The following is a 138,927-nucleotide window of genomic DNA, read 5'->3' as shown; positions in this document are numbered from 1 at the left end:
CACACCCTTCCTGAGCCAGGTCAGCACCCAGCCTCTGGGACCACTGAGGGACAGAGAGACTGGCCTGCTCTCAATGCCCCCAACCCCTCCCTGGTCAGCATGGCAGTCTACAGCATCCTAAAGAACTTGGTTTGAACCCCAAACCTCTATCTCCCACTGTGATACTTCAGACACATCAACTCCCTTCAAGAGCCTCGTGTCCCTCTCTGGAAAATGGGGGACACCAATGCTTGGTAAGGCCAGGCCTGCCCCATGCCATTCGAAGCACACCCTGCTGAGATACTCAGTAAAACATCAGCCAATTATCCTTGTGCCCAGTTAGCCTGGCTCCAAGGGGCCCCTCCTGCACTTGGCTCATGTCTTGTGTTCTGGAAGGGTTGAGGGTTTCCTGTGGGGTGTTGTGACAGAGGCTTGTCAGCCTAGACAGAATCACAGACTCACTGTCTGAGGCCAGCCCCCGCCCCCCACAGACATGCTCACTGGGGCAACCACCCAGGGTCTAAAATGTGACCTTTTGGGGAGATTTCATGGGAAAGTCTAGATTTCCTGTCTTCATGGGGAAAATCAGAAGCTCTGGCCACACCAAACCTGCATTTCACCCGAACACTGAGAAATCTCTGGTCCTCAGCCTCCATTTCTCTTGGTCATATGGTTGGTTTGGCCCAGGAGACCCCCCTCCTCTGCCTGAGGCTCCCCTCAGCCAATTCCTAGGGTCACCTGGGCCTTTGCTTGGGAATGACTGCAGAGCAGAGAGCAGTGGCCGTCCCCGCCTCCTCAGTGACTCCCTAGCTTGGGTGGGGGGCTGGCCCTGAGGAGAGGGGCGGGTGCTGTAGTACCTGTGAGCTTCGGGAGCCACAGAAACCTGGGCCTGGAGGGATGTGGGCGGAGTGAGAGCAGTCTCCTGGGTTCCTGGAAAGAGTCCCTCTGACTTTAGGACTAGACCCTCTCAGAGGCCCGTTTCTACCTGCTGGGGAGGTCAAGTCAGAGGCAGAGGAGAGGGGAGAACCCTGAGGGAGTTGGAAGCCTGCAGTCCCAGCTCAGCTCAGCTAGAAAGTCCCCAGGAGTCTGCCCTTAGTTTCCTGAGCCTCAGTTTCTTCATCTGTCAGGGAGCACTCATGGGCCAATCTCATGGGCTGCTACTGGGCTCTAAGTGCAGGATACAGCCCTTCTCCCTCCCCGCCCTCCCCCCACCCACTGGCCAGGGCTTCCAGCACTCACCCTGAGGACCCAGAATAGCCGCAGCCACCTCCTTCCCCACGCAGGGCTCCTCCGGTGGCTGGAGGGTTCAAACAAGGCCATGTGAGCCCCCAGTGATGCCAGCCCCGGTACAGGCAGAGCAGCCCTTGACCCACCCATGACCGAGCCCCCACAGGACCAAACAGCTCTATTCTCACAGTGGTCTCTGAAATCCTAGGGCCTCACTTCCCACCTGGGAGAGTCTCCCAGGTCTACCACCTCGCCCAGAAAGCTGCCCCACTCAAGTGTGCATACACTTATGTTTGCATATAGACCCAGACATAGATATTTGTTTGTACACACATACATGTATATGCCCAGTCACATAAACATACACACACACATATATAGGCATATACAAATATACTTGTGGTTTTGCACTGACATACAAATATCCACTCATAAACACATTATTTCAGGTCTATTAACACACTAATACATACAGAGATGTGCATACATGCACAGGTGCACAAAATATGTATATAAATCTAGAGCTGTCCCAGGTGTGGACCAGGAACCAGTGGCAGTCTGCAAACTGTTACTGGTCCACAATGTTTAAGAGGTTTGCAGCAGATTGTATATCAACACATTGCTTCCTTTAAGGAGAAAGTCATACTGCAAAACAATACAAGCTGAACTAAGCAGTGTGCTTAATATATAGTAGATTTATCTCTGGCAAGCTCCTGGTCTCCTTCTGGACCGGCAACAAATGGTTCTGGGCCTGGCTACTTTGATTAATTCTGTTTTAGACTCTAGAGGTTAGAAAATAATGGCCAGTGAGCCAAATCCAGCCTAGTGCTTGCTTTTGCAAATAAAGTTTTATTGGAACACAGCCACCATGTTCATTCATTTATATATTGTCCATGGCTGTTCTCACACTACAGTGGCAGAATTGAGTAATTAACGGAGATAGCGTGACCTACAAAGCTTAAAATGTTTACTATCTGGCTGTTTACAGAACCAGGATATCCCCGCCGCCCACATTTCCTTTTGGCCCTAACTTTCTCTGTTGTGGAAGCTGGGTGGGGGCAGCTGATCCAAGCTGGGGATTCTCTGAGCAGCGAGGCCAGCATGACCTTCCTGGCCCTTCAGTTCTTACCAGGGACACTTCCTCTAGCTCAGTCTCCTCGGGGGCTGTTTCAGGCTTCGGCTCCATCTCTGGCTCTGGTTCTGTCCCCTCCTCCTCTTGCTTGGTCTTCTGAGGAGTCCCTGGGGGCTGAGGCAGCACCCTCTGGACCCAGCTCAACATCCTGACACCTGTAGGGGAAAAAAGGCCTTCAGTATCCCCTGAGAGCTCACAGTTGCTCCCACCTTTCATGGGCTGTTTTTGTGAGTTACATATTTTCTTTTTCGCTCACCATCTTTAAAATACATTTTTGCAATTTTACTTCCAGGTATTTTCCTTATGGAAATATTCAAGCCCACAAACATACATGTAAAGAGGTGGTTCATGACAGTGTTAGAGAAAAAGATGAAAAATATTCACATATCCATCCGTGTGTTGTTTAGTCGCTTAAGTTGTGTCTGACTCTTTTGTGAGCCCACTGTAACCACCAGGCTCCTCTGTCCACAGAATTTCCCAGGAAAGAATACTGGAGTGGGTAGCCATTTCCTTCTCCAGGGCATCTTCCCAACCCAGAGACTGAACCTGCATTGCAGGCAGATTCTTTACTGCTGAGCCACCAGGAAAGCCTGTAGGAGACTGGTTATTGGGAATACCTAATTGTTCATCCAATAATGGAAATATTATAAATAAATATCCAATAATGGAATATTATAGAGCCATTGATTTTAAATAGATCTATTTGAACTAACATGGAAAGACCTACATGCTCCAGACTCCAGTCATGAGCAAATCAAGTAAATGCTCTATGCCTCAGTTTGCTTGTCTGTAAAATGGGGACATTAATAGTAGCTATCTTGTGGAGATAATTGTGAGGATAAAACAAACTGATGAGAAGAATGACTACCACATGATGAGAGCTTTAATAAGTGTTGGCTGTGACTATTATTGGATGTCAAGCAAAAATGCTAATTTTAATTATCATGTTCAGCAGAACCCCATTATAAATTTTTTAAAATACATGATGAGCAGTATATGAATGGAAAATAACTTTTATGCTTAATATATTATAAAAATTAACATATTTTCATGATTTAGAAAATTTTAAGATAAAATAACAGGCTCCCTTTTTCATGGTTTACTGCGATAGCTACTTTACATGGGTTCAGATTCTGACTTCATATATCTTTAGGGAATGGGCAGCCCTGATCTTATGATTATACCCCTGCAGGATGGCCCAGCCCAGCAAGTAACACACAGATCAATATATGCAAACTCCAGCCCTTATAGGACCTTTCTGAGGCTGTGCTGGCATGGTGTGTCCTCCTTCCCCTGGCCACGGGCAGCCAAGGTATTAGTAGAGCGCTTCTCTGTCCCTCCACTGCCAGGGACCCTGGTAAAGGGCTGCAAAGGGCAATCACAGGCCCAGGATCCCTGCCCCAGGGCCCAGCTTCACACTGCCTGCCCTTCTGCTCACAGCCCCGACTTCTGTCTCCATTCTGGCATCTGCAGCCCAACTCCTCCTTAGTGAAGCTGTGGTTTGGGACACAGTTCTTAGTGAGGGGATCAGATCCCTGGCTCAGCTGCCAACAATGTGAACCTGGGCCAGACGCGACATCTCTGGTCTTCCCTTTCCTTGTTGGGTGTGGGGGTGTCGACACTGATTTCCAAGGTTGGCAGAGCCCCACGTGGCATGTTTAGGATGGCAGATTTCACCACCCCAGCCAGACACAGGCAGCTCCATAAGCCACGATCATTTCATCCTTGTTCTCACCTCTGCCTCCTCCTCAGCCTCAGGAAAATAAGCTTGTTTTCATCACTGCTTTATAGCTAAGGAAATGGAGGCACAGAGAGGTCAAGAGACCTGCCCAAAGTAACACAGCCAGTAAGTGACCCAGCTGTGCTTATGCTCAGTCTGGCCTGACTCCAAGTGTCCTAAATCTACCTGGAGGTGCCGACATTTGCCCAGGATTGGCTGCTTCTGCACCCCAGTCCTACGAGCCATTTCCCAGCAGGCAGCGATGCTGGCTTGTGTTTCTGAACCTTTTGGAAATGACTAGGGGAGCCTTCCCCACTCCAATTTTCCTTCTTTCCCCAGCCATTTCCTCCTGGATAGAAACACTTGCAGGTTCCCTCCCGTCTTTTTGCCCTGTCGCTGCTGATTCCACATTGATGAGGGAAGCATAGGCAGGAAGGGGGCCTGGGAGTGGTACTCAGGGCAACAATGGTACCTGGACTACCAGCCTTTCACAATTTTCCAGGGAAGCTGGGGGGGGTGCAGATTCCTAGGCCCCTCTAAACACTCTGCAGGACCTGGAATCCATATTTCACAAGCTGCCTTGGAGATTCACTAAGGTTTGAGCCTCACAGGGAAAAAGCCTCAGGTCTCCAGCCTTGCCAGATTCTCCATGTCTAAATGCCTTGCTGGGAGAAGAGCATGGAAGGGGTCCCATCCGAGGTCCCACAGAGCTGCCACCTCATCCTGAGTTACCTGCTCGGATGCCGTCCACCAGCCAGGACTTGCCTTCTTCCTGCTTCTCTCGGATGGCCTCTGGGACACAGCAGGGATTAATTGGCGGCAGCAGGGCCGTGTGCAAAGGATTAGGAGACGCTAGAGAGGGTGGGGAGGTGGTGGTGGAAGAGAGGCGATCGATGCCAAGGGAGCTGTCAGAAACCCCCCAGAGGCCAGCAGGGATCTGGGCCTCAGGGAAGGAGCCCCACATGACCCTGGTTAGGGCATCGTGATTCCCCATAGACCTTGGCCAACCCACCTAGTGAAGGTGGGAGAATAACTGCTTGCAGCCCCCAGGGGACCCTGGGAGACTCCTCAAGGTGGGGCTCATCAACTCTCAGTCAGCAGTGGCAGCAGGCACATCCCAGCTCTCCAGCCCCACTGGGGGGACTCAAGCAGGGTCTTTCTGTCCCAGAATCTTCTGCAGCTTGGGCAGGGTCTCAGCACCCCTGCCTTGAGATCCACCAGAATGGCTGTAGTCCCAGGGCTGGGCCTTTAGGGAGGATCCAAGGACTGATGACACTGCATTCAAGCTGGCCTCTGAACTGAAGTCATACCCTAGAGAGGAGATGGTGATCTCGGGGGAGAAGAGGAGAGGGACAGAGACCCAGTGCAAAAGGGTTCAGTGGGGTGACAGGACCTGGGTGGGGGGGCAGGGCAGGGTGGGCTGTTTAGCAAAAGGCAGGGGACTTAAAAAGCAGAGATATCACTTTGCCAACAAAGGTCTGTAGGTCGAAGCTATGGTTTTTCCTGTAGTCATGTACGGATGTGAGAGTTGGACCATAAAGAAGGCTGAGCACTGAAAAACTGATACTTTCAAATTGTGCTGGAGAAGACTCTTGAGAGGCCCTTGGATTGCAAGGAGGTCAAACCAGTCAATCCTAAAGAAATCAACCCTGAAGGAATGATGCTGAAGCTGAAGCTCCAATACTTTGACCACCTGATGGGAAGAGCCCACTCATTGGAAAAGACCCTGATCCTGGGAAAGATTGAAGGCAAGAGGAGAAGAGGGCAAAAGATGAGATGGTTGGATAGCATCACTGACTCAATGGACATGAGTTTGAGCAAGCTCTGGGAGATAATGGAGGACCGAGGAGCCTGGCGTACCACAGTCCACAGACTCACGGAGAATCAGACATGATTTAGCGACTGAACAACAGGGGACTTGACTTGATCATCTACATTTCTCAGCCTTGCCTATGTGCCAGGCAGCGTGCCAGCCTCTGCACACTGAGAAAGACAGAAATTGGACCTGCCCTCACAGAACTTCTGTTCCAACGGAAGATTCAGAAATAAAAAAGATTAACGAGTTTAAAAATATTGCAGATATGCTGAGCACCATGAAAGAAACATGCAGAGCAGAGACATGTGTGAGGTGATGGAGAGTGGGGGTGGGCATAGGTGCCTCTATGCAGAGGCAAATATTTGAGCTGAGATGTAAGATTTAAGTGAATGGTGTTCCAGACAGAGGACACTGGAAGGGTAAATAAAAGTCGTGAGGCTGAAATAAGCTTGGATGCACCCGAGGGACAAAGTGGGACCAGGGGTTTAGTGGGGTTACGGGAGAGTGGTAGGAAACGAGGTCCAGGACAGATCAGGCAGGGCCTGTAAGCCACAGTCAGAAGCTTGAGTTTTAGCTGATGGCCCATGGAAGCCCATGATGGCTCTGTTTAGAACAGGGGCTGGACACAATCTGTAAGGCTGCTATTTGGTGGGCAGGTGTGGAAGCAAGAAACTAGTCAGGAGGTAGTGGGGGAGCAAGCCACTTTGTGACTGGATGACCCATGGGCTCTCCTTCTTATGCTAAAACTCAGATAAGCAACTCACCCGCAAGGCAACTGGTATCAGAGAATGCTCTTTCTGTTAGCAAGGTTGGACACCAATGGCAGAGCTCAAGGTGGCCCCGGCCATATTTTGCCAATACCCAGCTGCTGGGGATCAGCACTCCTCCCCCAGGCATCTCCAGCCAGACTCCTTCTAGAAACAGCCAGCTCTCCTACTCTTCCTGGGTGCCCAAGTGATGGCCTGTATCATCGGTGACACCTCCTCAACGTAGGCCAGGGCAGAGATGACGAGGCTTGGACTAGGGTGGCAGGAAAGAGAAAGGGGAGAGGAGGGAAGAGGGAGGTATTGAGGGTGTTCAGCTTGGGAAGAGTTTTGGGGGAAGTCATGAGCTCCGATTGGTTATGATGTCTGAGAGACATCCAAGTGGAAGTGTGCAGCGGGTAGCAAAGATGTGTGAGTGTTGCGGCAGTGGCGGGGGTGGGGAGGGTGGTGGGGTTGGAGTTTAGGAGAGCCGGATGCCTGGAGATCAAAATTTTGGAGGCATCAACTCAGCTTGTAAATGACAGTTAAAGTTGCAGGACTGATTGAATCCAATGTAAAGAAGAGAAGGACCGAAGATGGTGCCTAGAGCACCCTGGCTTGGTGTGATTTGGGGAAAAGGAGGAGGGGCTGGGAAAGGAAACTGAAGGAGCCGCTGGGGAGGGAGGGGGAGGACTAAGAAGTGGAGTGTGCTGCAGCCAAGACGGGTGAGTGTATTGGGAAGAGGAGTGCTCTCCTGGGAGCACCAGGTGAGCAGAGGCTGAGCTGTGCCCCCAGGCTGGGCAAACTGGAGCATGAAGCCTGGGCAGTGGGCAGAGTCAGGTGGGCCTGGCTGAAGAGTAATGGGCTCTAGGGTGAGGAAAGTGAATGGGGCTCAGCCACACCCCCATTGGATGACTCTCCTAAACATATACACAGATAGTAAAAAGCCAGACTCAAAAGATCCCAGTGGTTTGTATATACAAAGCTGAGAAAGAGCATTATCAGCCTGTCTTGTCTATCTGGCTGCAAATGTAGATAATGAAACTTCAAAGAGAAGTGGAGGGGGTCTTCCCTGCTAGTCCAGTGGTTAAGACTTCACCTTCCAATACAGGGGGTGTGGGTTTGATCCCTGGTGAGGGAACTAAGATCCCGCATGCCTCAGGGCCAAAAAACATAAGACAGAAGCAATATTGTAACAAATTCAATAAAGAGTTTAAAAATGATCCACATGGGAAAAAATCTTAGGAATGAAAAAAAGAAAAGCAGGTGGTTATACTACTCAGCCAGCAGACTGGTTACTTCTTTCAGGAGGTGGGATTGAAAAAGGGGCTGTGGAAGCTCCTAGGGATTGGCAGGGCTCTAATATGTTTTCTTTAGCTGACCTCAATTTTTAAAAATATTATTATAGTATAACTTGTATGCCATAAAACTCACCCATTTTAAGTGTACAGCTCAATGATTTTTAGTAAATTGACTGCACAATGCCACATCTACTTTCAAAAAATAATCTCAGTTCAGTTCAGTTCAGTTGCTCAGTCGTGTCTGACTCTTTGCGACCCCATGAATCGCAGCACGCCAGGCTTCCCTGGCCATCACCAACTCCCAGAGTTCACTCAGACTCGTGTCCATCGAGTCAGTGATGCCATCCAGCCATCTCATCCTCTGTCGTCCCCTTCTTCTCCTGCCCCCAATCCCTCCCAGCAGCAGAGTCTTTTCCAATGAGTCAACTCTTTGTATGAGGTGGCCAAAGTACTGGAGTTTCAGCTTTAGCATCATTCCTTCCAAAGAACACCCAGGGCTGATCTCCTTCAGAATGGACTGGTTGGATCTCCTTGCAGTCCAAGGGACTCTCAACAGTCTTCTCCAACACCATAGTTCAAAAGCATCAATTCTTCAGCGCTCAGCCTTCTTCACAGTCCAACTCTCACATCCATACATGACTACTGGAGAAACCATAGCCTTGACTAGATGGACCTTAGCTGGCAAAGTAACGTCCCTACTTTTGAATATGCTATCTAGGTTGGTCATAACTTTTCTTCCAAGGAGTAAGCGTCTTTTAATTTCATGGCTGCAATCACCATCTGCAGTGATTTTGGAGCCCAAAAAAATAAAGTCTGACACTGTTTCCACTGTTTCTCCATCTATTTCCCATGGAGTGATGGGACCGGATGCCATGATCTTCGTTTCCTGAATGTTGAGCTTTAAGCCAGCTTTTTCACTCTCCTCTTTCACTTTCATCAAGAGGCTTTTTAGTTCCTCTTCACTTTCTGCCATAAGGGTGGTGTCATCTGCATATCTGAGGTTTGATATTTCTCCCGGCAATCTTGATTCCAGCTTGTGCTTCTTCCAGTCCAGCGTTTCTCATGATGTACTCTGCATATAAGTCAAATAAGCAGGGTGACAATATACAGCCTTGACGTACTCCTTTTCCTATTTGGAACCAGTCTGTTGTTCCATGTCCAGTTCTAACTGTTGCTTCCTGGCCTGCATACAGATTTCTTAAGAGGCAGGTTAGGTGGTCTGGTATTCCCATCTCTTTCAGAATTTTCCACAGTTCATTGTAATCCACACAGTCAAAGGCTTTGGCATAACTACTTCAGAGCATCTCCATCACCCCCAAAAAGATCCTTCATGCTCATTGCTACTGCTGCTGCTAAGTCGCTTCAGTCGTGTGCAAGTCTGTGCGATACCATACACGGCAGCCAACCATACCAGACTCCCTGTCCCTGGGATTCTCCAGGCAAGAACACTGGAGCGGGTTGCCATTTCCTTCTCCAAAGCATAAAAGTGAAAAGTGAAAGTGAAGTCACTCAGTCATGTCCGACTCTTAACGATCCCATGGACTGCAGCCCACCAGGCTCCTCCATCCATGGGATTTTCCAGGCAAGAATACTGGAGTGGGGCACCATTGCCTTCTCCGTCATGCTCATTAGTCACTCCCCATTCCCACCCCAAGGCCCAGGCAACCACTAAACTGTTTTCTGTCTCTAAAGATGTAACTTTTCTAGACATCACACACAGATGGATTGTATAATGTGTAGAGTGTTTTTGTATTTGGTTTCTTTCATTTAATATAATGTTTTGATGGTTGTTCACAGTGTGGCATGTATTCATAATTCTTACCTTTTTCATTCCCAAGAGTATTCCATGGTATAGATATATCACAGTCTGTTTATCTATCCATTAGTCAACTTAAATTGTTTCCATATTTTGGCTATTATAATGAACGCTGCTATGAACAACTGTATGCAAGTTTTTGTGTGGACATATATTTTCATTTCTCCTGGGAAGATTCTTAGGGGTAGAATTTCAGGGTCATGTGGTAAATTTAAGCCTTCCCAGGTGGTGCTAATGGTAAAGAACCCACCTGCCAATGCAGGAGATGCAAGAGATGAAAGGTTCAGTCCCCCGGTCGGGAAGATCCTCTGGAGAAGGAAATGGCAACACACTCCAGTATTCTTGCCGGGAGAATCCCATGGGTGGAGGAACCTGGAGGGCTACACTCCATGGTGTCACAAAGAGTCAGACACGACTGAAGCAACTTAGCACACACACACACACACTTATGGTAAATTTATGTTTCATGTTTCAAGAGACTGCTACATTGTTTTGCCAAGTAGTACCCCTATCTTGACCCGACTGGTGGTTACAAGTCTCTTTTTCAGTCGTGTCCAACTCTTTGTGACCCGGTGGACTGTAGCCCACCAGACTCCTTATTCCATGGGATTTCTCAGGCAAGAATACTGGAGTAGGTTGCCATTTCCTTCTCCAGGGGATCTTCCCGACCCAGGGATCAAACCTGGGTCTCCCCCATTTCAGGCAGATGCTTTACCCTCTGAGCCACCAGGGAAGTCCAGTAATTATGAGTTATATTACATATTTAAGCACTTTTTAGATTTTGTTATTTTTTTAAGATTTTTTTAAATGTGAACCATTTTTAAAGTCTTTATTGAATTTGTTACAGTATTGTTTCTTTTTTTTTTATGTTCTGTTTTTTGGTGGGGAGGCATGCGGGATCTTAGCTCCCCAACCAGGGACTCCCCAACCCACACCCCTTGCATTGGAAGCAAGGAGTCTTAATGACTAGACCATCAGGGAAGTCCCTGGATTTTGTTATATTTTTAACTTTAAAAGAGTGAAAATTTTTCAATGAGGTGGTGAATGAAGTCAACTCTAGGAAATTTTTCTCTAAGGGGTGGGACTTGGAGATGCTGGTCTGGGGGCTGGATGGAACACTACAGTCGAGGAGGAGGAGCTAGGGAGCCAAATCCTACAGGAATCTCACAGCAGGGGTCCCACGACAGCCCATTAGGCTCAGCAAGTGGACAGGTGTATGCAAAGCGCATGCCAAGATATGCAAATAAGTTAGCGTCTCCACAGGGTTCCCTCATGGGGATAGAAGGGTTTCCCACTTCCAGTGATTCTTTTTTTGGGGGGGTGCACTATGTAATCTGCAAAGATCTTAATCCCCCAACCAGAGACTGAACTCAGGGCCACAGCCGTGAAAGCACTGAACCGTAACCACTGGACTTCTAGGGATGTCCCTCAGTGGTTCTGACCACTTCAGGGTGCTTGGCTTAAGCCCGCATGACCTCGCTTTGGGCAGGTGGGAGGGAAGCTGCCGGCCTACACGGGGCTGGCCGTGGAGTATCACCTGATAATCCCTGTCGTGCTGAGGCCACCAATCTCAGTGATCCCCTTATGCTGACCCTGAATCCTGGCAGCCACTAATCTCCACCTCTGGAGCCTCAAGGACTGGCAGGCAGGGCAGTGCCCTCTTCCCTGAGGTTTGCAAGGAGAGAAACACCCTGCCAATTCAGATACCCCTCCTGACAGGGCCCAGGATCCTTGCCTAACATAGATGGGAACTTTGAGGCCCAGAGAGAGACAGTGACTAGGGTAAGGTCACACAGCCTGCCCTGGCCAGCCCTACCATGGTTACCCCCAGGAAGCCCCAGTTCTTTGTCTGATTTTCTCAACATGCCCATCCTGTGTGAGCCCCAGAGACAAGCAACCTTCAGGCAGGCTGAACAAGGGGGCCAGTGTAAGGACCCAAGGGGGCAGCAGGCTCTTCTCCTCGGAGCCTGTGGTTGCCAGGGTTGCCAAGGAGCCGGTGCCCTCACAATGAGCCTGCAATGGGCATTGTCTCTGCAGAATGTCCCCTTATTCTCCTGTCTCATAAGGCACTGGGGCCCGGCCCATCTCGCTATCTCTCTTCCCCACTCAGCAGGCAAAGGAGGAGAAAACCTCTATAAGCCTGTGCACCTGGGGCTGGTGGCCTGCAGGTGAGGTACTGCAGAGGTGGATGGGGGGCAAGGGGTCCACCCTCCCCCTCCTCTCGCTGCTCCCATTCCTTGCCCCTCCCTTCGAAGGCCCAGCCCCTGGGGCAGCTTTCCCATCCAGTCGTCATGCCCTCTCCCACTAAAGGTCCTCTCTCCTCCTATCCACCTCCCTGGTGCCCTCCTCCATCGCTCACCTCCCACCAGGGTCAGAAAGGAAGCAACCAGACTCAACAAATTCTCACTGAAGTTTAAATGACTCAAAGGCTCTGGGAATATCTGCTTTTTAAAAGGGAGCGCTGGAGAACCAGCCATATTTTTTCCTAGTTCATATCCATTACATTTCTCCCCTTATTTAAAACTTTCCCATGTCTCCCTGTAGAATGTTGAGTAAATGCCAGGTACCTGAGCTAATGGCAGAAATCCATAATTAATTACCCAGAGGCAGGCTGAGCTCACTTCTGAGCCCACTTGCTGCTGTGGCTTCCTGCTCATTATTGCAGAATAGACACAAATGGCATCTTTTTTAGACAATTCCCTGAAAGCCCCAGCCCCAGCCTCCCCACACACACCCCCTCCTGTAAGGACCTCTGCCAGAGCCCTTAGCACATGCTCTGGGAGTGTGTGTGTATCTGTGTGTGTCTGTGTGTTTCTGAGGGTCCCTGACCCCACCACAGCTCCTGGCTCACAGTAGGTGCTCAATACCTGTTGGATGACAAGTCAGCACTGGCCAAGGTTGTGTTCCCACACAGAAGGGTGTCTGCTGCAGGTGTCTCCACCACCCAGCCATGGCCCGCATCATCGACCTGGTGCCCTGGGAGGATGGCTCCACCCACGTGTACGCATCCCCAGCCATCCTCCTGCCCATGCCCCGGCGGCGCAACCAGCTGGCCGGCGTGAAGCAGCAGCTCTACCACCCGGCCCTGCCCAGCCTGCGCCGCATGGACATGGACTCTGTCAAGGCCTGCCTTTCCGACGAGCACTGCCAGTCCACCACCTACTGCCGCAAAGGTTGGGCCACCTGGCCGCTGGGGCCCTCGGGGCCTTAGGGGAAGGCGTGGGTGGTTTGGAGGAGAGAGATCTCAGAGGGAGAAGCCAGGAGTGGCGGATGAAAGGGTTAGAGGGACTAGTCCCAGCTCTGCTCCTCCTTGCCTGAGAATCCTCCAGGTCTGAGCCTCTGTTTCCCTATCAGGAAAATTGGAATGCTAACAGGGTGGCCTCTCAGGGCTATTGGGAGATTGTTGTTGTTCAGTCGATAAGTCAGAAATGACTCTTGACGACCCCATGGGAGTCCTCCACTACCTCCTGGAGTTTGTTCAAATTCTTGTTCATTGAGTCGGTGATGCTATCTAACCATCTCATCCTCTGTTGCCCCCTTCTCCTATGCCTTCAGTCTTTCCCAGCATCAGGATCTTTTCCAATGAGTGACGTCTTCATATAAGGTGGCCAAAGTATTGGAGCTCTAACTTCAGCATCAGTCCTTCCAATGAATATTCAGGACTGATTTCCTTTAGGATCAACTGGTTTGAGATTAACTTTGTGAGATTAAAGTGAGATAAGGCATGAGAACTCCTTAGAGTAGTGCCTGGCACATACTTTGTGCTCAACAATAATGTTGTTGTTATTCATGGGGAGAGAACTGCAGAGGTCAGCAGTGCAGGAAGAGGAAGAATAACAACAGCAGTAATAATTTCTGCCCAGTCATCTCTCCCTTTGAAAAAGGAAGAGAAAGATACCTGTCATGAAAGAGAGGGGAACATGGAAGCCTCTGGGGTTAAGGACTACACGGGGCTAAGGAAGAACTCTTCACTGGCGGAGAAGCTTGGGCATTGAGGTAGGGGTGCCACGCAGATGCCCACAGGAATGCATTTCAGCACATTTATTCATTGCCCGCTTTGTACTTGAGTCTGCACTTGAGTTTGTACTTTGTACAAAGGCCTTCTAGCTAGAGGGAGCAGCACATACAGAGGCCTGGAGGGGAAAAGCTGCTCGAGGTGTTGGTGAACTTGAGGGATTTGGTTGGGCCCAAGGACAAAGTATGTGGGGGCAGCAGGAGCTGTGGCTGGTGATGGGGACCCAGCTCAGGGAGGGCCCTGTCGTTGAGCTCAGCAATCTGGACTTTCTTGGGAGGTAGGTAAGAACCCCTGAAGACTTTAAGCAGGAAAGAGGTCTGAGCATTGGGGTGTTGGGGAGGGGGTGATGGAGAGAGACTAGAAGTGGATAATGGGGAGGGGTTAGTGGTTAGGACACTGGGAGGGACCATAGCCTTCAGGAGGTAGTGACAGTGTCTTGGCCATGGGGGAGGGACTCAGAAGGTATTTAGGAGATAAAGGAATAGGACTTGGTACCAGTGTGAGTAGAGGGGCAAGAGGGGGGAGTCCAGGGTGACACCCAGGTTCAGGCTCAGGTGACAGACGGAAAGAGCCTGTCAGAGATGATAGGGGATCTCCAGAGGTCCCACAGAGACCCCTGCAGGGCCAAGAGGGAAAACACAAATCGGGGAAGTGGGTAGGGAAGCAGTGGGGGGGTGGGGTGAAAGTGAGGTGGAGCCCCCTCACCCACCGCCCTATATAAAGGGGAGCAGCTATAGGGTCCCCTTGACTGCTGTGTGGGAAGGGTCAGCACAGTTCTACCAATTCCCTAGCTCCCAGGAGAAGCCAGGAATCTAGATTTATAGGGAGAGCTCTTGATTTAGATATGCATTTTATTGCAAGTAAGTTTTAATCAAAGCAGTGGAGCCACAGGTTTAAAATGTTGTAACCATGAACTTTTAAAAAATTCTTGCTCTTCCTCATTCCCTTCATTCTCACTTACAGATAACCACTCTGAGTTCCTGATGTATCCTTTCATTCTTTACTATGGCAAATACAAATCTGTTCTTTTCCTCTCCAACTTTTTTTTTATTACGAACATATTCAAACATAGAGGAAAGTTGAAAGACTAATATTTTCAACATTTATTACCTTCTATCTGCTTCAATTAATGTTTTGCCATATTTATTTTCACTCTTTCTCTCTCTCTCTCTCTCTCTCTCTCTCTCTCACACACACACACACACACATTCACACACACTTTAGCAATTAGTTTCCAGTGATAAAAACAACTTCCTACATGACTCCCTACTATTATCACATTTAGGAAAGTTAAAGATAATTCCCTAACATCCAATATTCAGTCCATATTAAAATGTCCCCAATTATCCCCAAAGATGTCTTTCACAACTGTTAAAAAATTTTTGGAACCAGGATTTGATCTAGGATTGTGCCTTGTAATTGGTTGTCATGTCTCTTAGGCCTTAGTCTAAAACCAATCTATCCACTTTCCACTTTTCCCTCATAATATCAACTTTTTAAGAAATCCAAAACAGTTGTGTTGTAGACAAGTCTTACACTGTGAATTTGAGTAGTTCTTTCCTTATGGTGTTGTTTACCTTGATAGTCTAGTTTCTGTAAACCAGGAATTAGGTGTAGAGGCTTGACTGTAAAAGTTTCACAAGTTTTGAATGCCGCATTTGCCATGATGGCTCGGCAGGGGGCACCTAACATCAAACAGACTGTTAGTGGTGCTGCTTGATGACGTGGTTAGGTGACGACCTAAATGTATATTCTGGTTTGCCTCCAATCGTCTCAATTTTAGTCTTTAAAGACAAAGGTAGCACATGGCATATACTCTTCTGTACCTTGGAAGTTCTTGAATCAAGAACTTTATTTTTAATCAAGGCATAGTGAGGATGCATCATGGTTTATTTAGCCAGTCCTTTAATCACAGACACTTGGTTTTTTTTCCGTCATTTTCTATTATAATACAAACGACGCTGAAATGAGTAAATTTTATACCCACATCATTTCCCAGTTGTGCAAAATATAAAATAGGATAAATTCCCAGAAGTAGGAGTATAGGGTCAAAAGATACATGTATTTATAGCTCTGATAGATAATACCAATTTCTTTCCATAGGCTCAAATTAATTTATTATCCCCCCTGGCAATGCATGGCAATGACCCTGTTTCTGAGAACTGCACTAACTCCTCTCCCTTTCTCTCTCTCCTTCAGACGACTTTGATAATGCCTACTTCACACTTCTCGGTGTCCCCAACAAACCCCTGCAGTGCTTGGTGAGCGTCCTTTGTCCCTGGTTTGCCCTGGAGAGAGGACCTGAAGGTCCTTTGTGCACCCAGCACCAAGCACCCCCGGTCCCAATCTCCATTCCACTCACTTCCTCAGCTACCTCTCTGGGACCCTACCCCGCCCTTCCCATCTCTTTCAGGGGCTTCGGGAGCCCCCTGGGTCAGATGGTTCGAGTGCGCCCAGCTCCCTGACTTCCTTCCTCCTGGCAGGACATCACGGAGACCGGCCAGAGGCTCCGAAACAGGTACCACGAGGGAAAGCTGGCTCCCATCGCACCGGGCATCAACAGGGTCGACTGGCCCTGCTTCACGCGCGCCATCGAGGACTGGTCCCGATTCGTGTCCTCCGCGGGAGAGTTCAAGCTGCCCTGCGCGAGCAAGAAGGGTCAGTCTAACCGCGCGGAGGATGCCCTAGGGCGGGAGAGACAGCTGAGCCGCCGGGTCCATAGAGCTGGGACCCCGAGCGCCGACCAAAGACGAGCAGGGGGCTTCCGGGGTGGCACCTGACAAAGAGGAGAAGAGCAGCGGCTGCCGCACTCGGAGGGGGCTGCACGCGGACCGGCTGAGGCTCACAGAGGCGGGGCTTATATTGGGGAGGGGGCGGTGCCAGGTCCGAGCAGTGGGAGCCAATGGGGCGGAGGTGGAGGGCAGGCGGAACAAAGTCCGGAGGTCGGACTGGTTCCGCGAGCAGGCGTGAGGCGTGGCTTGACCTAGGGGCGGGGATCAGGTAAGAGCCGGGGCGCGGGCTTGCTCAGGGCGGGTGTGGGGCCGGAGACCAGCGGTCTTTTCGCAGTCGAGAGCTTCAGCGGCTATGCGGTGCGGTACTTGAAGCCGGAGGTGACCCAGAGCTGGCGGGTAGGAAGGGCTGCTCGCCGACCGGTCCCTGGGGACGCCGGGGTGGAGGAGGAGCTGCTAACACGGGGGTCGGGGAAGGGGAGAAGAGACCCGGACTAGGGTCTCCGAGAGCCCGCAGTCAGCAATGTGTGAGGTGTCGGCGAGGGGCGAGGTCCGTGTCCCCCCTCCTCAGTAGACACCCCCATCCCTCTGGCCCGCCCCAGTTCTGTCTTAACCAGAATCCCAGTCTGGACCGCTATGGACAGAAGCCCCTGCCTTTCGACTCCCTGTAAGTGACCCCGCACAGACCCCGGGGGACCCCATACCTGGGAAGGAGGCTGGGGTCTTGGCAGCTTTCACCAGCACATACCAAGTGGCCCTTGAAAATGTGAGACCTCCAAAGCATCGATTGGCTCCAAAACACCAAAAGAAAATTGCAATTTCAAAATGAGTAAATGTTTAATTCCTACCAAATGGAGCATCCTGCCATCCAGTCCCTAGCAACTCCACCCTTTCAGAGTGGAGGCGTTTGGGTGGGGCGAAGGTGCAGGGTAATTCTGGTGGGATGGCACCTCCCGGAGTGGCGGTTCCCAGAGAGGGTCACTCTTCTCCGCCTCGGCCTCGCCCTCCTCTATTTCAGGAATGCTTTCCGACGTTTCGGCTCCAACTACAGGTAAGGCTCCAACTGCAGGAGGCGGGGAATGACTCCGCCCCGCTCCCGCCCCATCTGGCCACGTCTCCGGTGGGACCGCGCTTGGCGGCCTCAGTGCTCAAGCGATGCTCAGATCCCTCTCCACTCGCAGAACCTCATGAGGGAGGTGCCGGGGTATTGGTACCCTCCTGGGTGATGTCAGGAGGATTCGAAGGGCTTCCCCCTGGAGAGATCCTCTCCAGGCAAAAGTGCAGCCTATTGGGAGGTGGAGGGAGCAGTTATTGTTGTTCAGCCCCTCAGTCGTGTCCGACTCTTTGCGACGACCCCATAGACTGCAGCACGCCAGGTTTCCCTGTCCTTCACCATCTCCCGGAATTTGCTCAAACTCATGTCCACTCGATTTGGCCCAGTCAGGACAAAAGACAAAGATGGGGAGTAGCGGGGTGGGCGTTTACCTGGGCAAAGAGCAGGGACAGAAAGAGTAAAGAGATGTATAAGAAATATAATGGAAAGAGCCAAGAATTTGCCTTCCGGAAGGCAGGTAAAGCGGTAAGGACTGGGACTAGAGTTCCCAACAGGAGAATGCAAGATACTCAAGCACCTTCATAACTTGGCGGTCTCCCGCCTCTCCAGTCCTATTCCCTACGCTTCAGCAGTACCAGACTCCTGGGGGCAACCCAAACCACCCACACAACTGAGCACTCCACATCTTTGCTTGTGCTGTTTCAGCGCCTCGATGATCCTTCCATCTCTACCCGGAAAACTCCTCCTTACTCTTTAAAGCCCAACCCCGATGTCCCATCCTTCTTGAAGTCTTCTCTGACCTTCTGCCCCTCCCCTCCACCTCAAACCACCCCCCTCCAGAGGGTCATCTCATGTGCATCCCTCTCTATTTTGGAGCACACAGACTATTGAGTTATACTTCCATATTGATGAAAGTCTGTCTTCTCTCACCTACCCTTGCACATAGAAGGGAATGCTATCTCTTTTTATACTAGTATATAATGCCTCCCAGAGTAGGTTCCCTAAATGATTGAAAAATGAGGCAGATTCACAGGAGATAAGAATGAGGCAAATTGGAAATGGGGCTTGAAAATCAAAGGGACCAGCCAAAAATATATGAAAGGAAATAGGGAGCCAATGAAAGCTCTTGAGCCATAAGACAGGATGGAAGCTGTGTTTTCAGAGCCTTAAAGGCAGGTAGGTGGGTTTTGTGAGGAATACCTAGAAAAGGACAACCTGATTTTTTCCCCAGGACACCCTGGAGGGCCCCACCCTCACCCCTGTTTCTTTCCACAGTCGTGTCAACTATCTGACCCCCTGGCATTAATCTGTGAAAAGGAGGCTGACACCCAGGCTGCCTAACTGTGCCACTCACGTTCCCCAGCAGCACAAGGGTATATGGTGGCCATAACCCATTTCCCTAAGTAGAAATAAACCTTACACTCCACAGGGAGGCACCCAACCCCTGTGTGTGTGTGTGTGTGTCTGTGTCTGTGTCTGTGTGTCTGTGTGTGTCTCTGTGTGTCTCTGTGTGTCTGTGTGTCTGTGTGTGTGTGTGTGTCTGTGTGTCTGTGTGTGTGTGTGTCTGTGTGTGACAAAGGCTGGGGGAGGATCAGGACCTCAGGATGATATTTTACCCTAACCTGCCTCCTGCCCTTTCCTGAAGGACTGATGGAGTCTAGGAAATATTTATCTGGTGACCCCAGGCAGAGTCAGGGTCTAAGCCCCAAGCCCCAGCCGGGGATGAGGTGCAAACTCAGGCCGGGAATTAGGTTCTCTCTGTGCCCCTGTCCACTGCTTATAGGCCTGCAGGCAAGCCCCTTCCACCTCAGACTATGAGCTTGAGTCAAAAAGAGAAAAGAGAGGGCACAAAAGAGATTTAAGACCCCTCTCTCAGAAGCCCTTGCCATACCAATATATGCTGGGGGGCTTCCCTGGGCCTGGGTCCCCTTGAAGAAATGGAGTCAGGCCCTGGAGGTTTGGCCCAGGGCCTCGATTCATGGTGAAGCAACACAGTGTAGAAGTAAGGTGAGGTGCCTGAGGCCACTCAGAGAAGGTTTCCTCTGCCCAGAGCATTGCCACTGAATATACTGCAGAAACAAAAAGTTATCTGCTCTGTTCACAAAGCTTCAGGACTAGTTCTGATTGCCTACCAACCTACAGAAAGGAGGTCTGATGCCCTGCAGACAGACAGGGGTGTTCCTGGGCCAAGTCCAGAATAACCCTGCTCAAAGGGGTAAAGAATGTCTCAGTGTGGCTGGGGTTAGAGCAGCCAGCCTCAGCACTTAGCTCCAGGATCTTCCAAACATCATCCCACCTGTGGCCAGTCTACAAGGACAGGCCCAAATCAGGGTCAGTAGCCACCAAGCTCACGAGGTATTTGAACAGGACTTCTGACACTATGATCTGGGACTTCAGGGATCCATGAACCTTCCAAAATCATGTGCAAAGCCGTGGGTCCACTCACATGTGCATTTTCCATGGAAAATCTCCTTGTTTGCACTTGATTCTCAGGAGAGTCAGTGCCCACAAAGGTTAGGAAACCCTGACTTACATCCTCCTCATCACCTGCAGGTTGAAAAATCCCACGAGATGGAGAGAGGCCACTGAGCCTGAGCCATTGCCTCTATGCCCTTAAGTCCCCTCAGTCCATAGAGAGATTACTTTAGAAATCCTCCCTGTGGCCATTGCCTTGGGGACAGCCCAGCTTCCATGGCCTCACCTCTAGGCCTTCCTGGCCTGAACCCAAGCCACAACCCAGGCCCTGGGCCTCAACGCACTACCCCAGCCCAAACCCCATCACCAGCCTCCTTGCTGTTCCAAACACTCGGACTCTTGCCTGCCTCCTAACCCTTGGTCAAAGCCTTCCTTCCACGTGAAATGCTTTCGCCATCTCTTCCTACCCAAATCTCACCCTTTCTTCCAGGCAGGCTTCTCCCCAGTCTTCCCTTCTCCCCAGTTCTTCCCCAAGATTATGAGGACAGGAATCGTAGCCTCTGGCCCACAGTAGGCTCTTGGGCAATACTGTATTTGCTGGCCGCCTCTCATCTGTCCAGTAGGATCTGGGACTCAGGAAGGAGGCCCCGGGCCTCCCAGAACCAACACAAGACCTGGATGAAATGAAACAACTCCTACAAAGTAATAGTTGTGTTTATTACAGAGTAACACACAAGACACATACTCTCACCCTGGGCCTGGCAATGGGGAGGATCGAGGATGGAGGAAGGGTCCTGGCTGAGGGAGGGTGGTGGGAGGGTCGAGGAGGACTCTTGCAGGTAGTATTTTGTACTGGATTCCAGCAGGTTTGATATTTTTGACCCTATCTTTTGATATACATGAAAACCTCAAAACTCTCTCATCCCAAGTCCTACCTTCATGCCCAGTTGCACCAGCTCGGGGTCTGGCAAACAGCAGGTGTTCAGTGATGCTTACAGATGAACAAAGGCAGGAGTGCAGACCCAGAATGGGGATGAAAATGCACGCAGAGTGAAGAGGGAGATCCCACAAGCCCTGACCCACCCCCACCCCTCCCCTCGACCTCCTTTTCAAGGCCCTGTGAGGAGGCCTGGGCATTCCTGCCAGAATCTTTGTAGATCTACGAAAATCAATAGCGGCCAAGGCTTTTCCTAGAGGCATGACCTTCAAGGAACAAAGAAAGCACCGGCTTGAGGATGGGATGTGGAGCTTATCACAGGCGAGTCTGGGCCAGGCGAGGAGGCCCCGGGCAACTCTCCAAGGTTTGAGCAGTTTGTGGTCCTCTCTGGGGCCTGCTCTGGAGAAGGGATGAAGTTGGGGGCTGGGAGGTCAGGCAAAGGCTCTGTATGGAGTTGCCTCTGCACAGATGGGAAGATGTGGAACGGTGGCTCCAATCCCTCAAGGAGTTGATAGCAGGCCAGAGGGCTGGCCACACCATGCCCCCCCACCCCCGCTGCTGGTTGAAGAGCTCTCCTGCCCCCCTGGCCAGCCCGGGTGCCAGCACCAGTCCCGGCCATTGTTCCCAGCTTCCTGGCCAGCAAAGAGTATGTTGGAACCAGAGCCCCGAGCTCCAGTGGCTGGAGGTGGAGGCCTGTGAGGTTCAGAGCCTAGGACTGTCCTGCCCCACTGCCTATCCCCTGCCTGGCCCACCTGGCCCACCCCCACAATTCCAGGCCTCTCTCATCACGAACTCTCTGACTCATCATGAAGCCTCCAACTTCTCAAGGGTCAACACAAAGCAGATCCTCAGGTCTGCCCGGCCCGTCTCATGGAGATGGTATGAGGCTCCAACCAACTGGTAGATAGGAAAGTGACAGTGGGTTGGGGGGTGGTGCGGAAGGGTAAAGAGAACCCTGACACTCGGATGGGAGAGCAGGGCTTGCTCCCTTCTGCATCGGACTTCCCAGTCAGTCCTCTGCTTTCCTCAGTGACTGCTACATGTCCAACACTCCACATGGGTCATTTCATGGGACCCTCACCCTGAGCCCAGAAGAGAGCGTTACTGGCTCCATTTCATAGATAAAGAAAATAAGGCCCAGAAAGATTCAAAAACCTCCCCAAAGCTTTGGTGCTTATGAGCGGCAGAGGCAGGACTCCAGCCAGGCTTGACTGTGGTGCTTTTAACCACGGGAGCACAGCAGGGCCACCACGGTTCATGGGCACAGACTCCACTCATGGACAGCAGGGTCCTCTCCCACTGCCCCGCTGTGGGGCTGAGCACAGAACCAGCCACACAAAGTCAGCAAGATGGTGGGCTCCCTGGGAAAGTTGTCTGTGGTGATCCAGCCTGCCCTGGCCATGACTTTGAGGACCCAAGAGAAATGTACACCCCCCCAAGCCATGCAGGGGAATTATTAAGTCCAAAATGTGAAATTTATGTTAGTGTTTCTCTCTTTTTTTTTTTTTTTGGCTGAGCCTCGAAGCATGCAGGATCCTCGACCAGGGATCAAACCCACGACCCCTGCAGCCAGTTTAAGCGCAGCAAACTACTGGACTGCCAAGGAAGTCCCTATGTTAGCCTCTTCCTCTCAGTCCTCTGGCTCTCATCCAGATGTCACCCCTCACCCCAAGGGACCACCCTCTCCTTATGCTGTCAGTGGTTGGGGCAGAGAGAATGATAATGAAATTAGAGAAGATAGTGCCTGGGACTTCCCTGGTGGTCCAGTGGCTAAGACTCTGCACTCCCAGTGCAGGGGTTCTGGGGTTCAATCCCTGGCCAGGGAACTACATGCCACATGCCACAACTAAGATCCAGCAAAGTCAAATAAAACAAATAAATATATTTTTTAAGAAAGAAGAAGACAGTGCTAGTTTGTACCCCTAGTCTTAATGTTGGATGTTCGCCCATGAAAATTCCGTGCTCTAAGGATGGAGTTATGGAACACAGGAAACTGTGGGGTTCCTGGGTAGGTAGGTGGGAGAGGTTATCTGTGTGTGGTCAGGTACAGTGAAAGGCAGCTGCTTAAGCCAGTTTATGCTGTTTCTGTCAGTTACAACCAAGAGACCAGAATGAGGCAGGTGAGGGGAACAGACTGGAGCCCCGGAGAGGCAGGGAGGGGAAAGGGGGCCACAGGTTGATCCTGTCACCTTCCCAGATTCAGGTCTCTTAGGAGCCTCAGAGATCAGAGTCAACACCTCTGCTTCAGATGGAACTGAGGTCCCGAGAGGAGCGGAGCCTGCCTGGACCACCTGCTATCAGAGCTCTAAGACCTGAACCCCTAGGCCAGGGCTCCATTTACTGCCCTGGCTTTGGCCCAGGTTGGAGCCCAGAGGCTGAGGGCCAGGTGGGAGCCCCACTGCTTTGTGAGAGATGGAGTGGGAAAAGAAGAAAGAAAAAGTCATTGCAGTCTGTGTGAGATCTGCCAGGGCTCCTCCTGCCCCTGGCACACACAGACCACCGTCTGTCCAGGAAGGGCAACCGGAAGCTATAAAGCACCAAACACAGGCCAGTGCTTTCTAGGAGTTTCTGCAAGGTGGGTGGGCTTTGCCTAAGGTCATTCAGCTAGAAAGGAAGCCAGAATTCGAGCCTAGCAGATGCACAAGGGGCCCTGGGCATCATTGCTGAGAAGCAGACGCCTGCAGGAAGGAACCACCCAACTTCTCAAGGGCAGGTCCCCCATGGCCACACACGGAGAGAAGCATGGTGTCCTGGTCACATCTTGGGTCCTCCAGCCTCTCCACTAAGCCTTCTGCATCATTTTGAGTCCCCTGAAGCGGGGGCAACTTCTGGTCCTCTTTTCTACCCTCACCTCCACTCCACCTTCAAGGCAGGGATCCCTGCTGACCACACTCCACTAGCTCTCAGACCCCAGGCAGAGGTAGTTGCTTGTCCCTTCCTCTCCCCACCTCCACCCTTGCCTGTGAGAAGCAGGAGTCCAAGTTGCAGCTGGCTCCCTGGGGGACAGGGATGGGGGCAGAAGAGGGGTTCAGGTAGGCTGAGATGGGGGTGGCTGGTTGGATATGCGAAAGGATCACCCTGTGACAGGGTGCGTGGAAATGAGGCCAGAACGGGCCATCCCTGGGGGCAGGACCCACAGGCTGCTCCAGGAAGTTCCTGGTTTTCCACTGGAGCCAAGCAAGCTCTCCTGCTTACCAGGCTCAGGCCGCAGCTTCTGAGCACCCATGAGCTGCTGGTCCCTCAGTCCAGCTCCCTCTACAGTGGCAGTGGCAAAACCCCACAGAGGTCAAGAGGTTGCAGCCTGAGGGTTCCAGCATCGTCACAGCTTCCCCCCTGCGGAAGCTCCACATGCCAGTCCACTTAACTCTCACAAGAACCAAACAAGGCAAGCGCTAACCTCCCCATTTGATAGATGAGGCAACTGAGAGCTTGCCCGAAGTCACATGACCAGAGTGTTCCAGACTCAGGACTGGAACCCAGCCTTAGATCCCAGTCCCCAGTCTGGCCCCCGTGGCCTGCACACCACCCCCTCTCCATTGCCCAGCATCCCTCTGTGGAAGAATGACCAGCAGAAGCTGTGCTTTGGTCTGTGAAGGTCAATGTCTTTACTTCTAAAGCATACATTGGACTCACTATATATTAACATCAAAAGGGGCTATCTAAAATGGAGTCGTTCTTTTTAAAAACTCAAATCCTCACATTTTTAGATAAGATCCAAAATGACATGAAATTAAACTATACAGTGTTATGAACAGTATAACAACTGCTTTTAGAAAGCAAAATGAAATGAAAAAAAAAAGAAAATGAGCACTTGGGACTGTTGTCAGCCTGGGTTCCATGTCTTTTGAGGCATTGTGACTAAAGCCAGCACCGAGGGGAAGGACTGCCCCTCTCTGCAGGCACAGGAAGGGAATCCAGTCAGAGGAGGTGGACGTGGGCTTTTCAGACTTCTGAAGGTGACAGTGGGACAAGGCAGGTCTCCCTGTTCCTCTGGGATTTTGGGGTGGGCACTGATTAAAGTCTCCTTTTAAGACCCACATCCTGGGAGGGGGGTAGGGAGAGGTCAGGGGCAGAGCTGGGTTCAGAAGAATCATTTTGACAGTAAACATCTTCTGGCCTTCTTGAGAAGAGCCCCAGCCATCAAGTGGTAACAGCTGACTCCTGCTGGTTTCCTTAACAACCCTCTTCCCCTGCCCACTCCCTATCCAGGACTCCCAAGGCTCCATGAGCCCTGTGGGTAGCCGGAGACCTAGGGGTATCCTAAAAGGACCCGAGGGAGAACACTCTGGTCTTGGAAATAGCTGGATGTTGTCCAGAGCATCTTGGGAGCACAAGACCCCTGGAGTACAGGCCAGCAGCCAGACCGATGGGGGAGGGGGCCCAGAGGCTGGGAGGGCACTGTGGGGTCCTTTTACCTCCCTTACCCTGGGTACCCAGGCATAGTCTTGGCCCTGAGGCAGGGCTGGGGTGAGCTGATTAGGGCCACGCCCTTGAGGCTTTGGTTCACACAATTTGATTGAGTGAGGGAGTGACAGCTTGTTCCCATCCACTAGGAAGATGAAGGGCTTGGCCCTTCCTCCCCCTGGGCACCAGGGGGTCTAACAAACCCCTCCTTTCACATCAGCAGTTCTGTCTGGCTGAGGGCACATTCCCCACCTGCACTTGGAACTCTGCCGCAAAGATGGGAGGGGCGCTACTAAACCGCTGGGATGAGCAAGGCTGCCTTTCCTCCTCTCCCTGGGGACAGCACTGTTCCTGGCTGAGGTGTTGCGGAAGAACTCTGCCTCCTCCCTTCTGGCTGTGCCAATCGCTCTCCAAGCAGACCCGGCCCACAGGTGTGCAGCACTCCTGTGTGTCTCGCCTGTCAGAACCCTGGAGGGCGGTTCGCCCCTGGCTGAAGTTGACAGAGGGGCCTGGGGCTCACAGGTTGCCTTCCTGGCCCCAGGATTCCCTCCTGGAGTTAGCCTTCCCCTTCAAACAGGAACTTGAAGGGGGTCACTCTGCGCCCATGCCTTCCTGTGACCCTCCTCTTTCCTAACCTATCTGCTTTCTCTAGTGAGGCTGAAAGGTTTGGGAAGGTTGGGCTAGCACCACCCCCTCCTTGGGGTGGAGAGAGGACAGTTCGACTTCCAGCCTGGTTCCACTGAGAAAAGGGAGGCTGAGGTCTCTCAAGAGAGCGAATCCTGTAAGGGGAAAGAGGTTTGCGGGATCAAGACCAGCCACGGCCACCTGCCCCCCCACCTCCTCCAGGCCGGTACCAGGGGTGCCAGGCACCCACACCCTCCACCTGCCCGGGTGCCCTTTCATCCTCACGCCCAGGGCCAGGTCCGGGGATGGGCTCGAGGAGGCCGGGCCGGGCCCGGCAGGGGCCGCAGCGGGGACTCAGGGCAGGCAGGCGGCTACCTGGTAGGCGCCCTCGGCCGCGGCGGCCGCGGCGCTGTGCTGCGCGCTGTGCTCCTGCAGCAAGGCCACGTCCAGGAAGCGCTCGCCGCACCACACGCACTTGAACTGCTGCTCGCGGGCGTGCACGCCCTGGTGCTTGTTGAGGTGCTCGCGCTGCTTGAAGGCCTTGTCGCAGTTGGGGCACTTGTAGGGCTTCTCGCCCGTGTGCACCCTCCGGTGCCGCTGCAGGTCGGAGGCGTACTTGAAGCGCTTATCGCAGTCCGGGCACTTGAGCGGCTTCTCGCGGGCCGGGTCGCAGCGGTGTTGCACGAACTCGGAGGACGAGAAGAAGCGGCGTTCGCACAGGGTGCAGCGCAGGGGCTTCTCGGCCGCCGAGCAGTGGGCCAGCTGGTGCTTCTGCAGGGCCGAGGCCCGCTTGTAGGCCTTGTGGCACACTGGGCACTTGAAGGGCCGCTCGGCCGCACCCGGCAGGCACTTGTGCCGCAGCAGCTCGGCCGACTGGTCGAAGCCCTTCTGGCACACGGGGCACTTGAAGAGGGTCTCGAGGGTGTGCACGTGCTGGTGGTAGAGCAGGTGGCTGGGCTGCCCGAAGCCCTTCTCACATAGGCCACACTTGAAGGGCTCCTCGGCCTTGTGCGTGCGCCGGTGCCGCATGAGCGCGTACTGCTGCTTGAAGCCCATGGGGCACAGGTCGCACTTGAAGGGCCGCTCGGCGCTGTGCGTGCGCTCGTGCTGCCGCAGGTCCGACGGCCGCTTGAAGGCCTTCTGGCACTCGCCGCAGCGGAAGGGCCGCTCCCCACTCGGCGTGCATGGGTGCTGCAGCAGCTCCGACGACTCCTTGAAGTGCAGCTCACACACGTTGCAGCGGAACAGGTGGTGCTCGCCCGAATGCGCATACATGTGACGCACCAGGTGCGAGCGGTGCTTGAAGGTCTTCTCGCACACCGCGCACTTGTACGGCCGCTCTGAGCTGTGCGTGCGCTTGTGGTGCACCAGATGGGACGACTGGCTGAAGCTCTTGTCACACAGCGTGCACTTGTAGGGCTTCTCGCCCGTGTGGATGCGCTCGTGCCGCGAGAGCTCCGACAGGTGCTTGAAGGGCTTCTGGCAGATGGGGCAGCTGTAGGGCTTGTCGGCCGACTCCGCCGGGGCCACGGCAGGCGGAGGCGGGGGTGCCGGGGGCAGGGAGGGGGCGGCGGTGGCCTCGGGCTCGGCCGCCTCGGCGGGCTTGTAGGTCTTCTCACAGATGGAACATTTCACAAGGCCCCCGGTGCCGCTGTGGGCGCTGTGGTGCTGCGCCAGCGACGTGAGCAGCGAGAAGCCCATTTTGCAGACACCGCAGACGAAAGGTTTCTGCTCGGCCTGCACGCACTGGTGCTCCAGCAGGTCGGTAGCCTGGTGGAAGATTTTAAGACACTGCGTGCACTGGAACGAGCGGTCATGGCCCGCCAGGCACTGGTGCTCATGTGGGCTGGACAGGTGCGCCAGGTCGTGACCGCACACGCCACACTTGGGGCCCGGCTCCCCCGCGGCCTGCAGGGGCACGTGCTGCGGGGGCTGCAGGCCTGGCTCAGGCTGCAGGAGGATGCCATAGACCGCGCAGCCCAGAGGATTCTCAGCCGTGCCTGGGGGCAGCGTGTGCTCCGCCAGGGCAGGCGGGGGTTCAGCATGGTGCTGTGGCTGTGGGGGCTGAGGCTGCTGCGGCTGCGTCTGCGGCGGCTGCTGCCAGCTCTCCGACATGCTTGGGAAGATGAAACAGGGTTTGGAGAGTAGTGGCTTCAGTTTCCCTGCTTAAGGTGACCCACACCAAAGAGAGAAGCTGCCCAGGATCAGGGATGGACGAGGACCTCGGACAAGGCACGGAGCTGGACTGGTCAGGCGGTCCAAGTCATTCACCAAAACAGACTACAAGGCTGTGCCTACAGGACGGGGGTCTTCGGGCAGGGTGCCAGGAGTGGCAGGGAGGCTCTGAAGAGAAGAAAGAAATCGTGAGCGTGAGGCAGAGACACACAGCTGTTCCCCGGGCCTCTCCCTGATCTGCCTGCACTCACCACATTGACACATTAGGGAAGTGAAGGGGGCTCTGGGCTGGGAGATCTTCACTTGCTGGCAGCGCAACTCCTCCAGTAAAGGGGATGGTGGCTGTCTTCAGGCCCACCCATCCTCAGTTCCCCATCCCTTGGCCAGGCATCCCAGTCTCCCAGCTTACTGCCAACCTGCTTCCATTAGCTGTCTCACAAGTGACAGTCTGGGGTGATCTGCCCACAATACAAAGAAGTCACAAGTTCTGTTCATGCTCCCAGGAAAGGAGGGAAAGACTGACCGGTGAGGGCCTTGGTGCACAAAACAAGAATTTTAATAACATAACCTTTTTTTATGTGTGTGCAAAACACTTCTTATTTGGAAGCCTAATACAGAAGATAGATAAAAGCAGAGAAGCTCTGGTTGAGGCCTCCCTGTAGACCCGCCAGCTCCTCTCCAGTCGCTGCCCTGAATTTCGACCCAGGACACAGCTGCTCATAAGAACAGACTGTAGATCTAAAGGGCCAGACCTCCCAGATCTGAAGGCCCCTCAGTCAATCAATATTTAAAACACCTGCATGGAATGGAGGCCCATCTCAGAAAACTTTTCCTGTGAGGGGCTGGCCCATACCTCTCTCAATTGTCCCCAGGTCCTCCCCCCTGACTGGGTGCCTATTCTCTCTTCACACAATAAGGGGGATGGTTTTGCAGGGACCTGAGCCAATGCCTGATGAGGATGAGACCCACAGACCCATACAGCCTTGATGGCTACTGGCAGAAGTTCCCCAGGCTAGTCATCTTCCAGAGCACCAAAAAAAAAAAAAAAAAAAAGGCTTAAATCCTCTTAATATGATAGTGTCAAGGCCTGCAGGAAATGTAAGCAATTTTGAGTTTGCCTCTGCAATGTGGGATGTAGCATGGTAACCATCCCTGTCACCTTTCCGGAGACAACCCTGTTCCCTTGCTCCAAGTCTATAAGACTGGATAATCCATGGAAAGTAAAGACCACCCAGCCCAGGCAAATCTCTAACTCACCACTTTGTGGCAGCATAAGGTAATGACAGCGAGAGAGGAACTTTTAGAATCAGATGCAACCCGCTTTCAGGTTCCCAGCTCCTCTGCTTCTAACATTGAAAAGTTTCTAAGTTTTCTCCCGGTGAAAAGAGAAGGAAGGGGATGCCTTCACAAGCCAGCCTGCCTCTAACTGTTCTGCCAAAGAAACGTAAGAGTCAGGCTAAAAACTGTCAGCCTCAGCATCTTTCCGGCAAGGGAAGAAGTGAAGAAGCCGCTGCTCCAAGTGGAGGCAGCAGGTTGCATGAGCCAGCAGGTACCGAAGCCTCCCCAGGAAAGAGGGAAGCAGGACTATTCTGAGCCAGGTCTAGGTCAGACTGCGCCAACCCAACTGTTTTTTGTTGTTGTTGTTTTTTTGTTTTCTCCTGGCATGAATGGCTGCCAGACCCAGGGTCCCCAGCCCTGGGCCCCCAGGTCCGCTGCCCATTCCGGCCCCCCCTCCAGCAAGGTGCGGTCAGGAGGCCTCTCTGATCACCCAGCAAAGAGGATGAGAGACTAGGGTTAGGGAGGCACGGGGAGGCCCCCACCTGCGCCCCACCCCAGCCCTTCCTCTTCCTTGGGAAACCAACCGAATGAAAGCCGATCACCTCCCCGCCGGCACTGCCCGCCGGCCCAGCTGGGCTGCCTCCTGTCAGCCCTTGCCGGGAAATAGCCAGGACGCTGCGGCCCCGGCGCCGGACCTGCGGGCGAGTGGGCCCGAAAAAGGGCCCAGGGCTGCAGGCCGGGTCCGGGAGGTAGCTGCGTGTCGAGGTCGGCCTGGGCCGCTCAAGAGCTCAGGAGGCCGCCGGGTCGGGCCGGAGGTGGGGTTGGGGGGGTACTGCCGGGCCAGCTGGGGAAGGGGTGCGGCGGGCGCGGGAGTGGCCCCCAGACGCGGCCCCGGGCGCCCCGCCGCTCACCTGCTCCGGGCCGCCCGCGGGGTCAGGCGCGGGGCGAGTGGCGACTGGCTGCTCTCTCAGCCGCCCCTTTATTCCGACTCCATCCGCGGCAGCGCGGCCTACGCGCGCTGCCAATCCCCGGCCTCGCGTAGCGGCGGCTGCCGGCCCGGGGGCGGGGAACGGGCTAGCGGCGGCCGGAATCGAGGAAGCGACGTGCGCGGCCGGGATAGCGGGGCCGGGGCGGAGGAGCGCTGGGAGGGCGGGCGGACGGAACGATGGCCTTGCAGAGACCGGCGGACAGGCGGGCGGCGCGGGGGCCAGGGAGGCGGGGCTGGGGGAGGAGCGGCAGCCCGGGCGGCGGCGGCTGCGGGAGGAGCGGGCGGCACGGAGCGAGGCCGCCCCCTGCCGGGGACCCCGCGGCCGGGCCGGGTCGGACAGCCGGACGCTCTGGGTGGCTCTTCGGTCGCTGGGCCGGCACGTCTTAGCTGACCCAGGAAGGGCGCTCTGCTTCCGACCACTCTACTCGGCCTTAGGGGAGCGAGTTCCCAGGGCCCAGCCCACGGCCCGACCCCTGAGCCTGAGAGGAGAGCCCTCCTAGACCCTCTGATCTTCTGGAACGGACCCGCCTCTGACTGTTCAGCTCGCTCTTAGGGAAGGGGGCCCCCCGGAGCTCGGACTTTGGGCGGGGCTTGGGGAAGGGGCCCCGGGACCTCTAATCCCCTTCCGGACGACTAGGGCAAGGATCTCCGCTGGGTCTAGTGCTCTGACCTCTGACCCAGGGACCATCGGCTGCCGGGAGGTCCCGAGTTGCTGCAGACTGAGCAGCGGACAGAGAGAGAGGTCAGGACTCAGAGCGATCTCTGAAATGGGCACACGGAGGATGGCAGTGCCAGGAGGCTCCAAGGGAGCGGTCAAAGCGAGGCGAGCGGGCACGCAGCGTGGCCTGGGTGGGTACAATCTTTGCTCCTGTCCTGCCGGGCCCCGCCCCCGCACCCCGCCCCGAGGCGGTGCTAATTTGTGCCCCGCCCCCGGGAGAGCACTTCCGGCACAGAGGAATTCCGGTGGGGTGAGATTGCCTGCAGACCCTCTGTGCGGTCGTGAAGGTGGGTGGCCGGGTGCCTCATGAGTGCGGCGCCCCTCGTGGGCTACAGCAGCAGCGGCTCCGAAGATGAGGCCGAGGCCGGGGACCGGGTTCGGCCGGGGGCTGAAGGCCGCAGTCGGTGAGGAGCGAGGAAGTGTTTCTGGGGAAGGGTGATTGGAGAGGGTCCGGAGCTGCTCGCGAGGGAAGGAAAAGGGGCACGGGGTGGGGGCGTGGCGGGGGAAGGAGGACCAGACAGAGCCTCGGTGTGCACCTGCCTGGCTGGGTCAAGGTTAGGAGGCAGGAAACGGGGTGGGTTTGGGTCCAGCCTCGGGCGCCGGCTCACTCTGTCTCCTGGCACGCACCACTGTACCACCCCAGGTCTGTTTCCTCATTCGGAAAGTGTTTTCTTTAATCTGATAAATATTCATGGAGTACTCTCTGCGCCAGGCTGGGAACTGGGGACTCAGCAGTGAGCAAAGTAGGAAGTCTCCTACTTTGTGGAGGAGCTTCGGTTCTTAATTGCCAGGCCTGGTACCTGCTGAGTGCTTTTCCAGCAGCACTTTCGTTCATCTCACTTTATGGATGAGGGAACCGGAGGTCCACAGAAAGCATATTACATGCCTAAGACCACAGAGCTAGGAAGTGTCACTCTGGCTCAGGCCTGTCTAGTTCAGTTCAGTTCACTTGCTCAGTCGTGTCCGACTCTTTGCAACCCCATGAATCGCAGCACACCGGGCCTCCCTATCCATCACCAACTTCCAGAGTTTACCCAAACTCATGTCCATCGAGTCGGTGATGCCATCCAGCCATCTCATCCTCTGTAGTCCCCTTCTCCTGCCCCCAATCCCTCCACATATTGCCACCTGCTCCTTTGTTTCCCATGGGGACCAGGTTCCTAGAAAGTCTGCTTCCAGGAGTTGTTCACTCAGTCGTGTCCGATGCTTTGCAACCCCATGGACTGCAGCACCCCAGGCTTCCCTGTCCTTCACCATCTCCCCAAGCTCGCTCAAACTCATGTCCATTGAGTTGGTGATGCCATCCAATCAACTCATCCTCTGTCATCCCCTTCTCCTCTCACCCTCAATCTTTCCCAGCATCAGGGTCTTTTTCAATGAGTCAGCTCTTCACATCAGGTCGCCATAGTATTGGAACTTTAGCTTCCGCATTAGTCCTTCCAATGAATATTCAGGGTTGATTTCCTTTAGGATTGGCTGGTTTGATCTCCTTGCAGTCCAGGAGACTTTCAAGAGTCTTCTCCAGCACCACAGTTTGAAAGCATCAATTCTTCGGCACTCAGCCTTCTTTAATGTCCAACTCTCACATCTGTACATGACTACTGGAAAAACCATAACTTTGTTGGGAGACACCAATGAAAGAGTGTTGGGGAAAGAGCTTTGTGGTTATCTAATGGCACTTGGTGAGAAATAGACATGCAGAGTCACCCTGTACAAGGGGTTACAACTTTCCTCATGTGTACAGACAGAGAACGTAGGAAGCTAACTGGGCTTATTTTCTTCTTTCCTCTTGCAGGGGCCAGAGCCCCCTTCCCGGCCAGAGGTTGCCAGTACCCGACAGTGTGCTGCACATGTTCCCCGGCACTGAGGAGGGGCCTGTGGATGATAGTGCACGACATGGGGGCCGGGTGCGCACCTTTCCCCATGAGCGTGGCAACTGGGCCACGCACGTCTACGTACCTTGTAAGTAATGCCTGAGAGACACGTGGCTGACACTGACAAGGTGCCTCTTATGGGAGGAAGCTGGCCCCAACCAGGAGGAAGCCAGAAACCTCAGCTTCTGACACTGGTAGTGAGAAGGAGATCAACTCAACAGAGAGAGGGCAAGCTTCAAGAACTAGGGAATTTTTCTGTTACACTTGATTTTAGTTTTGAATTCATTGCCTGAAATTTTTTTTTTTTTTTTTACTAACCTGGTGTATACTGTTCTCTCTCCTTATGGGGTTGGGGCCACAGGAGGGTCTAGGGCAGAGTGTCAAGGCTATCGCAGAGTGCAACTGTTGCTAGTACTTTGTTTCTAAGAGGGCTGTAGGTGTGCTGGCTTCAAGTCCCACCCCACCCTAGCCCTGATGAGTGAGTGGCAGGCAGAAAAAGCCCAGGCTTCAGAGTCTGACCTCACTCCACTACCTGCTACTCTGGTTGCCCCTTAGTTAAGTTGCTAGACTTCTCAGAGCCCCACTTTCCTCATCTCTAAAAAGGGGACAGTAGTAATACTTATATGGGAACAGTGAAATACCTCTAGGACTTCTGTGACAATTAAATGAGATCATCAATGTCAAGTTCTTAGCACAATACATAGAGTACATGGCGGCTCTTACTACTTTGTGTTAGATCAGGTAAATTCTTAGAACCTCCATTTCCCCATCCACAGAATGGGAATGATTCTCTATATTCCCTATTCCACTGGAAGTGAAGTGAAGTCACTCAGTCGTGTCCGACTCTTTGTGACCCTGTGGACTGTAGCCTACCAGGCTCCTCTGTCCATGGGATTTTCCAAGCAAGAGTACTGGAGTGGGTTGCCATTTCCTTCTGCAGAGGATTTTCCCAACCCAGGGATCAAACCCAGGTGTCCTGCATTGTAGGCAGATGCTTTACCATCTGAGCCACTAGGGAAGTCCTGAAGTGAAAGTCGCTCAGTTGTGGCACTTCCATTCCGCAGGGCATTTGGGCAAATTGAGTAATTCATCAGGTGTGAGCAGATTGTTAACCATGGAGCTCTAGTCATATATTTGGTTTAAGAAAAGATCTGTGAACATACAGTGGTGTCTTTCTTGTGTTTTTCTAAACAATTAGGAACATTCTACATGTCAGGAGATTCTAGATGTCTAATAAATGTCTGATTAAAGAAATGCACTGTTTCTAATCTAAGGGTGGGTTACTGTGGAGCCATAATCATGAGCTTGCCTTCTGTAATGAGAGGAAGGCTGTCCAACATGCAGCGTTACATGGAGAAAGCTCGGGGAAGAACTGCATGCCCTCATCTTTTCTAACAAATAAAATATATACATTGGCACAGCACTGAGAAAAGCTGGGGAAATAAGCATCATGTTTGACAGTCTTTGTCTCTAGAGTAGTGGTCTTGAAAGTGGGGTATGTGCCCTGAGGGAGAGATCAAGGTGGCCTCTTAGAAAGAAAAGCATTAAGACTTTTTAATGTATTTCTCTTTATCTCATCTTTTTAAGTTTCTACTCTTCAGAGTGTACATTTTATAACATGATTTTGCAGTGGAGCGCATGTTTGTAATTTATATAAATGCACATTGACTGTAGGTATGTGCGCAAGCTTGTTTGACTAACGACATGTGTGATCACAGTAGTTTGGATTCCCCTGCTTTAGATGTGGACTTCGAGGACCCTTGCTTTCTCTGTCACATATTTCTCTTTTTACTCGAATTCTTTTCAAAAAGCATATGTATGTATATGTATCAGTTCAGTTCAGTTGCTCAGTCGTGTCCATCTCTTTGCGACCCCATGGCCTGCAGCAGGCCAGGCCTCCCTGTCCATCGCCAACTTCCGGAGCTTACTCAAACTCATGTCCATTGAGTCAATGATGCCATCCAACCATCTCATCCTCTTCTGTCCCTTTCTCCTCCTGCCTTCAATCTCTGCCAGCATCAGGGTCTTTTCAGATGAGTCAGTTCTTTGCAACAGGTGGCCAAAGTATTAGAGTTTCAGCTTCAGCATCAGTCCTTCCAATGAATATTCATGGTTGATTTCATTTAGGATGAACTGGTTGGATCTCCTTGCAGTCCAAGAGACTCTCAAGAGTCTTCTCCAACACCACAGTTCAAAAGCATCAGTTCTTCGGCACTCAGCTTTCTTTATAGTCCAACTGTCACATCCATACATGACTACTGGAAAAACCATAGCTTTGACTAGATGGATATTTGTTGGCAAAGTAATGGCTCTGCTTTTTAATATGCTGTCTAGGTTGGTCATAACTTTTCTTCCAAGGAGCAAGCTATATGTGTATTCTATAACCATAAATACATATTAAAGTATGATTAGAATACATAGACATTGGCTGGGCTTTCCAGGCAGCTCACTGGTAAGGAATCCACCTGTCAGTGCACAAGATGCAGGTTGGATCCCTGGGTTGGGAAGATCCCCTGGAGAACGAAATGGCAACCTGCTCCAGTAGTCTTGCCTAGAAAATTCCATGGACAGAGGAGCCTGGAAGGCTACAGTCCATGGGGTCGAAAAGAGTCAGACACAACTTAGCGACTAAACAACAACAAGATGTTGGCTGCTCTCAAAGTAACTTTCTCCTAAAACCTAGAGTAACAAAAGCCTTTCTCTGCTCCTGGCCATCATGTGGCCATCCTGCTAAGAGAATGGCCCACACTCTCCACTCTTCCCCTCCAGACGAAGCCAGGGAGGAGTTCCTGGACCTGCTTGATGCACTGCTGTGCCACGCGCAGACATACGTCCCGCGACTGGTGAGGATGGAAGCCTTCCACCTCAGCCTGTCCCAGAGCGTGGTTCTGCGCCACCACTGGATCCTCCCCTTCGTGCAGGCTCTGAAAGACCGAGTGGCCTCCTTCCAGAGGTGAGTGTCCCGTGCTTCTCTCTGCCTCTCCTCTCCTTCCCCTCCAAGGTTCCTCTTCCCGTCCCAGGTTCCCATGGGGATGGACCTGTGGGATGGTGTTACCCCAGCAAGCAGGCCAGACCTAAAGGCTAGCGCACTGAATATCTCCCAGAGCTGCGCCCTGTACACGTCATCCCGTGTGACTTTGATGTATGAAACAGAACCCGTAAGATGTATATAGATAAGAAGAGACTTATTACAGGTATTGGCTTATGCAGTTATGGAGGCCAAGAAGCCCACTGTCTGCCGTCTACAAGGAGAGAACCAGAGGAGCTGGTTTTGTAATTCAATTTGATTTCAAAGTCCTAAAGTAACAGGGGACTGGTGATGTAAGTCCTGATACGAGCCTGAAAGCCTGAAAACCAGGAGTGCTGATGTCAGAGGGTAGGAGAAGATCGATGTCTCAGTTCATGCAGGGAAGGGGAGTTTGTCCTTCCTCTGCCTTTCTGTTCCATTCAGGCCCTCAGCACGTTGGATAACACCCACCTGTTGAGGAAGGCCGTTTGCTTTACTCAGTTCATCAGTTCAAATGTCCATCTTTGCAGAAACACCCTCACAGACAAACCCCAAGATAATGGCTTACCAACTCTCTGGGCATCCCTTAGATCAGTCAGGTTAACACTTAAAATTGACCATCACCAGTCTACCCCTTCTCGACGTGACACTTACATGCATCTTCTTAAACCATACTTAATCTCTAAATTAAGACTACAACAAGGCCATAACTCTGCCTAACATGATACGACGTCCACTGTGCTTCTAAAAACGCACGAGCCCCTTTCCCAGAAGCGGGGGTAAGGTTCTTGTGCAATGTTTTGCTCTTCTAATCACCCCTGACTTGAATGTGTGCACACGTGCTCAGTGGGGTCCAGCTCTTTGTGACCCCATGCACTGTAGCCTGCCAGGCTCCTCTCTCCATGGCATTTCTCAGGCAAGAATACTGCAGTGGGTTGCCATCTCCTCTTCCAGGGGATCTTCCCAACCCAGGGGTCAAACCTGTGTCTCCTGCATTGGCAGGTGGATTATTTTACCACTGAGCCACCTAGGAAGCCCATAACTTGAATACCAATTAAAGTGAAGTGAAGTCACTCAGTCATGTCCGACTCTTTGCAACGCCATGGACTAGTAGCCTACCAGGCTCCTCCCTCCATGGGATTCTCCAGGCAAGAGTACTGGAGTGGGTTGCCATTTCCTTCTCCAGGGGATCTTCCTGACCCAGGGATTGAACCCGGGTCTCCCGCATTCCAGGCAGACGCTTTAACCTCTGAGCCACCGGGAAGAATACCAATTAGCAACACTTAAATACTAAAATAAAGTCATTACATCTTATATTATGTGATAAGGGAGTAAGAGAAGAAAACAAAGATATTTGCTTAATATATGTACAGCAAATCTTGTTTTATTATGTTTCACTGAGACAGCATTTTTTAACAAACTGAAGGTTTGTGGCAGCCCTGCATTGAGCAAGTCAGTCAGCATCACGTTCCAGCATTCGCTCTTGTGTCTGTCATATTTTGGTAATTCTTGCAATATTTCAAACTTTCTCATTATCCTAATATTTGTCATAGTGATATTTAACGTTATTATTGTAATTGTTTTGGGGTGCCAGGAGCCACACCCATTTAAGAGGGCAGACAGTTGATAAATGTGAATGTTCTGACTGCTCCACCGACCAGCCATTCCCCCGCATCTCTCTCCCTCCCCTTGGGCCTCCCTATTCCCTGAGATACAACAGTATTGAAATTAATAACCTTATGCTAGCCTCTTAAGTGTTCAAGTGAAAGGAAGGGTCACGTGTCTCTCACTTTAAATTAAAAGCCAAAAATGATTAAGCCTAGTGAGGAAGGCATGTCAAAAGTGGAAGGAGACTGGAAGCTAGGCCTCTTGTCCCTGTTAGCCAAGTTGTGACTGAAAAGGGAAAGTTCTTGAAGGAAATCAAAAGTGTTCCTCCAGCGAATGCAGGAACAATAAAGCAAAAGAGCCTGGAGGAAGTTTTAGTGTCTGGACAGATGATGAAACCGGCCACAGCATTCCTTTCAGCCAAAGCCTGATTCAGAGCAAAGCCCTAACTCTTCAGTTCTGTGAAGGCTGAGAGAGGGGAGGAAGCTGCAGAAAAGTCCGAAGCTGACAGAGGTCGGTTCATGAGGTTTAGGTAAGAAGCCATCTCCATAACGTGAAAGTGTGAGGTGAAGCTGCAAGTGCTGATGTAGATGCTGCCAGAAATTACCCAGAAGATCTAGCTAAGATCATTAATGAAGGTGGCCACACCAAGCAACAGATTTTTCAGTGTAGATGAAAGAGCCTTCTATTGGAAGAAGATGCCAGCTAGGATTTTCATAGCCTGAAAGGGGGTGTCAGGGCTTAGCTTCACAGCTTCATAGACCAGGCTGACTTTCTCGTTAGGGGCTAATACAGTTGGTGATTTTAAGTTTAATCCAATGCTCATTTGCTATTTAAAAAATCCTAGGGCCCTTAAGAATTATGCTAAATCTACTCTGTTGATGCTCTGTTAATGTAACAACAAAGCCTGGATGCCAGCACATCTGTTGACAACCTGGTTTACTGAATATTTCAAGCCCACTGTTGAGACATCCAGCTCAGAAAAAAGATTCCTATCAAAATATTACTGCTCAGTGACAATGCACCTGGAGACCCAAGAGCTCTGATAGAGATGGGCAATGAGGTCAGTGTTGTTTCTCAGTTGCTAACACAACATCCATTCTGCAGTCCGTGGATCAAGGGCTAAATCTCAACCCTCAAGTCTTATTTAAGAAATATGTTTCATTTAGGTTATAGCTGCCATAGGTAATAATTCCACTGATGGATCTAGGCAAAGTCAATTGAAAACCTCTGGAAGGGATTCACCATTCTAGATGCCATTAAGAACATCTATGATTCATGGGAAAAGGTCAAAATACCAACATACACGGGAGTTTGGAAGAAGTTGATTCCAGTCTTCATGGGTGGCTTTGAAGGGGGCAAGACTTCAGTGGAGGAAGTAACTGCAGATGTGATGGAAGAAGCAAGACAGCTAGAATTGGAAGTGGAGCCTCACGATGGGAGTGAGTTGCTGCCATCTCATGATAAAACTTTAATGGCTGAGGAGTTACTTCTTATGGCCGAGCAGAGAACGTGGCTTCTTGAGATGGAATCTATTCCTGGTGAAGGTGCCATGAAGATAGTTGAAATGATGACAAAGGATTTAGAATATTACATAAACTTAGTTGATAAAGCAGTGGCAGAGTTTGAGAGGATTGATTCCAGTTTTGAAAGAAGCTCTCCTGTGGATAAAATGCAACTAAACAGCATTGCATTGCATGCTATGGAGTAATTGTTCATGGAAGGAAAAGGTTGATGGAGCACACTTCATCGTTTGCCTTATTGTCCTATTCTAAGAAATTGCCATCACCACCTTTCAGCAACCACCACCTTGACCGGTCAGTCAGCAGCCACCTACACTGAGCCAAGACCCTCCACCAGCAAAGAGATTATGACTCACTGAAAGTGCAAATGATGGCTAGCAGGTTTTAGTAATAAAGTAAAAAATAAATTATGTAGATTGTTTCTTTAGACATAATGCCTTTGCATGCTTAGTTGACTGCAGTGTAGTATAAAAATAACTTCTATATGCACCGAGAAGCCAAAAAATTGTGACTCACTTTATTGCTGCTGCTGCTGCTGCTAAGTTGCTTCAGTCGTGTCCGACTCTGTGCGACCGCACAGACGGCAGCGCACTAGGCTCCTCTGTCCCTGGGATTCTCCAGGCAAGAATACTGGAGTGGGTTGCCATTTCCTTCTCCAGTGTGTGAAAGTGAAGTCGCTCAGTCGTGCCCGAATCTTAATGATCCCATGGACTGCAGCCTACCAGGCTCCTCCGTCCAAGGGATTTTCCAGGCAAGAGTGGGGTGCCATCGCCTTCTCCGCACTTTAGTGAAGTATTCACTTTATTGCCGTGTTCTAGATCCAAACTCACAGCGTCCCTGAGGTGTCCTGTATTTATACTCACAGATGTATTCATAAAATAAGGAAATTCTCATGATGATTACAGTCCTCATTTCTGTAACTGGTCACATGATCGCAGCTGATATTTATAGTTACCTTCTGCTTCCTAGCTCTCTATTCCCTTTGCCTTTGGCAAACACCTCAGGTGGTTATGGTTCTTTACCTGGGGTAGTGACCCAAACCTTTATTTCTGAAGGGTCTGGGCCATTACTAGTGCTGCTTGGGTTGGTTGGTGTACTTTTCCTCTGGCTGGAGTCAGTGAGCATGGTTAATACTAAAAGATCTAACAGCAGATCTCCTGTATCCCAGGCATCCTCTGCCTTATCTCCATCATGGAGTTCTAGTCCAGTTTCCCCTTGGTAGTCAGGGTCAAGGACCCCAGCCAACACTGGAACTCTGTTGATTCAAAGGTACAGGAGCCCAAAGTAGCAAGTCTTTTTTTTTTTTTTTTTTTAATATTATTTATTTGGCTGTACCGTCTTAGTTGCGGCATGTAGGATTAGTTCCCCAACCAGGAATCAAACCCTGGCCCCCTGCACTGGGAGTGTGAAGTCTTAGCCACTGGACCACCAAGGTGGCAAGTCTCAACTTCCAGTTCAATGAAAGCACTATGTCTCCTGTGGGAAGTATTCCTCCCTCTGGAACTAAGACCTCTGGGCTACCAGAGCATGAAGTTGTGGGAACAGAAAGTAAACATTTTGCTAATGGATCACTCATTTTAGTGGTTCCACTCCCATTTCCACCCCTTGATTCCTGGCCCCGTGAATCCTGGCTACGGGAGAATCAGCACCATATGTGTCTGCTGATTCAGAGCAGATACAGATAGCGTGGGTTCTGTTATAGAATAAAGTAAATGAAAAGTGTTAGTCACTCAGTTGTCGTCGACTCTTTGCAACCCCATGGACTGTAGGCTGCTAGGCTCCTCTGTCCATGAAATTTTCCAGGCAAGAATATTGGAGTGGGTTGCCATTCCTTTCTCCAGGGGATCTTCCTGACCCAGGAGTCAAAGCCGTGTCTTCTGCGTTGCAGGTGGATTCTTTACCATCTAAGCAACCAGGGAAGCCCAAGAATACTGGAGTGGGTAGCTCCAGGGGATAGTCCCAACCCAGGAATCCTGCATTGCAGGCAGCTTCTTTACCATCTGAGCTACATGGGAAGCTCCATGTTGTTGTTTAGCCGGGGTCAGAATTGTCTCTTTTTTTTTAACCTACAAGGAAAAAATTGGCCCTTCAGTTCAGTTCAGTTCAGTTCAGTCGCTCAGTCATGTCCTAGTCTTTGCAATCCCATGAATTGCAGCACGGCAGGCCTCCCTGTCCACTACCAACTCCCGGAGTTCACTCAAACTCAAGTCCATCGAGTCGGTGATGCCATCCAGCCATCTCATCCTCTGTCGTCCCCTTTTCCTCCTGCCCCCAATCCCTCCCAGCATCAGAGTCTTTTCCAGTGAGTCAACTCTTCCCATGAGGTGGCCAAAGTACTAGAGTTTCAGCTTCAGCATCATTCCTTCCAAAGAACACCCAGGACTGATCTCCTTTAGGATGGACTGGTTGGATCTCCTTGCAGTCCAAGGGACTCTCAACAGTCTTCGCCAACACCACAGTTCAAAAGCATCAATTCTTCGGCGCTCAGCTTTATTCACAGTCCAACTCTCACATCCATACATGACAACTGGAAAAACCATAGCCTTGACTAGATGGACCTTTGTTGGCCCTTAAGTCATGTATTAACACCAATCTGATGATGTCTTTCTCAGTTCCCATCAGTAAAGCTGAGATAGTCTCAGATTGCTTATCAAAATCAACTGTTCTTAATAAAGTAAAATTTTTGCTAGCATCTGAATGAAGCTATGAGTTACCTGGACTCAGCGATTATTTAAGGTCTTGCCTAGCTCTTGTACTTTAGGGTTGAGTTTACCACCTGTATAACAGGGTGGACGATTCTTCATGTGAAATGAGTTAACTATAGTTTGAAAGTGATGTTTTTTTAATATAAACTGTTTTCTCTAAACATATTTTTCTTATCATTTTTCCTGAAATATGGTTCTTCTTCTGAATTTCAGATTCTGCTTTACTGCCGACCAGGTAAAGATTTACACCAATCAAGAGAAAACCAGGTGGGTCTCCCTGCTCTGCCCCAAGTTGTTCCCAGAAGAGGATTCTTTGCAGTAAAGACTTGAGGGGGCCCTTGTCTGTCTCATTTTTTGGTTTGTTTGTGTTTTAACCAGCTCTATGACTACCAAGGCAGTTGTCCCCAAATCTGAACCTTTCATTAAGAAAAATAGCTCCGGGAGCATGAGAGGAGGAGCAGAGGTAGAGATTAACATCTTGGTTTAGTGGGAAAAGCCTGAGACTCAAAACAACCCTGGGTGCCTGCCCAGCTGTCTCCAATTTAACATTGAGCTCATACCTTCAACCTCTGTGACTTGCCATTTCCAAGCTGTCACAGGCATGCCCTGACACATCTATCAGTGGGCAGTTGTGAGGCTCAATGAGTTTTATAAAAGCATTCAAGGATGAGATGAACAAAAGAAATTGTTATTAACAAGGCTTCAAACCAAAGCTCCTTGTCAGATCCACTCACTGAGTTGCCTTCTGCTCTCAGCACCTCTGAGAGGATGGCTCATTCCTTCATTCTGCAAAATTGGTTCAGCACGTCCTGGTGCCAGGGACTTGCTGTACACTGCAGATCAGCAATGAAAAGGTCAGCACAGTCCTTGCTCTTTGGGGTCTCACGTTCTGCAGGAGGAGATAAACAAACAAGGAAATGAGACATTTAGAAACTACTGTGTGATATGAGTCTGGATCATGCAGCCAAGGACGGCCCTAGGGAGCTGGCATTTGCCAGCGACCTAAGGATAAGAAGTAATGAGCCTCGGGAAACGCTGCTGAGAGAGCCTCCAAGCAGAGGACACAGCCGAGGAGGTGGTCTAAGGAGGAAGGAGCCTGGCTTGTTTGAGGAGCCAATGAAGCAGAACCTGGGGAGCAAGTGGGAGAGCAGGAGGAGATAAGTCAGTCCGGGTTAGCTCCTACCGGGCCTTCAAGGTCAAGGTCAGGAGTTTTCAGGGTCATGGAAGCCACTGGAGGTATCTGCACAGAGACGTGATCCAACTTATGTTTGTAACTGTCAGTCTGGCCCAATCATGTCTGTGGCTCCCTCGTGGAGACAAGATGTAAAGGAGGTTGGATGCACGGAGAGAGAGAGGAGTGTCACCATCTAGGTGAGGCGCCAAGGGTGTCCTGACTCAGGGTGATGGCAGTGCAAGGGCCAAGAAGCAAGACATATTCCTGATACACTGCAGGTAGAATCAACCAGAATTGGCAGTGAGTTCTTCCCACTGTAAGGGGAAGAACCAAAGTAGATGCCTGGACTTGGGGTTTGAACAGCTGGGTAAATAAATGGTCCTACTTCCCGAGATGGGAAACACTGGTGGGAGGAAAATCCGTTTTGCTTTGTTCCCAGTAAATGTTGCCACCGATGATACCCCCGGGTACCCGTGGGTGGAAGAGGTACACACACAGTCAAGTAGACAGGAGAGGTGCCAGCCAGAGATGGAAATGTGGGAGCCGTCGGGCTGTGTGGTACTGAAACCAGGGCTGGGGTGGGGGCCAGGGGCACACGGAGCAGATCCAAGGCCTGAGGGCTGGGCTCTGCAACCCTTGACCATTTAGAGGCTAGAAAGAAGAGAGGGTGGCAGAGGAGACTGAACCAGAGGCCAGAGGCAGGGTCACACCAGGACCGTGCAGTGGGTGGTCTCTTGGAGCCAAGAGGGAAAAAATGGGTTTCAGGGGGAGAGGAACCAGCTGTGTCAGACCCTGCTGAGAGGCCAAGGTGAGGCCGGAGAAGTGTCCATCAAGTGCAGTAACCGGAGGTGGGCGGCAGCTTTGATGGGAGCTGGCTGAACACGGCGGGGCGGGAGAGACAGCGGAGGGAGACAGAGCATCTGAACATCAAGTCTGACTGAGGATGGAATGGGGACTGGCTGAGAACTCGGGCTAAAAGGGGGAGTTTTAAGGATGAGAGAGTGCTCAGAATTCCCTGGTGGTCCAGTGGTTAGGACTCTGAATTTCCACTGCAGGAGGCAGGGGTTTGATCTCCAGTTGGGGGAACTAAGATCCCACATGCTGTGCTGCGGGGCCAAAAATAAATAAGAGAATAAAGATGAGAGTGTGCTACTGGGAGGGAGTCAGTGCCAGAGAGGAAAGCCCTGGAGAAAGGGACCCACCTGGGAGCGATGATGGTGAGCCTGGGCACAGCAGAAGCATTGGGTCCGTAGACTTGGCAGCAGCAGATGAAGATGGTCCTTCAGGGGATCTTAGACCCTAGGGAAAGAGGGGAGGTGAGCAGTTAGAGCTAGGGGAGGATGGGAGAGCCAGCTTGGAGAGCAGGGCAGTGAACTGAGTTCATGACCCAGACCTCCCGGCTTCCTTCTGTCGCATCCTCTGCCCTCCTCACGGCCGGTTTACATTCTCAGCGGCCATGTCTCACACCCATGTTGTCTCCACTGCTGTCTCCCTCCAGGACCTTTGTTGGGCTCGAGGTCACCTCAGGGCACGCCCACTTCCTGGACCTGGTTGCAGAGGTAGACAGGGTCATGGAGGAGTTTGACCTCAGCACTTTCTACCAGGTAATCAAGGGGCATCTTTTTTCCTCTCCACCAACCCATCTCTAATGGGAATTTTTAAAACCAGCCTTAAAGAAACCCTTGCAGAGCCCTCCAGAACTTTCCCAGGGGAAGCGTCCATTCTGCTGGCCCTCAAAGGACCCACACTCGTGGGGAGTAGAGAGTCTGATGTTGGGTCAGATACTGCCCAGCCAAAGTCCAGCATTTCTTACAAATCTTCTGTTACCTCTTCAGTATGCTCGACGAGATCTATGCCTTCGATTCTGATGTAGCCATGCTTATCTTTATATTTTTTAAGAAGTAGCTTTCCCTAGTATTTTTTAGTCACATCGACACTCCACATAGAGTCCAAGCTTCACATCCCTTCCTGTGCCTTACCCTGTGCCCTCCAGGGGAACTTGAACCTACCCAAGTCGAATATTATGGCTTTAAAGGGCCAGTGGTTTTGCTTGATATATTCTTTTAAAGTCATGCTGTGATATAGAAGTATGAATTTGAATGGAGATAATTTAGTTTTATCATAACTTTAGATATTTTGTTCACCTTAAAAAGTATGTCATCTATTGAAAGCTTTTACATCAGAAAACAGGACATGGGTTCTCTTGCATGTCCCAGATGTAAGGACTCAATGTTATGACATGTAAAGGAGAGCCTCTGAGAACAGGACTGTCTTAGCTCAGGCTGCCATAGCCAGATACCAGAGACTGGATGACTTAAACAATAGAACTTTTATTTTCTCACAGTTCTAGAGCCTAGAAGCCTGAAACCAAGGTGCCATCATGGTCATTTTCTGCTGAGGCCTCCTTTCTTGGCTTGTCGATGGCCATCTTCCCATTGTGGCCTCACTCGATGGAAAGAGAGGGAGGAGCCATCTGCCTCCTCTTAAGTGGGCACTAACCCCCTCACGAGGGCTCCACCTTCATGACCTCAGCTAAATCCAGTTATCTCCCAAGGGCCCCTTCTCCAAATACCATCATGAATTGGGATGGGGGGTGGAAGACACACAATTCAGTCCATAGCAAGGACCAGCCCAGGGCTATTGTATCTATCCGTGGAGACACTTGGGATCAACACCAAGGATCTAGTCTCCGTGGATCAGGTCAGGGATCCAGCAGGGATACTGGGACAACTCTTGTCACGGAGCTCTTGTGATGTCTGCCATGGCATCCAGGTGACCGCCTGCCTCCCTGCTGTTCCTCTGCAGGACCCCTCCTTCCACATCAGCCTGGCCTGGTGCGTGGGTGATGCGCGTCTCCAGATGGAAGGGCCGTGCCTGCAGGAACTACAGGTGAATTCCCGGCGCGAGAGCCGGGCAGGTGATGAACTCCGGAAGTAATGCTGTGGAAGGTGGGGGGCGGGAAGGGGGCTGACAAGCCCTGAGGATTAGGCCCACAAACCGGAATCCCTGGGAGATAACTGGCCTGGCCGGAGAGACCCACACCTCCCATGCTCCTCTCAGTGCAGTCTCAGGCCAGCAGCAGGGCACCACCTGGGAGCTTATTAGTGACACCCACTCTCTCGCCCCAACCCAGACCTAAGCAGTCAGATGTTAACAAGATGTCTGGGGATTTGTGTGCACGTTAAAACTGGAGACGCCCTGCCCGAGAACAGTGCCGACTCCCCAAGTCCACAGCCCCTCGCCCAGAGGTCAAAGGCTCGGGTGCTCACCGGGGCCCGGGAGGGGCTGGAAATGAGTGAAACGTGCCAGGTGTCCAGAACGTCCACCCTCACAGCCTTTCTCATCTTGTGATAAGCAGGGGGTAACTTTCACTCTCCCGTCAGTGCCCTCAGAGGAGCTGATACTCAACTCTCAGAAAGGAGACGGTGGGAGTTGCCGTGCAGGAATGTGGGCCTTGTGTTGCAAGCACTTGTTTTTCAAGAAAAGCCAGAAACCTAGATTTTTTTTTTTTTCAATGTGTAATCACCCTATTTTCAAATGTTGGCCACCAATATGTATTTTTTAAGAAAATATAGTTTGAGCCAAAGGAAACACATGCAGGCGGGAGACAGCCCCTGGGCCATTATCAGGTAGCCACATCTGCTCTTGGCCTGATCACACTGGAGGCGGCAAGGACCTCTGGGCTCCGGCTCCAGCAGACCCAGGTCCCAAGCCTGGTTTTATTGGATTCTGTGATCCAGGTCTCTGAGCATCCATTTCCTCATCTGCCAAGGTGGGATGATAGCACTGACCTCACAGAATAGCAGAGCTGATTAGACAAGGTAGCCTAACCTGTGAAGGATTTCAATAGGCTGGCTTTGTTCGCAGTGCCGTCTGGGTCCCTGATTCCCCTTAACACGACTGTCCTCTCCTGGCTCCTGCTTTTAAGGGAATCGTGGATGAGTTTGAAGACTCCGAGATGCTGCTGCGTGCATATGCCGAGCAGATCCGCTGCAAGTCTGGGAACAAATTCTTCTCGATGCCTTTGAAGTGAGCACCAGAGGCCCTCATTGTCCTGGGCCCCTCTGCAGCCAAACAGAGATGGAAGAACCCGCTCAGGTCGCTGGGGCTGCTGCCAGCCCTCCACTGGGGGGCCTGGCCAGAGGAGGCGCAGCTGCTTGGGGTGCTCTCCAGGAGCTGGTTCTCTTTTGGCCCCTTTGGGTTGCAGGTCGGGCACCGCTGCATTGTGGTCTTTCCCAGAAATCACCAGTAGAGGGCAGCCTGGGCTTCCTAGTTCTAGGTCTGTGGTGGTAATGCAAAAAATCAAAACAAAACAAAAAATGGGGGTCACTTGGTGAGCCCACCCGTACTCAGTCAGAACCCCCATGGTAGTCCCACCAACAAAGGGCCCCTCCCCAACACCCCTTGGGCTGTCTGCATTTGGATGCCATTGGCCCCCAGATGAGGGCTTTTTGAAGCCATCACGCCCTGTCTCATCTCTGCTCAGGCCTGACAAAGGGTGCTTCCACAGGCCTGTCATGCTCCCTCCTTGAAGCGGTGTAGCTTTTTATTTATTTATTTTTAGTCTCACCCCCTCCTATGCCAGTGGAGGCCATCTCAGGGCCAAGGCCCAGGGTGCTAATTTGTGGTTTAGCATCAGTTTTCTCCATTCCTTCCTCCCACTCACCCCCAGCCAGGTGCCTGGGGAGACTTGAGCAGATGTTTCATCTTGGCCTGACTGGTGGCTGTAAGCCAGGCCTCCAACGCTCTGACCTCTGGCTTCCCATCAGCTTCCCAAAGAAGCCGAGAGGCACCTTCGCCAGGCAGAGCTCTCTTTCTGCCGCCTCCGGCTGCCTGCTGTGGCCTGTGGGCGTTCTGGGGGTACTCGGAGGAAGGGCCAGGGCTTGCACAGGGGTTTTTGTTTTCTTTGAGCCCTCACCAGAGCCAAGGGCCAGTCCTCTCTCCAGCTGCCACCTGGATTTCTAGTGATGGTGGAAGAGACACTTTTATGTTTTAGTTTTAAATTATGTTCAGCAAATAAAACTTAGGGTTTTTATTTTGGACTCTGTTTTGGACTGCTTCTGTTCAACCAGGTGCAAAAATGACTTTCCTCTGCCCCCGTCTTCTCTAGCTTGCTTCATGGTGGGAATGTACTCTTGGGAGTCTCCGTTATGACCTCTTAAGGTGGCCATGAGAAGCCTTAACGATGCATCAGTACAGCGTGCGGGCACCTGGCCTGCCAGGCCTGCTTGCCAGAGGGGGGTACCTGGACCAAGGCATAAGCACAGACATCTAGACACGATCCTGCTGGTGACACTTCTGGAATCCTTTCTAGAACCCTCATCTTTTCCTCCCAGGAACCCCCTGGAGAGTAAACCAGGTAGGAGTGACTATTCTGCTTTTCCAGAAAAGCAAGTTCCATGAATTGCCTGGGGTCACATGAGAAGTCAGACAAGGCCCTAACCTCAGTGCTGTCCTTTGCAGCCTGCCAGGCCCGCTCTCCCTGCTCCAGCCCAGACCACCCTCTTTCCCCTGAGAAGGATGTAGGGAGAAGGGGGCCTGTGGTTCTGGTTCCCACTCTCCTTCCTGCACCTCTGAATCTCCCTCCTGGCCTCTTCGTGAGGCCAGCTTCCAATCTCCACCCTGGAGAGACCCAGGAAATCACATTCTGTGCTTTCTTCCCCAAGCCCTCTGCATGGAGCTGCTGATTCAACCAGGATTGGCCAGTCAGGTCTGCTGGCTTTTGAGGTCACACAGGCTGGAGAGGGAGATGCAGGCCAGCCTTCCTGGCAATTCCGCTGTGCAGCCAGCGCTTACTGACACCTGCTCCGTGCCAGCGCCTGACCTGGGCAGCTGAGTGAATCAGCCTCCTCAACCCACTGGATTCTTATGAGGGGGTGGGGCCGACCGGGTGCAGAGAATACCCATTCCCATCTGGGAGATGCAAGCAAAACCACCCAATTTCCTGCAGGTTCCAATTTCAGGATAGAGACCAGCATCTCACAAGGCGGGTATTGAGGGCATGGACCACCTGATCCTCTTCATCAGGGCCCTGGAGCCTCCATCTCAGGCACTCCTTCTTCCTGGGAGGGCCCCCCTCAGCCCCCACCCGCACCCCCCATGTCATGTAGCATCACCATTAACAAACCCGGGGGGACTGACTGACCGGCCGGTCCCCTGGGGGAGGATGTGGTGCAAGGATGGAATTAGAGTGCGGCATCTTTGAGAGATGGGCCAAGATCAATAACCGGCTCTTCGAGGGAGAATGGAGGTGGTGATGGAGGAAGCAGGAGATTCACCAAGGGGGGAGGGGCGGCGGGCGGCAGGGCTTGGCGGGCGCCCAGACCCTGAGTGCGCCGCTGGAGAGGCTGCGATCGGGCGCCGCGCTGACAGTGCAGAAGCAGCTGGGGCTCTTCCATAAGAGGAGATGTGTTCAGGAGACAGGAGGCGAGACCAGAGCCAGCTGGGGTCCACCCCTCGGCAGGCCGGCTCGGAATAAAGACACGCTCTCGAGGGGGGTTTTATCACACCAGGGAGGGTGCAAAATCAACACATCTGTCCTTAGATGTTCCCCACAGGGCAGGGAAATCATCATCTCCCGGCCTGTTTGGCCCCCTTCCACCTGGCACTCTCCGTTCTCTCCACACGCCTCTCCAGACCACCCCAGCTTTGTTTCCAAGGAAGAGGGAAATTACCCCAGCTTGTTTGTTTATTCCCGGTCTCGGTACCAGGAGCCCTGAGGGGCCCACAGCAGGATGGCCAGGGGTTGGGGGTGGGGGCTCCAGGCCTGCCTCCAACCCACCCTGCCTTTCCTTTACTGAAAGGAGGGATCTTGGCCTCTACCTGAGCCAGAACCTGCCTTTTACAAATAAGGAGGTTGACCCCAAAAGGGGAGATCACCTGCTCAAGATGGCCCAGTAAATAAAAGTTTTAAAAAGGTTGCCCCCCCCCCCAAAAAAAAAAGGTTGCCCAGTTAGTAAATTTGTGCTGGGCCGGAACCACTGGCCTGGCTTTGGATCCAGAGCTATTTGTATAACCTCTCACACCCCAGCAGGGTCTCAGAATGAAACTGTGCTGTGAAATGAGGTGTCTGGGATTTAATTCAAAAAGACTCCGGGACAAAAATGAGGGGAGGGTTGGGGCTAGATGAAAAGATTGAGACAAGATGTGGGTGGTGTTTCAAAGCTGGGTGACTGAGAATAGATAGATGTATATATATATATAACTGAGTCACTTTGCTGTACACCTGAAATTAACATGACACTGTTAATCAACTATACTCCAATTAAAAAAAAAAAAAAAACTAGGTGACTGAAAGGTTGGAGTTCACTCAGTCCCACTGGTCCCCTCAGGCCTTGGGGTCTGGCCAGAGCCACAGAACTGCAGACCCCTGTGATGGGTGCAGGTACAAACCTACCTTGGAGCCCTGAGGTACCTGTAGGGGCCAAAACCAGCCTCTAGAGAGAAAAAAATGACCAGCCCTGTCTGACCATGGGTAAGCATACAGCACTGCTTAGGATTCCTGGGCTCCCGTCCTTACTAGATACCCTCTAAAAGCAAGCCTTTTTTTTTTTTTTTTTAGTTTGCCAATTGTGAATAAATATTATGAAAGATTGCAGTGCAATCAGTTAAATGGAGACAACCTTGTTGTCCATTTCTGATGACTATACTACATTTCCCAGAAGGAAATTTCAAAGTGAAAACTTAAATCCATTTCCCAAATGAGGGACCCCACACAAAATTGGTGGAAATGGATGAAATTGTCCCCTTTGTCCAAACCTCGACTTCTTTTCCCTCAGGATGCTCGGTTCAACACCAGGTAATGTCCACCGTTGGTGCTGACCAAGATTCTTGCTTGACCAAACTTCAGTCATGTTCTCCTGAACCCTCTCCCTAACAAGGAACAGAGGCTGAGTTAGACCCCCAGGTTTCTCTGTTTGTAAGTGGAAAAGCACCATGTTCGAGAACATAGGGGCTTCTTGGGACTTCCCTGGGGATCTGGTGGCTGAGACTCCACGTTCCCAATGCTGGGGTCCTGGGTTCCATCCCTGGTCAGGGAACTAGATCCCACATGCCACATCTAAGAATGAAGATGGACGACCTCGACTGCCACAACTAAGACCCGGTGCAGCCAAATTAATTAATTGTTTTTTAAAAGGCAGTAGTTAAAAAAAAATAAACATGGGGGCTTATTGATTGACTGAAACTGTCTTCATATTCCTGTGGACCACATGCTTCTACAGCCCTAGAACTGTCTGTTTTCACTGATAATACCTTACCCAAAACTCTAGAGCTAACACAGCCCCTCTTGGGGTTCCTGGAATCTGTTCAAATTAGTCTACCTAAGGGGAAGCCCTGGACTTCCCTGGGGGCTTAGACGGTAAAGCGTCTGTCTACAATGTGGGAGACCCGGGTTCGATCCCTGGGTTGGGAAGATCCCCTGGAGAAGGAAATGGCAATCCATTCCAGTACTATTGCCTGGAAAATCCCATGGACAGAGGAGCCTGGGAGGCTACAGCCCATGGGGTCGCAAAGAGTCAGACACGACTGAGCGACTTTACCTCTTAAGGGGAAGCCCTAGGGCAAAACATAACTCAAATTTCTGATGCATGATGGTGCACTTTTTTCACTTGCTATGAAGAAGCCAAAAAGCAGCTAAATGATTCAAACTGTTGAAGTTCTTCAACAATGTCTTCGGAAAATATTTTCTGACCCAGCAAACCCCATAGACCCCTTCCAGTGCCCGAGTCCCCCCTCCCAGCTCTCTATGACATCTGTCCTCCCCAAAATGTCCTTCACCAACAGTGGACATGGGTTTGATCCCTGGTCCGGGAAGATTCCACATGCCATGGGGCAAATAAGCCCATGCGCCCCAACTACCAAAGCCTGTGTGCCGAGAGCCCACACCCCACAACAAGAGAAGCCACGGCAATGAGAAGCCTGTGCACCAGGAGTAGAGGGTAGCTACCGCTTGCCACAACTAGACAAAGTCTATGCATAACAAGGAATACCCAGTGCAGCCAAAAGTAAATAATGTTTTTTTTTTTTTTAACTTTCCTGATCTGCCGAATGAAAAGGGAAAGATTTATTGAAGAACTGAAGACTGTCCTGGGAGCATACTCTCCAGATTCCCCAACTGATGTCAACTTATCCCCCTACCAGTGGACCCTAGGGATGCTGCCCTTTGGTTTGGAAGGCCAAAGGGAATCCCATTTCTGAAGACCCTCAAGAGTCTCAGATGACCCTGATTCTCACAGGAGAATGAGGGAAGTAAGAGAAAAGTTACCTGGGTCCTGTATTCAAAATTGTAAACAGCAAAGAGATGAGCTGGGCTGCCCACCTAATTGATGGCTATCTCCATCAATTAGAAACAGCGCAGTCAGGGCGCCCAGGGCTGGACCTGACCTCCCTAACGGCCTCTGCTCTGACCACAAGCTTTGTAAATGGCCTCAGGCCAGAGCTCCATGACACATTACAGAGAAACAGTATTAACGGGCAAAATGCAAACTTGTCTGACTCCAGGCATTAGCCCAGCATTATGAAGATGGTATTTCCAGAACATTGCAAGCTTAAGGCACTGCAGTTAAAACAGCTAAAAGGACCTGAAAACTTTCAATCTATGGCAAGCTCCAAAATCATGGTCCCCTCCTTCTGAAATTGTAAAGAAGGACTTGAGTCTAGGAGTGGCGAGACCTCGAGAAGAGGGGAAAGCTACCCCTTAAGACAGAAATGGGTCTTTCCATGCCCCTGCCTAGGGTTCCCCAATAGCACTGAAAGCTAGACGGTCCAAAGGGGCCCTGACTGACAATCCAAGATTTATTAGAAAGGAAATGCTCAGCCCCTACTTCTAATCCACGCATGACTCCCATTTGGGCCATCAAAACCCACAGTGGGCAAAGAGGTTAGTTAGTCCAGATCTGAGATTTATTAAAATCGTCAAACTCAGATTTGCCGTGCTGCCCAATCCTAGCACTATGCCGTCTGCTGTTGCTCCCAACAGCCAATACTTTTCAGCCGTCAACTTGTATTCTGCCTTGTTTAGGATTCCCCTTTATAAGGAATCCAGTACATGTTGCCTTCACCTGGAATAACCAATAACACACCTGGACTGTTATGCCCCAAGGATTACTGAGGCTCCCACTTCCTTCTCACACATCCTGAATGTCATTTCCAGGGACTTAAAAATTCCCGGGAGACTCCACCATAATCCAACAGGCAGATGACCTCCTTCTATGTTCTGGCAGTCATGACAACCCCTTTTGGATGCTGAAGACCTTTCGAAGGCATTCGCAAGAAAGGGCCACGAGGAGGCTAGAGACGAATTTCAGCTACGCTCTCTGTGTGTCTGCTATCTGGGTCATGATATTTCAGCTGCAGGGAAAACCATCTCCCCAGACTCTGCTATTCAACATTTTTCCTCCCTGAAAGAAAAGGACAACTGACAGGGTTTGGGGGTCCTGTGGGATATTATAGGCCAGGGAAACCTCATTTTTTAAAGTATTTTTATTTATTTTAAAATTATTTTTGGCCATGCTGGATCTTTGTTGCCACGTGGGCTTTCTCTAGTTGCGGCGAGCAAGGCAGGGGCTCCTCTCTGGTTGCAGTGCGCAGGCTTCCCGTGGTGGGGGCTTCTCTCGCGGCAGAGCACAGGCTGCAGGGCAAGCAGGCTTCAGGAGTTCCAGCGCACTTAGTTGTTCCAAGGCATGTGGCTTCTTCCCGGACCAGGGATCGACCCTCTGTCCCCCGCATTGACAGGCAGATTCTTAACCACTGGACCACCAGGGAAATCCTGTAATTTCTCTATGATTGCCTCACCCCTCTATGCCATGACTGGGGAGGCACCCCCAGTCCCAGTGGTTCAGAACCCCCTTTCCAAAGATGCTTTCCAAGAACCTTAAGGGCTCTCTGCTTTCACTTCCCACCCTTGAACTTTCCAAGGACTCCCTGCCTTTCTTGTCTGTGCATAAATGAGAGGGTCATGCCCTCAGAGTGTTATCCTAGAAGTGTAATGGACACCCAAGACCTCTGGGATAGTATAGTTTGACCTTTGACCCAGCAGCTACGGCATATCCCCCATGCCTGTGAGCCATGGCTATAACCACCACACTTATCTGAGCTACCCCCGATTTAGTATTAGGTCATCTGCTTGATATATATGTCCCTTGTGCTCCACAGACCCTGTCACCTAATGAAAATACAAAGTACTTTTCTTCATCTTGACTTACCTCTCATGAAAGGTACTCTCTCTCTACTACTCTCTCTCCTCACGTTAGTATACATCAAAGTCAAAACCTTAACCCTGCTCCCTTGCTTCCTTTACCCACTGATGGGACATCCCTTGATTGTGTCATTAACACTAGATCACTGTTCTGTTCTAGGCTAGATTTATCAGAAAAGCCCCTCCCCCAAGTTGACCTCACTCTTCAGAGGTCAATGGCTGCTACCTCTGGAAGGAAGATGAGGTCTTCAAGCCTGCACAGGCCATCACTGATCAAGATAAACCTCTGGAATATTGAGGCTTGCCAAACATCAGTTCAGCCCACGTAACTGAGTTAATTGCTCTTATCTGAGCTTGCCTAAGAGCAGAAGGAATGAAGGTTAACATCTATGCTGATAGCCACTACACCTTGGGTTAGTGGATGCTTTTGGTATATGCTAGAAACAGAAGATTCATGACAGTAGCTGGTACCCTGGTCAAAAATGGGCCCCAAATAGCAGAACTTCTAAAGGTATTGTTATTACCCCAGCATATCATGACAGTTAAAACTGAAAGATATAGCACAAAAAAATCCAGATAAAGTCCAATAAATACAATAAATTAGCAGCATCTTCCCCACCACCCAAAAAATCTAAGCAGTTTCATGCTTTGGGATGGAGCCCCCTGCAGCCCTCTTTGAGGCCCTAGACCCCCGTGGGATTATTCACCTTCCCTCAAGGGACAGCACTAATTTAGAAGGACTCCTGGACTTCCCTGGTGGTCCTGCGGCTAAGACTCCGTGCTCCCAATGCAGGGGGTCCAGGTTCGATCCCTAGTTGGGGAACTAGTTTCCACATGCCTCAAGTGATCCTGCATGCTGCAACAAAAATTGAAGATCCCTCCTGCTGCAAGTCAGACCCGGTGCAGCCAAATTTAATTAGTTTTTTTTAAAGAATGACTCCTAAGAAAATCATAAAAGAGGTCCACATGGCCCAGGTAACGGCTTCAGACTCAGAAAGAAATGGATGGGAAGAAGCTGTCTGTTCAAGCCATTCAGATGGACTTTGGAATCACCAAGATGTCTGCTTGGAAGCCCTTAAGTATTAATAGCTCTCTCGAGTCGTTTCGTGTGGTTCACACAACATGACTCATATAGAAAGGACAGGATGCAGGATATATTAGGCAAAAGGTAGTTTGGACCATTTGGCTTTTATTTGGTTCAAGCAGCTCACTTGCCTCAATTGCCAGAAATATAAGTAAAAGTGGGGCTGGAAGGGAGGCAGCTCCCCCCTCAGACCTTTCTTCACCGGCAAGTAGATTTTATCCAGTCACCAAAAGCACGAGGCTACGAGTATGTTCTCACCGCTGTGGCCTGTTTTCTAAATGGGAAGAGGCTTTCCCCTGCCCAAATGCTTCAGCAATATCAGTTGCCAAAGGGTTCCTGCAACAAATCTTCCCCACCTGTGGCATCCCCTCTACCATCTCTAGCATTTGATCTAGGGGATCAAATTTCACTGGTAAAATTATACAGGGAATGGAAAAGGCAGCACGGTAGTCAAAGACTCCACTGTCCTCAGCATCCTCAGCCATCGAGTGCCACAGAAAGAACATAGAAACACCATCCTCAAAGCCAGACTGGCTCCACTGTCCAGGACTGGGCTTCCACACCTGCAAGCCCTGCCCCTTGCTCTCAGGACTCTCACATCGTCACCCCTATCTTCAGGCATGCTATCTCCCTTTTTAAAAAGATATTTATTATTTTTAATTATTTATTTATTCAGCGGTGCCGGGACTCAGTTACAACACGTGGTCTCTTTAGTTGTGGCAATATCTTTCAGCTGTGGCATGTGAGGTCCTTAGTTGTGAGGCATATGGCATCTAGTTTCCTGACCAGAGATTGAACCCAGGCCCCCTGTGCTGGGAGCACAGAGTCCCAGCCACTGGACCACCAGGGAAGTCCCAAGCTATCCCCGTATGAAACAATCACAGGAAGGCTCATGGGGACGACTTATTCATCTTGACTAGTGGAAGATTCTAACTTTATTCAATGTGACATCCTTAGATACTGTCAAGAATCAACAAAACACACTTGATCCTAAATCAACAAGTCAAGGTTCCGTTGACTGCCTTCCCTTTAGAACTTCCTGATTATCCTTCATGTGACTACAGTGAGCAATCTAGAAGTCTAGAAATGCCACTGTCAAGAAAACCAATCTTGAGCCTAGAAGGCTGAAGATTATTATACCACTTTACTCATCGCTAACACTGCTGTCAAATCACTGGGTGTTCAACACTGGAGTTGTGTTTCATAACTAAAGAAATATAAGAGTCACATATAAGCAGCTCATATAACTCAACATCAAAAACACAAACAACCTGATTTTTTTTTTAATGGACAGAAGAATTGAATAGATATTTTTTCCAAAGAGGAAATGCAGATCGCCAGTAGGCACATGAAAAGATGCTCAAGATCGCTAATCATCAGGGAAATGTAAACCAAAATCACAATGAAAAGGACTTCCCTGGTGGTCCAGTGGACCAGAACCCACCTGCCAACGCAGGGGACACTAGTTTGATCCCTGGTCTGGGAAGATTCCACAGGCCAAGAGCAATTAAGCCCATATAACACAACTACAGAGCCCGCGCTCTAGAGCCCACAAGCCACGCCTAATGAGCCGCTGTGTGGCAAGTACTAAGTCCCTGTGCCTAGAGTGCATGCTCTGCAACCAGACACGCCACTACAGTGAGAAGCCCGCGCCCTGCAGCTAAAGAAAAGTCTGGGCAGCAGTGAAGACCCAGCATGGCCAAAAACAAATGATTTTTAGAAGACAATGAAAAAAACAAGCGAAGAGTTCCCTGGTGGTGCAGTGGTTAGGACTCAGCACTTTCACTGCCAGGGCCTGGGTACAACTACTGATCAGGGGGCTATGATCCCACAAGCCATGTGACACAGCCAAAAAGAAAAAAAAAAAAAAGGTGAGAAAACCACAAAGAGGTATCACCTCACACTGGTCAGAATGACTATCATCAAAAAGAACACCAAGAACAAATGTTGGCAAGGATGCAAAGAAAAGGGAACACTTGCACACTGTTGGGGGAAATGTAAATTGGTACAGCCATTATGAAAAATGGTATGGAAGTTTCTCAAAAGTCTAGAAATAGAACTATCATATGACCCAGCAATTCCACTCCTGGGTATATACCTGAAAAAAAAAAAACACTTATTTGAAAAGATATGTGCACCCCCATGTTCATAGCAGCATTTTTTACAATAGCCAAAGATAGGGAAGCAACCTAGATATCTATCAACAAATGAAAGGATAAAGAAAATGTGATATATATATTTAATGGAATGCCACTGAGCCATAAGAAAGAATGAAATTTTGCTATTTCAGCAACATGGATGGATTTGGAGGGTATTATGCTAAGTGAAATAAATCAGACAGACTAAGACTAACACTGTATATCACTCACATGTGAAATCTAAAAAAATACAACAAACTAGTGATATAACAAAAAGGATGCAAATTCACAGATAAAGAGAACAAATTAGTGGTTATGGGGCAGGGGGAGAGGAAAGGGGGAAGGGCAATACACAGGTAGGGTTATACACTATTAGGTATCAAATAAGCTGCAAGGATATACTGTACAACATAAAACCCCCAATCACTCCAGGAACTCTGCACATCCCTCATACAAGTGGAAATGATCCCACTGCCCCTCCCAGAGTAATTGCTGAGACCCAGATCAACCACAGGAGGACCACCTTCAAACAAATCCTTTCCCCACCCAAACTGAGCATCCTTTGGTTACCTTTAGCCATCAGATAACTATCTCTATAGCTCCTACCTAACCCCAGATCATTCTTATTTTGTTCATGGAATCCATGCTTATTGGCTGTTACCTTCCATCTGGGCCAGATACTGTTACCTTGACAATCTCACCATCCCCTCATTCTATTTCCCACGATCTCCTTCCTCTCTTAAACTATCTCTAAAACAGTCATCACTCCTTCAGTTTAATTTCCTCCCACTATAGGATCAAAAGGTATTCAGGACATCATCTACATCACCATCTACAAATACCCTTGTAGATGATCTTGGTTCCTGGGGAGCAATTTAGAAAAAAACAGTTATAGAATTGGGCCTACATTCCATCCACGACCTCATTACTATTTGGGGGCAAAGGTTTGCCACCTTTTGGGTACCATTCCCAGGCATCTATCATCCGGCTCAAGAGGTTAGACTCAACAACAGAATCAATCACCTGCTCTTTGCTAAAGCAATTCACCGTGTCCTCAGATAACATCACCACTGGCCTCAGATCAGTGACTCACCAAGGATGAGAAACCCAGTATGCTGTTCTCCATAACTGCACCAGCCTCAATATGACCCAAGAAGGGACACGTGCACAGTGGTCAGAAGCAACTGCGGCATCTTTGTCCTTGGCAATCTGCGTGAAATCTCTGCCTTAACCAGGAAGATTCGAGACATGAATGAAGAGTTGTGTGCATTACTTCCATCACCACCCACTGAGGAGGGACAACAGGTCTGGGGACTTCTTCTGGAGGCTCCCTGAAGGTCTACGAAGTTGGGCACAGGACCAGTTTGGCCTCTAGTCTTCATCTTTCTATTTATCTTCAAGGTATTCCTCTCATCAAATGTCTGTGGATCCCACAGCACAGCAATTATCAACCCTCATCAAGTCTCAACAGATGATTCAGCTGGTTCTAAATGAATAAAAAGCAACCAAATGAAAAATGAATGTATTAATATATTGATCAGAGGAAAGAAGAACGCCTCTGCTTCCCTTGAACGGGAGGGAACTGACAAAGACTCTCTACTTAACCCAATGTTACTCAGGCTCCCTTGAATCTTCTCCCCAGCGAGGCCCATCCCTGTACTTCCTTATAGAATCCAGTTTTAGCAAGAATCTTGCTAAATTTAGCTGAATACCCCATCCTTGACACCTGATCAAACTCAGCATCCCCACTATACCCTGGGGATATGTGATCACCCTCACCTGCCTTCAGGTGAATGGCCCCCAAAGACTTGATAACTCTTCTTAGTAATTTTCCATCCACCAAAGCTGCCCCTCCCCCCACTTGCTCCTTGGCAGTAAATCCCCACTTGTTCTGGTTGTATTTTGAATCAGTCCCAGTTCTATATCCAAGTCTCTATTGCAATCTTTTTTTTTTTTTTTTTTAAATAAACTCTGTCTTGGCCATTTTAACTTCTGCCTGTTCTCTTTAACAGTGCTCTTTTCTGGACTTCTCTGGTAATGCAATGGATAAGAATCTGCCTGCCAATGCAGGGGACATGGGTTCAATACCTGGTCCAGAAGGATTCCACATGCTGCTGAGAAATGGAGTACTTCCTGCCATATCAGTAAACAAGGATGTCCCAGCCATCAGCGATTCTGTCCCTCCAAATGTTAATTTCTGAGCTACAAGGGCTCCCAGGAAGAACAGTACCTATAATCTGGCAGCCCTTAGGCTGCAGTCACTCCCAATGGTGAGCCTTGAGGAGCTAAGAATATTGACCCCAGATAGCTGAGATGCATCTGAAAGGAAAGATTTCAGTGACCCTAGACTCTTACATCTTCCCCTACATAGAAAAGTGCTAAATTCCTTAACTTGAAATATCTGGTTTTACTTAATTAATAATAATCTTTAGATGGTCAGACTACCTGCCCTGTTGCAAACTTCTATATAACCTGATCCCCTCCCCCCACACACACACACCCTCATACCACCCCCCTCCTCAGACCTGTTCTCTAAGGGTCACTTGAGATGCTGTCTCCCAGGCTTTAAGTCCTAAAAATTCCCACCAAATAAAACATAACTCTCAATTTTCAGGCTGTGACTATTTTTCAAGTCGACACTGCAGAGCAACTAAGCCAGTGTGCCACAACTACTGACCCTGAGTGCTGCAACTGAAGCATGCATGTTCAAGGCCCAGGAGCCACATCTGCTGGGCCCATGTGCAGCTCCTGAAGCCCATGCACCTAGAGCCTGTTCTCTGCAATAACAGAAGCCACTGCAAGGAGAAGCCTGTGCACCAAAACTGGAGAGCAGCCCCCACCCCCCCAAAAAAAAAAAAAAAAAACTAGAGAAAGCAGCAAGCAACAAGGATGCCCCAGCACAACCAAAGAAATAAATTTAAAAAAAGATTAACCCCTCCCAATCCAATCTGAAGTGAAAACAAGGCCATTTAAAAAAGAAAGGAAAAAAACAGTACTCTTTGTCTTCACCTGGCGTGTCGGTGAACAGGCCTTTTCTGAAGCCCTGCCAGATCTCTGCGGATTTCCAGGTTGGGAGGCCTGCCGGCGACCCCGAGGGCTTACTCTATAGAAACCTGCCCTCAGGTAAAGAAAGCTCCCATTTCCGGGGCTGGGAGGCGGCTCCGGCGAGGTCTCCGCCCTCCTGCCCTCCCGCGGGCGCCATCACCTCCTGACCTGACGCCAGTCGGTCGGGTCAGGACTTCCCTTAGTCTGAAAGGTTACCTTTGTGAACCTTAGACCCCAGGCCTCCCACCTCTAGCCTTCAGCATCCAAACCAACCAGATCCTCAAATCGATCCTGAAATAGAATTAAGTGAAAGTTACTCAGTCGTGTCCGACTCTTCGTAACCCCATGGACTGTATAGCCCGCCAGGCTCCTGTGTCCACGGAATTCTGCAGGCAGGAGTACTGGAGTGGGTTGCCATGCCCTTCTCCAGGGGATCTTCCCGACCCAGGCATCGAGCCCGGGTCTCCCACATTGCAGGCAGATTCGTTACCATCTGAGCCAGCAGGGTCTAGCACTTTCAAGTCCGCTCTGCGGGCAGTTTTGCCCACCCGCCCAGCACCCTGTGAGGCTGCACTGTCACATTTCGTTTGTACAAAATAATGTTCTTTGCTTGGACACCCAACGTGTGCTAGGCCAGGAGCCGGAAGCATATCTTAACTGCCCACCCCAGCCCTTTGCCCTGCATTCCAGATAAGGACTTGGCGGTTCAGAAAAGTTAATTAACTTGCGCATCTCCATGCTGCATGTTTGTAGCCACCCAGGACGGCAATCTCATCTCTGTCGCATGGCATCCAAGGTACCCAACGCTTCACTGGGCAACTGAGAAAAGTCCTGAAAGGGCCAAAGATAGCCCGAGGCTTTTGAAAAGAGGCGTTAGGCCAACCAATCTCTGGGTTTTTATCTTTTTTTTTTTTTTTTTTCAGCCTAAAACCAGACGCTTGGATCCCCTTCCAAGGCCCACCTTCCAGACCCCGCTGTCTCAGTTTATCCCCACCGACCCAGTAGGTGGGAGAAAGAGGCGTCATCATTCCTCCTTGCCCCTCCCTCTGTGGGGCGGGCTGCTTTGGCGGGGGGTCAATCCGGCTCCCGCAAAGCAAGGATGGGAGTGGCGGGGGCGGGCTGGAGAAGATTCCCGCCGTCCCGGAAGAGTAAAAGGGGCCGCGGGTTCCGCTCCACCGCCGGCACCTGCTACCTAGAAACCTCGGGTTGAGGTACCGCCCTCGGCCCCCGCCCGGGCCGGTCTGCCACAAGAGCGCTGGCCCTTTAAGAGCCGCGGTAGGGGATCGCGGGGAGGAGGGCCGGGAGCGCCCGGAGCTGCGCGGAATTCGCCGGGCAACCTCGGGCGCCGGCTCCCTGGCTAGCTCACTCGCTCCGACCCGTGCCCTGCGCCTCATTCTTAGGCTGCCCGGGAGCCGGGCCGGGTCGGACGCGGGGCGAGCAGGATTCACGGGCGGGAGGCGCGCGCTCCCGGCAGCGCCTGCCCCTCAACATGGACAGAAGGAGCTGGGCGCGCAGGGCACGCCGCGGGATCGGGCGGCCGGAGCGCTGAGGCAGACAAAGGCTCCGGAGTTGCGCTTGCTCTCTGCCGGGCCCCGGGCGCCGAGGCTGCAGGACTCCGCGGCGGGCGACTCCGGCCCGCCCTCTCCCTACTGGGCCGGCTCCGCGCGCCCGGACCTGCCCGGCCCGCTTCTCCTCGGCCGTGGGAATTTGCCGAGTCTTGGGCGGGGAGCCAGGGAGTCGCGAGTTCCGAGCCGCGTGCAGGGACCCGGCGCCCGCAAGCGGGCGAGCCCCGCGGGCATGGGCAGCGACCGCAGCGCGCCCGGACGGCCGGGCTGGGCGGGCAGTCTCCTTGGCGGCCGGGAGGCGGCTGCACGGCCGCAACTATTGCCTCTGCTAGTGGTGCTTCTGAGCTGCCTGGGCCGCGGCGCAGCGGCGGAGGACGCCGAAGTCAATGCGGAGGTAAGAACCCTCGCCAACCGCTTTGCCGGGGGTTGGAGAACTTGAGGCTAGGGGACTTGAGGGTGGGGAGGAAGCCACGCCCGCAGCTTGAAGCGTGGAGGGGAAGCGCGCAGAGATGAGCCCCTGTCCCGGAGTTGGGGGCGGGGAAGAAAGGGGACCGGGCCAGCTGACCATCTCCAGCTGGCCCTTGGCAGTGCACCTCTTCACAAACCCTGGAGGATGTAGGGCTTGAGCCCACTCTCTACTCCTCCAGCCATGTCCAGGGCACTAATCCTTCACAACCCGCCTCCCGGGAGCTGCTTCTGCGGCCCCCAGCCCCTGTTCCTCTCCCCTCTCTTCCGGACGCCCGATTCCTCGAGAGCCCTGCAGACGCGCGGTGACGTTCTTTGCTAACCGAGAGGGGGCTGCTCTGGGCCCCGGGGGTGGGGGTGGGGACCTTGAGCACAGCGGCAGCGCTCCCGCCTTAGTTTGGGTGACACTGAGCCTCGTGCGGCGCGCTGGGGTAGGGGGAAAGGGTGCGAACCTCGGAGGCAGCCGATCAGGGTTGAGGGGACGCTTTGGCGACTTTCTCGGACTCTTGCGCGCAAGTCGTGCCACCGCCAGATGGAATTAAGAGGGAGACTGGATCTCACCCGGCGCTTCCTTCACCGGCGCCCCTACGGCCAAGGCCCGGGTCTAAGAGGGTGGACTCTGAACATCTTTCCACCAGGAACCCGCTTGACGTCCCTACGGAGACTCATCTCTGGATCGGTCCAATGTATAATGTATGATTAGGCGGGGCCTCCTGGCGTAGAGCTGAGTCTCCACGGGGTCGCCGAGCGCTGCCCTCCGGACTAGGGACAGTGAAGGCGCTAGCTCCACTGAATCAGAGCAAAAGCGAACATGTTCTTTCTCCGACACTCAAAACGCTGCTTCCTGCCCCAGAGAAGAGGTGAGGTGTAGATGCATGTTGGAGGAGACACCCTTCTCTGCACGTCCCCGGTAGGCTTGGGCCTCGGTGCCCTTGGGCCGGCCTGGAGCCTCCCGCGCCCGGGTTACGGGCCTGAGTGCCGTTTCTATTTGCAGCCAGGCCGGTGCTCCCTTCTAGCACCCCACCCCCAACCCGCCCTGCGGCTTCCCCACCTCCCCGGCTGCCTGGGAGTTTTTTCCGATAGAAGCCTGCCTTTCCCCGCCCTACTTTTAATAAAAGCTCGGAGGAAGGGCAGGGAATTCCTCCCAGCTCAAGTTACACCTCCCAGCCAGTTCCCCACCTGCTCTGCCCTCCCTCTACGGCCTGGTCAGGGAAAGCAGCAGGGAGCCAGGCCCGGGTAGGAGGCAGAGCCGGGAGCCCAGGCCATGCCCAGTCCAGCTCCACCACCCCGCCCCTGATTCACACATGCATACAGGCAGGGGCTTATTTGAAGACTCCTGCTGGTGGGAAATGGCCCTCAGCCTGTCTCCAAGTACTGGCCAGAGAGTGCTGTTTGCACCCACCTGCCACTCTCTGGAGTGGAATGCCAAAGAATTGCAAGTCACAGACCCACCCCCCAGGAGTTTATAATCTACTTAGAAATAGCATCTCTGAACAGAAAGCAGTTGCGGACCAAACTGGGATTTGGTAGCTAAGTATTGTGATTTGGCATCTTAAATGGATAGGAGCTCGGGCACTGGGACCTGTGGTCTGAGGGTTTTTGTTCTCTCTTTTGCTTCTGTTTCTCCATCACCCTCTCCTCTCCCAGCTGAGTGAGTACCTCCTGCCCAGGGTCTGCACTGGGGGCTTCCCTGTGGGCTCTGATGGTAAGAAGTCCACGTGCAATGCCAGAGACTCTGGGAAGATCCCCAGGAGAAGAGAATGGCAACCCAGTCCAATGTTCTTGCCTGGAGAATTCCATGGGCAGAGGAGCCTGGCAGGCTACAGCCCATGGGGTTGCAAAGAGTGGGACACAACTGAGCGACTAACGCCTTTCACCTTTCAGGGTCTGCACTGAGGGCACAGACCATGGGCCTACGCTGGTGTGGCACTGACTAGGGATTGATTGACCTGCAGCCCCCTCTCCTCAGAGGACACTTGGGTTGGGCTGTTGCGGGAAGAAACTCTGGAAAGTACAGGGGACCCTTGAATGCTTGAAGCCAAGGTAGAAGGGGGGCTCAAGACTGGGGGTCTAGCCCAGATTCTACAGTTGGCTTTCGGGTACAGGATGTTGCTCCTTAAGGTCCTATCAAGTCTGGCCAGATCTGGGCCTACAGCCAGCCCATTAGCCCCGAGGCTATAGGAAAACTGTGCCAAGTCCAGGCGCTCCAAGTACCAGCCTCAGAGATTCATGGGCCTGGCTACACCCCGTGTCCAGAGTCTCCATCCCTTGAAGAAGGGCTTTGGTCCTTGACCACAGCTCCAGACCTTGGGTCAGGTCATGGCTAGGACAGTCTCTGAGCAGCTGAGTCAAGACCAGCTCCTCTCTCCCTCCCTCCCAGGGCAGTTTCATCAGGCTAAGGAATCAGGCAGGTGCTCAGAGCCAGCACACACATGCAACCTGCCAGTCCCCAGCCTGGAGAAGGCTATCTTTCTTGGGGAAGCCACCACTGAGCCATTCTGCCCTGTCCCACTCCCTCCATGGCTGTCAAGCCCCAGTCTGCAGCCATTCTGCCTAAACCAGGCCCTTCCTGCCTGACTGAGCTGCAGCTCCTGGCCTCCTCGGCTTGAGAATCCAGGCTCCCCTTTCTGTCCTCCTATCTCTGGCTCCAGCACCTAGTCCACTTAAGTGCCTTTGGTTTTCATCAGAGAAGCTTTGGTCTCTCCCCACCCCCTACACACCTCTAGGCCCTCAGCCCTCCTGCCCTGCCCCAGGGAGGTGACTCAGGCTGCCAGAGTTCACAGGTGTGGTGCCCCTGCCAGTTAATCATGGGCACACCCACTTTCCCTGAGCAGACTCCTGGGTATCTTCCTTGCCCTTACCCAGCAGCTGAGGAGGGGAGCAGACAAAGGAGGGTAGGGATCAGCTCGAATTCTGCCTTTGACCTTCAGGTCTGACTGGTGATCCACAGCCTCAGGCTTCCGGTGTTCCAGTCTCCATCCACACTTCCATGCTGGCCCCTGGGTCCCCTCCGGTGTGCTCATATTAGTGCCCTGTCCTAACTGTGGAGCAGAAGCTGCAGGGGCCCCCATGCCCACCCTCAAGGGGAAGAGGTGTGATAGTTTGAAGGCCTTGTCTTTGAGAACCTATAGAAGCTGAATCTTTTCTTTCTGTTCTCTTACCAGTAGCAAGCCACTGTTCTCCATACTTTGTTTCAAAACCCATGGAGAACTGGGCTGATGAGTGCTGCCAAGGACTTGGGATCTGACTGGACCATGCCCTTTATGCCAAGTCCTTCGCCAGGGCCCTGTGTTTGGGCTGCCTTGGGGTCCAGTCAGTCGGCTGCCTCCTTGCAGAGAACAGCCCTCTGTGTCTGTGCATCACAGACCTGCCTGTTCTGACCCCTAGATGCAAACTGCTTCATTTGCATCCAAGGAGAGTGGGGAGGAAATAACCTAGAAACACACCCAGATGCTCCCCCCAAAGAAGACTTCCCCCAGAATCCCTCCAAATACTTCCTCCAAAATCCCTCCATATACTGCCCACATTCTCTAATACCAACTCAGAATAGCAAGACTGCCCAGCAAGGATAAACCTCTCCCTGCCAAGCACTGGGTTCTAGCCACCCCTCTGTGCCCTCCAGGTGTTCCTCCAAGGTTCCTGCCGTGGACCCTTCTGCCCAGCCGACAGTTTGACTTCTGCCTGAGGCCAGCTCAGTTGTGGTGGTGGTTGTGGTGGCTGCAGCTTCCCACCTCCGATTAAAGTTGTCGCTATAGACTGAGTGAAGCCCCTCCCCTCCCTCTACCTACCCCCCACCTTCCTCAAATAATATGTTGAAACCAAACTTCCCCAAGGTGATGATATTTGGAGGGGCCTTTGCAAAGTGATTAGGTCATGAGGGCAGAGCCCTTGTGGGTGGGATTAGTGTTATTCTAAAAACTGTCTGAGGGACTTAACTGGTGTTGGACTGGTTAAGACTCCAAGCTTCCAATGCAGAGGGTGTAGGTTTGGTCCCTCAGGAAACTAAGCTTCCGTGGTGGCTCAGTGATAAAGAATCCACCTGCCAATGCAGGAGACTCGGGTTCAATCCCTGGGTTGAGAAGATCCCCTGGAGAAGGAAGTGGCAACCCAAGCCCACTGCAATATTCTTGCCTGGAGAATTTCATGGACGGAGGAACGTGGTGGGCTACAACCCATGGGGTTGCAAAAGAATCGGATATGACGTAGTGACTAAACAACAACAGTTAACTAAGATTCCACATGCCTCGCGGTGTGAATGAGATGTAAAAAGATAAAATACAAAACCTGTTGGCGAAGTCTCCCTTGCCCCTTCCATCATGTGAGGACACAGCAAGAACTTAGCAGCCAGACCTGTCACTCTGAACTTGAATTTCTTACTTCCAGAACTGGGAGAAATAAATGTTGTTATGAGCCACCCGGCTTATGGTATTTTTCTTATAGCAGCCAGGATGGACTAAGGCAGTTGGCACCTTCAGTATCGCCCCAAGTCATGTAGTTCACACAGCTGGCTCCTTAGGCAGGGGCCAAACCCCGTGGCCAGCTCTGCCTTGGGCGTGGAGAAGTGTTCTCTGGATCAGCAGAAGCAAAAGGGTTCGGGGCTCTCTGCTTAGAGCTTCCTCCATCTCAGAGAGGGCCGCAGGAGGAGTCCACAGATGAAGGTGCGGACCTGGCACCCTGTCAGCTGCTGAACACTCCAGGCCTGAGACACATAATAGGCGCTTTCTGACTGGACAAGCCTCGACTGAGTTAGGCTCATATGAAGCCATTCCCCAGCAGGACCCTGGTTTTAGGGATGCTTGAGCACTTTAGGGGAGTAGCACAGATTTTTGCAGCTGTTTTTGGGGCAGCAGAGATGTTCAAGGTGGGCCTGGATCAGAGAGACAAAAAGGAACGCCTCTCACCAGCTCCCGTTTCCCTCGTGGGATCAGCAGACAGTGAACAAGTAGACCCAACTCAGCCTCTAGGATCTAGACAGACAGACCCTGGGTCCCAGCCATTAGCCAGCCCTCAGAGATGCCCCCATGGCCATGGAGGCTGGAGGCCAAGGTTTGGAGCTGCTCTCCAGGACTATTTCTTGAGCCTTGGACACCACCTTGTCCTTCTCTCAGAAGGTACTGACCACCCAACCCCCCAGGGGTGAGAGCCCAACTTCGAGTCCACCGTACTTGAGCACAGCACCTGGTACATAGGAAGTGCTTTCGGAATGGTGGCAAAATACAGTGAGAAGCAAATGGCATTTGCTGTTGGGCAAATCATTGACCCCATTGGAGCCTCAGCTAGGCAACACGGTTAGAGATGGTTCCATAGCATCACTGACTCAATGGACACAAATCTGAGTGAACTCCGGGAGATAGTGAAGGACAGGGACGCTGATGTAATGTACTGCAGTCCATGGGGTCGCAGAGTTGGACTTCGCAACTCAGACAGACAGAGCCTCAGTTTCCTTGTCTACAAAATGAGACTAGTAGTAGTATCTGCTGAATGGTGTTACTGGGGAAATTCAGTGTGTTTGTGTATAAAATACCCAGTGTTCCACATGGTGTCCCTCACGCGGTGCCCAGGGGAGGACCAGGTGTTACTTTTGAGCACCTTCAACATACTTGATTCCATCCTGAGCAGGGCCTACAGTGGTTTTGTAAGATTTTCACATTTAATCCTGAATTAGCTCTGTAAGTTTAGGTGTAATCATGACCCCACTGTACAGAAGAGAAAGTGGAGACTGTGAGGTGAGAGAAATTACCCTTGATTCTGCAGCCTGGATAGTAGCAGAGCCATTCAGTGTGGCTTGGAGCCTGAGCTCCCAGCTCCCGGCTAGGTGAAAGGCTGCAGGTCAGAGCCCACGGTGTCATTTTTTGGAAGCTCCATGGCCAGACTGGAGCCTGCTGGGCCAGAGCCAGGTGGGAAGGAGGGGATGGGGGTGGGGCCAGGGCCTTCCTCAACCACGTGAGTCCGGAGCCCTACCCCCGACCTGTCCAGCCACACGGGCCAGACCCACTGCAAAGACCATACCTACAGAGGGGTTTCCAGGTGGACGGTCCAGGCCTGGCCCTCAGCCAACCTGAAACCACCAGCCAACAGGGCCCTTTCACCCCACCCCTGCCACCCGCTGGCCAAAGGACCCAGTTGTTTCCTCCAGGTTAAGGAGTGTGGGGCTTGGCGGGGAGGCCCCTTCCTTCCTCTTTCCCTGGCCCAACATCCCCACCCCACCGGCTCTGCCTACTACCCGGAGCCCCTTCCCCAACTATAGCTGTCCCATCTTGAGGGCTTAGATTTGAGCCCCAGGAGAGCAAGTGTGTTCTCAAACCACTTGAATATGAACCATGCTGCCTCTAAAAGAAGTAAATGGTCCACCAAGGACAGGGCGGCCTGGCTTGGGGCCCCTGTAACTGGTCCCAGGACACCATGGAAGGTCTGTGTCCACTGCTGACGGGCCTGACAAGATGCCTTTTGTGCCTGTCTGGGCAATCCTGCCAGGGTCTGCCTGGCCTGCAGAGAAAGCGGTGTGACAGAAGCAGAGCTGAGCCAGGAGAGATTGCTCTTATCGAGTGGGGTCTGATAAGGCCGGGTGGGAGGGGGCTCCAGTGATCTGAGCCTGGAGGAGCTGGCTGTAGGGTAGCTGAGGCTTGCCCCTACCCCTGAGCCTGCTTAATGCACATTATTGATCTGGTGGCTCCTTCCCAGACACGCCCACAGGATGGGGGAGGGCCTGCCTTGGCGAGGTCTCAGCAGTCCTGGGGAGCAGCCCTGCTGATGTGGCCCAGTGCCCAGACCCAGACACCCATGGTGGGGAGTATTAGACTCCCTCCCCCAGTGCCCTCCCCCAGCACTGTGCTGGGCACGGTTCCCCAGATGGGCCAGAGCCCAACATCCCCAGCCTTAGGCCAAGAGGAGCCGACAGTGCTGCCTCTGGGCTCCAGTTCTACCCACAGACCGGCTGTGTGACCCTGGGTGAGCCGTGCACCCTCTCTGAACCTTGCAGTCTGTGTAATGGGGATGGGCTACTTGTGAGCATTGAATGGGGTGATGAGAATCGACAGCCTGGCTCCAGCAGATTCTCAGCCCCCAGCTGCTATATTTATGGCCTCTCCTATAGGGCCAGGGGGCCAGGAATGCCCCCACCCCCAGACTCTTGATGGCTCTGCATCTCCTTGCCTAGGGCCAGCCACTCACCTGAAGCTTCTGTCCATACTTATGGGGTGGGGTCTGGAGCTGGACAAAGAAATAGCTGAAAAAACGGGTTGGTAGGGGCAGTTCTCCCACAACAGCCTCCCTCCCTGGGCTGCAGGAGGCAGAAGGGGGCCTCGTGCTCTCCCTGTAGAACCGTTCCTTGCCTCCCACTGGGCAGTGATTCTCACGGAGGGGGTCTCCCTACTCTGTGGCGTATGGGCCTGCCTGAGCCTCAGTTTCCCCTTGTGAGAAATAGAACTTCACTGCTTGGTTCATCCCACCTGTGAGACTCAGGTGACAGGAAAAGGAGTCCTGATGGAAGGGGGCAGGAGGCAGTGTTTATACCAGTAGGAGCAGTGGAGGCTTGAGCAAGCCTCTCCCCCACTTTGAGACCAGAGGTCTGTCGTGACTTTGGGAATTGCGCCCCATTTTTGTCTCGTGGCTGCAGAGCCCCTCAGGAGACTGGAGTCAGGGCAGCACCTGCCATACGCCGGTGCCTGCCCCAGCCCCATGCTCTTTTCCTCCCCCGCAGGGCTTGTCGCACTTAGAACAGTAGGGTGATGAGAAACTTCCTCCTGGATACTGGCGGAGGCAGGGTGGGGGGCAGCCCCAGCCCCGCGGGTGGTGAAGACTGGTTGGTGCTTGGTCAGCTCTGAGCCCATTGCTTGCCAGTCAGGCGTCTCCATCAGCTCCTTCGCCTTATCATCTAGAGACTCAGCTGCTCTGCCAAGGCCGTTTCAGCCTAGTCCACTCACATCGCCAGTCCTCGGCCTCAGCTTTCTACCCAGACACTGGCCGAGAGACATTTGTCACCAAGGAGGCTTGGCTGATACTGAGGTGGAAGCTCTTGGCTTCCCTGGAACTCAAAGGGTGCCTGGCAGTGTGACGGAGGGTCCACAGGCACCCTTGGGCCTTTAGTGTCAGCCCCCAAGCTGTCTCAGTACTGAAGGGGCCCCTCTGCCCCTTCCGCCCCGCCAGGCTCTGGACCTCTTCACTGCAGACAGGCCCAGCTCCCTCCCTTGCCCTCCTCTCCCCTCCCCAGGGCCCCAGCCAGCCTCCCCCGCCTGCCCTGCCCTCCTCCTGTCACTTGCCAGACACCACTAATCAGCCCCTTGGTGGCCTGTGATTGCGCTCCCCGGATATTTTTACCTTATGCAAATAGGCGATGTAGAGGTGCCCTAGTCTGTCAGCTGCAGCCCCAGGCCCTCCCCCCACCTCCAGCCAGATTCCTCTCACTGTGAGAGCTAGCCAACCTCACAGCCTCGCCTTCTAGATCTCTCCAGGCTTCTTCAGGCAAACCGTGTCCATCAAGAGTGGTGGACGTCCCCCTCTCCAGACATAACAGGCACCTCAGGAAAGGTTTCTCTGCTTGGGAAGAAGGCTGTGGAGGGCGCCCGGAACACTGCCAGGGTCTGGAAGCTGGAGGAAGGAGCTGGAAGGGTGAGGGGGGCCCGTGGCGGGTGCCGCAGGGCACTCCGACCTCCCCCAGCCCTGAGGCTGCCTTGTCCCAACCTGGATCCTTCAACCCTGTCGATAGAGGCAAAAGTCTGCCGTTCTAGGAACAATGAGGCAGTCCTCCACCCCCACCCCAGCCCTGTCATTAGTAATACACTTTTTGAGCACTTTCCCCGCCCAGCACGGTGCCCAGGGCTCCTGTGGACATCCCCATTTCATCCTCGTGGAAACCCCTGAGATGAAGCAGGTCCTGATACCATCCCTTTTACAGAGGCATAGGAATATAAAGGGGGCTGACGAGGCTCTGTCCCCAGAGCCGTGGTGGTTTCCAGCTCGGTGTCTCTGCCTCGTTCGTTGTCCTGTGACTGTCACCCAGGGCCCTGCGAGCCCTCCAAGCTGAGGCTCGGCGTCCTCAGCCTCTGGCTGTCTCCTGCCTCCGCCCTTGTTGGCTCAGCCTCCACTCCCTCCAGCAGCAGCCTGGCATGGCTGAGCCAGGCCGTGTGGGCAGCCCGTCCGCTCCGGGGGCCTGGCCAGGGGCCAGGGTGGCACCGAGGGGAGCCAATACCTGAGGAACTGGACGTGGCCCTGGTCGAAGACTGATGTGGGCGTGGCCCAGGCAGCTGACACGTGGCTGTCGGCCCAGAGCAGCGTCTGTGTCCAGCCTCCATCTGCCCCGCGGGCCCTTGCTCTGCAGCCTCTGCCTTCCAGAGCCTCTCAGAGTAGATCCCCTCACTCGGGTTTTCAGAGCCTGAGGATAACAAGGAAAGCTTCAAAGGACACGCTTCTGTGTGGCCAAGGCCCACAGCAGCCCCTGGCCTCTGTGCTGACCAACTTCCCACAGTGGTCACCATGTTCTCATTGCCTTGTGGGCACGAGGTGGGCAGGGCAGAGTCCCCTTTCTCAGCACCACTCAGCTTGGCTCACTGGGGATCCCACCGTTGGGTTTCGACTGCAGTGGTCCTATCTGCTCACAAACTCGCAGGTGTGAACTCTGCAGGGGTCTCCCTGGGGAAATCGTCGTAAACCCCTGGAGGTCAGCCACCTCCTCCATGGCCTCCAGCTGGCATGGTGCCTGGCACAGAGAGGGTGCTCAGAAACATTTGGCAGGGTGGCTGGCTGGGTGGGTGGACAGACAGACAGATGGGTAGATGGATGAGATTTGCCCAAGGACTTCCCTGGTGGTCCAAGGGGTAAGACTCCGAACTCCCAATCCAGGGGGCCTGGGTTCAATCCGTGGTCAGGGATCCCACATGCTGCCACCAAGAGTTTGCACGCTGAAACTAAAGATCTCACATGTTGCAAGGAAGATCAAGGATCCCACATGTGGCAATTAAGACCCAGCGCAGCCAAATAAATATACAATTTTTTAAATCTTTTTTTATATCAAAAAAAAAAAAGACGAGCCAGGCAAATTCTGAAGGGGATAGGCACTCCCACTGTGTGCCAGCTGCTCTTCACAGGGCTGTCTCTTTCACATTGCACCCACCAGTAACCCTATGGCTCCCCATCTTTCACATGAGAAAAGTCAGGCCCAGAGAGAACAGTTAGTGGCAGAGCAGAGACTGAACTTCAGGCCTCCGGTCCTACCCTGATGGGCCTGAGTGGACTCCCTGAACTCATCTGCTCTCCTTCGAGAAGGCTTAGGGTCTGGTGCAAGTGTTAGTCGCTCGGTTGTGTCCGACTCTTTGTCATCCCATGGACTGTAGACTGTCAGGCTTCTCTGTCCATGGATTTCCCAGGTAAGAAGACTAGAGTGGGTAGCCGTTCCCTTCTCCAAGGGATCTTCCTGATCCAGGGATCAAATCCAGATCTCCCACATTGCAGGCTGATTCTTTACCACCTGAGCCACTAGGGAAGCCCCATGGTTTTTCTACTAGGTGAGAACTCAAGAGGTTCTAAACCCCATAGGGGTCCCAATGGTCTGCCTGGATGGTAGGGAACCCACCCCTGCAGGGGCCAGTGCAGTAATAAAGATGGCAACTGTGGGCTGTCCTCATGGACACAGCTACCATCCTCATGGGGGAAGACAAATGATAAATAGCCAAGTGAAACATAGTGTGTCAGAGGGCAGGCAAGGAGGGGAGGGAGGGCGTGCAGGGTGCAGTAGGTGGGTGTGTTTTCTACATTTGTCAGAGAATGCCCCTCCAATAAGGTGAGGAAGCAGAGACCTGAAGACAGAGAGGGCATGAGCCATGCAGATGTCTGGGAAGAGCACTCCAGGCAGTAGGAACAGCAAATGCGAAGGCCCAAGGCAAGAGAGCCCGGCTGGGCTGAATGAATGATAGGAGTGAGGCCTGAGAGCCAACCTGGGGCCCAGTAGCTCCTGTAAGAATTAGCTTTTCCTCTGAGACAGGGCGTCTTTGGAGGGTTCTAGGCAGAGGACTGATCAGTCCCGGTCTTTTGTTCCAGCTCTTGTGTGAGAACAGACCACAGGAAGTGGAAGCAGGGAGAGTGGTCGAGAAGCCCACACTGGTGGGAGGTGATGGGGGCGGGATGGGGTGGGAGGCAGACTGTGCATGCTTGGAGGTCAGGGTGCCAGGACCTGCTGACCAGGCCGTGGCCTCTCCTTTGCAGAACTGGCTGCGGCTCTACGGCTACCTGCCCCAGCCCAGCCGTCACATGTCCACCCTGCGCTCCGCCCAGATCCTGGCCTCGGCCCTCGCCGAGATGCAGCGCTTCTACGGGATCCCCGTCACGGGTGTGCTGGACGAAGAGACCAAGGCGTGAGTCCTTCCGTCAGGTCATTCCCAGACCCCACTAGCACCTGCCCTCCTTCCAGCCTGCTCTGATAAAGGCTTGGCCTGTGGAGTTTAGGAAAGGGTGGCCTATATACGAGATGGCAAAGGGTTTGATCCTCCATGCTAGCTCTCATTGGTTGGGAGGGGCTGCTGCTGTCTTGTGTTGAAAAAGCTCCTGAGGCCGAAACCCAGCTCAGCAGCAAGAAGCACAGAATTGATTAGTGGTGTCTGCCACAGGCTTGGGAATGGGAGGTGTGGTATACGTGCTGTGATTGCCTAGTTAGGCCTTGCTCTGAGTCTGACAGAGATGCTGTGACCCAGAGCCACATTTTTGATGAGCACTCAGAGCAGAAGGTATCAGGGATAAAAGGCCTCAGGGTAACTCACCTCCTGCTCCTGGGCAATACTGGTAAACAGGGGCTCTCCTTTGCAGAGCCACTCCTAGGCATGCAGTCTTCCAGTACCAGGTCATCATACCATTTTCCTGAGAAGGAGCTCAAAGCTTAGGGAAAGTCTTCTCACTGCCGCTGCCCTCATAATAGGTGCAGCTGGAGGCCAATGGCTGGAGGGTGGAAGATGGTGGACTGCCTGGAAGAGGCGGTGCCCAGCAGGCAGGTGTGTTGAGAGGAGGCTTTGTGCTCCCAGGTGGATGAAGCGGCCCCGCTGTGGGGTGCCAGACCAGTTCGGGGTACGTGTGAAAGCCAACCTGCGGCGGCGGAGGAAGCGCTATGCCCTCACAGGGAGGAAGTGGAACAACCACCATCTGACCTTCAGGTAGAAACCCCAGCTGCCCAGGGTGGCCTCCCCTCAGGGCGTGTTCTGAAGCCCTGAGACTGCTTATTCCCTGGGCTGAGGCCTCAGGCTTCCCGGTGGGCTTGTCTGGAAGGCTTCCTTTCCCAGCAGCCCACTGCAGGGTGCCCGGCCTCCCCATCCAATCCCACCCCCATGCTGATTGGATCGGCCCCTCCCCCACCGCAGTTTCCCTCGAGAGAACGGTGGGACCCTTTGAACTCTGCTCTGTCCTCCTTTCCTCCCTCCCCGCTCCCAACAACAGCCGAGGGCTGGCCTCACCCGCCCAGGTGGGCTTCTACACCGGAGGAGGCTTCAGGGGTATGTAGGATAAGGGAGGCCCTGGAGCATCTGGGCAGTCCAGCATCTGCCCAGGGGGCGTCTGTGCACCGAGTCACCTGCACAAACCCTGCTTCAAATACCCCTTGATCCTTTCTATCAAGTTCTTTGGCAAGAAATCCCCCTGAGCCTCGAGCTGCATAGAAGTCCTCAAGGGTCCCCCTTCCCGTTCCAATCCAGCCATGACCCCACCCTCAGCTCCATCTCCCAAGGAAGAGCAGCTCCTGAGGTCCTTAGGGACCCAGGCCCCCAGAGTGAACTCTAGATCCATGAGCTGATTCATGATCTGTGATGGAGCTCTGTCTAGCACACAGATGCTTAATCTGCTTTAAATGGGAACTAACAGGCCTCACCAGGCTTTTATCACGTGCAGGCACATGCTCCGTGAGTTAAGCCGCTGAATCCTCCCAGGGACTCCATACTAGAAGTGCTGCCCTCCTTTCCCATTTCACAGATGAGGAAGCTAAAACTCAGAGAGACTTCAGTTGCTTGCCCAAGGTCACACAGGAAATGTTAGAGCCCAGCCTTGAACCTGATTCAGCCTGACTCTGGAGCCCAACTTTGAGAACCACTTGGCCTGTGTTTCCCAAACCTCAGCCATTTGCATCCCACTTTCTAGGTCTTTCTCTTGGCTCTGTATCACCTATACTTTTAATTACTTAATGTTTTTTAAAATAAGCGTCTTTGGCAAAATGCAACCTTATGCAGTGATATCCTAATGAATTCCTGGGCTTGACAACTTAGTTTTTTTTTTTTCAAATTCACATCAGAGTAAATTAACAGTCGGTATTGATGAGCATCATCCATGAATGAGCTCAGATCCTATGCCCTTTCCCTGAGACCATGTGTCCCCGCCCCCAACACAGTGGATGCTAGCAATGGACAGCAGCCCTGGCCCTGGGCTCACTCACGTCTTCCCGTCCACCTGCAGCATCCAGAACTACACAGAGAAGCTAGGCTGGTACCACTCGCTGGAGGCGGTGCGCCGGGCCTTCCGTGTGTGGGAGCAGGCCACGCCCCTGGTCTTCCAGGAGGTGCCTTATGAGGACATCCGACTGCGGCGGCAGAAGGAGGCGGACATCATGGTACTCTTTGCCTCTGGTTTCCATGGCGACAGCTCGCCATTTGATGGCACGGGTGGCTTTCTAGCCCACGCCTATTTCCCTGGCCCTGGTTTGGGTGGGGACACCCATTTTGATGCAGATGAGCCCTGGACCTTCTCCAGCACTGACCTGCATGGTGAGCACCTTTGGGCAGGGTGACGACAGGGGTGGGGGAGTGGGGAGGGTAGAGCTGGGGGCTGGGAGGGGAGAGAATCCCCCATGCAGTTCTTGGGAGCATTGACTCTTGGTCTTAGTCTGCTGTTCATCATCTCCAAGGGGGGTGATAGGGAAAGGAAGGGAGGGATTGGTGTACCCATTTTCCAGATGGGGAAGATAGAGGCCCAGAAGTCAGAGTGGCTTAGCTTCTTCTGAGAATAAAGTGTGGGCAGGCTCTTTGGGCCCCTCAACCCATAGAGTGGGGTGTCCAGGTCCTGGGCCAGGCCAGAGCTGACCCCACTGCCCGCCATGACAGGAAACAGCCTCTTCCTGGTAGCAGTGCATGAGCTGGGCCACGCACTGGGGCTGGAGCACTCGAGCAACCCCAGTGCCATCATGGCACCGTTCTACCAGTGGATGGACATCGACAACTTCCAGCTGCCTGAAGATGACCTTCGGGGCATTCAGCAGCTCTATGGTGAGCGGGCGGCAGTGGAGGACAGGGAGCTCTGCACGCCTGCTATCAGCTCCCAGCCCCATGAAGCATAGGGACCATGGCCACACCCATTTTGTAGATGAGGAAACTGAGGCCCCAAGAGAATTAGCGATGGTCCAAGTCATCCAGTCAATAGAGGATGGTGCTAGAAATCAGTCCTGGGCTGGCCGACTCCAGGCCCAGGCCCTCACCCAGAGATTCCATGGTGGCTCCAGGGGACACAGGCGGCCCCAAGGCCCCTCACTGCCCCCGTTTTCCTCCTCACCCTGTGGGATATTCTTATTAGACCCAGGGTGTCCCTGGGGTCCTTGTGCCTCCCACCATCACACCCAGCCCAAGCGTGTCCCACTGAGGCTCTCCTCCGAGCATTGCTGGTTTATCACCCCAGTTCAGTGGGTCAGTACCCACCCCGCGCCCTCACTGTGTTCCCAGCCACCTGGGAACTACATTCTCCCCTCCACTTGTGTCTACTGCTTCTGGAGCCTCCACTGGACCGGCCAGCCTCCTAAGAGGAGCATCCCCAAGGGGAAGTGCAGCCAGGGGTGGCCTTAGGGCGCAGTCACCCTAGCCCAGTGTGCGGAGGTCAACGAAGGGACTGCGTGGAAGAGACTGGAGGTCCTCCCGAGCGATGGTGGTGAGGGGAGGGGTCTGCTGTGGTCAGATAGGGCCTCTCACTTGGATGGGCTGCCCATGGGGCACAGGTCTCCCCAGGCCACCAAGGTTCCGAGTAGGAGAAGCTGGCATCTTGGCTGGGTTCTGGGGCTACCCTCCTCACTTCCCCCTCCCGCCCCTCTGCAGGCACCCCGGATGGCCAGCCACAGCCCACCCAACCTCTTCCCACTGTGACCCCCCGGCGGCCTGGCCGGCCAGACCACCGGCCCCCCAGACCCCCTCAGCCACCTCCCCCGGGTGGGAAGCCGGAGCGGCCTCCAAAGCCAGGCCCCCCACCCCAACCCCGCGTCACAGAGCGGCCCGACCAGTATGGCCCCAACATCTGCGACGGGGACTTCGACACGGTGGCCATGCTGCGGGGGGAGATGTTCGTGTTCAAGGTCTGGCCCCCGCCTGCACCACCCCCCCAGCCCCTTGGCCCAGGCTCAGAGCAGAGAGCTCCCTCCCACTTCTCCCCCAGACTCTTGCCCCACCTCTGCCCCCCTCACTCAGCGGCCCCAGGGGAGCCATCAGACCCTAGACCAAGAAGAAAAGAGCCCGAGGGACAAGGGACTTGCCCAGGATCGTACAATAAGCCTAGGGGCCCACCCTTGTGCCCCCCCACCCTCTTCCTAAGAGCCCCTGCACCAGACTCTCCCAGGCAGGGAGAATTGCCCACATCATCCACTGAGTAAAAGGTGATGCTGGAAACCAAACCCAGAGCTGGCCAACTTCAGGGCCTGGCCCTCACTCAGCCCTCACCCAGAGCTTCCACCGTGGCTCCAGGGGACACAGATGGCCCCAGGGCCCCTCGCCACCCCCTCTTCGCCCAGTCTGAATATGCTATTAGACCAAGGGTGTTCCTGGGCCCCCAGGACCCATCCTTCTCATTGTCACTCCCAGCCCAAGCGTGTCCCCCTAGAAGGGGGGGTGGGGGCCCCCATGCCGTCCACTCACCCCCACACCCTCCCCAGGGCCGCTGGTTCTGGCGGGTGCGGCACAACCGCGTCCTGGACAACTATCCCATGCCCATCGGGCACTTCTGGCGGGGCCTGCCCAGTGACATCAGTGCCGCCTACGAGCGCCAGGACGGGCGTTTCGTCTTTTTCAAAGGTGAGTTGGGGCAGGTGGGAGGGAGGAGGCTGGGCAGCCTTCCTGCCCTCACCTCTGGCCTGACCTCTGACCCAGCTGGGCCTGACGGAGGATGGAAAGGAAGGACCGCGTGCACATCTCGTCCTGTCTTCCACTGCTGGCTTACTCAGGGGGACCTGACCCTGGCAGCAGGGCAGGGGTGGGGTGGGGGGTAGACAGAAACCAGAGGCCTGGCGGGCAGAGGCGGACTGACTGAGGGCAAGTGTCTACCTTCTGCAGCATGGGGGCTCCGCCCCATCGCCCTCCTTGCATCCTAGGCCTCTTCCTTGCCCCTTCCTCATAAGAGCGAGTCCCCGAGCCCACTCTGGGGAGTGTCCCTGGGTCTGTCTACAGAGACAGTGGAGCTCCCTCCCCTCAGCCCCTCCTCTGAGGCCTGTCCCCCAGGAAGGGCCTCAAGGGCAGCACCCCTGAAGGATTGGCTGTGTCCCCAGCCCCCCTGGCCTGAGTCTCAACCAGGTAGGAAGTCCCCAAGGACCAGGCTGGGCTCACACTAAAAGGGAGGAGCCTGGGCCGTGCCCTGGGGGGCCCCAGGAACACAGTCCCCAGATCCAGAGGCCAGGCCTCTTCCCTCTCTCTGTGCAAGAACTGTGTGTGGGGGGAGTGGATGTTCAAGCAGGATCAGAGGCTCGTGTGTACTGCGATTGAGTGTGTGGTGTGTGTGTCATTGTGAGCTGGCAATGTGTATACACGTAAATGGTGCATTACAGGTGTCCCTGAGTGCCACATGCATGTGATGTGAACATGAGTTGTCTTGGGTGTGGAGTGTCAGTGCTTGTTCTGTGTACAAGGATGAGAGTGTGTGTGTGTGTGTGTGTGTGTGTGTGTGTGTGTGTGCGTGGTGAGTGTAGCAGTGAATGTGAATTTGGAGACCCAGATTCTCACTCCCCATGCCCGTCCCCCAACCCCTCCCGCAGGTGACCGCTACTGGCTCTTCCGAGAAGCGAACCTGGAGCCAGGTTACCCACAGCCGCTGACCAGCTACGGCTTGGGCATCCCCTATGACCGCATCGACACAGCCATCTGGTGGGAGCCCACAGGTCACACCTTTTTCTTCCAAGAGGACAGGTGAGCGCCCCTCCGCTAAAGGGAAAAGGCTCCCATCCTCAGGCCCTCCCAGAAAGAACCCATGGCCTGGACAGGCACAGCCCACAGCCTGGTACTTTTGGCCACAGGTATTGGCGCTTCAACGAGGAGACGCAGCGTGGAGACCCCGGCTACCCCAAGCCCATCAGCGTGTGGCAGGGGATCCCCACCTCCCCTAAAGGGGCCTTCCTGAGCAATGATGCAGGTACCAGGGCCGGCCCCCACCCAGCCTGCCCAGCACCCACCATCCCCCCGCCTCCACACACATGGGACAGGACTTGCTTGTGGTCACCAGCATCAAGATGGCAGGCACGGGGGACCCAGCTGGGCCAGGCAACCATTGACACCATTTACAGAGGCCAAAGAGTAAAGAGTAAAGGACCCCAAATCGCACAGTGAGGAAGTGGTGGAATCAGGAGTCCAGCCAGGCCGGCCTGTGTCCAGAGCTGGTACTCAGAGCCGCCCTGCTCTCCACAGAGCCTTGAGCCCGGCAGGACTGTGGGGTGAGCTTGGGCTCAGAGCCTCGGGAACAAGAGTCCTCCCGATGAACCCCCCTTACCTATCTGGCAGAGAAGCCTGATCTCTGTCGTTATAACTGAGCAACAGGGAGTTGCGGCTTTTATTTCTCCAGCGGGGTCTCTGGTGAGTTTCAGAATGCCCATCAGCCTTCAGGGGCTCAGGGGAGACCTGGCTGGCTTTGCTAATGTTCAGGCGGGTTACACGGCTTCCGTGCATGGTGGCTTCACCCTGCGGCTGCTGTGACCTCATTGTGCTCCGCTGAGCAGGGATGCATCTGGTGGCTCAAACCTGGTCCTTCCTGGGGTTTAAAGGATGTGGACAGAGTGCCCTGGACCAGAGATCTGGTCCAAGAGGGCATCAGGCCCCACTCCGGGTCTGTGTGGCCTTGAGCAAGACACTGTCCTCTCCAGTGTAGGAGGAAGCCAGGCTGGATCCCCTGACTCTAGCCCCCGACCCAGCAGGCTCTAGGACCCCTCTCTGCACTGCCCTGGTCAGTGTCAGCCCAGCCAGAAAACATGGACAGGTTTCAAAACGCCCAGGGAAGCCAGTGAGAAAGAGGGTGTTCTAAAGCCAGGGCCCCTCTAGCTCTCCCTGGTTCTCCTCACGGGTCTCTGGCCAGCGGGGAGCCCCCACCTAACTCTCCTCTGGCCTGCTTTGCCCCCTGCAGCCTACACCTATTTCTACAAGGGCACCAAGTACTGGAAGTTTGACAACGAGCGCCTGCGAATGGAGCCCGGCTACCCCAAGTCCATCCTGCGGGACTTCATGGGCTGCCAAGAGCACGTGGAGCCGGGGCCCCGGTGGCCCGACGTGGCCCGTCCACCCTTCAACCCCGACGGGGGTGCAGAGCCCGGGCCGGGTGGTGACAGCGAGGAGGGCGAGGCGGGTGGTGAGGCGGGCCCTGGCGGTGGCGGCGCGGCAGGGCCGGACGAGGACGGGGGCAGCCGCGTGGTGGTGCAGATGGAGGAGGTCACGCGGACGGTGAATATGGTCATGGTGCTGGTGCCCCCCATGCTGCTGCTGCTCTGCATCCTGGGCCTCACCTACGCCCTGGTGCAGATGCAGCGCAAGGGCGCGCCCCGCGTGCTCCTCTACTGCAAGCGCTCCCTGCAGGAGTGGGTCTGACCCTTGGCGCCAGACCCTCCCACTCCCCACGGTGCTAAGGGGCCAGGCTGGCCGCCCTGTGGTTCTGAGACGGCCCCTGGGGCCTTTCATCTAGAGCTTCTGTGGCTCCTCAGCCCTTGGGTGGGGGCCCCTCCAGGCCCACTGACAGCCCTGCCAGCCCTGCCCCCTTGTTTATTTATGCCCAGGTATCTTTTTTTTTTTTTTTGCACACTAATTAAGCATTTCTTCCTACTTGCCTGACCAGGGCGGTCCCTCAGGGCGATCCCTAGGGGCAGGGGCTTAGAGGTTTCTAAATATACTTCTGCACCAGAGAGGGAGTTAGGCTCCCACCCACCCCTGGCTTAGCCAGAGGAGCAGTGGGTCAGAAGGCCCTGTTGGAAGAGTGAAGGGCTGCTGGGTTGGTCTCCACCCTGAGCACCTGGGTCAGAGCCCAGGGCTCTGTTGGTTTTAGAGCTTGGTGGGGCCTGACTGGTCTCCAGCCCCCTGAGTCTCAGAAAGAGCTTCCACCTGGTGGCAGCCTCAGGCCAAAGACGGCAGGGAGGGGAGGGGGCCCGCTGATCGAGAGTCCTTTTGAGGTTTGGTTGCTTCCCAGCCCACTTCTAACAACCCCAGCAGTCGGGATTCCTTAGGCCCAAGAACCCTGCCCACACCTGGCCAGCCCGGGGCCAGCAGCCCCCAGCTCCCCTGTACCTCCTCCCCTTTCGGGAGAAGGGGCCCTGGGCCTGCCTTACCAAGGACCAAAGCGGGTCTGCCAAGGCCCCACCCCCAAGGGTAGCGCCAGCCACGCTCCCCAGGGGGCTGGGCTTCCAGGCTCCCGCCCACTCTCTGCTCTGAGCTGCAACTCAGTTGGGTTCTTTCCACGAGCATCTTCCCTCCCCGTCACCCCCCACCACCAACCGCAGGGGTCTCAGAAGCCCACCAGCCTCAGGCTCAGCTGCCAGTGTCCTAGTTCTCCCAGGGAGAGAGTGGGTAATGGGTGCCCAGGCCGGGGTTATAGGTGTCCAGAGACGCATGCCCACCAGACTTAAGGGGTTCCTCTCCCCCAGCTCGCTGTCCCCCCGGACACTGGTGGGGGTGGCGTGGTGGCCAGCAGCTCATCCTCTCTCTCAGACTATGGGACGGGACTGTGGAGCCCCCAGAGGAGCCCACTGTAGCCTGGGGCCTCCCCCGATCCTGGGTTCAACCCTGTGGATGGAGGTGATTCTGCCCTCTTTTCCTCCGTGAAGCAAGCAGGAGGCGAGGCTGCCATGGGAAATGGTACTGTAGAGCCGGCTCTGTCCCCGCTGCTCCCCTAGCCGTGAGCCAGCAGGCCTGCCGCCCAGAATCCCAGAGGCCCATGGGATGAGGGGCCCCTCGTGGACTGGCCCCCAGTGCGCGTCCAGCAGCATCCTCCCCACTCCATCCTCAGAACCACCGGAGAGCCAGCCGAAGGGGGTGGGGAAGGGATCAGTGTCTGTCTGTAAATAATCTGCACTGATTAAATAGTATGGCCGGCGACTGCGCCTCTCTTCTAAGAGGCCTCAGGCTGGAGCTTACAGCTAGAGGGGCTGCAGGTGACTTGAGGGCAGGGGATGGGGAGTGAGGGGGGGACATGGTCCCAGCTGGGATTTGGGGACTTGTTCCCCCCATGCCAAAGAGAGCTGATTCCCAGATTTGTGGGAGCTCCTTCCCAACTGGCCCTGGGAGGGGCAGGCCTCTGGGGAAGGCTGGGAAGTAGCTGCCCTCAATAGACCAGAGCAGGGTAAGGCAAGGTACCAGGAGTGGCCATGCTGGCATTGAGCAGAGAAAGGATAGGGAATTTACTTGTCATTCATTCGTGGTGAGAAAGAGCAACCTGCTTCCAGCCGTCTCAGAAGGGTGGGAGAAACAGTCCAGGCCACCCCAGCCTTCCCACCCGTCCAGATTGGTTCTGGGCAGCCTGAAGACCCAGCTTGGGCAGGAGGAGATGGGAAACAGTACCACTGTGGAGTCTAACAGTTCCTCTCGCCACACACGCTGCTCAGCTGGTGAGGGACACCAAGGATCTGCTCTCTCTTTTTTTTTTGGCTGTGCCACACAGCTTGTGACATGTTAGTTCCCCAACCAGGAATTGAACCCCGGCCCTCCACAATGAGAGCATGGAGTCCTAACCACTGGACTGTCAAGGAATTCCTTGCAATGTTAGTTCAGTTCAGTTCAGTTGCTCAGTTGTGTCCAATTCTTTGCGACCCCATGAACTGCAGCACGCCAGGCCTCCCCATCAATCACCAACTCCCGGAGCCTACCCAAACTCATGTCCATTGAGTTGGTGATGCCATCCAGCCATCTCATCCTCTGTCATCCCCTTCTCCTCCTGTCCTTAGTCTTTCCCAGCATCAGGAAGTCTTTTCCAGTGAATCAGCTCTTTGCATCAGGTAGCCAAAGTATTGGAGTTTATTTTCATTTTTTTTTTTCGGCTGTGCCACTCGGCATGCTGGATCTTAATTCCCTGACCAGGGATCAAACCTTTGCCCCCTGCATTGGGAGCCTGAAGTCTTAACCAGTGGACCACCAGGGAAGTCCCATTCTCTCTTTGAAGAAGCAGAGAATCTCACGTTGGGAAGAGAGCAGATGATACTCAGGAGCTCAGGAGAGAGGCATTGCCACCTTCGGGTCTGAACATTGCTAAGGAGGCTTTTGCTCCACGTCCAGCCTCGGGCCCAGCCTGCCGGGTGCTGATCTGTGCACCCAGGCCCGCAATGCTCACCCACAGAGCAGGCCAGGCCCCCACAGCTCCTCGGCCAGGGTCCTCCAACCTGCTCCAGGCTCCACCCTCCCCTGCAGCTGCACACCCCCTCCCCAGCCCCCTGCATCCCACCCTTTCCTCTCTTTGTGTTGAAAACTGGCTGAAGAGAGTAGGAAACGCTGGCCCTCAGAAGCCGCGAAGGCCTCTCAGGCTTGGCTAGGAAACAGCCGATATGCTTCCCCCACCCCAGGGGCCTCGGGGGGTGGTGCGGGACGGGAAGGAGGGTCACAGATGGACACCATCGCATCAGCCTTCCTGTGGCGACAAGGGCGGTGTGGAGGCACAGGGAGGAGAAAGGACAAGATGAAAGGCCTCTTGGTTGAGTTCTTCCTCAGAGGCCAGCCAGCGGAGACTTGGCAGAGGCCTCACCTCCTCAGGAAGCGGCCTGAGGACCTTCCACCCCCGAGCTCTGGTGGGATCTCTCAAAGAAACCCAGCGGCTGCAGGAATGGCTTATCTCAAGAGTTTATCCTCTCTGGGTGTTCCACATGGGTGAAGGTCTCTGAGGGGACAAGAGGCAGGTGAAGCACCTGGGCCCTGCCTCCCCATCCCCAGACAGCCCAGTGACCTCCCCCCTCCTCCCCAGGATAAAACAGAAGCCCACGTAAAAATCAAGCTGTAACTTACATCACCTTGGACCCCTCCCAGCCCCTATTCTCTCAGTATCTTTTGTTTCTTTATATTTTGCTGATTCCCAAGTAAAACAATTAAGACATTAGAGATTAAAAAGGAAAGAGAAAAATATAAGTTGCCATCACTCCCCCAGGCAGTGTTGACAGCTTGGCATATTTCCTTTCAGCTTCTTTTCCTCTGCTTTTGCACAGCTTGGGGTTGTAGAGTTCAAAACCTCCTGGGCTTCAGCCTGGCGTTCCTGGTACTTAAACCTCCATGGAGGAGACCACATGGCCCTGTGCCACCAGCTGCTGGGAGAACCGTCAGAGGATGGTGGCTGTCAAGTGCCGGTGAAGGCTCGTAGTGTGATCACGAAGATTCCACTCATCTTGCATCCTCCCCTGCTTACATTTCACTCCGGAGATGAGCAAGGCCCAGAGAGGTGAAGTGACCTGGCCAAGGTCACACAGCCAGGAAGTGGCCAATTTGAACCCAAACAGACCGACTTGCACAGTAACCCACCCCCACATGCTGCTGGAGAATCCAGCAGGGATGAGAGGGCCCCTGCCCACCCTGGCTTTCCCTCCTCACGTGTTCTAGACATTAGAGACCCCAGGGCCACCAACAGAGCCTCCTTTCAGGCTGGGACAGGGCTGAGCTGGCTGCTTCCTCCCCCTCCAACTTGGCAGAAAAGCCTTTTTGTTGTGGCTCACATAGAGGCCATTCTCCTCCAGCTCACGGGAAGGAATGGCCGGCTTCCTGTCCATCCATAGCCGCCCAGGCTGCAGTGGTGTCCCCCCCTCCATGTATGTCCGAGAGGAGCAGGGCTCCCTGCCCCTCCATCTCTAGTTCTGCCTTGGGGGCCTGAGGTTGCAGGCTTTGCCCCTTCATCCATGAAACCACACCAAGGGGCTAGACACTGCCTCCGCTCAGCTATTCTGGCACAAGCTGGGGATTCCAGGCCTCAGGGCACAGCAGTACCACTCTTGGCCCCCTGCTCAAGTAGCCTCATAACCCGCAAAGTGCTGTCAGAGCCCCCTGCCAGGCTGTTTGCTCTGTCCCGAATGTTCTCTGCATTTGCTTGCCTCTGTGCCTTTGCTTGTTCTGTTCCCTACTTCTGGAAAACCCTTCCCTGCACGTTACAAAATTATTTTTGTGTTTATTTATGTATGTATGTGGTTGTGCCCAGTGTTAGTTGCAACACACAAGGATTTTCAATCTGCCTTGCAGTGTGCAGGATCTAGTTCCCCCACCAGGGATAGAACCTGGGACCCTGCCTCTGGAGCACAGAGTCTTAGCCACTGGACCACCAGGGAAGTCCCCCTATACATTTTATCCTGTTCAAATTGCCCAGATCCTTTAAGGCATCCTTAATCCTTTAAGGCTTGCCTATTCCGGATTTCCACCCTTCCTCCTGCAGATGATTGCGCTTCCTTCCACCCCTAGCTCAGCCAGCTCTTGTGTCCTGACTATTCCCTGCCTTTGACTCCAGTCAGGCTATCCTACCAGGCACTCAGATGCCACCAGTGTGTGGCTCCATCACTCACAGGCTGTGCCATCATTCACAGGCTGTGTGTCCTTGGGCAAGTCATCTCACCTCTCTGAACCCAGCTTCCCATCTATAGAACTCGGCTAATAGCCATGCCTATTTCATACAGCTGTGAGGCTTGATGCAGCTGATCCATGTAAACACTTAGAACAGCCCACAGCAGGGTCTCAAGAGTTAGTCACTAATATCTCTTTTAGGTACAGGTACCTGGGGGACACTGGACTTCCCAGGTGGCTCAGCAGTAAAGAATCCTGCCAATGCAAGAGACTCGGCTTCAGTCCCTGGGTCAGGAAGATCCCCTGCAGAAGGAAATGACAAACCCCCTCCAATATTCTTGCCTGGGAATTCCCATGGACAGAGGGGCCTGGTGGGCTACAGTTCATGGGGTCGCAAAAGAGTCAGACATGACTTAGCAACCTGGTGGGCACCAAGGAGATGTCCCTCCTTGACTTCCTTCCCAGGAGTGTTTGTGGGATGGGGTCAAAGGTCAACAAGCCCTGGAACAGGTGCCAGAAAGAGGAACATTCCTGTCCTACCAGCTCCTCTCCTCAGCTGCCAAGGCCTCACCCTGCCGACCCCAGGGGCCCAGCCCTTCTTTCCAGATCTTAAGCACGAGGCCCCGGCTCAGGTTTTCTCCCCCAGCTCTCTGTCATCTCCCACCCCTACATTTTTCACCCACCTCACTCTTTGCCAGAAATAGCCTCCAAACTCCCCTTCTCTTGCAGACAATCTAGCAGGCCCCTCCTGGAAAAACTATATCATTCCCCTGCCAGCATGGATCATGGCAATAGCTGGATTCCATTAAGAAATTATTCCAAGTCAGTGGAAAGGGAGGGGCAGCTATGCCCCCAATAATTGCATCATAAAATTACACTGCACCATCCTAAAACCTGTCGACTTCAGCCAGATCAAGCTTCCTTTATAGACTAAGACCCTGAGGCCTGGACGGTGGGCTGATTCGGCCACAGTTGCTCATGGAGTCTTTAAACTGATGCCCAGCGAGACTCCTGCAGCCCCACCCTCTCTCACCAAACACCCCACACCACCTCCCCACCCCCCAGGGGCCTCCCTCTCCTTCACTTTGGAAGAACTCAGGGCAGAGTGTTGTGGTTATTCCAGCTTTCCTGATAAAGGGCATTTGACACAGCTAGAGAAGAAGGGTCCTGCCCTCTGCAAATATCCCCCTCCACCACCTTCCCCCCCACCCCCACCCCACCGTCTTGTTCCAGGAGAATAAGACCCCCCTCCCCTTCCTCCCAGTCCATGGATTCTGGTAGAGCTGGCCCCATTCCCTTGGTGGCCAGAGGATCTCGTGACCTAGAGCCCAGCCAATCAGAACCCCAGTGCATGATCCAGGGGTGGGCAGAAAACCCAAATTTGGCCAATCAGGGACTCCCTGTGACTTTTTCTGGAGCCCCAGGAAGAAAGAAGCCATGTGTCTGCTATTGCGCTACTGGAGTGTGACTCTGGAGTTGCTAATGGGTCATCTGTCATCTTACCACCACACATAGACAGCTTTCCTTAGAGCTGAGACAGTAAAGAAAAATAGAGCCTCGAAGACTCTAGAAGGCACCTTCTGAGCACCTGGATCCAGCTGTGCCTAAAGCTCTTGCAGTTACATGTACCAATAAACTCCTTTCATTTCTTAAGCCAATGTGAATTATTACTGAGCTGCTGTTGTTGTTTGTCCTCTGATGCCCAGGGTGCCCTGAGTTCCAAACTTGTGCTGAGCTTGACACATTCCTCTTGCCAATCTAAGACTGTTAAGCACCAAACCCCAGGGCCACATAGCAACATCTCTTCAACACTTGAATATTTACTTAGGTCCCTGGCACTACCCCCCAGCCTCAGTAAGGCTGCCTAAGACAACACAGGACCCCTGAGTATTCACAAGAGGCCCTGGGAATCACGTAGCCAAATGGTGGCAGGTGAGGAAGTAGGAAGGGTCACTTAACTGGGACATGGACTTTTTCAGATTTCATAAGGTAACAGATAGACAATGAGGAAATCACAGAAAAGCCAAAACTGTCTACAAAAAATGCCTGCAATTTCTAGTCTCCTGCCAAACAACCGTAACAATTTTTTTTCCTGCGCTATGAAGCTGACGAGATCTTAGTTCCCCAACCAGGAAGTGAATCCATGCCCCTGCAGTGGAAGCACAGAGGGTTAACCACTGGACCACCAAGGGACAGTCCCAACCTTGACAATTTAAATGTAAATCCTACAGGCTTTCCCTTATGAGTATATTTTATTTTTTAAAAGTAAGCTCATACTTTTGAACTGTGCTTTTGATGGTTTTGAACTGTGGTGTTGGAGAAGACTCTTGAGAGTCCCTTGGACTGCAAGGAGATCAAACCAGTCAATCCTAAAGGAAATCAGTCCTGAATATTCTTTGGAAGGACTGATGCTGAACCTGAAACTACAATACTTTGGCCACCTGATGTGAAGAGCTGACTCATTAGAAAAGAACCTGATGCTAGAAAAGATTGAAGGCAGGAGGAGAAGGGGACAACAGAGGATGAGATGGTTGGATGGGATCACCAACTTAATGGACATAAGTTTGAGCAAGCTCCGGGAGTTGGTGAAGGACAGAGAATCCTGGTGTGCTGCAGTCCATGGGGACGCAAAGAGTCAGACACGACTGAGTGACTGAACTGAGGCTCATACCAGACATGTTTTTTTAAACCTTTCTCATTTACTAATTTGGACGAGTAACTTGACCTACAGAAGACCTTCACTTTATTTGTTTCTTGAATTTTTCTGAGCGTGCTCTATATGCCCATCATGATGAAATAAGTGAGTAAACAGTGTATCTTCAGCCCCTTTTCATGTCCACAGGTTGATTTCTACAACATGTTTTTGTTGGGTGCATGCTATGAACTCCCTGGAGCGGTTTCCTCAACCGAAACCATAACAGTTACAAATAACGTTTTGGAAACATCCATAATTATAGAGAATAGCTCTTGAGGGCTCACACTGTACCAGACTTTTTTTTTTTTTCAAACTTTAAGCTTTTTATTTTGTATAGGGGTATAGTTGATTAACAATGTTGTGGTCATTTCAGGTGAACAGTGAAGGGACTCAGCCATATACACACATGTATCCATTCTCCCCCAAAACCCCATCCTATCCAGGGTGGCACTTAACATTGAGTAGAGTTCCAGGTGCTATACAACAGGTCCTTGTTGGTTATCCTTTTTGAATATAGCAGTGACTGCCCCAGACTTCACCCACTTTACTGAAGTTAATCCTGATAAGAACCCCACGGGGTAGTTCTTCTATTTGTATCTCACACCAGAGGAGCCCGAGGCTCAGGGAGGTGATGGAACTTGATCAAGGTCACACAGCTAATCAATGGCAGAGCCGCAACTCCTGCCGCACCTGCTCTCAATTGTTTACTTATTCAATGAACTTCTACTGCTGTTAAGGGACAGGCCAAGGATCCAGCAGAGGATAACACAGAGCCCTCATGGGGCTCACATTCGAGGGAAAGAAGCATCCCAGGCAGAGGTAATAGCCCATGCAAAACTCCTGAGGCTGGACCAAGCCTGGCAAATTTGAGGAAGAGAAAGCGGGGTGAGAAGGAAGGTGAAAGAGAGAAAGAGAGTAAGACCAGGCGACAGCGTCAAGAACTGGATTTAGTCTAAGCTTGACAAGAAACCTTTGGAGTATGGGAGGGAGGAGGCTTTGATTTTACTGCAATAGAATATTTCTCTGCCTACTGTTTGCTCTGCTAGACTACATTTGCAACATCCATGATTCTTGCCTCTAGAGAATTTTCTAGTTGTGAAATCAAAGTGGACCCACCAGCCCACAATGTTCTAAGGCTTTTATTACATACTGACAAAGTACCCTCCAGAAAGAAGGTCACACTTGTTTCTACTCCTCCCGGGCAGTGGCTGAGTGCCCATCCCCCACCCCCTGACACACCTGGAATGAGATCACCTTTATCAACATGACTGGCGGAAGCAGTATTGTTTGGTTGGTTTTACTTGTAGTTCTTTGCCACTGAGTTTGAACATTTTTTGCATGTTTGTTGTTAACCATTTAGAAGGGTTTTTTTTTTTGGTGGGGGGGGGGTTGGCCTGCTTATGCCCATTGCTCAGTTCTTTGGGGGCATTTCTTCATATTGATTTCTGAGAACTTTTTATAGTATGAGGAAATTGACCCTTTGTCAATCAGTGAGTTTTAGAGCCAGAAAGTTCTTAGCCCAAGCTCCTTGTGTACCAACGGGTTAGCTGAGGCCCAGACAAGAATGGGTACTGGTTCTAGTTTTAGTCAGTGCTCCGGGCTCTCCGGAGTCTCGCTGGTTCCAGAAAGATGCCTCTCCGACTGGTTTCATTGCCTAGAGAGATCCCCTCCCCTCCTGCTGGCCCCTTCTGATGTCTTTCCCTGCTCCTACCCCCAACTCCCCACCAGATCCTCTTAGGGGTTTCATGTAGACAGGAAGACATTCTGCAGGCCACTGGCTCTGTGTGTGCAAGTGAAGTCACTGATGGAGGACTGTGTCTCAGAGAACAGAGCTCAGTTTCCTGGGTGGGGTGAGGGTGAGGGGGTAGTACCCCTGTTCTTCCCTTGTCTCCAGATGCCAGGGGGGGCCACAGAGTCTGGTTGGGAGACTAGCTGTGTGCACACCCTGCACCAGCAATCTTCCTTGGCAAGTGGGGGGGCGGGGGGCGGGGGGGGGGGGCGGGGGGGGGCGGGGGCCCACAGGAGCATGAAACATAAAGGGGATATCAGAGAAGGGGCAGTGGGGTGAATCAGAAAAAGCCCTAGATCAGGGCTCAGAAATCCTGGGTTGGAGACCAGATTTGTCTGGACAACTCTTTGCGCTCTCAGCCTTTGCCATGAGTTGGGACTTTTTCCCCAGAGCTGGTGCTAAGAATCAGTGCTGAGAATGACGGACTTAAATACGTGCAAATGTGAAGCTGTGTCTACTTTGGTGGCAGCGGTGCTTTTGCCTGCCCAGCACCCATCTTCCCATCTCTTGGCTCCTCTAGGGAGCTACCCCTTTCCTACTCTGAGCTCATGAAATGCAGAAAGGCTGCCCCTCTCCCCAGTTCCAGGCGCAGGTGAGACCCAGGTGGAGGCAGCCCCCTATCCCCACCTCCATCTCTACCAGGGATGAGCAATGTCCAAGTCATCTCTGGCCTTTGTCCACACATGGAACTGCCTGCATGAAAATGAGCAGCACACAAGAGAACAGAGACACAAGACAGAAAGATGGCATTGTTTGAGCCCCTGGATACAGCCAGACCTGATGGCCATCCCCCTCACTCTTATGAGAGGCAATAAGTACTCTCTTTGGTCATTCCAGTTTGAATCGGAATTTCCATGATTTGTAACTCAAAAGAAAAATACAACCAAACACAATTGTCATTTAATTCAGTCCTTCAGTGCCAAAGTCTGGAGCTCAGTGACAACAGACTTGTCCCAGGTCACATACCACTTAGTTGCAAAGTGAGAGTTCTGGAAGCCCAGACACACGCCTCCACAGCCTTCCAGCTCCTTCCCCTGCTGGCCTGGTCAGGATGTGCAGCCCAGTCACTCTCCCTCACTTCCTTGAGGATTTGCAAGTTAACAAAAGGCTTTGTAAACACCTGATCTTGGGTTGGTTGGTTTGTTTTTTCATAAACAGATCAAGCAGAGTGTGGATCTGAGTCTAGGGTGGCCGTGGCAGCCCACGGGGCTGGTCTTGTGCCTCGACTTGCCCTTTAGTGTCCAGTGATCCTGATCACACCTCTGTTAAGCCACTAGAACATTTTGCTGGGTCTGTGTGAAGAGAATTCTGTATCGTGCCTGGGCTGGAACTGATACAGCTCGAGAGAAGGCGAAATTGCCAGGTCCCTGGACATGTGAGTTGTCTATTTGAATACTTGCCTGCACGTTGCCCTTCCAGGTCACATGGCAGCTTGCCTGACCGGGCCACTGGGCACCCCAGTGGGAAGTTGGGGGCGTGGGGCTCCCTCCATGGGTCCCTGCACGGCCCCTGAGGTGCAACCTCGGATTCTGGCTGATGGACAATCACACCCTGGAGCACACAGGGCCACTTCTGGCTGGATGCATGCCCAGGCGCACGTGAGGGGCCCAGGCCCCACCAGCCACTAGCGGCCCCTGCCAACTGAGGCCAGCCTGGGGCGCCTTCCCCTGTCCTGCTCAGGGGTAGGGCAGAAACCTGACAAGCGTGTTTTCACCAGGGTGAGAGTTTCGGCCCCTCTCTGGGGACTGTTTGTGTTTCGGGTCACGCTGTTGGCTGCCCCCGCCCCCTTCTTTCCTCTGCCAAAGTGATATTCCCCGGGGCGGCCAGGGCTCCAGGAAGCTGGCCGTCCCTGCCCTCGAGCTGCCCAATGGGAATCTCCTTTTCCTATTCCAGGCCCTTCCATATCCTCAGTTACATTTCATTCTCTCATCACAATCCAGCAAATGGTGAGTACAGCCTCCATCTTACGGACAGAGAGCTGAGGCCCAGCAAGGGAGGGTAGCTTGCCCAAGGTCACACAGCAAGTGTGGGGCTGAGAACATGAAAACTGATCCCCAGCCCGGTATCCACTCCCCACTTCCCAACCAAACCCAAACCCAACCACGGACAAGGATCAGAAAAGTGTCAGTCCCTCAGTCATGTGAGACCCCATGGACTACAGCCCGCCACGTTCCTCTGTCCATGGGATTCTCCAGGCAAGAATACTGGAGTGGGCACCTTTCCTTTCTCCAGGGGATCTTCCTGATCCAGGGATTGAACCCGGCTTTCCAACATTGCGGGGAGATTCTTTACCATCTGAGACACCAGGGAAGCCCAAGGGTCAAGCCTGATAGCAATCCCACCCTCTCCAATTCATCCATTCATTCAACAAATACTGAACTTCCCAGGCACCAACCAGGTTGGCCCTGGACCAAGGCCCACCCACCTCCTGTTTTTGTAAATAAAGCTTTGTTGGAACACAGCCACTCCCCTCCATCTGTTTATGTGATGGTCGCTTTCTGCTGCTGGCAAAGTTCAGTCAAAACAGAGACCACCTGGCCCCCAGGCTTAATATATTTACTACGGGGCCCTTTATAGAAAGGGTGTGCCCAGGGCCACATTACGACTTTCTAGGTACTTTTGCACCTTGGTGAATTCTTCCTTGTAAAAAACTATATATATTTATGTACATATGAATCTGAGTCTCCCTAAAACCAAATCCCCTGACTGAGTTTATGATTAATATCTCTATCCAAAACTTGACCCACCTGCCCTGTCTCTTCTGACTTCAGCCTCTTTCTTGTACCCTCTGATCTCTGTCCTGTGCTAACTGAGCCCTAATCAACCTGAGTCAGATGACTCAGATTGCTGTTGTCCGTAACATCATTAATGTTCTAAGATTGCTCTTATAGATTCTTCATTAATATACAAACCTGGGTTGTTTCTCCAGGGCAAGATGAGCTCACAGACAAGCCCCCTAACCCCACCTGAGCCATGGACCACCTGGCCAGAGAATCATAAGCTCAAGACATCCTGACTCCCAAAAGTGTGATTAAGAAATGTCACAGAATGTCACAAGACAAGGATTAATCACAGTTCCTTTGTTGTTAACCTTTAAAACACCCTTAACTCGAAGACCAAGTTGGAGTGGATCTGAGGCTTGGCTCCCGCTTCCTAGTTTGGTGCCCTGCAAATAAAGCTTTATTTTGCTCCACGCTCGATACACTCGGCTGTCAGAGTTTGGCTGTCTGCACTGCACTGTGGGCCCAGGATTCCTTGCTCGGTCACCTACACGTAAAACTATGGATACAGATGTAGATACAGCTATGTCTGGGCTTAGTCGCTCTGCTGTGCCTTTGCAGCCCCATGGACTCTAGCCCGCCAGTCTCTGTCCACGGAATTTTCCAAGTAAGAATACTGAAGCAGGTTGCATTTCCTACTCCAGGGGATCAAATAGATATACTTAATTATGTTTTATGACCCTGTTAGTAAAAAGACAAATATAATCTAGGCATGATTGTATTCTTTTTCTATTGTTTTAAGCCAATTTCAACATTTCCATGAGCCCCTGGAACTCTTGTGGACCCCAGGCACTTCACCTGCTCTGCCTCATGGGAAGTTAGCTCTGAGTTGGCCACAGGTGGACCCCATATTGCTGAGAGTAAAGCCCCCAAAGGAGACACCCCAGCGTTTAGCCCTCACCTTGGTCCTTACCCCAGCAGTAGGGGTCACAGAGAAGTTTTGACAGCTCTGAAGGGAACTATTCAGGACTCAAAGCGATTGCATACATTTCTTAGGATGAAAAATTGCATTCCCTTTCAAATGTCTATTTTGTATTTTTAAATTTTCAGTTAGTTTGGTAGGATAAATAATAGGTGCACACAGGTTAAGAGTATGTTGAATGCCCTCAGTGATTTGCAAAAGAATATAAGGCTCTTTTCTACTCCTGCACCACCACCCCGTTCCTATTGCTGGTGTGAGTCCTTCCAAGCAGACTTCATTTTCAAGATGTGTGCAGTTTACCACACAGACTGTTCCACTCTTGGCTTTTTTCCCCTCTTAAGCCTACATTCTTATGCATAAATTCATCTTGTCTTTATTGAATATTTCTTTAGTATTCCACTGAATGAAGATACCATAATTAGGATGTGTGGGTATCCAATATTTTTTTCTTTTTCTTTTTTTAAATTTCTTCATGTAGCTTGCAAGATCTTAGTTCACCGACCAAGGATTGAACCCGGGCCCCCAGCAGTGGAAACGAGGCGTCCTAACCACTGGACCGCCAGGGAATCCCTCCCTCCAGCATTTTTTTTTAAAACATAATTTTATTTGTTTATGTATTGGCTGTCCTGGGTCTTTGTTCCTGCGCAGGCTTTTCTGTAGTTGCAGCAAGCAGGGGCTTCTCTCTCTAGTTGCAGTGTGCGGGCTTCTCGTTGGGGTGACTTCTCTTGTTGTCGACAAGGTCGATAGTTGTGGTCCACGGGCTTAGTTGCTCTGTGGCATGTGGGATCTTCCCGGACCAGAGATCATACCCACGTCTCCTGAATTGGCAGGTGGATTCTCTACCACTGAGCCACCAGGGAAGCCCCCTCCAATATTTTTCTATTACAGCCCTGGAACAGAGAATATGTCTGTACAGACTGGCTATGCCTGAATATTAGGCAACTTTTTTCCCCTCCAAAAAATCTCTCAGAAAAGAGGAAGTCCCTTTACTGTACATACGAGTTCTGATAAAGGTTCCCATTACCTGAGGATTTCTGATTCCTTTATTTCAAACGAGGAAGTACTACTTGTGGAAGACACAGTAGCCTGAAATGACCTCAGTGAATTCTAATTTGAGATATTTATGGCGGACACTCAACAGAATTGGCTGTGGGGGAGAGAGGAGGCAGAGGCATTTAACACACATGCCGTAATTTTTCCTGGGGATATGACTTCACAGTTGCAAGTGTTAAAATAACACTGTAAACAAATCTTTTTCAAGATTACTTTAGAAAGCAATGCTTTAAAATTAAGAATGTCCCTCACCAGACACCATTAAGAAGATGAAGTTGCAGAGCAGGAGAAGATACTTGCAATCTGTATATCTAACAAAAGATCTGTATCCAAAATGTATAAAGGACATCTGTAAAACAAGAAAGGGGAAAAGATGATCCAGAAGAAAAATGGGCAGAAGACTAGGTCAGCACTTTATTTTAAAAAAGATATCCCGATAACCAATCAACATGCTTAACTTCATTGGCCATCAGGGAAATGCAAATGAAATCAGCGATGCAATCCTGCCATCTACTCACCGGAACGGCTAGAAGGAAAACAGAAGATAATGCCAAGTGTTGACAAGGATGCGGAGCAACCAGAGCTCTTATTCCCTGTTGACAGGAATACAAAGTATACAACTTTGGAAAACTGTTTGGCGTCATATAGGAAAGCTGGACATATACACTTTCTGAGCCAGCAGCCTCGCTCCATATGCAGCAAAAATGCTCACATATATCCATGAAAAGGCATGTTTAAGAAAATTCAAAGCAGTACTATGATATTGTGATTGAGAATAAAAAATATACATTTGTTCTTCCTCTGGGTTCCTGCCACATGGCTTCTAAATTTCTTGGAATTTCCTAAGTGATGAGAGTGATAAAGGTATCTGGTTATGCTATGGAAGTCTCTTTTGGAAAGCCCCCAGGTAAGCTAAGATTGGGGCAGGTTGTCAAGGGAACCAACCACAGGATTGGAGAGTTGGAGCTTTTAGTCCTACCCCAGTTTCTGGTGAGGGAAGAGGAGTCAGTGATTAAGGTCAGTCACCAATGGCTAATGACTTGCTCTATCAAGCCACTGTAATGAAGCCTCCATAAAACCCCCAAAGGGTGGGGTTTGCAGAGCTTCCAGGCTGGTGAACACATACAGATGTGGGCAGAGTGGTGCTCAGAGAGGACATAGACGTTCTGAGTCCCTTACATATTCCTGCCCTATGCATCAAGTCCATCCAGCTATTCCTGAGTTGTTGTTGAGTTGCTAAGTCGTGTCTGACTCTTTTGCGACCCCATATCTGTAGCTCGCCAGGCTCCTCTGTCCGTGGGATTTCCCAGGCAAGAATACTGAAATGGATTGCCACTCCCTTCTCCAGGGAATCTTCCTGACCCAGGAATCAAACCTGGCTCTCCTGCATTGGCAAGTGGGTTCTTTACCATCTGAGTCACCAGGGAAGCCCAAAACAAGTCTAGTAAAATGTAAATTGCAAAGCCTACCTAGTGGATCAATGGATGTTCATTGTACAATTCTTTCTGCTTTTTTGTATGTTGAGAATTTTCATAATAAAATGTTTTGGGTGGAAAGAGGCTCAGTAATCAAGGATGTGTAAATTATGAGAGTCTATCTGCCACCCCCTGGATCAAATCAGAGCAGGACTCTATCTTCTACTCTCTGGATTGACAAAGATGTTATAGACTCAGGGTACAGTAGACACACAAAAGTGCGGGGATTCTCACACTAGGTGGACGGAACCGTGATGGTATCCCCACAAAGCCACCAGCCCTGACACCCCGGGTGTTTCCTTCCTATCCCCTTCCTGCCCTGATATTCTTGTTCTTTACATACGATGTACACAACATTGTATCCTGTTTTCCCCTCAGCTTGGTATCAACATTTCCCCCCTTCTTTAAAAACGCTTTGTAAACATTGTGCTTAAAAGAAAACAGGTATTGCAGCATTTGGGGGTGTGTGTGCGTGTTTTAATGGTGACAAAGTTCACTGTGGAAAAATTAGAATTTCAGAAAAGAACAAAGAAGAAATAAAAATTCCCTGATACTCTCTGCTTTGACCTTTTATTGGTACTCTTTTCTGTCCCGTCTGTGCGCATGTGTGGGTACACACACACACACACACACACATTTTTATGTTTGTGTGTATTTTAACAAAATTGGGATCCTTCAGGATATCGTATTTTATTGTTTGCTTTTCTTAATAAAATTCTTCCGGGGCGTGGTTTTACAGGCTGCCTGGTTCTCTAATGAGCGATCTTGTTTCTCCATTATTGGGGTTTGAGTAGGGTCAGCCTGGTGCTCACCACGCCCTTGGGGAGCCCAGAGCAGGGACAGGCCCAGTGACACCCATTTAGAGATGTGTGTGCCTCTTGGGTCAGAGAGCCCGGCAGAAGCACCCCCCGATCCGGGGGGAGCCTCCTTGGCCTGGTCGCTGGCCCCTGGTCTGGCTGCCCCAGCTACTCCCATCACTGCCTGGGTCCAAGCTCAGCTGGGAGCTGAGCCCATCACGGCTCTTCCCTCAGGGGTTCCGCTGCCTGCCCTGGCGTGTGCTGGCCTGTCCTGAGCTGCCCTTGTCTGGGCCGGGTGGGGTGAGGGTAGGCCCCGCGGCCTCCGAGGACTGTGGGAAGAGCCAGGCATCTGAGGCCAGTGGCCAGGGAGACTTTGGTTCAGCAGAGCCTTTGGCCTAAGAAGCCTCCTCGCTCCAGCCCTCGGCCTGGAGGAAACCCCTGCGCCCCAGGACTCATTGTATTGTCAGGATTTCCTGTTTCCTGACCGCCTAACCTATTTATGGGCCACAATGGCCGCTTCCCAGGGGAGGCCCCTACTGTACTTGGGCCGTTGTCCACAGATCCCATCGTGGGCCCGGCCTGGCCTTCCTCTGGGGCAGGGACACTGAACGGGCCACCTCAAGTGCTAATCCAGTTGGTTGACAGAGCCTGCCAGACATAGTGTGAGGACTCTGAGGCTCCATCTGGGCTCAGCAGGTGCTCCATCGGCCATGAACGCTGTGCAGGGCTGGGTGACGACCGTCCTAACTTCTCATCTACTTTCCTTCCCTCCACCGCGGGTCTACTCCCTGCTCTGAACATGCCCTGCCTTTTCCTGGGCTTCCCTGGTAGCTCAGAAGGTAAAATATTCACCTGCAAGGCAGGAGACCCGGGTTTGAGCTGAGTTGAGAAGATCTCCTGTAGAAGGGAATGGGAACCCTCTCCAATATTCTTGCCTGGAGAATTCCATGGACAGAGGAGCCTAGCGGGCTGCAGTCCATAGAGTCAGATATAACTGAGTGCTTTTTCCTGCCCCAGGGCCCTTGCTTGTGTTGCACCTCTGATGTCTCAGGTCCTCAGCAATTAAATCAGGCAAGATTGACTCAACGGATACAAGTCTGTGCAAACTCTGTGAAGGACAGGGAAGCCTGGCGTGCTGCAGTCCATGACGTCGCAGAGTCTGACATGACTTAGCGACTGAACAATAACAAGATATATCACAAGAAACAGGCACTGTTCAGCTCAGCAATTCTTACTCAACCTTCAAGGCCCCGATTCAAATGTCACCTCATCCAGCAGGCTGTCCTTTCTATAAGCGAGGCCACCAGGTCAATTCTGTGGGTGTCTGAGCTCAAGCTCCCGAAGAAGAACCTGAGATGCAATATTTATGCAGGTGGTTTATTGAGAATCTCAGTTCATGTGAAAGTGAGGGGAGCAGGGAACAGGGCAAAGGAGGCAGCCCACCAGGACGCGGTTTCAGGAGAGCTCTTGCCTGAGCCTGATCCCGGGGACCCCGGAGGGTGAACGGCACTGAAGATGCCGCGGGCTCTGGAGGCTGGGGGACCATGCTGCCATCTGCCCACATTGCTCAGCCTCAGTTCATTACTCCTGGGCATCTGCGGGTTATGCAGCTCCAGTTAGCCAAGGGCAGCTTTGGGAGGGGGTGAGCTGAGAGCAGCCCACTGCACAGCACCCAGGCTCACCAGCCCGGGGATCCGGGCGCCCGTGAGCAGTGCCTGCCTCAGGGATAGTCCAGCGTCCCCACCAAGTGGGAGCTACCCAGGGCCGCTGTGGCATCTGAGGCACCCCAGAGCTCAGAACCGTGCACCAGCAGACAGACGTGACATGTGACAGCTGAGCCCAGGGAGGGCAGTGGCTTCAGGGCTGCTACTGGCTGATTCAGCGGCCCAAACCTGGGGGTGTGGGATCACCCTGCCCCAGCGCCTTCCCAGGACCAGGAGGCCCGGTGTCTATGCCACCTGGCCCCATCTCCTCTGGCTGTGTCCCACCTCCCTCCCCTTGGTTGGGCTGGCTGTGCGTCCAACAGGGTCTAGGAGAGCTGCAAGCCTCTGTGCCAAGGACGCTCAGGACGTCTCCCCAGCCCTGTCCCCCTCCCACTCCTCTCTCTGCCTTGGGCATCATCCCCACACAAGTCACCCCTAGACGGGCGAGTGGAGTGGAGTGTTAGTTGCTCAGTCATGTCCGACTCTTTGCGACCCTGTGGACTGTAGCCTGCCAGGCTCCTCTGCCCATGGGATTCTCCAGACAAGAATACTAGAGTGGGATGCCATTCCCGTCTCTAAAGAATCTTTCTGACCCAGGGATCGAACCCAGGTCTCCTGCTTTACAAGTGGATTCTGAGCCACTAGGGAAGTGACAAGCAACTCCCTAAATAACCTCCTCCTCCTGGAAGCCTCCCTAGACCCAGACTCAGGAAGTAGGTGATACTGGGGAAGGGGCATGGTTTGGGCTACATCCTGTCCCCTGCTGGTGGGTGGGGGGTGGGGGTGGGATGGGGAGGGGGGGAAGGAGGTAGTCTCCAGGCGGACCAACCAAGGAGCTGGTCTCAGGGGCCTTGGTCATCCAGCCAAAGGCCATGGGGTCTAGACCCTGATGAGGGGGGTTGGGGTACAAAGCTAGGGTCTGGAGAAAGGCTGGGTCCCTCCAACAGCCTGTGGGGGGAGGCATTCATATCCCGGAAAGGAGTGGGGCCAAGGGGTTGTCGAGAAGCCTCACTCAGCATCCTCACCCTGCTCAGCCCCCTGTTAGGGAAGGGGTGGGAAAAGTGGCAGGGTTGGGGCCAGGCAGAAGAGTGGGAGGAAGGGGAGTGTGCCTGTGTTGATAACCCTATCAGGAACCAGTCTGTGCTTAAAGGAAGGAAGAGAGAAAAACAGCCCACACCCGGGACCACCAGGCAGGAAGCCGGAACCCCAGCCCTGCCTCATGTGCTTTGCAACCTGAAGCTCCGGGCCCCTGGGCCTCAGGCTCCTCAGATGAGTGACAAGGAGTTGGAGCAGGTGGCCTCTGGGGATCCTCTGGGCCCGAAAGGGCCCCAGTCCCTGGAGAGAGGCTGCTCTTCACGGGGCGGGACAAGGAGCCCCAGGGCCCTGGAGGGAGGAGGAGGTGCCCAGGGGCCGTACCTGCATCAGTCAGAGGGGCTCCGGTCTCAGGACAGCCACTGGCCTGTCTCTGAGCTGGGAAAGGGGGACAGTAATAGCAGCACCTGTCATCAGGAGTGGTTTGAGAGCAGTGGGAATCCAGGGGCCTCGGGGACATACTCCTGCTCCGCCCATCTTGGCCTCTGTGACCCTTACTACTACTACTACTACTACTAAGTCGCTTCAGTCGTGTCCCACTCTGTGCGACCCCATAGACGGCAGCCCCCCAGGCTCCCCCGTCCCTGGGATTCTCCAGGCAAGAACACTGGAGTGGGTTGCCATTTCCTTCTTCACCTGTGACCCTTACATCAGCCCTATTAAAAAGCGAGACAGGGGCACGCCCATATCTCAGACGACAAAACTGAGGCTCCAGGTGCTCGGCTCAGGCTGCCTCTTTCCCTTTGATGCACCCTGCCTCTCCCATGCCCATGGCTGCAGGCGACGATGGCCAGGCAGCACCTGTATGCAGGTGTGCACCCACACACTCACACACACACTCACACGCACATACACACACACCCTGCCCCCCCTCTGCAGGGCCACCATGGGTTCAGCTCTGCTGAGGTGGGAGTCAGGAGCACAGCATGGTTTTTCCAGCTGCTGGGCTCCTCCTGCCAAAAGGGGAGGGAGGAAGGAATGGAGCTGGTGGCAGGAGGGGGGTAGGGTGGGGGTGGAGGGGTGAAGTGGCGGGAGGCTGCCTGTTCCATGGAAGGATGGGTTTTTCCCTGGAAACACTCCTGCCCTCCACCCCCTCCCCTAGCTGCCTTTTCCTGGAACAAAGGCTGGGGGTGGACAGGAGCTGGTCCCACCTGCCAGCCCGCCTTGGCCCCAGAGTTTTGGCCCCAACCCCATCTGGGAACTCAGGCCCCTGACCACCACTCTGCCTCATAGGGGGAAACCAAGGCAGATGGTCAGAAAACCACCTTCCTCCAAAATATTGGGTCCTGTCATCCCAGAATAGGATGGTGCAGCCCATGCCCTTGGAGAGGTCTTGGTGGACAGCCCCCTGCCTCGGGAAGGCCAGGGCTCCAACAAAGGGGCACTTCCCTTGAGGGCCTGTTCCATTGTTTCATCAAAAATTCCTGCTTCTGTCCAACTCAGTCGCCCCCAGTGGAGGACAGACCAGCCCCCACCATGCCCCCACCTCCCTCCCGGGCCAGTGAGGATTGGGGTGGGGTTGTGGGGCGTGGGGTGGGCAGTGGGAGGTCAAGGCTGGGGAGGTCTGGGGAGAAGCCCTCTGGCTTTTCACCTGCTCTGCTTTCTGCTCCCTGTGGCTCTGGCTCTGGCCTAGGTCTCCCTCATCCTCTCCTTCCCCCACTCTTTGCCCCTTTCCTGCTTTCTCCCCATCACCCTCTCTCTTCCTCTGAATCTCTCTTGTTCTCTCCTTCGTGTGTGTTCCCCTCTGTTCTGGGTGCTCTCTCACTTTCACTTTCCTTGGCTTTCTCCCTCACTGCCTTGGTCCTTCTCTCTTTTCCTCTCTCTCCCTGTTTTGCTCACCCGTCCCAGTGTCTCCGTCTCTCCCCCTAACTCTCCAGCACTCTCCTGCCTGAGAGCCAGCTTCCTGCAGGCATCTCCCCAAGTTATTCCACCAGTTCCTCAGCCTTGCCCCTCCTCCCTCGGTGCTCCCCCAGGGTCTCACCATCCCCCGCCCGGGGCCTCCATGTGCTCCCCACTTCTGCCTGTCTCCCTCCAAAGGCAGGTCTCTGTCCAGGAGAGAATGTCAGAGCTGCAGTGTGAGGGACCTGACACAGATAAGGGCTGAGAAATCCAGGTAAAGATGAGCCTGGAATGGACAGACCCAAGAAGAGGCCAGTGGAGACGGCACCCCAGCATAGCAGAGCTGTGGTGGGGGGAGTTCTGAAATCACCAGCACAACCCCTGCCCTTTGCAGCTGGTAAGTCGGGGCGCCCACTGTGGGGTCCTGGGCAGGCAGCCCCCTGACCCAGTGGTGCAGAACTCTCTGGTTGATGCCAGCCCAGCAGGCAGCCCTGCGGCCCAGCAGACTGTAAATCATCACCATTGTCTGGCCTGGCCCCAGTCTCGCCCGTACTTTAAAAGAAAGGACACGAATCTCCCAGAATGTGGCCCCTCTGCCCGCCAGTCCAGAGAGGGCTGACGCGGCAGAAGAGAAAGAGGGTCTTTATGCCCACAGGCAGAAGGGCACTGCATCCCCTCCCAGTCCCCCGACATTGCCCCTGGTGAAAGGAGCCTCTGTGATGCTCCCTGAGATGGGCCAGAGCAGACACAGCATCCTCCCAGACAGGAGGCAGAACAGGCAGCTGGAGGGGTGTGAGGGTCTCTGCTCCTCAGCGAGGATGGTCACAGGCCACACTGGGGGAGGCCTCTGGGCCCAAGGACCTGAGGAAGAAGCCCTGGGCGGGCAGAAAAGGAGAAAAGAGACGGTCACACGGCAGCGCGGAAGTGGGGTTAGAGGGGCTGCGTCCTGTGTCCACACAGCCCTGGCCTTTCACAGCTGCGGAGGAGCGAATTCCTGTGGAACTGGCCACAGAGGAGGGGCAGCCCGCCCCCCCACCGCCCTCTCAGTCTCTCTGACCACATTCTCACTTCCTCCAAGCCTCACCGACTCTGCTTTCCCTGCTTTTGAGCCACTTGACGCAGCCCCTGCAGGTACTTTGCACTGCTGTCCCTCCCACCTAGGACGCTGTCCCCTGAGTCTACACTGTCCCCTTCCCCAGGACCCCCCACCCTCAGGGCTGGCTCTATTTCCTCTTATCCCACCTCCTCACCTTCCAGCCTACTGTGTCACTTGTTATGTCTGTATTTTTATACAAAGCCTTTGAAAATTATTTATTTATACTTGGCTGCACTGGGTCTTCTGGGCTGCATGCGGGCTTTCTCCAGTTGCAGGGCACAGGCTCCTCACTGCAGTGGCTTCTCTTGTTGCAGAGCTCAAGCTCTCGGCCCATGGGCTTCGGTAGTTGTGGCGCACGGGCTTCGTTGTTCCATGGCATATGGGATCTCCCCAGGCCAGGGATTGAACCCCTGTCCCCTGCATCAGCAGGCCGGTCCTCAACCACTAGACTATCAGGGAAGTCCCTGTTATGTCTGCATTTTGGGGGTCAGTCTCCCCAGTCACAACGTGAGTTCGATGAGGAAGCCTGCATTCATTTTTCATTTATCTCTTGTCCCAGTGCCTGACACACAGTAGGTGCTCAATGACTATTTATTTGAATGAACGTATAGATCATTTTACTTCTCCTTTCTCCTACCCTGAGGGGGAGGCACAATGGTTCTCCATCCAGAAACTGAGGGATACTTCTCAAGTTATGTAGTGAAAAAGAAGTGGAACTAGGATTCAGATTCAAGGCTATCTCACCCCCGCAAAACCATGCCTTTAATCCATGTGTTCACTATCTCCCTGTGACAGCCACCCACACACACCAGGACTTGGCCAGATGGGACCCCAAGGAGAGAAGGGCTTAGCCCTAAGGGAACGTTTGGATGGCCCCATGCCTCCCTGTCAGATTGGCTGGGGGCCCAAGGCCAGGTCCTGCAGCAGAGTTTGGCCCCTGCGGGAACCAGGGAGCAGCTCCTCCGCCCCCCACACCTCATCTCTGCAAGTCTGCCCCTGCCCAGCTGTGCATCATTGGGCTGGGTTCCTACTCCTTCTGGAAACTTAGCACCCCTTTTCCCTCCCCTCATCAAGAGGGGCAGCAACACCTGCTCAGCAGGTCCATCTGTGAGCACCACAGGTGAGAATGTGCAGAAACGGCTCCTGGGACCGACCAGAAAACCGCAGACCCCTCTGCAAAGGTTCGAAGCTGACCAGAAGCTGGGGTGGGAAGGGCTCCAGGGAAAGGCTTGGTCCTCCTCGGCCCCCAGCTGGAGGGAGGGTTCAACTCGGGGCTGCCGAAGCCCTGAGTCAGCCGGCCCTGAAAAGCCAGGCAGCCAGGGAATGAAGCGCCAGGGGCCCCAGGGGACTACTCCATGGGTGGGGAAGGTCTCCTCACGGGAGAGTCAAGCCACTCAGGCCAGGAGCCATTGGAATCTGTCTCATCTAAGCCTGATCCAAAGACCTGGGTGATGCTAGCAGTGGTCCCTGAAAAGGGGGCTTCCTTATAAAGGATAAACATGGGGCTGCCCAACCTCTCCAGACTGCCTTCATGCCCCCATCCTACCACCCCATCCCCACAAGTCCACAGTGTCCCCTAGGGCCCCTCCAAGCCAGGGACAGGGCCTTAGCGGACAGCGAGCTGGGCCCTTCATCGTGCAGATGGGGAAATCGTCTCAGGGAGGAGCAGTGAGCTGCCAGGGGTCACACAGTCAGCCAGCGGGCCCCAGCTCTTTCTGCCCCAGGCCTCGCACCTGGCTCAGCTCCAAGGACAAGCTGCTCAAGAGCAGCTGTCTCTCGCGGTGTGGATTGGATGCTCTGCAAAGGCAGGCTCTGACCCTGGAGTGGAGACCCCGAGCAGTGTATCCTCTCGCCCCATCTCTCTGCACCCTGACCCCAGCCACGTGAATCTTCTTGCACTTCCTCAAGCTGGCTCTCTGTAGCCTTTGCCCACGCCGTCCCTTCTCTCTGGAAGGTCATCTCCCCTTTCTTTTTCCCGGAAAATCTGTGCCCATCCCTCAGCTTTCAGTGCAAACCGTAGACACGATTTCCTCCAAGGAGCGCTCCCTCTCCTTCTGCTTCCACGAAGCCAGGGCTCTGATGCCCTCTCTGGGTTTCTGCCTAACGTAAAAGCTCCGCTCCAGCTCCCAGCACTGTGGCCGGTACACAGCAGGGGCTTAATGTTTGCCCAGGCAGGGGGACTGTGAATGAACAGAATGAGCCTCACGGTGGAGGGCCTCTAGGATTGGGGGCAGGCCGCAGGGAGCATGGCCCTCCTCTCTCAACCTTGCCCCTCTGGACAGAGGGGAGAAGAGGAGGTGCCGCTCTTTCCCCACCACCTTCCTCTCGGAGGGGCCGACTCCATCCCTGTTCTGTTGGGCCCACTTCTCACCAAGTCCAGCTGCTAACTGCCCCCTTCTCTATTTCCTTGTTCAGATTCCAGACAGAAGGACTTGATGGCCATGTCCTGGGTCACTGACCAGCCCACAAGTTCATCATCCAATCTCCTTCTGCCAGGGGCCCAGGGGCCACCTCCCAGGCAGCTAACCCACCAAATTTTTTTTCATTCATTTATTCATTCAAAAAATTTGTTCTGAGCACTAAGATGTGCCAGGCACTATCGTAGGTACTGGGGATACAACAGGGAAGAAATAGGACGCGGGCCCTGTCCTTTCAGGCGCACAGTCCTGCGGGCTGGTCTCTTTCCTACATTCCTGGGAGCCTCCGTCTTCCTTCCTGGGAAAGATGTCTTTGTTTCTCCTCTCCAAGAAACCCCTTGAAGCAGGCAGAGACACCTGGGCCAGAAAGAGGCTGACCACCATGACATCCATGAAGATGATGAGCTGAGAACAACTGTCACCATGACAACAACCTGCCCAGGGCTGGGTCCTGCCCTAAGCACAGTCCCCTCATGCTTTCAATGAACCTTGACAACAGGCCTACGAGGTGAACGTCACTACTGTCATTCCTGTGCTGTAAAGCGGGAAGGCTCGGTCGCTGAGTTCACAGGGCGGATAAGCAAGCAGTGGAGCCAGGATGCAAGCCCGCACTGGCACACCCTACAGGGAAGGGCTTAACCACGGGCCACTTGGCTTTTCCAGGCTTAGAGGAGGCACATCCATTCATCTCCCTGCCCTACAGTGACCCCACAGGGAGGAAGGCCAGATGTCCCAGAGGCTCTGGTCTCCATCAAACTTGCTTTCTGCTGGGAGGGCGGGGCTGGGGAGGGCCTGCCTGGACGAGAGGGGACTATGACCAGGCAGCCCAGTCGCTTACAGGCAGCTCATTCAGTGAGAGACGCCCCCACCCCTGCCCTGCAGCCCCAGTCCTGGTCACAGGGGCTCCCGGGGCCCTTTTGGAGACGCTGTTCCCACCTTCCGCACCCTCTCCAGCTGGTGCCGGCTACTTTCGTGACACGGGCTCTCTTTCCTACACCCCCCCACTTCCTCCCCAGTCCGTCACTCTTCCCTACACCCCATCTCAGTGAGGACCGTGACCTCCTCCCCAACACCCTCCGTAATTAATCATGGCCCTGGTCCTGCTCGCCCACCCCATGGCCAGGCCCCGACACGGCCATCCACCTCTCCTGGTCAGAAGCCAGTGACCAACTCAAAATAACTATTTCCCTTCCCTCCAACACAACTGTCTTTCCCGGGGAGGACAACAGCTGCAAGGGATTAGGTGTGGGGAATGGAAGAGAACCCCCCAGCCACCGAGCTGGAGGCTGAGGCCAGGGAACATGGAGTAGGAGCCTGCCCCACCCCAGCGTCCGGCGCCCAGGGCTGCCTGCCCCTGGAATAAAGTCCTCTTCCCCAGGAGCAGGAGGTGAAAGAAGGGAGCAGAGCGCCAGCGCCTGCCCCAGCTCGGCCCACGCACGGCAGCGACTAGGCCCCCCAGCCTGAGGCTGCTGCTTGAAAGTCAGGTGTAAAGGCGCTGCATGACCTGGTAACCGGAAGCTGGAATTCCCATTCCAAGCCTCTGCTCCTGTTGTTCTCTCGGCCTGGACTTGCCCTTCCTCCTATGGCCTGGTGTCCACACCTCCTGGTCCCCAAAGTCCTCTTCCACAGAGCCTTCATGTGGTGAAATCTCTCCTCCAATCTGGAGGCTATGGCATGAATAGACTCATCCCCCCACGCCTCTAACAAAACTTACAGCCTGGACGTTACACATTTTACCTAATCACACAACCATCTCTGATGGTCCTGCTCATGAGAACGGACCCTGGGTGAGGGCTACTCAGTGAGAGGGCAGGGCTACCCTCAGCTGGAGGAGATGGGGGGCTCTTTGAAGACTCCAGAGTTGAACTGAACTGGACAGGCTTCACTTGGAGCAGTGACCCCTCACCCAAGGTCAGCTCAGCCAAAGGACAAGGGCAGATGTGATGGGGCCGGGGAGCGAGCTCTGAGCTGAGACCCCCAGGCAGGGCTGTGGCACAGGGGCGCCGGCCTCAGTGCACATTTCCCCACCACCCTGGGGGCTACGGCTTCTCTGTGGATGGCCCCTCTGTGCCTGTGTCTTTCTGCCCTTGGGCCACTCAGAGGTCATCTTGCCCCTCACTCGCACTCGCGGCTCCTCCTAGCTCTACAGACAGACACCCATGGTCCCTGCGTCCCTTCCCTGAGGCAGCAGGAGGGATTGTGGCTTTCTCCCCGCAGGTCTTGGTCAGGAGGGCTCTCAAGCCACGCTTTCAGGCCAGCCCAGCAAACACGAGAGCGAGAGCTGGTATGTTGACACACCTTCATCAGTCAGGAAGCATGTTGCCCTCCCACCCCCAGCCTGTCGTGTCCGGATGAGGTTACACAGTGACCAAGGTCAGTGACCGAGGTCAGGAGTGAAAGGCAATGCTCATCCCTGATAGGTTTTGAGTTTGCATCCCACTCCTGAGGCTCATCGCCTAAGATCCACCCTAAGTGTTTGTAACTAAGCCTCCAATCCCCTGTGGCTCTCAAAGGGAGGTCCATGGATCAGCAGCATCAGCACAACCTGTGAGCTTATCAGAAATGCAGCATTTAGGGGCTCACATCAGACATGCTGAATCCAAACTTGCGTTTTAACAAAATCCGTAGATGACTCCTAGGCAACATTAACGTTTGAGAAGCCTGCTCAGATCCACTTTTAAGGAAACGATTCTGCTACACTGAACTTTTTTGTGTGTCCAACTCTTTGCGACCCCATGGACTGTAGCCCGCCAGGCTCCTCTGTCCACAGGATTTTCCAGGCAAGAATACTGGAGTGGGTTTCCATTTCCTTCCCCCAGGGGATCTTCCCAACCCAGGGATGGAAGCTGCGTCTCCTGCATTGCAGGCAGATTCTTTAACGTCTGAGCCACCAGGGAAGACCCTTTTTTGACAGTGGTGGTAAAATCTTGGTTTGTTGAAATAAGCATTTAAAACAGCATTGTCCCATCAAAATTTCCTGAATCTGCATTGCCCAATATGGTGGCCGTCAGCCACGTGTAGCAGCTACAGAGTGCTTGAAATCTGGCTAGGACAACAGAAGGATGGAATTTCGAATTTATTTTAAATTAATTAAAATTTAAGTTAAATAGACACAGGTGGCTAGTGGTTACCGTATTAGCATGAACCCATTTCATTTTCTTCAGGTCTGCCAACTCAGGAATCTGCTGCCTGGCTCCCTTCTCCAAGAGAATACGCACAGCCCTGAACTCTTTGTTACAGTGTGAAACTGTGATAGAAGAAGAAGCACGGATTCTGGTCTTTGGCCCCAGCTCTTGGCCAGAGCTCCTAAAACCTCTGCAGTTTTGTAAACTCCTAAGCAGTAAAGGTGCTTCTGTTCTGATATTTGGCCTTTGACCTCAGTTCCTGACACAGAGGTCTAAATCCCTGGGAATTTTCTGGGTGATGGGAATGTCTGGTTTTAAAGAAGTGACTCTTGGTGGATTCCTGGATGGGAACTGGTCACCTGGAAGACCAAACCATAATTAGAAGTTCGGAACTTTCAGCCCCTCCCCATCCTCCAGGGAGAAGAGTGTGGCTAGAGATTGAGTTAACCATTAATCACACCTACATGATGAAGACTCCATAGAAATCTCTAAAGTACAGGCTTTGGGGAGCTTTTGCACTGGGGATCACACCCAAATACAGAAAGATGGTGCACCCCAACTCCACAAGGACAGACGTTTCTACAGTCAAGACCCTTCCAGACCTGGCTTTCTGTGTCTCCCATCTGTATCCTTGACCACATTCTTTACTACATAATAAACTAGTAAACACATTTATTCTTGAGCCATCATGGCAAATTATCAAACCTGAGGAGTGGGTCAGGGGAATTCCCAATTCGTAGCTCAGTCAGACACAAGTGTGGGTAACCTGGGGACCCACTACTGGCAATCGGCCTCTGAGTTGTGGGTGGAGGAGGCTGTCTTGTGAAACTGAGCCTTTAGCCTGTGAAATCTGATATGAACACCAGGTAGACATCATCAGAATTGAATGGTAGGACCCCTAGCTAGTGCTGGGGCTTCCCCGGCAGCTCAGGTGGTAAAGAACCCACCTGCAATGTGGGAGACCCAGGTTTGATCCCTGGGTGAGGAAAATCCCCTGGAGAAGGAAATGGCAGCCCACTCCAGTATTCTTGCCCGGAGAATCCCATGGACAGAAGAGCCTGGCGGGCTACAGTCCATGGGGTCTCAGAGTCGGACAAGACTGAGTGACTAACACACACACACACACACACACACACACACACACACACACACAGCTGGTGCTGGAAAAATGGTAGGTATCAGAAGTATTGTATGAAGAGGAAGACATCAAAGTTCTTCTCTTACATGGTTTCACAGACAAGGTGGGAAAACTAGTGCCTCTGAGGACCAGGAAGCCCCAATTGCAGGGAAGGTGGCAGCCACCCAGGGTCCCCACACCAGGTGAACTCAGCCTCCCAGGGAATGAGTGATGCCCTGAAGCATCTTCAGCTTCAAGCGCCTCCTTGGTGGAGAGCAGTAGAGAGGGACAAAGCTAATGCGCAAATCCCACTGGGAAGCCCAGGGGCCCCTCAGGGGCTCAGCGCCTCTGCTCCATTTTTCTTCCTTAGGGTTTCCTGGGGGCCAGGACTGGTGAACGGCCTCTCCCCTCCCCCACTGCTCTGCCAGCCCACTGACCGGAGTGAGCACAACTTGTGGGAACGAATCTCTACTCTCTGTAAGCAGTGTGGATATATCAGAAATACCTTTCCCTAAGAAATAAAGAAGGAGAAATTCTTTCCACTGGGGAATTGAGTCAATTCCAAAATATGCAATAGCCAGAAGCATTTTATATGTACCTCTGTCTGTCCCCGTTAATATGGGCCATGCATGGGAAGTTGGCAAGCCCAGCCATCCAAGACCTTCAGAACTTTAGTCTGGAACTCAGATGGGACGGGTAGCTCATCCCTCCTCCCACCCGCGCACACTCAACAGAGAATCCACATGCGGTCTTGCTGTCCACACGGCCTCACTGTCCCCACACAGGCGCATCATAGAAGAGTGCGCAGACACTTCACCGAGGTTTACGAACAGGTGACAGGAGTCTTTTTTTGCATGCTCACTGTCAGTTTCGTACTTGTGGTCTGAGACATGATTTTACTACATACCACGTGCAGAGGCTGGCTTGGAAAAGAAGGGAGAGATTTCAGCTTTCGTCTACCTCCTCTGACAGAGGGGTCCAAGGTTCACCAGGACCCACATGTTGGCTTAGGTCAGTTTCCAGCACCAAGAAGAGAGGCCCAGGCTTGGGAGCATGCTTTAGGCTTCAAGGGCAGCACCGGATGGGAGGTGGATTTGAGGGTGACTCGGAACTCAAGTAGTCACATATGGATGGGAGAGTTGGACCATAAAGAAAGCTGAGTGCCCAAGAATTGATGCTTTTGAATTGTGGTGTTGGAGAAGACTCTTGAGAGTCTGTTGGACAGCCAGGAGATCAAACCAGTCAAGCCTAAAGGAAATCAGTCCTGGATATTCATAGGAAGGACTGATGCTGAAGCTGAAGTTCTAAAACTTTGGCCACATGATGCGAAGAACTGACTCATTGAAAAAGACTCTGATGCTGGGAAAGATTGAAGGCAGGAGGAAAAAGGAGAAGGGGACAACACAGGATGAGATGGTTGGATGGCATCACTGACTCGATGGACATGAGTTTGAGCAAGCTTTGGGGGTTGCTGATGGACAGGGAAGCATGGCCTGCTGCAGTCCATGGGGTCACAAGGAGTCAGACACAACTGAGCAACTGAACTGAACTGAACTGGAACCCAAAGGCTAGTGTGTGTGTGGACTGATTCTACTGTATTTCCTGATTTTACTGTATTCCCTCCCAAATACCAGGAGGATTCACAGCTTAAGACTTTATGGAAAAAAAGAACTGGGGGGAACCCATGTGATGAGGGAACTCACAAAGGCCCTTATTAATATTTATTACCCTTATGCAATAAAACAGCAGAGGTTCTCGGTGACATTTTACACCCTTTAATAAGGGGTTCTGTCCAATGTGTTTCCATATCCCACCCTTGCACACTGTTTTGCTTTGCTTCAGACACCATGGATACCAAGAAGCACAATTTTTCCAAGACTCACGCTCCATCCAGATGTTCAATGCCTTATGGATTTACAATTTGGAAGGGCCTCTATTGCAGCCCAGAGGCACTCGTGGTTTGCATTACAGGACTCCATATTTTCAGGTTATGGAAAAGGAATTGAGATGTAAAGTTATGCACTAGGATTTTGTAGAAAGGCAACGTAAGCATCTGGGAGGTAGGGGGCTGCTATGGGCACACGTGCCAGAGTTGGTTTGCTTTATTTACACTCTCCTTCCCTCCCTGCATCTGACTTCTCCGCACTCAGAGGTACCACTTCAGTGCTTGCTAGCTCCACCTTGGAGCAGCTTCAAGTGACAGAAACACCAAAACCCACCAGGGGCAGATGTCGATCTGGGCCAGATTTAGATCTCCTGAAAGAGAATCTGCATTTTGATGAGCTGGGCCCAAGAGCCTGCATTTTAATAAGCTAGGGCTAAGTCATCTAAATTTGACATTTTTAAAAAATTGAGAAACATAATCAGAAGAATATATTCAATGGTATGTGTAATTCAAATAGTACTGAAGCAAACATCTATGAGTAAAAACTGCCCAGGTTAAGAAATAAAACATCGATAGACCCGAGAAGCCCCTAGAGTGCCTCCCCCATCATTTTTGTCCCCAACCCCAACCCCCACCTCTAGGCAAAGCACTCTCCTGAGTTTTGAGATAGTCTTCTGCCTGTTGCTACAGGAGTCCCCAAAGGGATACATTCCAAGACACCCCGTGGAGGCCTGAAACCCTGTAATAAGCATGAGCTCAACACTTTGCGACCACATGGGTTATAGAGCCCACCAGGCTTCTCTGTCCATGGGATTCTCCAGGCAAGAATACTGGAGGGGGTTGCCATGCCCTCCTCCAGAGGATCTTCCTGACCCAGGGATCGAACCTGGGTCTCCTGCATTGGCAGGTGGATTCTTTACCACTGAGTATGTTCCAAGACCCACCATGGATGCTTGAAACCCTATATATACTATTTTTTTCCTGATATATACATACCTATGTTTGTGCTTAGTCACTCAGTCGCGTCTGACTCTGTGTGACCCAATCTCCACGGTCTGCCGGATTTTTCAGGCAAAAATAGCAGAGTGGGTTGCCATTTCATTCTCCAGAATACATGCCTATGGTAAAGTGTAATTTATACTTTATGTACAGTAAGAGATGAACAAATAATGAAACAGAACATGTGTAACAATACACTGTAATGAAAGTTATGTGAATGTGGTCTCTCTCAAAGTATCTTACTGTACTATACTCCTCATTCTTCTTGCAATGTGAGATGATGAAATGCCTGCCTGATGAGAGGAAGTGAGGTGGGTGATGCAGCGTTAGGCTACTGCTGACCCGACACTCTCAGCTGCAGAATCATCTTCTTCGGGTGATCCTGTGTCATCAAGCCACGACAGTGTAGATGGCGGACAGCCAGAGGCAAACGATGGTGACGGCTGGACGTCCCAGGTACAGCACAAGATTTCATCGTGCTACTCAGAATGCCCCACAATTTAAGATTGGATTACTTCTGGAATGTTCCATTTAAAATGTTTGGACTGCAGTTGACTACAGAGAACTGAAACCAGGAAATGCAAAACTGTGGATAAATTGGGACGACTGTATAGACGGTCATTTATAAATGCATCCTAAACAACGGATTGTTTTGTCTATTTAAAAATTGTATAGAAGTAGAATCATCCCTACTATATTTCGCCTTGCTGTCTTCACACTGCTTTATGGCTGTGTGGTTCTTCTGTTGTTGCACCTGGCTGTAATTTGTCCCTTTTCATGGCTGTATAGTATTCCCTTGGGTGAAGTTAACATGAGAGATCTAATCTATTGTTCATAGGTGGACACCTCCCCCCACCCAGCTCTTAGGTAAGTTTCATGTGTTTTATTACAAGGCTATTGTTAGGAGGAAACAGCAAGTCAAAGAAGTCAAGTGATTTAAGAGCCCAGCACAGACTCATGAGTTGAAACCTGCTTCTGTCATCACTATGTGAGCTTGGGCACAGTAATCTCTGGGCCTTGGTTTTCTCATCAGTAAAATAAAAATAATAGTTTTTATTTCAGTGTCGTGATAATTCAGTAAAACAAATACATGTAGTTAAAAGTCAGTCTGGTCCATTCAAATGCTTTCAGTTAAGGAATGGGAATGGTGACTTTATCTTACTCCATATTCTATGTACTGTTTGAATTTTGCATGAGCCTATGCTACTTTTATAATCCCTTAAACACAAACCTTTGCCCCACAGCTTTCTATCCTCAGCCTCAGGCCCTAAAGTTCAGCTAAAGTGCAACCATGAAGGGACACCCCAGGCGAGCCCTCACCGCAGAGGCAGAGCTGAGTCTAGTCTTCCTGAGAAGCCAACTCTGGCCTGGCCCAGCCTCCCAGGCAGACATTATCTTTGTTTGTTTTTACAGTATTTTTGTTTATTTGACTGCACCAGGTCTTAGTTGCAGCGGCAGGATCTTTTAGCGACGGCTTGCAAACTCTTAGCTGCAGCATGTGGGATCTAGTTCCCTGACATGAGTTTCAACCCGGGTCCCCTGCCTTGGAAGCTCGGAGTCTTAGCCACTGGACTTCTAGGACATCCCCCCACAAAGGCATTATCTGCCCCATCAATGCCTCTACAAAAAGGACAACCAGCCACAGAGGAAGCAGGGGAATGCCAGCACACGGGAGGACAAGGAAGGCATATGACTCCCACCAGGGTTCTGTGTCCATGTTCCACGCCTGCCACCATAAGAGTCGCTCAGCCTGACGCAGACTAGGTCACAGTGTCCTCATCAGCAAAATGTAGGAAGAGAGGGCTAGACAGGAGGAGCTCCAATATCTTCTCCAGTGAATTCCTGAGACCTAAGGATTTTGGCTAACGCTGCGGAGGAGCTAAGGAAATCAGCTTGGGGGGCTGTTCTCTGGCATAGTTGCCTCCTTGAGAAATGCCCCAGGAGGCGGCTGGACCAGCACGGTCAGTCTTGCTGGCCTGGCTGTGGGGAAGCAGTCAACACGCTGGTAGCAAACAAAGGTTACCGTAGCAGGTAGGCTCTCCCCCTAGATGGGCCCTGTTGGGAGTGACTGCATGCCTGTCCACTCAAGTTCACACCAATTAACCAACACTCCTATTTGGGAGGGAACTCCTGCTAAAACACACACCATGGCTTCCAAGGAGCCAGCGAACATGACCCTGCCTGCTCCAGTTTCCTCAATCTAAGGTCACTCTGGCCCCGGCTCCGTGCAGGAGGCCTCTGGGCCCTGCAGCCTGTCCCTTCCTTCCTCCTTCCCTTGGCCCCATAATTAGCTGTCGTCATCTTCCTATGGAGCTGGAGACTGCAGGGGCAGGGGCCGTCGCTGGTGCCACAGTTCACGTTGGCCAGGGTCCAGCTCAGATAATACAGCCCATCACCCCCTCACTTCCTCTCGGATGGATATATGAAGCATCTGCGAAGTCAACAGCTGCCGCCTTCCACCCTGAAGAGGGTGGTGAGGTAATCCCCGTACTTAGTCTGACAAGGGCCTGAGGGAGAAAGGGGCTCTATGTGGAGGAGAGTGCGTTATTGTGTTTCTCTGGACTTCCAGGAGCACTCCGCCGATGTCCCGGCACCGGAGAGAGATGAGAAGTTGACCGGGTTTTCTCGCCTCAACAAAAGCAGCTTTCATCCCACAACAGACTCCAGATTGGAGGGGAGATTTCACCACACAGCAGGCAGAGACAAGAAACTCTGTAGACGTCCCAGAGCGCCCCACCCCCACCCGTTTCTGAAGATCCCTCTGCAACCCAGAAGGCTCAGGACACACGGAGTCTAAGCATGGGAACCCCTGGGTGTTTAAGGATGGAGAAGCAGAGTCAATGTTCAGATGTGACTGGGGGTGGCCCTGAGAGAGCAGGCTGTCACCTGGGCCAACGGGTACTCTGTGCCAGAGAAGTGGGGACTCTCCAAGGAGAGCGACCGTGGCGAAGGTGGCTCCATCCGGTTAGCAGATGAGGAAGGCAAAGTCATCTTGGCTGAGCCCACCTCAGTGTCAGGGCCCCCAACAACCGTGAGAAGAAACAAGAACTCAGTGAGTGTCTGAGGCAGCAGTAGGGCACCCTCGCCTGCAGCCCTCCACATCCTGAGTCTCAGCCACGCTTACCCAGAGTGCACAATGGAGGATAAAGATGTGGGACAGCAGGGCTCCTTGCCACTTAACTTCTCAGGAGGCAGCCACGGTAGTGACCAATTCAGCCCTGCATTTTTTTTTACTTCTAATCAAAGTAAAAATGCCCACAATTCCAGTCTTATCCTGTGGGATGAAGCCAAATCCGGGGGAAGGTCGGTGAAAGCACGATATCCAGGGTGGCCTTTTGTTGTTTTTTGATTTTGAAATTTTATTATAAATACTACCTCAAAGAAAATGTTTTATAGTATTGAACACACAAAAAAGTATATAAGCGATAGCACCATTCTCTCCAGCAGTAATCACTGCACAGTTCTCATCATTTCACTAGCCCCAAGCACATGCCCTAGAGTAACTGGGAGCTGGGAGAGTGGTGTTAAGATTTCAGTTCTTTCAAGTGAGTCCAGTGTTTGAAAAACACTTTTTCTCTAAGTTCCTAAACTCAAGGCAATTACTTCATCTGGAGCTCAAACAAGGAGGCGGTGATCCGTTCCAATGCTGAGGAACAGTAGACGTGCTGATGGTCACCCAAGGGCAAGTGAGGCTTCAACGTGACACCTTCCCAAAGGGTTTAAGAACAATCTGGAATATATGCCATTTTGTCTAAAGCTCCACTTGAGACCTGCCCCCAAGAATAAGATGATTCTAGGTGATATGTTATTCATGTTTCTTCCCATTTAGTTTATCTTGGGAGTTGTTCCAAATCAGAATCTATAGATGTCCTGTTCTTTCAATGCTTACTGCAAGCTACCTCACCACATGAATGTACGGGATGTTCTTTGCAAAGAGTTCTATTTTCATACCATAAAGAAAGAGAAATGTCACCAATTAAAAAAAAAAAAAACCACACACACAAACCAAGAACAAACTTACAAACCAAGAATATAACATTTTATTAATTTCCAGATCATGAGCGCTACACAGCATATACATATATTTAGATAACATATAAAAGAACGAACAAACCGTAGGAAGGATGCCTTACGGGACCATCTTTAATTCTGGAAGTTCGTGGTCAATCTACCTCCCCACACATCAAGGCAGGCAGCGAGATACACTCCAGCATTCACCTACCAAAGGACGGCTCATCCCCCACTGTACTTACAAGGCGTGCCATAGTCACTGGCGTCCATGAGGGATGCCAAGCGGCAGCTAACAGAACCACAGCACAGTGAACTAATATAAATCTCTGTTTTTTTGCATTGTCCTCCAGATAGTTTCCTTTTTAAACGAAGAGTCATATCCAGGGTCTATCCCTTGAGCTGCATTCCAGTTATTGCTGAAGGGAAAAGAGAAAAAAAAAACAAACAAATGCATCAGTTTAAGTTATTAGAAAATAGGTGGTTGATGGCAGCGCCCCCACCCCTAGGGACACTCAAGGCGATGCTGGCCTATGGGGCGGTGCATACGTGCCAGCAGTGGGCAGGCCCAGAAGCACCCGGCATCGTGCCAGAGGGGAGGGGTCGGCTGATAATAATTGGGGCTGATGAAGAGGTTCAGATGGAAGATATTCTGCAGGGAAGGCCTGGGAGAAGGAAGGAGCAGGATGGCCCCCAGAGGGGCAGGGTCACTTCACGGAGGTGAGGCAGCAGCTCATGGGATTATTCCTAACTCCCTGCTGGTGGCAGACCTAAGATCTTCTGATGCAGGGGCCCTCCATACTCCATGTCAACAGAGAAAGGCTCTGCACCTGACCTTGTGGAACAGAGCCCTTTCCGGGGACACAGCTTCTCCAACTCACTATCTGGCCTTCCTCTGAGGAAAGCCGGCTCACCTTTGCCTTGTTCTGAACTGGGAGATACAGTTTGAACTCTGCTGGCAGTTCGTCTTCTGAGTAGAGTCTGTCTGAGAAGTAAACCCGTCGGATGCGACAGTTTGCATGGATCTGTGGATGCAAGACTTAAAATAAGTCTCTTGAAGTAAGAGGCAAATTATGACTGTCTTCCTTTTTTTCCTGACTCTCCTCCAGCCCCTCACCCTGCATGACGCTGTCACAAGCGTCATCTCTTTGGCATCCCCTCAGCTTGGCTTAGGCGGAGATTCTGACAAGAAGGAGATGCTGCTTATTGTATTCTCCACCATGAGGCTTCCCTGGTGGCTCAGCGGTAAAGAATTTGCCCGCAATGCAGGCAATGTGGGTTGGATCTCTGGGTCAGGAAAATCCCCTGAAGGAGGGCATGACGACCCATTCTAGTACTCTTGCCTGGAGAATCCCGTGGACAGAGCAGCTTGGTGGGCTACAGTCCATGGGGTTGCAAGAGCCGGACACAACTTAGTGTCTACATCACCCCCACACTCCCTACTATTACTGAGCAGGTCCTACTATTGCCTGAACAGGTCCTGAGCCTCTGAGGAGAAAGCCTTCTGGACGGTGACTTGGGAACTCTAGCCAGAAAGCCACAGAGTTCTGCCACAAGCCAGGAGCAAACAGAGTGCAGCCCCCTCTCCCATCTGGGGCTCCCTCTGGAAAAGGAGCCAGCACCTGCACCCTGAGAGTCTCAATGTAATTTGTGCCATAGGCCCGCCGAGTGAAGTCTGACAGGTTGAACTGAATCTGGTTCCAGCCGTCATCCAGCCGCATGGGCATGGTACAGATGAAGGGCTTGACCCGGGTGGTGCTCTGGTAGTTGCTTGCCCGAAACCGCCGACGCACATTCTTATCATCTAGTACCTACAAAATACGGAGAGGAAGAATCACAGTAATTCCATCTTAGAGCAAACAACCTTGGTAAGACCAGGACCTGAAACTCCCACAGCCTGGTTTCCCAAGGCTGAGACCCAAGGGAGAATAAACAGACCCACATGGGTCACACGGCATGCAGATGGCCCGGAAACAGTGAGTTTATCTTGTCTGTTGCCAGGACAACATCAGCTGCTTATGACATATGACACATGCATCAGGCCCTCAGACCATAGCATGATTCCATAAACATTCTTCCCTTTGAAAAATTAAAAATGCTAGAATAGAGACCAACAATAGCCAGCCTGATATTGAATAGTAACTTCCCAGATAGATATTCTTCCAATCCTCAAGCTTTGAAATCTTAGAGCTATTGATTAGATTTTCTGGATGATTTACTGCTTCTTGTAAAACTTGGCATGAAACTCAGATTACTAATACTGAAATTATGTCATAATAATAACGGCAGAATCAAGTGTACAGCAGAGGCAGAAAGGAGTACATTCAAAAGGATAAAGATACTTTCCTACGGTCACTTTTTTCCCATAAATTGACCAGCCACCTCTCGGGTACAGCTGAGAGTGTACAGATTCACATGCATATGCTTACCTGTACTTCAAAGGTAAAATACTTCTTCAGGTTTTTGATGATCATGACAAGGAAGGGAAGTTTAATTCCCAGCGTTTTCTTTGGGTCTGCAGGACATGTGATATACGTGGTGCTGTAGAAAGAGGAAACACCAATAAACACACCACCAGCCTCTTCCTTTGTGATATGCACAGCAGTAACATTCAGCCCAAGAAGGTAAGCTGGAAGGCAGATCTAAAAGATACAAAGATCCCTCAACCCTTAAGCTAATGCTTCTAAAAAAAGTGCCGGACTCTGAACCAAAAGTTTAACACAGCACTAGACATCAACAAGAAAGTATCTGAAAAGCAGAAGCCAGGCCAGCAGATCGGATGAAGTTCTTCCAGTGAGAAAAGATCTAATTCTGTTCTAAGAAACTATTAAGTGATAGAAAACCAAAACTAAGACCACTGTAACACTGAAAACTACACTGACCACCCACTGGGTGATTCCTGTAACACCCTCACCTCCCCCCAAACACACCGGGGTTAAATATTAACTAAGACGTACACAGCGCTTACTATGTGCTAAGCAGGTTTTACATATATTCACTTATTTAACCTTCACAATAATTCTCTAAGGAAAATGTATTGTTCTTATTCCTCTTTTACAGATGAGGAAACTGAAGCCTGAGGGATAAAGTAACTTGCCCAGGGTGAGCCCTAAGGAGCAGAGCGGGATTCACACTGGGCAGTCTCGCTCTGCAGTCTCTGCTATTAGCCTCTGTGACGTGCTGCCTCTGGGCATACAACGTTTCTGGGAGAACAGATTGGCAACCTACCTGACATTTGTTCCTTCAATCTCTAGCACCAGGGACTGGATGTCATTATCAGTGATTCTTTTGATGTGGCCATTCCGTACCTACAAGGGAGAAAATTAAACTGGTGAGTACTGAAATATTTGGCAAAAATTTTGTGAAGATTTCGAAGGCTGAATGCAACTATTTAAAGAAAACTACAGTAGACCAAAAGGCATTAACAGAGAAGTTTGTGACATGATATGTTGAAGCTTCTATGTAAATAAGCCATGCAATTACCTCTAGACAGGGCCCAATCAACCACCACAGGAACTGCAGATAACTGGGCCATCTATAAATCAGGACCAATTTCTTCCCAAAGAAATCAATTCAATTTCAATATAGCTAATGTTTACCAAGTGTCTGCTAAGCACTAGGAACATTCCTAACAACAGCAATCTCAGTCCTAACAAGACCAACAACAAAAATTACAAGGTCAGACTTCCCTGGTATATGACTCTGCCTGCCAATGCAGGGGACACAGGTTTGATCCTTAGTCTGGAAAGATTCCACGTGATGTGGAGCAACTAAGCCCATGAGCTGCAACTATGAGCCTGTGGCTCTACAGCCCAGAAGCTGCAACAACTGAGCCCACATGCTGCAACTACCGAAGTCCACGCACCTAGAGCCTGTGCTCCATAACGAGAAGCCACCACAATGGGAAACCCATCCACGCAAGGAAGACTAGCTCCCGCTTGCTGCAACCACAGAAAGCCCGAAAGTAGCAGTAAGGACCCAGAGCAGCCAAAAGAGTAAACAAACAAATAAATGAGAAAAAAAAATCACAAGGTCACTGGTGGTGTTTCCACTTGACAGATGTGGACACTGTGAGGCAGGGAGTGCAGATGGCAAGCCCTCAGTAAGGAAGGCAGGAGCAACAGCCAGGCTTTCCACCGCCCGATACTGCCTCACACAGATGGTTCTCTGGCCAGAAAGGTCAAATGCTGAGTGTCACTGACAGGGAGGGTGGCACCCAAAAGAGAACATATTATCCCCTGAGGTTTACTCTGACTTCACGCTTCCATATCTGCTTTTCCCTAAGTTTCTACTTTTTCAAGTATGAACTCAAGTCCCATCTGAGCCACACGCAGAGGCCTTCTTTAGCATTTTCAGCCTACAATGACCTCTCTTCTGATTTGTTTCTCTGGCTCATGCAGCCCAGACTACGTAATTTAGCACTTTAGCCTACGTTGTTTTGCACTGTTGGCGGCATATGTAGGGGCACATGATGGAGAGGAATCAATTATCGGTATGGACTCCTCCTCTCAAAAATTATTTAGGAAAGCACAATTATCTTCAAGTATTACATTCGAGCACTTTATATGGACAAAACAGAGACACACGAAGGCACTTGTGAGATGGGGCTGGCCTCTTCGGGCTGAATGTATTAACTAACACATAAAAAAGATCAAGCAGGGTTAGAACTGCATGCCCAGAAAGGTAAGCACGTGGTCTCTTAATGGGTAGAGGGAAAATGGCTGCCTGCGCTCACAGTCAGTGGCTTATCATGCGGCTCACCATTAGACTAGCGTAAGGGAGAGAACACCACACTGACTGCCAGTTACACTGTTCAACATGGACTATTGGTAACACGGCATTCTGTCTTGAGACCTCAGTCTCTATGAGCTCGGTTACTGTGAACTTGTGGTGTGCTTGGTATTCCCCAGGTGACATCGGGTATTACTGCCCATCTTTTCCTGCAAGATGTAACTGAGTCTTGTTGCCTCCAAAAAGTATAAGCTCAACGGTAAGGAAAGAATATGAAACACTGTATGTTCTACAATGCTTAGTACTCTGCTCGGCATAAACTAAGCATTCAAATATTTGCTGACTTCTGGAATTTGTCATGCTAAGAGTTGGCACATCTGAAGAGATTCAAGGAGGGTTTTTAAAAAATTCCTGGATGACATATCTACCATGGACTATTATGGGAAGCCAGAGATCCCAGGGTATATCGCAAAGACAGTGCAGTTGCCAGCATCAAGAATGCCTTCCCACAAATCACCCTTCAGGACCCATTGTCAGAAACGGAATGCTGGGTGCATGGGCCCCGGGTCTCTGCCAAGGCAGCATTTCTGGATTCTCAAGTCACAGACACCACATTGAAGTGCTTCTCAAACAAAGCTGGCAACATTCAATGCCCTCCTGCTTTGAATTCCGGGCCTCTTTCCAGAGGAGATTAAGAGCACAAAGACTTGGATCTGTGTAGCACATGCCAACACTGCCCACCTCGTTCCCCATATAAATGCTCCCAAAGTGGCAATATTCCTCCTCTATTTGCTAGCCCACAGCTGCTGTGGAAAATCAGGCTGACTCGTTGGTAAAGGAGGAATTCATCCAGAAATTTTTCCATACAATATGATGTAGTCACATTGATAAGAGCTGACAGTGCCCCACTAATTTTATAACACACCACTAATTATTCTCTGAAGAGTAACTTCATTCTTTCTTAAAAAGGTACAGAATGCAACAAACCAAACAGATGGTTAAAAACAAAGAATTAAGCAATTAGAGTCCAGAAACTACTATTGCTAAAAGGGAACATGTTGCAATTTATCCAACATTGTTTAAACATGTGACCTCCTGGACTTCTCTGTGGTCCAGTGGTTAGGAGTCAGAACTCCCAATGCAGGCCGCCTGGGTTCGATCCCCTATCAGGGAACTAGATCCCACATGTGAACTCCCACCCAAGAGTTCGCATGCCACAATGAAAGGTCCCTGGTGTTGCAAACAAGACCTGGCACAGCCAAATTAAAAGGAAAAAAAAAAAAAAAGGCAGCATGACCTCAGATCTTACATCCTGGATGGTCTCTCAGATCACAGTGGACAGGAAGCCTCCCTCGGCTCCAGAACACTCAGCCAGATTACACAGGGAGGAAATGTTAGGAAACTTGCCTTCTGCCCATCTCAAAGTTTACAGCATACGACTTCACTCCAGTAAATGTGACCACTCAGGTCTTTACAGAAGAAAACAATGCCTTATACTGCCAGCAGAAGCCAAGAGACTAAAAGCCAAAACAGACTTTGTGTATTCTGACAGACTTCTGGCCCAGAGGCAAATTAACGTTGGACTGTCAGAGCTTCTTAAGAGGAATTTCTTTCACATCAACATCCACACTCACAAACTTAATTCTTACAAAATTAATTAATGCAGCCCATAAAAACTCAAAAACCCAGAGGAGAAAAAGGTAGTTTTTTTGAAGGAATACCCACCAGTCTCTCTAGAGCTTTAACCTGCCCAGTGGTGAGAAGAGTCTAAATAGAGCTATGCCCAAGAGCAAAGTTCAATCCTCAAAGAAAAGCACAGGTACGGTCATATCACAAGGTGCCAGAGCTTTAAAATCAAACTAAGTTAATTTCTTAGTGAATTATGATTTTTCTTCTTCATTAAGTTTTAAGCACTATAGATACAAATTCACTGGAAGAAAAGAGTGGAGTGGGGATGGGTGCAATTAACCAGATATGAGCAGTTAAAGAGTAGGAAACCTCCCAAAACCTTTTTCTAGGCTCTCAAACTAGGATCAAAGGAGAAAGAGAGGTGGTCAATTTGGGACAAGGCCTCCCAACCTCCTTGGCAATCTGCCTGTCACTGCCTTAGCTTGTCAAGGTCTTCCAGGAAGCAACCCCCTCCTCAGTACAGCTTCTGACAAACATGGATAATAAGACACAGGGCCTCAGAAAGCATCAACTTCCTTTCCTTACCTCCTTCCAGTTCAGAGGCCACCAGGCAGGCCTCGCTGTGAAATGAAGATAAAACGAACGAGGCGGCATTTATTGCTCGTGGTGAAAGTAGGTTTTATTTTACTTCCTTCATCTAAATTAGAAAGTGTCTTTTGTTTCTGAATTGCTGTGTGTGCTCAGTTGCTTCAGCCATGTCCGACTCTGTGCGACCCCATGGACCCACAGCCCACAAGGCTCCTCTGTCCATGGGATTCTCCAGGCAAGAACAATGGAGTGGGTTGCCATTACCTCCTCCAGGGGATCTTCCTGACCCAGGGATCCAACCTGCATCTCCTGCATTGCCAGTGGATTCTGGACCACTGAGCCACCAGGAAAGCCCTCTGACTTGCTAATTCTTTTTATTGCTTGACACGTTCCTGCAGTGTGACTTATGAGTGTTTCATTCCTCCAAAATAATAATAATAATAAATAAAGCCAATCTTACATTTTTTAATTTCATGAACACCTCCCCTCCCACCCCCACTCCCACCCCCACTCATGAGCTGGAGGTACTTTAGAAGCTTCAGAACCCCAGGCTACTAGCAAATTAGCAATCAGAATGGGTCTCAGCCTCTGCAGACAGCAAAAGGGAGCCTTCAAGCCCTTTTTTGCAATCACTCTCCCAGGCTTTCCATGGTTGCTGGGGCAACTAATAAAGAACACTGATTTTTTTTCTTTCCCAATGTAAGCCCCAGGGAGGAGGGTCAAGCTAAGGCGGGGAAAATACTACTGGGACGGGGAGGAGGCTGTCCAATGCTGCTTTAGAAATAACAGGCGCTGTGTCCACTCTCTACTCCCGCTTTCCTCTTCGCTGGCTCCACCCACTTACCGTGGTAGACAGCTGAGCCCTCAGGCCATCTGGCACCCTAGTCTTAATGACACATGTTCCAATTTACATTAAGCCTTTAGAGCTGTCCATTTCAGCGGGAAAGTTTCCACCCTGAGCTAGGGGCCGGGCTCTAGGTCAGAAAACAGGCAGAGGGAGACCTCTGTGGGGAGAGCTGGGCATAGCGGTCTCTAGGCCTGGGCCTTGCAGGCGCCAGCAGGTCAAAGGCTTCTCTCCCTTTGAGGCACTTAACAGGGACTAACCAAACAGCAGACAGGCAACTCTGCATTTACAAGCAGCCTTTTAAAGTAAAGATGATTCTGTGTACCATAACCAGTCTCTTCCTAACAATGCTGTGGAAGGGCAAGTGTAAAACCCAGGCCTTTGCCCAATTACAGTAAAAGCTATCATTTGGAATAATGAAGAACATCCTCAGACTGACCCAGAGATAATCTGGAAAAAAAAAAAAAAGTGCTAGTACTTTCATGTCCAAATGCTCTTAAGTCTACTACTGGAAACTGCATTAATTTAACATGTACTAACAAGGTTTGCTAATTAAAAACTAGGGTGTGGGAACTTTTTTTTCCTGCAAAGAGCCTTCATTCATTTTTAAAATTAGGAACTGAATGGGAATCTAATATCTTCCAGCAACAACCACAAAAACTATGGTTCTAATACTCTGGGAATGTGGAGGATCAGCAGCAGCTGAGAAAAAGACAAGATGAAAGAAAGACAGAGACGCTTGTATGAATTATCAATCTCATGTAGCAGACTTTAAGGATATTGCCAGTAAAGCCTGAAAGTTATATGTTTTACACCAGTCTAAGTGTGAATGGAATCTCCTGGTATTTTCTTTACAAATCAGAAGTAATGTTTACATTAAACATAAAGAGCCCTTTAATAATGTAGTATTTGCTGATCCCAGAAGTTAAGGGATTATTGAGAAATACCCATGACTGTGTTTGTGTTTAGTCACTCAGTCCTGTCTGACTCTTTGTGACTTTTTGGACTGTAGCCCACCAGGTTTCTTTGTCCGTGGGATTTTCCCGGCAAGAATACTGGAGTGGGCTGCCATTTGCTCCTCCAGGTGATCTTCCCGACCCAGGGATCGAACCTGTGTCTCCTGCACTGCAGGTGGATTCTTTACCTCCTAAGCCATCAGTGTGTGTGTACTCAGTCACTTCAGTAGTGTCTGGCTCTTTGTAACCCCAGGGACTGCAGTCTCCCAGGCTCCTTTGTCCCTGTCAGTGGGATTTTCCCAACAAGAATACTAGAGTGGGCTGCCATGCCCTCCTCCAGGGGATCTTCCCAACTCAGGGATCAAACCTTCATCTCCTGCATTGCAGGTGAGTTCTTTACTGCTGAGCCACTGGGAAAGTCCCTAATTTCTCCTAAACTCTTGGTTTGAAAAACTACAAAGGTCTCTATCAGGAAGCTTACCATCCAGCCAGGAATACAGATCTTGAGAAACTAATTTCAAGTTTGATGAAAAGGAAATAGAAGCGGATATAAATTAACCTAACCTGAGGAAATGCCTTTGAGCTGTGACCTAAGACTAATAAAAGCAGAAAAGAAGAAGTGGGTCCCAGCAGAGGGGCCAGCAAGTGCAAAAGCCTGAAGCTGAGAGAGAACAGACTTCTTTCAGCTCAGTAGGAAGTCACTGCTAGATGGGGAGGTGAGCCTGGAGAACTAGTTAAGCAGGTACCAGCACACAGGCTGTGTGTCCTGAGAGCCATGTTAAGGTTTTGGACTGGGAAAGCCATGGCACAATGACTAAATTATCCTAATTTCAGAATTTACTGGACTTCCTATTCTAGGCATCTGAATATTGGGCGCAGTTATAAACTATTCCTTTACTCTTGAGCAAATGCCTCAGTTCCCTGCTTTATTTAATACTGTATGCCCTAACTGTTGCTAAGCATTTATATACCTCTTCATTTAATCATTGTAGCCAGGAGAAGCAGGTGGCATTATTACAAGATGAGAGAACTGAGTGAAGTACTTGCTCAAGGTTACACAGCACAGGACATGATGTCATAGCTAGGATGCAAATTCTAGGTGTCTGACGACACCTAGCACTGGGGTTTCCAGGTAAGATACTAGTCTTCCCCTTAAGGAACCTGCAGTCTAGCGGAAGATATACAACAAATAGGCAACTGCCATACGGTGTGATACGGAACACCACAGGAGCACACAGGAGACACCACTTAAGTTCCCACTGAAATAATGTTTAAGCTGAGAGTTGAAGGATGACATGGGGGAAGGGCTAACTTCAGTGTGTCAGATAAACGCAGATATTGTAAATGTAGCCACACCACAAAATGAATTTGCAAATTCACTATTACTATGACTATGGCATTCACTCCTCACATTCACAAGACACAGAGCCAAACCTTAATTTTTCCAAGACTGTTCTTCGCTGTAAACAAATGACAGAAACTCTCTCTATATAAATTCAGGAAGGAGAATAGTAAAGTTTTGTGAAATCAAAATATGTAAGAACTAAAAACAGGCATTTATAGCCAAAATGCACCTACTGGCAGAGGGCAGGGTCATTTCTAGGTAAATGTGGACAATCATTCCTTCCTTCCTACATTATAACTCTGCCTTATTCAGAATCATGGGAGTGGGAAAAATGTCTTCTCTAACTGTATCTTTCCAAATCTACACAATGCTTCACTTAGCTGTTGCTCAATAAATCCTTGTTAAGTATATCAGTTCCCAACGTTTTCCCTTCTGGACTGGATTCCCAACACTGTCTGAGGACTTCGTAATATAGCTGAGGAAAGGCACACATATACACCAAAGCCTATGGATCTGGCCCCAAACTTTCCCTTTTTTCCTTCCTTTCCTTCCCTTGTCCCAAGGGGAAAAATTCACAGATAAACACGTTTTCAATCTAGTCTAAATAAAAAGAGTAGAAACATTTAACTCCCTATTATAAGAATTTCCCTTAAAATGAGAATTCCCCTAAAGGTTTTTTTTGCCAAAATGTCTGCTTAATTTACTCCACATAGCCCTGCCAGTTGATCTAACAATATTTTCACACACGTTTATGTCATTAAGGTACCATCTGACCTCTAGTGGCGTTGTTAAGGGACACAGTGCACTATGGTTACTCCGCTTTTATATTGTGTATGTAAACATGTTGCCTAGTCAAAAAACTGCATTTGAAAAATAAAACACCACAAAAGATCAAGCCCAGAAGGGTTAAAACGGGCCAACTCTGATAGACGTTTCACTTAATAGAAATGCTGAAGCCTCTCTAACACTGGAATTGGACTTAAGTTCTTTTACCTGCTCTGAAAACCTCTTCTCCTAATCAAGTCCCATTCTCTATTTCATTTGCCTCCTACTGACACTTTTATTACAATCCCAAGTTCAACTGGCACACAATCCACTCTCTCCAGACTTTGGACAGTCCATAATTAAGTCAAGCCAGGTGGCTCAGCAGTAAGGAATCCACCTGCCAATGAAAGCGATGTGGGTTCAATCCCTGGGTCCGGAAGATCCCCTGGAAAAGGAAATCGTAAGCCACTCCAGTATTCTTGCCTGTAAAATCCATGGAGTTGCAAGGAGTCAGACATGACTTAGCGACTAAATAACAATGACCATTAACAGCTGAGAAGCCATCATGCTTACAAAGGTCCCAGGTACACTCATTTTGAGCTCTCTTTGTAGAGGTGCAATTTCAGAGTTTACAAGGTTTTTTAATCCAATGTGAACAAAATCATGGAACTGACAAACTCAGTAACGTAGGAAAGCAATTAAGGAACCGCTTTCTTGTGTAAAAAGTAACTCCCAGCATTAGATGTAGTTTGGGAACAGAATCACCGTGAAAAAAGGTCAGATTTCTCACACATGCATAAGGCCAAACTCATTACATTCAAATCTTTCAACTGTCTTATAAAAATAACACTGTGAATACACCACCCAGAAAGCTGCTCTCAGAATGAAGAATTCCGTAGCAGCAACAGGCAGAAAGAAGGCTGTGTTCTCAGTCTCTCTGTGGCCGAAAAACCTTCATCTGTGGATGTGGGAAGATGAAAACAAGGACTTGTTCTGAGATGAAATCCAAGATTCTTGCTCTCATTGCCAGTAAACTGCTTATTTAGATGATCCCACATCCTTCTCTATAAAAACAGCGTTCAACATACCACCTCTCTCCATTTTCCCCGGAGGAGTGCAGTACTAAGTCACCTGTCTTCCATGGTAAGAGTGTTTTATATTAACTTATATTTAAAAAAAGAGTACAGAAAACTGAGAATTTGCATAAGAAAGCAAAGAGCACAGTAGTTAAGTGAGACCCAATTCATAGACTGCTAGGCACACATGCCCCCTAATCAACATCTCTAGAATGTGGACAGGGTCACCATCTTCTGGAGTCGGTGGAAGCATCACCCAGTGGATGCCTGAATAAAGACGATGAGGCTTGTACTTGGCTCTGAGCACCTTAACCTAGACAACACTTTATCACCATTTTGCAATTTTCCTGATGGAGATCAGTCACTGAAGGCAGAGCACAGACTCCAAGTCACAGTGAGTGTGGAGCAGGTGCCAAAGACCACTGAATTCCGGCTCCGTTGGGATCAGTGACAGGAAGGGAGCAAATGAATGAAACCCAAACATACCCGAGTTCTGGCTGTACCTCTGTAAGGGAGCCTGGGACAATGGCTCTGTGTCCAGGGCCCAGCACAGCGCCTGGCACAACACAGGATATCAGTAAATACTTGTGAAATCAGTGAACAGCAGCTCCTTTCATCTGCACTTTCCCAAAGCAACCTCATGTGACTTGACGCTTCTCACGCTGTTAGATGGGTACTATCAACCCCACCATGTAAGTGGGGAAATCGAAGCTAAAAAACCGCCTGTCCGTCAAGTCTGCGGCGAGGGACACTGGTCCACACCACGGCCCTAGGACACTTCAACTCCAGCCACGCCCACCCCACATGCACCTCATCTGCTTACACGATGCCCTCATCTCGCGCCTCAATCACCCCAGGCTGGGGCCAGGGCACAGGAGAGATCACCTGGCCTCCCCCAGGCCACAATTACCTGCCACCCCAGACCCTGCCCCGAGACCTCGCCCTTCCGCCGCCCTCAGCCCCTGACCTTTTTGTCCCAGATCTGCAGGGGTTTGCTCCCGATGCTGTAGAGGATGGAGAGGAAGCCGCTCTGGAACGTGTTTTTGAACATCTTGCCGGCGGCCTTCTCCTCAGCCTCGCCGAAGCCGACCTAAATATGGGCACCAATTGGCGAAGGCAAAACAGGGGGCTGGCTGGTCCAAATAAGGGAAGCTGAGCCCCTGACCTCCAGATCAGCGGCCACAGATAGCTGGACTTGGACGCGGGACACTAAGTCCGTGAACCTACGCTCCCAAGAAAACCAAACCACCCCAACACGGAAACCACAGCAACTGCCGCCAGCACCGCACTCCCCTCCTTAAATGGAGGCGGCGGGCCTCCCGCTGCCAGAGATGAATCCCTCCGCTCACCTGAGCCCGCCCCCTCAGAGGGCAGAGCCCAATCCCGCCACGGGGATCACGGACTTCCTGTTCCTTTCGCTCTTAAGCCCCGCCCTAGTGCCGCCTCCTTGGGAAAAGAACGCCCTTGCCGAGGGACTATTTTCCCATCGTTGTCCCAGAGCCGCTTTTAGAAAGCGGAAGGAGACAGGATAATAGAATGGGTTAGCACCTGCGTGGTGTCAAGGGAACCCGGAGAGGATGGAGTCTAAGGGCGTGAAGGCCAGGTTCCGCCCACTAGGGGCTAGGAGGAGTTACAAGCGGGAGAAAAGTGGGGAAAGGCAGGACCTGGTATCCTGAGACTAACAAATAATTGCTTGTTGGCCGAATACAGGATAAGGTTAAAGCAGCTAACCAGTATTGCGCAGTAAGTGTGCTAAACGCCTTATAGGCATCATTGCTTTAATTATTGACCGGGTCGCTATGAATATGCAGCATAACCCGTGGAATGAAGTCAAAGCAATCCTTGAGGAAAAGTTACCACCTTAAACAGGTGATTAGAAACAAGAAGGTCTGAACATTAAATGCAGAAATTAATGCAATTAAAATAAAGTTGGTTGAGTTGAATCAACAGCTGTTTTTTTTTTTTTAATAAATTCTTAGAACCGTTTTTAAAAGACAAACTGATATTTCAAGTGTGGAAGAAACATCAAATGTTGGAAACCATCATTCACTGAGCCTGTGGTGTATGAACTTCCAGTCCCTCTGATTCCAGCTTTCCTTCCAGGCTCCATGTCAGTCAGCCTACAACATTCTCTTCTCCTGTTAACCTGTTACCCTGGGTAAAGTCCAAATCCTGTTCTATATTTAAAGTCTTCAGAACTCACCAGGGGGGGCATCCAGGTTTTGTGGTGCCTGCTGTGATCAGGCTTCCCCGGTGCCTCAGGGGTGAAGAATCCTGCAATGCAGGAGCCATTGGAGACTTGAGTTAGTTGTCTGGATCAGGAAGATCCCCTGGAGAAGGATTCTTGCCTGGAGTATCCCAGGGACAGAGGAGACTGGCAGGCTACAATCTATAGGGTCTCAAAGAGTCAGACATGACTAAAGTGACTTAGCATGCACACACTGACCACTTCTATTTAAGACAGCTTTGTAATATCATTTTGTAATTAAGAGAATAGGATATTTGAGTCTTAATCATGACTGATAGAAGGATTCATAAAACATGCAACTTTACCCACATATGTGCTGCTGTTTGTACAAGTAGTACTGCTCCTTATTTGTGCCCTCCAAACACAGGGATTGATCAATTCTATTCTGCATGAGTCTTTTTTTTTTTTTTTTAAGTTTAAAAAGGAGAAAAAACATGTGGTATGTCTAACTATATACCCTGCATTATTGACTTTATTTCTGATGGGAAGGAAATTCTGTTTTGATCCAGCTTTGATGAGACTCAAATCTTCTGCTTACCTTTGCAGATTTTACAAAATCATATGAACTACTTGAATAAATTTCTAAGGCCCCTGCCAGGGCCTTTCAGGGACCCAACAAGATTAATCAAGCAAGCTGATGTAGAAAATGAAAAGTGCTTGCTTCTCTTAACTACTCATTCTCAGTGAGTATCCATGCGAAAACTGTGTTCAGTTTTTCCTTATGTGGGGGGTTCAAAAGTTTACTATGATTATGGCCTTGGCTAAGATGATTTGATGATTTGATCAAAGATATGGAGGACATAAGTGAGTGCGTTTGCTCCCATTGTAGACTTGATTTTGGCAAGCTCCTTCCAGGGGCAGACTGTGTCTTCTGGGCACATGTCCCCTCACCTACCACAGTACCAGCATGACAGATACACAATGGATGAATGAATGAATGGGCTAGTGCTAAATGGCTACCTCTGATATTGCCTTCTTTTGAAAGTAATGTAGAACAAACTTAACCTAAGACCACAGATGTCTCCCACAGAAACATGCACTAAGCACTATGCAGTCAACCCTTGAAGAGCACAGGGGTTATTAAGGTCATCAGTCCACTCCAGCAGTCAAAAATCTGTGTGTAACTTATATTGTCCCTCTGTATAGACTGCTTCCTCCATATCCCCCAGTTCTGCATTCTCAGATCCAACCAACTGTGGATCATGTAGTATTTGTTATTGAAAAAAATCAACATATAAGTGAACCCTGTAGTTCAAATCCAAGTTGTTCAAGGGTCAGCTCTATTTCTTCAAGATTGTTTTCTCTTCATCAAGAAAGCTAAGGACTAAATACATGAAAAATCTTGATATGTTGCTTCCTTCAACGATTACGATTAGAGCAAGGTGGATGAGTCAGTTTTAAAAAGTAATAAATGAAAAAAAGCAGAATTTAATGAGGTAGTAATTACGATCTAAGTAGTGTATGCAGAAGCTCAACCAATGTTAATCAGGCCATTAAAAGATGCAGAGGAGGTAAAAGTAAAGTAACTGCATGAGGTAAGAGATATGAGGTGGTCTTGAGAATCCCATTACTGTTACTATAGGATTGGCCAAAATTTTCGTTCGGGTTTTTCATACATTAGCTTGTATGGGAAAACCCTAAATGAACTTTTTGGCCAACCCAATATGAGCAGGAGGGTGGAACGAGTGCAGAAGCAGCAACCAGTTCTGTGCCAGCCCAGAATCTCTGGCCATGAACGAATTAGAGTCCTGTGTTTAGACGGAATATCTCACCTGGCGGCATAGGTGTCAAAATACTCACAAGGTTATGGGAAGTAAATCAAATACACAATGTCAGTAATCCATGTCAAACAGAGGAATACATTTCTGATTATTGTGATGTTTTGTTGTTTAAGATATTTGAAATAGTTAACCCATTTAAAGGATTAGAGGATCTGGCACTTCAAATTTAATTTGAAATGCTTAAAGGAATTTGAAACTAGACCTGTAATTATAATTTTAAAATGCTATGCAAGTTTAATTAAGTTTGTAAACAATGTTTAAAAGATTTTGATTGATTAAATCTATGAGTTTAGACTTAGATATGTTAGTGTTTGAATGCTTAGGAAGATTTCAGCAGATTTTAGATCTTTCATATTAACTATGGGAAGTGTTTGTGCAAATCAAACAGATTAAATATGTGGTTTACTTTCAATCTGTCTAAGGAAACTAGATTAAGTATGTGGGTAACGTGTATGGTTTAACCCTGAAGTCCCCAACCTCTGGGCCTCAGACCAGTATGGATACCTCCTGTCAGATCAGTGGTAGCATTAGATTAGAAATAAAGTGCACAAAAAATGCTCTTGAATCATCCTGAAACCACCCCTCCCCCCCACCTCAACACCCTCCCCCCCACCCCTGGTCCACGGAACAATTGTCTTCCATGAAACTGGTCCCTGGTGCCAAAAATTTTGGGGACTGCTGGTTTAACCCATTAAGTTTTGAATTAATTGAACATCGATCAAAGATGAACCAAAATAAATGTTCAGATTTACATACAAAACCAAACAGTCGGTAGTTGTAACAGGATTTGTAAAGACATAAGACAAATTAGACTTTTAATTATACAATTTAATAACTAAGATATTAAAAAAAAAACCACCTGGAACTGTAAAAATCCCTCTTAGTGCACAAAAGCCCTAGTTACTTGTGAAAAACCAGTGGACAGCATGTATTCATGTCAGTCTGAGACCAGAACTCCAAGCACCTGGCCAGTAAAGGACACAAGGGACTTGCCTCACACTGTAAGGCAGTTTGTTCTTCACCCCTCCTTGCTGATGGGAATGGGGAGGTATGGAGATGAGATGAGGAATTGTGCCTGGAGAGTCACCCCTTAGCTGGGAGCAAAGATGGAAGAGCACCTGAATGACTGGGGTGCTCAACTGGTAGACCGCTGAATCCTAGCTCCAGCGGTTATATCCGAAGACATTGGTAAAAGAGCCAGTGCTGGACAGATGAAGCTCCTGCTAATCTCAGAAAGAAGTTCAAAGGGGACTGTGTTGGGACTCTGCACATTTTTGTTATTTTTGAAAACTTATTTTTAAACTTACATACACTTACATAAAACTTACAAAACTTACATAACTTACATACACTTAAAAAACTTACGTAAAAGTGTACATTTTAGTACACTTTTGGGTGTGGTTTTGACAAAGTCATATAACCATCACCATGTTTAGGATACATCACCCTCAAATTCCCTCATGCTGTCTGTCCCTTTGCAGTCAAGCCCCCCAACCCCGCAATCCCCCAACCTTAACCCTTGGCAACTGTGGGTCCGTTCTCCATACCAACAGCTTTGCCTCTTCTGTGCCTCTTCTGATGCTAGGTCGCATCAGTCGTGTTCCACGAGGCTCCTCTGTCCATAGGATTCTCCAGGGAAGAATACTGGAGTGTGTTGCCATGCCCTCCTCCAGGGGAACTTCCCAATGTAGGGATCAAATCTTTGTCTCCCTCATCTCCTGCATCGCAGGCAGATTCTTTACCACCGAGCCACCAGGGAAGCTTCTTTTTCCTTAATGTCATAGAATCATCCAGCCTTTTGATACTGGCTTCTGCACTTAGAACAATGCATTTGAGATGCACATTAAAGTTTGCAGAAGATTCTGCGAAGAGTTGCTCATGCATTCCACCACCCAGTCCCCTCTGGCCAGGAATATTTTAAAACATTACTACCTCTCTGCATTCTTACTTTTGAAGGCTTCTCCATAGCATTTCAAACATTAAAAGGCATCCATTTTTCATATTTAAGATAACTTTTCCTTGTAATATTTTGGGTAAAGAACTTTAGAATTTGATTCTGAAATTATGTGATTTCATGATTGTCTGTGACTCATCATTAATTATCATGAGAAAAATAACATTTTTAAATTTTTATTTCTTGGCTGTACTGCAAGGCATGTGGGATCTTAGTTCCCTGCCCAGGGATTGAACCCACTCCCCCTGCATTGGAAGTTTGGAGTATAAACCACTGGAGCAACCAGAAAATTCCTGAAAAAAATACTTTTAAAAGCAAATACTGAATTCTCAGTTCACAGGATTGGAGTAACATCTAGTTACACTTATTTTGCAACTTTCTATATTAGAGCCAACACCCCTTCTTCAAGTCTCAAATATCCAGTAGGTTCCTGGAAAGTTCACAGACCCTGGGCATGCCTGACAGAGCCCAAGAATTCCATAGCTTAAGGCATCATGATGCGAGCCTACACCAGTAAGAGAAGGGAATAGAAGACTGCTTTTTCTGAACAATGCCCTTCCTAAAATAAAAAAAAAGAAAGAAAAAGATATGGCACAGTAATTTTTTTTTAAGATTTTATCTCACAAACATACAGATTGTGTAAAAATATTGTGCAAATTTGTTCATTGCAGCAATACTGGCAATAGTATTGGTAAGAGTCTATCCATAAAGGACTGCTTCAACTATGGTACATTACACAATGGAATAACATACAGCCATGAAAAGGGGTGAGGTAGATCTATACATGCTAGTAGTGAAAGCACAAGTTGCAGAAAAAGAATGTAAAATCTACCTTTCTGATAAAATCCATTATAATTTCAGTGTTAGTAAATGCATAGAAAAAAATTGAAAGATACACATCAAATTTGACTGTGGTTTCGTTTTCTCCCTGAACAGACATGTCTGGAGCTCCTGTTCCATTTTCTTTCACCTTTGGTGGGCTGCTGCTTCTCTCAGGAGGCTCTGAACCCAAGATCTGACCCCTTCCCCACCTTGAGACAACAAACTGAACCAGCCTCTGAGGTCAGATGCTTTTTCTGAAGTAGGGGGCCAGGGTGGATAGGGTCAGGGGATGGAATAGAATATTGAAACATGCGCAGTGGAAAGCAAAGCAGGGATTAAGGCAGCTTCCTGAGTTCATGAGAGAGAACGTCTACCTGTCACTTGAACGGCTGAGTGACTCACCTGGTTTGGAAGGAGCGGTGTAGGGAGATGAATGCTTTTGAGGCAAGGCCCGCTTTCCTGGCTCGCCACGTCTTGCTGGAATCACCTGCAGTGCCCCATCACCAAGACGGGTTCACATACCTCTTTCGTTTCTCATCTGTCCTGGAAACTGCCCTCCTCCCTCTGGCTAGAATCTGGCTCAAACTCTTCCATCTCGCTCTGTTCCTCTGTGGCCATGGGGGTCTCATTTAATGGCCCTTTCCACACTGAAAACTCACCATACGTTTCTTTTAAAACCTTTTATTCAATAATATATACTTTTAAAATTATAATATGTAACCGCCCGTCATGCCATATACGCCCCGTGCCCCCACTGGAATCTGGTCGGCTGGTTAACGTGGTCTGCTGGAAAAACAGGTGGCCACGGGACGAACCAGGGCGCGGGGGAGCAACAGTAACCAACAACCATTTCGCATACCCTTCACATTTCCCATGCTTTCTGGGTCAGGAGGAAGTCAACAGGAAGCCAAAGGCGTGAGAACCTTTTACATTCGGAAGTGAGGTTTGATATACGGTGGTGGGCTGCCCTTCGGTTGGTCTAGTTCGTGCTCGCCAAACCTGCCACCGTTTTGTGTCTGCTCACGGAACGTGATCTCTCTACACACGTTAAGACGTTTGATTTGGTTCTTGTTCTGCTTATGGAAAAGTGGGAGGAACAGCAACAGACCTGGGGAGAGACGGGAGGAGGGGAAAGACGGCATTAATCAATCTGACTGGGCGTGAAGAGAGGCCTCCACTGGCGAGTGGCTCCCTTCTGGGGAGCGCTGGAAATAGTCTACAAGCCTGACTTGCACGTGGCACTATGTGGAAAACCAGGTAAGGACTGACTGGTTTCAGGTTTCAAATAGTACCCTTTCCCATCACCACTTACAGAGGCAGTCTTGGCCCCTTCTCTGCTCTCAGGTCCAGGATGCTCATCTAGAAGCATCACTCTTGACCATCTTGGGCGAGCCCAAGCTACAAGTTCAGTAGCCCAGCTCCAGAGTCCTCATTATATCTGACCCAGTTTACTCAGGATGTCTTTGGACCAAGAATCAGATGACTGTTTACACAGGGAAAGGCCCCAGATGAATAAAGAGCAAAATGGGAGCTCAAGTATTTTTAACTCTCCCCTGAAGTAGCTGTCTGGCATGGCCTGGAAACCTTGTTCCTCTTGCCATATCCAGCACAGCAGAGTGGGTGGTTGAGATGCCAGTGGAATTCTAGAAGCAGCATCTCAGAACGGTACCACAGCAGTAATGGAAAGGACAGTGCACCTGGAAAGCTGTCATATAGAATCATCTCATAACCCACTTTCTTTGGATACAGGAAGGGTTCAACTGCTTAGTGTCTGAGAAAGGCTGCATGGTGCACAGGCCAAGAAAGAAATGACTCTTCAGCAAATGATTTTCAAGTGTCCAATTCCACCAAGGGAGCAGTGAGAACAAGGGCACCAACAAGACTCCACTGGCCACACAACAGCACGTGCTTGCCTGTGTTGCAAGGAATGGGGCTGGGGAGGTTTCCTTTCATAAATGCAGAAAACTGCCACAAAGGTTAAAGTTGTGCAGCAAAAATAGTCAACCCCAAGCAGCAGGTTCTGAGTTGTACCTGAATTCAGGAGCAAGTACCAAGAAATAGGACTGCCCCCATACCACCCTAGTTCCACCACTTCTGCTAAAGGAGTCTTCACACCAAGGTGATTGATTAACTGCAACCGCCCACCCACACATCTTCTCAATTCCAGGTTTATTCCTCCTCTCCCCCAAGGGACAGGAAGTACAAGCTTAAGGTCCTCATATGGCAGTGGCTTGTGTCCCACTTGGCAAGGCTGGTGATTGTCAGCATTTTTATTTATGAAAACAGGATTTCACATGACATTTTTCTTTCCTCTAAAGGGCAGCAGCATAGAAATTATACATCAGTCATCTAGTGATACAAAGTGGTGGTCAACGGTGTACTAAAGTACTCTTTAGTAAAGGATCACAACCCAGGCAGTGTTGCTTTTCTGCAAACAGGAGACAGTTGGCTCCGTGGTTCTGGAAGGTTTTTTCAAGCTTTCCACTGGGTGTCAAGATTTCTGTCCCAACCTCTTAGTCACCATTTACAGCAAGAAAAGCCAGCAAGTGAAAAACTGTTAATTTATTGATTCAGTGAACTTAAAAAAAAAAAAAAAAAACAATCCCCAATACATGCAGTTCAGGATTAAGTATCACATTCGCAGCACATTGTTGAGTCTCTACATAAAAGTATGTATCACCTGTATAATCCCATTCCATCACTTCCCCCAGCCTCTGTAATACCTGGTTGGGGTTATTTCCATTGACACATCCATACAGCTCCAAAGCATTTATTACTGGTTTTGAGCCAGATGTTTCCTCGCCACCTACCCTCCCCTCATCCCCACCCTGGGGTTACTTTTTAATGGCAAGATGTCACTCAGTCATAGATTAAGCTCACTGACAAACTTTGGCTTCTTGTCTGCTTATATGGACCCTGCTGTTGCTTTTGGGTTTACATCTCAATGGCCTTGACTCTGATCAGTTACTATCCACTCCTATTCATGTGCAGGAGGGCAGGTTGCCTTCTCCTGTGTATGCTTGTGCAGTAACACAGGTTTCTAGATGAATCATTAATCTGAACTGGCATTAAAGGAGACTGTCGACGGGGCTCTCTCAGATCCATTTCAATGCATATATAAAAATTCTTCCAATTGTTTGTGTCCCAAAATGATTTTGCTTCCATCCTCATCACAGCAGCACCTGGGAGAAGCTAAGTCATTTCCCTGAGTAGGCGCAGGCGGAGGCCCACAGCCGTGGGCTCTCTCTGG

General features: G+C 51.4%; 6 protein-coding genes and 3 long non-coding RNA genes across 14 annotated transcripts in view; 5 read left to right on the top strand and 4 right to left on the bottom strand.

The window, feature by feature from the left end:
- Positions 1-2,485, bottom strand: part of LOC120873139 (cyclic nucleotide-gated cation channel beta-1-like) — a 10,298-nt gene extending 7,813 nt beyond the window's left edge. The window contains exons 1-4 of the mRNA XM_040253915.1: positions 2,336-2,485; positions 1,219-1,276; positions 837-909; positions 1-43 (exon numbers count right to left, since the gene is read on the bottom strand). The exon at positions 1-43 is cut by the window's left edge and continues 78 nt beyond it. Of these exons, the coding sequence (XP_040109849.1) occupies positions 1-43; positions 837-909; positions 1,219-1,276; positions 2,336-2,485 (324 nt within the window). The remainder of the gene's footprint in view (positions 44-836; positions 910-1,218; positions 1,277-2,335) is intronic.
- Positions 2,486-12,684: 10,199 nt separating this feature from the next.
- On the top strand, positions 12,685-21,819 carry LOC120873140 (testis, prostate and placenta expressed). 3 transcript variants are annotated; one of them, XM_040253918.1, is made up of 7 exons: positions 12,685-12,907; positions 15,949-16,010; positions 16,233-16,407; positions 16,816-16,877; positions 17,081-17,145; positions 17,497-17,529; positions 18,808-18,968. In XM_040253918.1, the coding sequence occupies exons 1-7, from the start codon at positions 12,685-12,687 to the stop codon at positions 18,836-18,838; spliced, it is 651 nt and encodes a 216-aa protein (XP_040109852.1). In that variant the 3' UTR covers positions 18,839-18,968. The 3 variants fall into 3 exon arrangements, 2 of the variants coding, with proteins under 2 accessions (XP_040109852.1, XP_040109850.1); XM_040253916.1 differs by having other exon boundaries at positions 17,000-17,145; XR_005723388.1 differs by lacking the exons at positions 12,685-12,907; positions 15,949-16,010; positions 16,233-16,407; positions 18,808-18,968 and adding an exon at positions 21,660-21,819 and having other exon boundaries at positions 16,763-16,877.
- A 9,465-nt stretch (positions 21,820-31,284) lies between these two features.
- On the top strand, positions 31,285-49,875 carry USB1 (U6 snRNA biogenesis phosphodiesterase 1). 3 transcript variants are annotated; one of them, XM_040253913.1, is made up of 8 exons: positions 31,285-31,358; positions 32,867-33,033; positions 35,715-35,898; positions 41,999-42,052; positions 44,458-44,563; positions 45,765-45,848; positions 46,888-46,988; positions 48,070-49,875. In XM_040253913.1, the coding sequence occupies exons 2-8, from the start codon at positions 32,922-32,924 to the stop codon at positions 48,119-48,121; spliced, it is 693 nt and encodes a 230-aa protein (XP_040109847.1). In that variant the 5' UTR covers positions 31,285-31,358; positions 32,867-32,921; the 3' UTR covers positions 48,122-49,875. The 3 variants fall into 3 exon arrangements, with proteins under 3 accessions (XP_040109847.1, XP_040109845.1, XP_040109846.1); XM_040253911.1 differs by having other exon boundaries at positions 31,291-31,475; XM_040253912.1 differs by lacking the exon at positions 48,070-49,875 and having other exon boundaries at positions 31,291-31,475; positions 46,888-48,001.
- Positions 49,876-56,155: 6,280 nt separating this feature from the next.
- Positions 56,156-60,788, bottom strand: LOC120873143. Its single transcript, XR_005723391.1, has 2 exons — positions 60,640-60,788; positions 56,156-58,864 (listed from the first exon to the last, which is right to left on the bottom strand). It is a non-coding gene; the product is annotated as an uncharacterized LOC120873143 (long non-coding RNA).
- Positions 60,789-61,595: 807 nt separating this feature from the next.
- MMP15 (matrix metallopeptidase 15) lies at positions 61,596-82,723 on the top strand. The gene is made up of 10 exons (XM_040253885.1): positions 61,596-62,382; positions 73,650-73,798; positions 74,459-74,587; positions 75,873-76,180; positions 76,517-76,678; positions 77,495-77,748; positions 78,322-78,460; positions 79,414-79,564; positions 79,672-79,787; positions 80,769-82,723. Exons 1-10 carry the CDS (start codon positions 62,221-62,223, stop codon positions 81,224-81,226), a joined length of 2,028 nt encoding a protein of 675 aa, XP_040109819.1. The 5' UTR covers positions 61,596-62,220; the 3' UTR covers positions 81,227-82,723.
- A 9,717-nt stretch (positions 82,724-92,440) lies between these two features.
- LOC120873123 lies at positions 92,441-93,830 on the top strand. Its single transcript, XR_005723386.1, has 2 exons — positions 92,441-92,576; positions 93,560-93,830. It is a non-coding gene; the product is annotated as an uncharacterized LOC120873123 (long non-coding RNA).
- A 23,111-nt stretch (positions 93,831-116,941) lies between these two features.
- On the bottom strand, positions 116,942-130,223 carry CFAP20 (cilia and flagella associated protein 20). Its single transcript, XM_040253884.1, has 6 exons — positions 129,840-130,223; positions 120,167-120,246; positions 119,368-119,479; positions 118,561-118,749; positions 117,853-117,963; positions 116,942-117,357 (listed from the first exon to the last, which is right to left on the bottom strand). Exons 1-6 carry the CDS (start codon positions 129,921-129,923, stop codon positions 117,352-117,354), a joined length of 582 nt encoding a protein of 193 aa, XP_040109818.1. The 5' UTR covers positions 129,924-130,223; the 3' UTR covers positions 116,942-117,351.
- A 126-nt stretch (positions 130,224-130,349) lies between these two features.
- LOC120873121 overlaps positions 130,350-138,927 on the top strand; it is a 20,362-nt gene continuing 11,784 nt past the window's right edge. Inside the window, exons 1-3 of the long non-coding RNA XR_005723385.1 lie at positions 130,350-130,741; positions 131,667-131,803; positions 135,792-135,917. This is a non-coding gene — a long non-coding RNA (uncharacterized LOC120873121). The remainder of the gene's footprint in view (positions 130,742-131,666; positions 131,804-135,791; positions 135,918-138,927) is intronic.
- Positions 136,343-138,927, bottom strand: part of CSNK2A2 (casein kinase 2 alpha 2) — a 35,510-nt gene continuing 32,925 nt past the window's right edge. Inside the window, exon 12 of one of the 2 annotated variants that reach the window (XM_040253882.1) lies at positions 136,343-136,785. The gene's annotated coding sequence lies outside the window, so the exon portion shown is untranslated. The remainder of the gene's footprint in view (positions 136,786-138,927) is intronic. The other variant, XM_040253883.1, reaches the window with a different exon arrangement.

This window comes from Oryx dammah, unplaced genomic scaffold, assembly GCF_014754425.2.
Source record: "Oryx dammah isolate SB20612 unplaced genomic scaffold, SCBI_Odam_1.1 HiC_scaffold_13, whole genome shotgun sequence".
Lineage (NCBI taxonomy): Eukaryota > Metazoa > Chordata > Mammalia > Artiodactyla > Bovidae > Oryx > Oryx dammah.
Note: the sequence above shows the minus strand (reverse complement) of the source record. Positions and strands in the feature narration are given on the sequence as shown.

Bases quoted from the DNA above. Each gene is read 5' to 3' on its own strand.
- USB1 (XM_040253911.1), top strand. From the start codon at position 31,378: ATGAGTGCGGCGCCCCTCGTGGGCTACAGCAGCAGCGGCTCCGAAGAT. The intron at 35,899-41,998 runs GTGAGTGTCCCG...TCTGAATTTCAG, and splicing joins CGAGTGGCCTCCTTCCAGAG to ATTCTGCTTTACTGCCGACC. The intron at 45,849-46,887 runs GTGAATTCCCGG...CCTGCTTTTAAG, and splicing joins CGTGCCTGCAGGAACTACAG to GGAATCGTGGATGAGTTTGA.
- MMP15 (XM_040253885.1), top strand. From the start codon at position 62,221: ATGGGCAGCGACCGCAGCGCGCCCGGACGGCCGGGCTGGGCGGGCAGT. The intron at 73,799-74,458 runs GTGAGTCCTTCC...TTGTGCTCCCAG, and splicing joins CTGGACGAAGAGACCAAGGC to GTGGATGAAGCGGCCCCGCT. The intron at 78,461-79,413 runs GTGAGTTGGGGC...CCCCTCCCGCAG, and splicing joins GCGTTTCGTCTTTTTCAAAG to GTGACCGCTACTGGCTCTTC.
- CFAP20 (XM_040253884.1), bottom strand. From the start codon at position 129,923: ATGTTCAAAAACACGTTCCAGAGCGGCTTCCTCTCCATCCTCTACAGC. The intron at 120,247-129,839 runs GTCAGGGGCTGA...TCTCCCTTGTAG, and splicing joins TGCAGATCTGGGACAAAAAG to GTACGGAATGGCCACATCAA. The intron at 117,964-118,560 runs GTGCTGGCTCCT...TTGCATCCACAG, and splicing joins TTGAGACTCTCAGGGTGCAG to ATCCATGCAAACTGTCGCAT.
- LOC120873140 (XM_040253916.1), top strand. From the start codon at position 12,685: ATGGCCCGCATCATCGACCTGGTGCCCTGGGAGGATGGCTCCACCCAC. The intron at 16,878-16,999 runs GTAGGAAGGGCT...GCCCGCAGTCAG, and splicing joins AGGTGACCCAGAGCTGGCGG to CAATGTGTGAGGTGTCGGCG. The intron at 17,530-18,807 runs GTAAGGCTCCAA...TTCTTTCCACAG, and splicing joins CGTTTCGGCTCCAACTACAG to TCGTGTCAACTATCTGACCC.